Consider the following 143478-nt stretch of genomic DNA (forward strand, 5'->3'; position numbering starts at 1 on the left):
TAGTGCCCATGGAACATTCTCCAGAATGGATCACATCCTAGGTCACAAATCAGGGATCAACCGGTACCAAAAGATTGGGATCATTCCCTGCATATTTTCAGACCACAATGCTTTGAAACTAGAACTCAATCACAAGAGGAAAGTCAGAAAGAACTCAAATACATGGAGGCTAAAAAGCATCCTACTAAATAATGAATGGGTCAACCAGGAAATTAAAGAAGAATTAAAAAAATTCATAGAGGGCGCCTGGGTGGCTCAGGCATTAAGCGTCTGCCTTCAGCTCAGGTCATGATCCCAGGGTCTTGGGATCAAGTCCCACATCGGGCTCCCTCCTCGGGGGGAAGCCTGCTTCTCCCTCTCCCACTCCCACTGCTTGTATTCCTGCTCTTGCAATCTCTGTCTCTGTCAAATAAATAAATAAAATATTTAAAAAAACAAAAATTAAAACTTTTTTAAATAAAAAAATTCATGGAAACCAATGAAAATGAAAACACATGTTCAAAATCTTTGGGATGCAGCAAAGGCAGTCCTGAGAGGAAAGTATATAGCAATACAAGCCTTTCTCAAGAAACAAGAAAGGTCTCAAATACACAACCTGACCCTACAACTAAAGGAGCTGGAGAAAGAACAGCAAATAAAGCCTAAACCCAGCAGGAGAAGAGAAATAATAAAGATCAGGGCAGAAAGCAATGAAATAGAAACCAAAAGAACAGTAGAACAGATCAAGGAAACTAGGAGCTGGTTCTCTGAAAGAATTAACAAGATTGATAAACCCCTAGCCAGACTTATCAAAAAGAAAAGAGAAATGACCCAAATAAATAAAATCATGAATGAAAGAAGAGAGATCACATCTAACACCAAAGAAATACAAACAATTATAAGAACATATTATGGGGCGCCTGAGTTGGCTCAATTGGTTAAGCGACTGCCTTCGGCTCAGGTCATGATCCCGGAGTCCCGGGATCAAGTCCCACATCGGGCTCCCTGCTCAGCAGGGAGTCTGCTTCTCCCTCTGACCCTCTTCCCTCTCGTGCTCTCTATCTCTCATTCTCTCTCTCTCAAATAAATAAATAAAATCTTTAAAAAAAAAAAAACATATTATGAGCAACTATACGCCAGCAAATTAGATAATCTGGAAGAAATGGATGCATTCCTAGAGATGTATCAACTACCAAAACTGAACCAGGAAGAAATAGAAAGCCTGAACAGACCTATAACCACTACAGAAATTGAAGCAGTCATCAAAAATCTCCCAATAAGCAAGAGCCCAGGGCCAGATGGCTTCCCACGGAAATTCTACCGAACATTTAAAGAAGAATTAATACCTACTCTTCTGAAACTGTTCCAAAAAATAGAAATGGAAGGAAAACTTCCAAACTTGTTTTATGAGGCCACCATTACCTTGATCCCAAAACCAGACAAAGACCCCATCAAAAAGGAGAATTACAGACCAATATCCTTGATAAACATGGATACAAAAATTCTCACCAGAATACTAGCCAATAGGACCCAAGAGTACATTAAAAGGATTATTCACCACGACCAAGTGGGATTTATCCCTGGGCTGCAAGGTTGCTTCAACATCCGCGAATCAATCAATGTGATGCAATACATTGATAAAAGAAAGAACAAGAACCATATGATCCTCTCAATAGATGCCGAGAAAGCATTTGACAAAGTACAGCATCCTTTCTTGATCAAAACTCTTCAGAGTATAGGGATAAAGGGTACATACCTCAATATCATAAAAGCCATCTATGAAAAACCTACAGCGAGTATCATTCTCAATGGGGAAAAACTGGGAGCTTTCCCCCTAAGGTCAGGAACGTGGCAGGGATGTCCACTATCACCACTGCTATTCAACATAGTACTAGAAGTCCTAGCCACGGCAATCACACAACAAAAAGAAATAAAAGGCATCCGAACCGGCAAAGAAGAACTCAAACTCTCACTCTTTGCAGATGATATGATACGGTATGTGGAAAACCCAAAAGACTCCACCCCAAAACTGCTAGAACTCATACAGGAATTCAGTAAAGTGGCAGGATATAAAATCAATGCACAGAAATCAGTGGCATTCCTATACACCAACAACAAGACAGAAGAGAGAGAAATTAAGGAGTCGATCCCATTTACAATTGCACCCAAAACCATAAGATACCTAGGAATAAATCTAACCAAAGAGGCAAAGAATCTGTACTCAGAAAACTATAAAATACTCATAAAAGAAATTGAGGAAGACACAAAGAAATGGAAAAACGTTCCATGCTCATGGATTGGAAGAACAAATACTGTGAAGATGTCAATGCTACCTAGAGCAATCTACACATTCAATGCAATCCCTATCAAAATACCATCCACTTTTTTCAAAGAAATGGAGCAAATAATCCTAAAATGTGTATGGAACCAGAAAAGACCCTAAATAGCCAGAGGAATGTTGAAAAAGAAAAGCAAAGCTGGTGGCATCACAATTCCGGACTTCCAGCTCTATTACGAAGCTGTTATCATCAAGATAGTATGGTACTGGCACAAAAACAGACACATAGATCAATGGAACAGAATCGAGAGCCCAGAAATGGACCCTCAACTCTATGGTCAACTCATCTTTGACAAAGCAGGAAAGACTGTCCAATGGAGAAAAGACAGTCTCTTCAACAAATGGTGTTGGGAAAACTGGACAGCCATATGCAGAAGAAAGAAACTGGACCATTTCCTTACATCACACACAAAAATAGACTCCAAATGGCTGAAAGACCCAAATGTGAGACAGGATTCCAACAAAATCCTAAAGGAGAACACAGGCAGCAACCTCTTCGACCTCAGCTGCAGCAACTTCTTCCCAGAAACATCGCCAAAGGCAAGGGAAGCAAGGGCAAAAATGAACTATTGGGACTTCATCAAGATAAAAAGCTTCTGCACGGCAAAAGAAAGAGTCAACAAAACCAAAAGACAACCGACAGAATGGGAGAAGATATTTGCAAATGACATATCAGATAAAGGGCTAGTATCCAAAATCTATAAAGAACTTACCAAACTCAACACACAAAGAACAATGATTCAATCAAGAAATGGGCAGAAGACATGAATAGACATTTTTCCAAAGAAGACATCCAAATGGCCAACAGACAAGAAAAAGTGCTCAACATCGCTCGGCATCAGGGAAATCCAAATCAAAACCTCAATGAGATACCACCTCACACCTCACAGAATGGCTAAAATTAACAATTCAGGAAACAACTGATGTTGGCGGGATGTGGAGAAAGGAGAACCCTCCTACACTGTTGGTGGGAATGCAAGCTGGTGCAACCACTCTGGAAAACAGTATAGAGGTTCCTCAAAAAGTTGAAAATAGAGCTACCCTACAACCCAGCAATTGCACTACTGGGTATTTACCCCAAAGATACAAATGGAGGGATCCGAAGGTGTATGTGCACCCCGATATTTATAGCAGCAATGTCCACAATAGCCAAACTATGGAAAGAGCCAAGCTGTCCACTGACAGATGAATGGATAAAGAAGATATGGTGTATATACACAATGGAATATTATACAGCCATCAAAAGGAATGAAATCTTGCCATTTGCAACAACGTGGATGGAACTGGAGGGTATTATGCTGAGCGAAATAAGTCAATCAGAGAAAGACATGTATCATATGACCTCACTGATATGAGGAATTCTTAATCTCAGGAAACAAACTGAGTGTTGCTGGAGTGGTGGGGGGTGGGAGGGATGGGGTGGCTGGGTGAAAGACAGTGGGGGAGGGTACATGCTATGGTGAATGCTGTGAATTGTCTAAGACTGTTGAATCACAGACCTGTACCTCTGAAACAAATAATACATTATATTATACATATAATACATTATATGTTAAAAAAAAAAAAGAAGATAGCAGGAAGGGAAAAATGAAGGGGGGGAATTGGAGGGGGAGACAAACCATGAGAAACTATGGACTCTGAGAAAGAAAGAAAGAACTGAGAAAGAACTCTGAGGGTTCTAGAGGGGAGGGGGGTGGGGGGATGGGTTAGCCTGGTGATGGGTACTAAAGAGGGCACGTTCTGCGTGGAGCACTGGGTGTTATGCACAAACAATGAGTCATGGAACACTACATCAAAAGCTAATGATGTGATGTATGGTGATTAACATGATAAAAAAAAAGAGTATATGAGGATTCACCATGCTATTTTTGCAATGTTTCTATCACTCTGAATTAATTTTAAAAAATCAAAAAAAAGATTTTATTTATTTGTCAGAAAGAGAGAGAGCACACAAGCAGGGGGAGCAGCAGGCTCCCCGCTGAGCAGGGAGCCCAATGCAGGACTCGATCCCAGGACCCTGGGATCATGATCTGAGCCAACAGCAGATGCTTAACCAACTGAGCCACCCAGGCATCCCTAAGGTAGGTGTTATAATTCCTATTTTCACAGACAAGAAAAGAAACATTAAGGTTCCAAGAGATTAAGGAACTCACCCAGTAGCACACAGCTAGTAAATAGCAAATATATGACTGGAACCTACACTGCCCCAATCCAAACCCAACAAATCTACCTCCTTGTTCAGCTTTCAGCACTGTTGTGCAATAAAGAGAAGCTCAGGCTCTCAATAAAAGAGTTAAAATTTGGAGTTTTGAAAGAAAGTATTACACTATGAATAACAACGGTATAGGCCTCAATAATACATCTGATATTCAAATATACAACATCAATAAACTCATCCATGAATCCCATAGAATCACTATAGAATCATGAATTAGCATGCTAGTGAAACAATCCTGCTTGCAGTCCTGGATGGCCAGCTTTTTGTCAAATTCCATATTTAGTTATGGTGCTCTTTGAAAAATACACAGATTTGAGAAAAATTAAAATACTGTTAGATGAATGACTTCTAAAGGCCAAAAACTGTACTTTAAAGACTATGTGGGGCAGGTGGCACCTAGGTGGCTCAATCGGTTAAGCATCTGACTCTTGGTTTCGGGTAAGGTCATGATATCAGGGTCATGAGATCAAGCCCTGTATCAGGCTCTGTGCTGGGAGCCTGCTTAAGATTCTTTCCCTCTGCCTCTGCCCCTCCCCCCCCACTCTCTCCTTCTCTCTCTAAAAAAAATTAATTTATTAAAGGATATGTGGAATGTTCCTGAAGCCTAAGCCCCGAAGACATGTGAAAAACTGATATTAAGTATCAGAATACTTTAACAATTCTATCTAGAGAATCTATGGCCTACGCAACTGAAACACAAGTTTTATTATGAGTACTGCCACAAAAAGACCCACAAAGAAAAGAAAATGATATTATATTCCCTCTCCAACTTCAAGTTCCCCTCACACAATTTGAAGTCCATGCAAATTTAATTATACAAAGCTTTTAAAAAAAAAAAAATTTCTGGCACCACCAAATTTCAAGTCACTCCTGGTGGCGATGGGTCAGCAATGGAAAGACAAGTAAAGTGGGATGACAGAGAAGTAGTTTTTACAATGTCACCTCGGGAAGGCAAATCCGAGCTGCAGAAGGGACCCCACTACCATCTGTGGGGGCAGGAGAAAAACAGGAACATAAAAGATAACAAGTGCTCTGACACAGAGCTAGGGTTCTCCACGCAGCAATCGAGAAAAGTCACCCAAAGCATCCCTCACCTCCAGCACACAAGTTCTTCTGTGCCAGTGGGATGATAGTGAGGAGTTGGGTCCCAGGAGTCAACAACTCTGAGCCAAAAATCAGAAAGACATCTGGATGAAAGAACAGACATAAGGAAATACTTCTCATAATGCATATTATTCAAAACAATCCAAAATGCATCACAAGGATCCCACTGAAATTCTAGGGAAGGGGATTCAGAAAATTCTAACATACAACAGATAACAGATATTAACTGTAAAATTAGAATTTATTGTCTTTATTGTGTACCCTTTTTGAACTGTTTCATCTTAAGTGTTAAAACATTTACAAGGGCTTTCAAAGATAAATTCTGAACTTTATCACCTCATGTGTGTTTTTTCTTATGATGTCTTAAGTTCTTTGAATTATCTTACCACCAAGGTTTTCAGAAAATTAACCCATATTACTATATTTGTATATAACCTTCAAAACCATATCATGAGTAAATATCTACAATTACCTTCTACAAATACAGTGCAGAATAAAATAAGAGCATACAGCTCTCAGAGTATATTCTATCCTACTGTATAAAATTAGCTTGGAAACAAAAGGAAAACTAACACTAGAAATCGTCCTGAAATGATACGGCATTCTTTGGATGCCTATACCTCTCAGGAAATGTACTTCCAACTATCACTTAAGATGGAAAGAATAAAAAGGAAAAAAAAAATCTTACACGCAATCAGAAATGCCTCAGTCTCCTTCAACCCCAAGTAAAAAACTAGAGAGAAGTGAAGTATACTCACAAGGAGAGCGGTGAAGGTCAAAGCCTCCTGATAAAGGATTCTGAGTGGCTGCTGTAACCAACTACCGCAACTGAGCACCTAACGTAAATTTATTACCTCATAGTTCTAAAGGTCACAAATCCAACATGGGTATCACTGGCTAAAATCAAGATGTCAGCAAGGCTAGTACCTTCCGTGATGTGGACTCTAGGGAGAATCCATTTTCTTGACTTTTCCAGCTTCTAGAGGCTATTCAATCTCCTTACCTTCAGAGTGCTTCACTCCACCCTCCGCTTGTTGTCACATCTCCTTCTCTGACTCTGACTCTCCCACCTCCCTCTTAAAGGACCCTTGCGATTACACTGCATTCACCCAGATAACCTAGGACCATCTCTCCCTTAACACAATCACAGCTGCAAAGCCCTTCTGCCATTTATGGTAACATACAGGTTCCAGAGATTCCCACACGAACATCTTCATGGGCTACTGTGCCACCTCCCGGAAGTTCATTTAAGCCAGTTTAGCAAAATCAAATACGAAGAATCCTCTATACCTCTATCCCGTTCCTTTTTGCTCACCTATGTTATAAAATCAATATATGTCAGCTATTGGATTTGTATCTACTATGCCGTTCAACTGTAAGACTTTATGGAACACACTGAGAAAGAGAAAAGCAGCCCCTGACATCTGGAAGCCCTGCTACTATCAGCTAGGCCTTGTTGCTGCTACAAACTGGCTAGCAGCTCAGAGTGAGGCACTCACAGCTAGGTCTTGATGATTCTCCTCTTGAAAATAAACAACTTCAGAGAACATCAACATCAGAGAAGGGCACTCTGTGACCATAATGGACAAAGAATAAACATCACTCTGTAATCATGCCTGAACAAAGCCAAAAACATGAATACCATCCAAATCATAAAAATGACTAAATATCTCCCCACCATGGCTTACATGAATGACGTGCTTCTTATTAACAATAAGTTTTAAGTTCAACCCACCCAGTCTTCTTTCCTTCTATATAAGATTAAGATACTCAATCATAGAATTATCTCTGCTTCCTAACAGCATCCAATACAAATCAAAGCCCCATTTCTTTAAACTCTTTCCAAATCACCCCACACAAGCCCAAATCCTATTTTTAAAAGTTCCTTTCAAATGCTCTCTTATTGAAACACCCCACAATTCCCAATGGTGTGCATTTTCCCTTACTGCAACATGCAATCAACCCAACTTGTCCAACTACAGGTATATTCCTGGTGGTCTTTGCTGGAGAGCAGTGACAAAGCTCAGAAAAAACTTACAGACCTCCAGACACCTGCATTTCATATTTAGATACAAGACTGATGACTGGCTCCCATCTTCTGCCCAACCTCTATTCTCAAGAGGGAAGGGCTAAAGTTTTTATCTGCAGTACATGGAGTGAGCCATGGAGATGAAGGCAAGACCCTGGTAGAAAAAGGCAGGTAAACTGACCTAGGGAAGCAGTAGAGAGAGCATGATTCCTGGCATCTCCATTATATCCCCACTCTATGTGGCCAAAAGGAAGCCAAGAAAATTAGAGGGTCCTAAAATCTCCCCTGTTGTAAAAGTCCTAGTGAACCCCAGAACTGCACCAAAAATACTACAGCCAAGTTAGGGAGCTTAGACCATAGCCAGAATAAGGAAGAATTTAAATTGTGCAGCTAGACCCCAAAATTCCCTGCCAGCTAGTTTCACCAGTTCTCCTTGGTCCTTTCATTAGCCTTACAACAAGCATTTTATGTAACCAATCTAGCTGGATCCGACATAACCCTGTTATGGTGGAGGTTTAAACTTTATAAGACTGTAAATATAGTACAGGCTATGAAATCAGCCTGCCTGGATTCAAACTCTCATTCCATCACACACTGACTATGCCGCCTTGGCTACATGCTGCGAAATACCTACTTCATATGCTTGTTGTGAAACTCAAATGAGATACCTAGTAAGCACTCAATAAATGTTATTTATTATTAATTTAATGAAGGGATTATGAGGCTATTTTGGTACTGTTATGTATTACTCTGTGACCATTTTAAAGTAACAGCTATATCAGTGAAAGTGGCAACATAAGAAAACCATTTGGAACGTACCATCTAAGTAAATGCACTTGAAGAATAGAGTACTGGGGTGCCTGGGAGGCTCAGTCAGTTAAGCGACCAGCTCTTGATCTCAGCTCAGGTTTTGATCGCAGGGTTGTGAGTTCAAGCCCCCTGCTGGGCTCCGTGCTAGGTGTGCAGCCTACTTAAAGAAGAGATGGACCAAAAGACAAGTGATGCTGTGCAACTATGGCAGGTATAAAGAACAGGAACATATAAATTACTGTCCATATTTCAGTTCTCCTGCTGGATACTTAACAAGCTCGAGTCAGTGGTTTAGTATCCTGGGTAACAGTTCATGTGTGCATACTATTTAAAAATAGGTTAATCAAAAGCAGGTCACACATGAACCAATGAAAAATTTGTGTATGAACCAAGGATTATAATTAATCCAATTCTGTGCACCTGAAGTTCAAAATAAAAAGGAAAAAAAAAAAAGCCAGCAACAGGAAGAAAGAAAATAGATCATTGCCACCTGGTTAATAGATTTTAGCTACGTAATCATTGAAGTAATTGACAAGAGAACTCAGATATTCATAATACTAAAGACAAAAAAGGATTATTACATGAGTATTTATAAGTTAAACACTACACAATATACAAAAATTAACTCAAAATGGATCAAAGACCCCAAATGTAAGAGTTAAAACTCTTAAAAAGAAAACATAGATAGAAATCTTCATGACATTAGATTTGGTGATGATTTCTTTAATATAACACCAAAAACACAGGCAAAAAAAGAAAAAAAGATGTATAAAATGAACTTCATCAAAATTAACAACTGCTGTGTATGAAAGAACATCATCAATAGAGTAAAAAGGCAACCCACAGAATGGGAGAAAATATTTGCAAATTTGATATTTAATAAGGGATTAATATCCAGAATATATAAAGAACTCCTGAAAGTCAACAACAAAACAACCCAATTCAAAACGGGCAAAGGATTCAAATAGATATTTCTCCAAAGAAGATATACTAATGGCCAGGAAGAACATAAAACAGTGCTCAACATCACTAACCATCAGGGAAATGCAAATAAAAGCCACAATGAGATACCACTGCACACCCGTTAGGATAACAATTATATTTTAAAACAACACGTGTTAGTGGAGAAACTGGAATCCTGGAGCGCTGCTGGTGGGACTGTCAAATGGTACAGCCACTGCAGCAATTTTTCCCAAAAAAATTAAACATAGAATTTTTTTATATGATGCCACAATTCCACTTCTCGGTATACACATACCTAAAAGAACTGAAAGCAAGATTTCGAAGAGGTATTTGTATTTGTACACCTGTGTTCATAGCAGCACTATTTACAAAGGCCAGGAAACAACCCAAATGTCCAGTGATGAATGAATGGGTAAACAAAATAGGGTTATGTCCATACAAGTGAATATCATCCAATGTCAAAAAGGAAAAAAATTCGGACACATGCTACGAGATGCATGAAACCTGAAAACCTTATGCTGATTGAAATAAGCCATACATGAGAGGACAAATACTGTACGAGTCCACTTATATGATAACTGGAATAGTCAGATTCATAGAGACATAAGCAGAATGGTGGTTACCAAAAGCCGGAAGAAGAAAGGAATGGTAAGTTAATGACTCATGGGGACAGTTTCAGCTTGGAATAACAGCAAAGTTCTAGAGATGTGCAGTGGTGACGGTTGCACAAGATGTGAATGTACTTCATGCCACTGAATTGTACACTTAAAAATGTTAACCACATGCGATGTATACTGTATCAGAAAGGTAAAACTTACAGCATTACATGGCAAAACCAAAAAAGAGTTAACTAAGAATTGGCAGCATGTCCTAGAAAAAACTCAAGTATCTATGTTCACTCTAAATATGAATAATTTGAGAAAAGAATGCCAAAGACGGGAAACCCAGTGAACGTGCTCACTTCTGCACAGCTTCTGTAGAGGGTGGAGTACGTTCACCACCCAGAGGTGCTGGCTCAGAGGAAGCTGGGGTGACAAGGGGCAGAACTAAGGAACTTTAAAATCAGTGCCAAAACTAAGTCGTTTTCAGAGTGGCAAAGGTAATAAAGCTCCTGGCTACTATAACATGAGTCTTTTTCTCAATCCAAATGACAGAATATCTAATTAATTAAAAAGTAAAGCCGAAAACAAATAGCTCAATGGCACAGCATGGATTACAAAATTAAATCTCACGATTATAGTTACCTAAGTCATGACAAAGGTCCTAAATGGTGCTAAAGCGACTGGACATCCAGGTGGGGGGGGAAACAAAAAGACTCCTACCTCAAAACATACACAAAAAATAAATTCCAGATGAACTGCAGATCTAAATGGGTGGAGAGGATCAATAAAGCATTTAAAGAAAACACAGAGAATACCTTCATAATTTTGGAATAGGCAAAGATTTCTTAAACAAGACACAGAAAGAATTGACCATAAAACAATTCCTGTTAAAGTGAACTATATGAAAATTAAGAATTTCTCCTCAGAAGATATATCACTGAGTGTTAAAGCATCAACAAAATGGAAAAAAAATTGCAATACCTATATTCGACCAAACTATCCTATTCGGAAAACATAAAAGTTGCAAATCAATATTTAAGAGATTAAAGGACTAATTTAAAAATGGGGACAAGACTTGAAGATGCTTCACAAGAGTGGCAAATGACCGTAAGTATATGAAAAGGTACTCAAATTCATGAATCGTCAGGGAAGTGCGAACACAGTTTTTGTGCAATAAATACGAGACGCTTACTGCAATGGCTTACATTAGAAGAACATGCTGAGCGTCGGTAAAGAGCAGCCAGCGGGCCCGGCGCGGAGCTGCCGGAGGGCACCGCGGCCGCGCACCCGGGAACCGGCAGGCAGGGGTCCCTCTCCGAGGCACAGCCCCGACCAGAGGCGCACACGGCCGGGCACCAGAAAACACGACGCGCTGCAGCCCAGGCCGGGGACTGCCGGAGCGCCCGTCGCGAGGGCGGAGAGCGGCTACAGCCACACGGCCACTCGCTCAGAGCGCTCTCTACCGCAAGCTACGACTGCGGCGGTCCTCCGGCTGCAGGGTCCAGAAGGGCCCGAAGGAGGCAACGCCACGGCAGACCTTTCCCAGCCGCGGCGAGGGTCGCGGCCGAGCGCGGGGCTGACGGGCGGGCCGGCCGCTGGGCGAGGGGACGCGAACACGTACAACGGGCCCCGGGCCGGTACGAGACACAGAGCCGAGCACACTCCGCGCCGCGCGGCGGAAGGCAACCACAGCGGACGTCCCGGCGGCGCCGCAGCGACGGAACAGGGAGCCCCCGCGCCGCCGCCCGCGCCGCCGGGCTCCCCACGCAAACCCGCAGGGCTGAGCCAACGGCGCTCGGCAGTCCGCACAGCCCGCGCCGCGGCCGGGCCGGGCCCGCCCCCGGGTCCCGACGCGCGCTCCGAGAAGGGCGCCGAGGGCACCACGCAGGTGCTCCCCGCCGGGAGGTCCGCCCGCCCGACGGCACGGCGCTGCGCCCCCCGGAGCTCCGGCGCGGGGGGCCCGTGGAGGAGGCGGGGGCTCAGGGGCAGGGGGCACCCCGCACCGAGGGCGGGGGGCCCGTGGAGGAGGCGGGGGGCGCGGGGGCTCAGGGACAGGGGGCACCCCGCACCGAGGGCGGGAGCGCCGGGCGCGGCGGGGGGAGGGGCGGGAGGGGGCGACGGGCGCGGGCCGACTCACCGTGGTCTCCCGCACTTGGCTCTGGAAGTGCTGTTCCCGCGCCGACACCTCGTCCTGCCCCTCCATCCTCCCTCATGCCTGCCGCCGCGCCGCCCGCATCCGCGCGCTCCGCCGCACCATCGCCCGCCGGTCCGGGACGGGAGCGGACTGACAGCGGGCCGCCGTCCGCAGGGTCGGCTACCGCGACCCCCGCCGCCGCCGCCTCGGCCCCCTCGACCGCCTCAGCCGCCTCAGCCGCCTCAGCTGCCGCCCCAGCCGCCGCCTCAGGCGAAGCCGCTCTAGCTGCGGGGGGCGGGCGCGGGGCGGGGCTGGGGCGGGACCTGACGTCAGAGGAAAGCGCTTTTGCGTCAGAGAAGCGCGCCGTGACGTCTGCGAACGGGAGCCGCCGAGGGGCGTGGCCTACTGGGGAGAGGAGGCGGGGCCACGCCCCCAGGAAGTGGAGGCCGGAGCCAGGCTGTCAGGAGCAGTACCCGGCCCGGTGGGGACGGGGCGCGGGTCGGTTTGCTGGAACGGGTTTTTCCCTCTGTCGCAGTGGCAGGTGGGCGGCCGGCCACAGTCTCGGTGCAGTTCTTCCCGGCAGAAGGGAATCATCGTGGCCCGGCGCCCGGCCCCGCCGGCAGAGCACTGCGCAGGGTCAAGCCGGTCTCCCACGAAAACCTGGGCTCGGCCAAAGCAGGTCAAAGGCCAGGAAGGACTGGCTTCGGACACGTTTTGGGCAGACCCCTGGAACCCTGGCTTCTGTGGCTCTGCTAACGGGTTTGCCCGCTCGGAAAGCGTAGATAGCCCTGAATGTGAGGCCCTTGCCAACTCGGTAGAGTCGCCTCCCTGCCCCCGGGGTGTTTTACGACCCCCCGGAGACCCTCAGCAGACGTTGATATTAGGGACCTCCAGACCTACCGAACACAGTCATTCATCCCCATGGTACGTTCAGTATCTTTTTTGGATTTTTTGGATTCTTGCCATGAAAAAAGTTTGAAGGAATATTTATCATTTCACTTTTGGATTTATTTGACTATAAAGAAGTCATTTAAATTGCTATTGGCTGTGTGATGTTGGGGGCCATCTCTAATCGAAAATTCTAAGGAAGTAAAAATACCTAGAAATTGCCTTCAAATTATTTTAATGATATATGTGCATTTAGATTTTTCAGTATCTTTTGCAATTTTGAATTAAAAATGTTTTCATGACTCAAAAAAAAAATGTTTTTAAGGTCTCCAAAAATCCTGTCAACCCCATATACTGTGCTTATGATGCAGTAGGCTGTAAACTGTTGGTAGTGGGAGGACTCAGAACATGAGGTTTATTCTGAGGGAGTGCCCCTGCAGCCATAGGCTGATTAGAAACCAGGAATGCTTCCAACTGCTTAAATGCAGTGTTCACTTTTATTTTTAAAATGTCTCAGAATCCAAAAGAACCAGGGAAAGACAAAGTATCTGAGTCTGTTTTTCGAGACACCCGGATTCTGAGAGCTGGGTTAAATACTTGTCCAAAATGCTCTGCATAACTTCTGGGTTAATCTCTCCAGATCAGAGGGTAAGCAGATCAGATTTTAAGATGTAAGGTATTTAGGTGCATTCCACAAAGTGGGTGCATGTATTTCTGCTCTTTCTAACCCAACCTCCAAGCATGTAGAACTTTATGTTTTCTTCATCCCTTAGCCCAGGGTAGGAGGCTTCAAAAATGGCCAGAACCTCACCCCTCCCTATACGCCTCCTGTTTGCCTTGCCATGTTGCCCCTCCTTCCATCAAGAAGTGGTGTTGGGGCGCCTGGGTGGCTCAGTCATTGAGCATCTGCGTTCGGCTCAGGTCATGATCCCAGGGTCCTGAGATAGAGCCCTGCATCAGCAGAAAGCCTGCTTCTCCCTCTTCCATTCCCCCCGCTTGTGTTCCCTCTCTAGCTGTCTCTCTCTGTCCAATAAATAAAATCTTTTTAAAAGGAAGGGAGGGAGGAAGGAAGGAAGGAAGGAAAGAAAGAAAGAAAGAAAGAAAGAAAGAAAGAAAGAAAGAAAGAAAGAAAGGGAAGGAAATGGAAGGGAAGAAGGGAAGGGAGAGGAGAAATGGTGTTTATTTTCCACCCCCTTGAATCTGGGCCTGAACAGGTGACTTGCTTTGGCCAGAAGGACAGCAGAAGCTATGAAGCTACTTTGAAAAGTGCTTGTGCATCAGGGCTGGTCCCTTCTTACCACCCCTGGGCATCCTCCAACCACTACTGTGCAAATAAGCCCCAACCAAGCTAGAGATAGGGATCCCAGTTTTCTCTGGCACCTATCTAACACACTCTTTTTTGCATCCCTCTAAAACATAAATCTTCCCAAAACAGTTTTTCTCCCCTGCTAAATGTACTGCAATGCAGTTATTCTCACTAACTGTAGAATTAAATTAAACTCCTTAACTTGGCATTCAGGAGCTGGACTTTGGGGCCCCACCCCACCCTTCCAGACATCCCCCCACTTCATTCCCTGAAGAGCTCTTGGCTACAGCCTGGGTTTCCTCCCCTCTCCAATCCCCAATTCCAAGGGCCAGCCCCTTTACTTACTCCATATCCTCTTTCCTACTATTCAGAGTCAGTGCTTCCCTTCAGCGTTCCCACCAAGACCTTCCTTCTCCAAAAAGGGAACCCTCTTACACTGCTGGTGGGAATGCAAGCTGGTATAGCCACTCTGGAAAACTGTATGGAGTTTCCTCAAAAACTGAAAATAGATCTACCCTACGACCCAGCAATTGCACTACTAGGTATTTACCCAAAGGATACAAACGTTCTTTCATCTCCAATCTCCTGTTAAGTTCGTCCAATAAGTTTACTTCAGATATTGTATTTTTTTAACGCTAGAATTTCCATTTGGTTCTTTTCCTTAAATATATATTTTTTTCTGTACTGTGGTTTCCCATTGCTTTAGGAGAAGATTTTCCTTTAATTCTTTGAGATGTTGAAATTGCTTTGAAAATCTCATCTCTTAATTCTGATATCTGCTCATCTCAGAATTCGTCTTTATTGATGGAATTCTTTCCTGAATATGGATCTTGTGTTCTTATGTCTTCATACGTCTAGAAGTTTGTTTGGATGGTGTCTTCAGCATTTCTAATGATACATTATAGACACTCTGGATTGCCTTATGGTCTTCTAAAGGGTACTGTTTTTTGAATTTGGTTTTGTTCTACTTGGTAGTTCACTGGGCTGAAGTCGAACTCTGAGCTCTAGCTTCCCTGCAATTGGGGGTCTTTGTTCACTTCTTTCAGCTGGACTGCTGGAAAGCCGCCCCGCATGTGGGTCATGTGGGGTCGGGGTGAGAGGATGCCAGAGTTAGGGCCCCTCCGAGGCACTCTCCCACCTCAGGTCTCCACGTCCCCCGTAGCTCCTCAGCCGCTGTGGTTACCCCCATCTTTGGCCTCTGAGTCTTCATGCCTTCAAGTCTGTGATTTTTCTAAGTGCAGAAGCCACGCTAAAACATTTATTCTGAGGCAAACCCAAAATATAACAAATAACAAAAAATGAAAATGAGAACTATAAAAATGGTAAACTCTCTGTTTTGGGGGACCTTCAAGACCACCCCCAGTTTTAATGATTACCTGGGAGAATCCCCCAGGACTCAGCACATAGTCCTCCTCATGACCATGATTGATTTTAGCAACTGGACCCAGGGCACAGACAGCCCAGTGAAAGGCCCTGGGGTGAATCTGGAGGAAGCATGGTGCACGGTTCCGGAGCGCCTCCCAGTGGACCCTCACAGGACGCGCTGCACACCCCCAGCAGCTCGTTACGAGAACACAAGTGAGATGGTGCCTACCAAGGAAACACAGGAGAGACTCATGGAGGCATTCCTCTGTCTGGCACTTGTCAAGGTGCCAGACTCCCAGAAGGAAGCCTATGTTCGGTATAAACCACGCTGCTTGAATAAATCATTCAGGCACAGGGAGTCTTTCTTATCTGGGAATGGTGGGAATGCTCCTGAAATCCACATCTCTAGACCTCACCCAAGGGCCAGCCTTGCTTGTGAGCAGGCCTTTCTCAAGTCTGCGTTCCTTTTTCTGCACAGCCTACTGCCTCAGCCAAGGTGTCTTCACAGGAGAAGTGCTAGCAGTATTGTTCTGGGACCTCACGCAGCCGGGTGAGACCAGTCTGCATGCCTGCTGCCAGGTCTGCCTCGTATAGGCCCTGGCCAGAGCCCGTTAAAACAGTACCGTTCACCTTTTACCACCATGTGCAAGTGAGAAATCCCAGCTGCCAGACGTGCTGTAGGCCTGGCAGCCCCTTTGAATCTCAGATGCCAATCACTGGCAGCAGGAGGGTTTCCTGCTGGACTGGAGAGCCTGCCGACAGTTGTGAGAAGCAAAAGTGCCCTCTTTCCTCTGCTCCTCCCCAGTGTTGTGCCACCAGGGGTCTTCATGTTGTCTTCCCAGACTTTCAGCTGAAAGGGTTTTATGCAAGAAGCACAAAACATTTGGGGAGCCTGGGTGGCTCATTTTGTTGAGTGTCTGACTCTTGGTTTTGGCTCACGTCATGAGATTGAGGGATCGAGGGACCTCAGGGTCATGAGATTGAGGCTCCGTGCTTGGCGGTGCGTCCACTTGAGATTCTTTCTCTGCCTCTCCCCCCACCCCCGCTCGCTCTTTCTCCTGCTCTCTCTCAAATAAATCTTAAAAAACAAAAAGAAGAAGAAGCACAAAGCATTTTTTACATGAAATTATTTTTTTCTTTAGAGAAAGAGAGATAGTGTGGGGGGGGGTGGAGGCAGAGGGGCAGAGGGAGAAGGAGAGAGAATCTTAAGCAGGCTCATGACCCTGAGATCATGACCTGAGCCAAAATCAAGAGTCAGACTCTTAAGAGACTGAGCCACCCAGGTTCCCCATACAGGAAAATACTTTCATACAACTTAATCCTGAAGACACATCATGTTTAGGAATTGGTCAAGAGGAAATCTGAATCTTCAGACCATTTCAAAATGGCTTTACATACCCCACCACCGCTTTTGTCCCCATCATTTATCTGGGGAATGGCCCACAGACATCATGTACTTTCTGGGGCAGCGGCACTTACTAATCAAACTACCTTACTCTCAGGTGCATACAGGGGGAGGTGAGGGAAGTGGGTTCAGGCTCGTGGTCCACTGTTGCAAACTGCAGCTGATCTGGAATGCCAAGCACAAGTTAACAGCAGCCAGACACTCCCGAGACAGATGGGGCTGTGGAGGGTCACCAGCATGGGATGGACCTCCCTCTTGCAGCTTTGGGCAGGGGTCACAAGTTGGTGCCCCTAGCATCTTGATTTCAGATGGCCCATCAGAGCATGGGCCCTTGATCGTGGGCAGCTCAGGGAAACCAGATGGCCCAGCCAGCATCCGGCTTGTTTTAATGGTTAATTTCCCTTCAGGGCTTGTGAATTCTTACACCTGTTGCAGGTCCCAGCTCTGATTGCGAGCCTGTTCCTCGATTCAGCTTGGCGCTGATCGTGCCATGCTTGAAACGGCCCTGGCAGACCACGTAGGGTCCAGCTTAGAGTCAAGTGCAGGCATTTGGGGTCTGTTGAGTCCAGGGTTCCAGATGATGGGACTTCCAGGCCATGCTGGGAGAGCTGTGCTAAGACGCAGCATCAGCCCTGCTCCAAGGAGGGCTTGAGGGGACGGTGGAGATGGGGGAGGGGGGTGCCTCGTTCTCAGGACACATTGGGAAGCCCACCCTGTTCAGACACCAGCTTGGCCCTCCATCCACAGCTTTTACCTTGCTGTGCAGTGAGCTTGAGTCTGACGAGTTCTTGTGTGAGTGGCTCGTTTTCTCTTTTTCCATTAGGTTTTTCAGTAGTCACTAGATTGTTGTATCAAACCTGCATTTGTATTACAGAATTTACCTTAAACTTAGAAGTCTCTTTTCACTTTCCAGTTGAGCACCTTCAGGTATCTTCAGGTGTATGTGATGCCCGTTGTTAACGCGTAGATTATTAATGAAACGGAAAAGGAATCCTAGTCTTCCTTCAGAGGGCAGCAGAGAGACTGGCAATGCGGGCAGCGCATGGGCCAGGGCACTGTGGCTTCAGGGTCCTGAGGGCAGGCAGGCAGCAGCCCTGGCGAGGAGCATGGGGACACAGCGGGCTGGGGTTCTTTCCCTCCTAGCTGATGTGGGTCTTGTTTAAATTTCAGGCCTGTAATAAGGACAGATTTCTTAAACTTCCGTATAGCATTGTACTTGTCCAGCTTTCTGATAGCCAGTTAAGAATAGATATATATATTTTAAAACAACTGAAATACCAAGAACTAAAAGACTTCTGATAGTTTACTCTGAAAGGCTCCAGTATCATCTCCATTTGTGGATGTAACTCACCCACTAAGAATATTACTTGTGTCCACATGAATCAGTTTGAAAAATACAGGAGCATGTTTAGATTATAACAAATTCAGTAGGTCACTCTACATCCACATGATCATTTGCATCCTCCCTCTGTGAACTCAGGGATGCTTCCTACCTGTGTGCTTTGGAGTTTTGTCTCCTAATGTCAGTTACACGCCGGTCACGTTAGGATGTGTGGGATCACCACACAGAAGAAATGGGAAGTCACTCGCCCTTGGGCTGTCTAGTAGGCAGTACAGTCAGAATCCTGTGTGGGTGTTGGTGGTTAAAGTCCATACAGGCAAGGAACTTTTTGGTACTATAAATTCTTTGTGATCTCCTGGTAAACATAATCATGCACCATTAAAAAAGTAAAATTTGTTATCAATACATTTTCACCTATTATAACATTATTTTAATAAAATTATATAGAGTTTTAAAAACTAAAATTTATAAATCAACAGATGTACTTTTATAAATTGCCTTAAAATAAGGTGCTTCAGTGTCATGTCCAGAGACTTACTGTTTAAGCATTTACCTGTTGCCTGTGAGTCGGGTAATCTAAACGACTTTTTTCTACTTCAGAGCTAGTTCTGGGAAAGTTGCTGTGATGTGTGAATAGTTAAAGCCTTCCCATACAATTTTATAAATATAGATCGTGGGGATGTGCTTCAGGCACATGGGAGAAATGCAGTATGTTCATAGCTTCAAGGAAGTCACCTGTTTATGGCAAATGCAGTAGCTGTTAGAAGAAAAACATGCAAGTAAATTTAGGAATTTGCTAAATTGTTTTATAGAACTTATGCAGAATTGTGAGGATTATTTAAATCCCACTAAATTCTTGGGTACCCATGTAACTCCTGAGTACTCATACACAGTATGACAGAACTCCACGAAGTATATTTCCACCTTTAAACTTGGAATCTGGGACAGCCCCAGGCAACATGGAGCTTTTGAGCAACTCCCAAGTGCTCGACATACACCTATCATTAAGTAGTAGTCTTTTAGAACCAAGAGAAATTGCCACACCTCTGTTGAGCTTAAAAATTATTTCCCTTAGTTATCCTCCATCCTAACCTAGTGTTGGCACACAAAGTATAGGAAAACCGACCATCACTTTTGGTACATAACATATGAAAAATATTAGTTGGTGATTGAAAAATTTCCAAGTAATTTTGTCTAATTATAATGTAATGAATTCAGATATTCTGTATTCCAGGACCTTTTTTCAGTCAGTGCTTATGTGTATGCCCAGAAGCCACAACTGGATATTCATAGTTTTGAAGGCACATTTACCAGGGTAAGTTAAATCTTGTGTTAAATACAAAGATATTCATTGTGTATATAAGTTAAAAACAGCAAACCTTAAATTTGAATAAATGAGAACAGAAGCTTTGAACTGAAAAGGGAAAGCCTAGAGAATGTTTCAAGTTCTTAAATTTTCCCACATCCAGTTTCTGTGGGATATACTCAGTCCAGTGTTTTTGTTTAGCATATTTACTCTGGAGAAAGTCCTTCTCCCTGAAAATATTACGAGCCAGTAAGATGAAGTACTTTCACTAGTTCAGTGTGAGTTTGGATAGGATTTAATAGACTGTGATACCCACATTGTTTCCTGGTTTGTATTGACTGGATGGCTGTGCATCTGCTCATGTACACGTGTGTGCTTCATTGGATTCTTTGCACGATCATGGTGTTTTGCTATAGCTTGAAGTCCCTTCTCCCCAGTGACTCCCCAATCAGATTTGGAGGACTCAGTAACTTTTGATTTTAACAGCTGATATTATAAATGCTTCATAATACTTAAGGGGTTTGTGGGGGCACCTGGATGGCTCAGTCGTTAAGCGTCTGCCTTCGGCTCAGGTCATGGTCCCAGGGTCCTGGGATCGAGCCCCACATCGGGCTCCCCGCTCAGCAGGAGGCCTGCTTCTCCCTCTCCCACTCCCCCTGCTTATGTTCCCTCTCTCGCTGTGTCTCTCTCTGTCAAATAAATAAATAAAATCTTTTAAAAATATATATATAATCCTTAAGGGGTTTTAGTATATGTCTATAGTTTACTTTTAATTGCTGCAGATTTCTGTTGGTATAGTCTGCTTCGTTTCCCTCTTGTTCACGTACCAGGATTAGTGAGCAGTTGTCATCATTTGAGAAAGCACTTGCTAATGCCAGATAATGAGGAAATTATGGGGATGTAAAAATGAGGATGCCTGTGGAGGAGATAGTCATTGGCCATTGCTTTGTAACTTTATTTTTACGAGTGCTTCGGTAACAGTATGTTCAAGGTGTTCATGGAAACAGATGAGGGAGACGAGGCAGTGCATAATGAGGTCTGGAGAGAATACCGAGATCTTTATGTGTTTTTGTAAAAATATTTATGAAGAAAGCATCTTCTAATTAAAGACAATTTAGCATTATTTGAGAAAAAGCCTTTCCAAAGGGCTTCCTTAGTACGATAAGAGTTATTAACTTAGGGGGCGCCTGGGTGGCTCAGTCAATTGAGTGTCTGCTTTTGGCTCAGGCCATGATCCCAGGGTCCTGGGATTGAGCCTCACATCAGGCTCCCTGCTCAGCTTCTCCTTCTGCCTCTGCCACTCCCCCTGCTTGTGCGCTCTCAAATCTTTCTTCTGTCAAAAAAATGGATAAAATTAAAAAAAAAGTTATTAACTTAGCCACTATTAATATTTTGGAATAATATTTGCTTACTTCCTTTCTGTTTCACAGATTTATATTGCTTATCACTTGGTAAGAGTTGGAAATGTCTGCTAGACAATGTGTGGAATCCCCCTGAAATCAGTGCGAGGGAGCAAGAGTTTGGCTGAACACAGCCAGGCTGCAAAGCGCAGTTCACACGGTGCGTGACTGAGCATGGGACAGTGCGTGACCTGTGTGCATGGCCGAGCGTGTGAGACTGTATGTGAGTGAGCGTGCAGATGTGGGGGAAGGGTAGCCAGGCTCCTTCCTGAAGGTCTTGTCAGAAGAAGGAAGAAGCCATTTAAGGATTTTCAGCTTAGAAGAGAGATTGTAATATTGGTGTATGTAAAAGAGTCCTCTAGACTTCCGGTTTGCTTGGGATGAAGGCAGTCACCTGAATTTGCTCCCGTCCCACTGTGTCCCCAAACCGTACGGGTCAGGTGCAGGTAGCTCGGGCTGCCTGTAGCTCGTGCACGCAGCACACAGGGGAGAAAGAAAACACTGTGAGCTCCAGTTTCTGTAGTGAGGAAAAGTACCCCACATGGCACAGTCACCTCCAGGGCCAGGAGAGGGCACAAGGATTTTCTCTCAGGATTTGGATCTGATGGCAGCTTTGTAGTTCTCTGTAGAGTTTTTTTTTTTTAATTTTTTATTGTTATGTTAATCACCATACATTACATCATTAGTTTTTGATGTAGTGTTCCATGATTCATTGTTTGTGCATAACACCCAGTGCTCCACGCAGAACGTGCCCTCTTTAGTACCCACCACCAGGCTAACCCATCCCCGCACCCCCCTCCCCTCTAGAACCCTCAGTTTGTTTTTCAGAGTCCATCGTCTCTCATGGTTTGTCTCCCCCTCCAACTTACTCCCCTTCATTCTTCCCCTCCTGCTATCTTCTTCTTTTTTTTTTCTTAACATATATTGCATTATTTGTTTCAGAAGTACAGATCTGTGATTCAACAGTCTTGCACAATTCACAGCGCTCACCGTAGCACATACCCTCCCCAATTATCACCCAGCCACCCCATCCCTCCCACCCCCCACCACTCCAGCAACCCTCAGTTTGTTTCCTGAGATTAAGAATTCCTCATGTCAGTGAGATCATATGATACATGTCTTTCTCTGATTAACTTATAAGTTTCTTTTCTTTTTTTTTTTTGAAGATTTTATTTATTTATTTGAGAGAGAGAGAATGAGAGATAGAGAGCACAAGAGGGAAGAGGGTCAGAGGGAGAAGCAGACTCCCTGCTGAGCAGGGAGCCCGACGCGGGACTTGATCCCAGGCCTCCAGGATCATGACCTGAGCCGAAGGCAGTCGCTTAACCAACTGAGCCACCCAGGCACCCTCTCTGATTGCCTTAGTTCACTCAGCATAACACCCTCCAGTTCCATCCACGTCATTGCAAATGGCAAGATCTCATTCCTTTTGATGGCTGCATAATATTCCATTGTGTATATATACCACATCTTCTTTATCCATTCATCTGTCGATGGACGTCTTGGCTCTTTCCACAGTTTGGCTATTGTGGACATTGCTGCTATAAACATTGGGGTGCACGTACCCCTTCGGATCCCTACATTTGTATCTTTGTGGTAAATACCCAGTAGTTCTCTGTAGAGTTTTGTACACCTTTTGTTTGATTTATTTTTAGGTAGTTAGATTTTGTTGATGCTGTTTCATTTGTTACCTTCTTAAAATTTCATTTTCTATTTATTGCCATATAAAAATATAGTTGCAGTGAAGCCTTTTATTCCCAAATTGGTTTCCCATTAAAAATATTAAATGCATACTTTGCATTTTAATTACAGATCCCAGTCAGATGTTGAGCACTGTCGTCTCAAGAATTTACCCTGTCTTGGGGCGCCTGGGGGGCTCAGTCAGTCAAGCGACCGCCTCTTGATTTTGGCTCAGGTCATGATCTCAGGTTGTCCCGTTTAACACTCTCTCTCTCTGCCCCACCCCTCTAAGAAAAATTATTTACCCTGTTTGGCCAGCTGATAGTTTTTTAAATGAGAAACTTGGTGACTTGTAGCACAAGACTTCACTGCTGTTGGTCAGGTGCTGAGGCCGCCTCAGGGCCCTGGGGAAGCATTTCCTGTCTGTGTGAGGGAGGCAGATGGTGGGTCCCTGATGTGTAGGTGCAGAGGCTCACAGAAACACTGGAAAAGAAAGCACAGTGACTTGTCAGTTTGGGCTGCTGATGTGCAAGACCATAGTGCAGGATGACCCTGAACACGTCGGCCCCGCCCTTTTTATTCCAACTCCATACACTCCCATGTGTGTTCGGAGCGATGGGGTGTCGCTTTGAAGATGCTTGCCAAAGTCCAGATCTTACTCTTCACTCATGGAATCGGCCAGGCCAGAGCCAGCTCCTCAGTAGTTGTGGGCGCAGCCTGCCCCTGACCGTCCTGACCGGTCCTGAGTCACTCTTCTGCCCCTACCCCACTCACGAGCTCTGTGTGGACAGGCTGTGAAATTCACTTCTGCCTTCTTCCTCCGCTGTTGAGATGGTGATCTGTGTGACCAGTGGCTGAGGGGCCAGGACCCAACATGACCTCCTGTTGGAGAAAGCTGTTCCAATGATTGGATTTCAAAAGGGGGAAAGATCTGCAGCCTCCAAGTCAGCTATTCTGTAACAGTGTTTTTGCTTGGATTTGAAAGAAATGAGACCAAATGAGAAGTAGATGCTTCATCATGACATGAGAACAAGAATGATGGTGGTTGGCTGCCATGAGCGGTTCTCCTGTTCCAGCTGTGGGCCAGACTGCAGAGGTTCCAGGGCCGCACCCCAGGCCGGCAGCCTGAGTCGTTCATGCAGAGGGCTCACCGTGGAGAGGGTGCCTTTCAGCCAGAGACCCCAGCGGGCCCAGATGTATCTCGCCTTGAAAGAGCTTCCAAGGGCCACACTGGGCGGTGCGTGGGGCCAGCTGCCTGGCGGTGCTGAGTTGGCCTGGCTGAGAGGCGAGGCTCTGCCCACGTGCCCGCCAGTACTCCGTGTGTCTCCTGCCCACAGTCCGTCACTAGTTGTGCATCTAGAGAGGAAACAAAGATGGTGAATTTGCACACAGGCCAGATGACATCGTGGCACTTCACGCAGACGTTGTGCACGCAGCCCTGTGCACGTGGACCATTCTCGTGGAGTGGGGCCCCAGGATGAAGCGTGAGCCCCTGAGCTCTGGGAAGACACGTGAGCTAAAGCCTGCCTGAGGCCTGTTGTCGTCGTGACAGGCAGATGGGAAGATGGGCTGTGCCGCCGTGGATTATAGGTACTTAACAATAGTCTGGGAAGAATTAATTCATTTAAATTCTAGTCATTATGGTGCCATTTCCTACCATCATGTCATACTTATTTTGAAAGGAAATTGAAGAAAAATTAGGTTACCTGCGGTGGATCATTGTTTAAGGGAAATCTGATGACCAACACTCACTTCAGGCAATTCACAGCAGCTTCTTCTATAGTTTAAAATGCTCTTCATGTAAGTTATAGGATTATCCTTTGGGAGGAATATGTGTCTCACCTTGCTGTTTTCTTGAGAGCATTGTTTTGTAAGGACAGTTAATCATCAGTCAAGTATCAAGGCTCTGAGAGATGCTGAAGGACACAGAGGAGTGTAGAGTGCATCTCTGGGAGTCCTTCAGGACTGCATTTCCACGTGCCCCCACCCTGGCTCTTTGAGGACACCTTCCTGCCCGACCCAGAACCTCAGGGCTCCACACACACCGCCCCGTCCCTGCTTGGAACTCAGTAGAACCCACTTAGAGTGTGGGAAGGAAGGCTTGAGGTAGAACAGGCAGGTACCGTGGGGTTATTTGTCCTTTGATGACTTTGCTGGATAAAAGACTTGCCTTTGTTGACTGTTTACTTTCTTGGTCGTTGGTTTTGGTCAGTCATTTGATTTAGTCTGTTCTGCTTTCCCCAAAGTAGTTGGTGCCATGTCAGCAAGTTTTACCACATTTAGATAAAAACAGTGGAGAAAAACATTTTGATAAGCAAAATTTGACCAGTCTTTATTTTATGGACCTTGTGGAAGTATGTGTAGTTAAAGGGAAGTGCTACCAGAGATCTGATTATGGGGATGAGTAGTCCCAGGGAGCATCCACAGCTGGGCTGTGTCTGGCCCAGGAGGCCAGACTGGAGGAGGAGACCGAAGCTCCCGGGAGGTCAGCCACAAGTGCTGACCTCTGATGGAGTTAGGAAGATCCACCAACGGGAATCACGCAGCAGCACTTGGGGAAGGCCGTTGGGTGGGAAATGGCTAAGGTCATCAGAGGTCTGAAATTAATCAGACCAGAAATGAAAACTCTTTTATGTTAATTATTAGTGTGGAATTACTCTTGTTAAAGTAAATCAGTTACTTATGCATTTATGTTTTGTTTGCCTGGAGCACTTTTGCCTGCATCTTTTTTCATGTAGAATGTAGCCTGACGGACTCCAGTATTGAACTAGCTCACGGTGGGTCCGTCCCCCAGTCAAAATGCACGGCCTCTCGGAAATCATACTGCCCCTTGTCTCCTCACATCTGGCCTGGGTGCTGTGTCATATTTTTGAGCACCAAGGCTTGATAGACGACGACCTCTGAGATTCTGAGACTCTTCTCAGATCGCCGAGGAGCTGCAACCCCGTACCCTCTTTGTGATCCGTGCCGTGTGTTCTCCGGGAGCAGCTGAGGTGCCGAGGAGCTTTCAGTGCAGACCCACTCGGCCATGGCTGTTCCCGGCTTCAGCCATAAACAGCCCTCATCCAGAGTGAGAACCTGTTGAGTGAACCTGATTTCTTACATAGGATACCAAAAGCACAAACAATAAAAGAAAAACTAATGTAGCTCCCCATTCATATCTCTCAGGTCACCTCCTCACCTGGTGTCCACCCAGCACCAGGCCTCCTGGTACTTATCAAATCTTTAAAAATATCGGTGGAATGAATAAATAAACAGATGAAGGGATGTAGGGAATCTGAGAATGGGGACTGTTTGCCAGGTTTCTCAAAAGCCCTGAACTCTATGTTCAGGTCTGCATGGGGTCAGTCATGGGCTAGATGTTGCTGGAAGCACAGTGTATGGAGACCAACGACAGAGCCCCTGCTCCCCAAGAGTCCCAGAGCAGGTAGAGCACTGGTCCCTGTAGCCTGAGGTCAACCTAGACAGCACAGTACGCTGGGAAATGGGGTCCGGGAGAAAACGATCAAGAAAGAATTCTTGAGATGTGTTTAGCTCAAAAAGGGTAGTTTTATTAAAGCACGGGGGTAGGACCCGAGGGTAGAAAGAGCTGCACTGGGGTCATGAGGAGACACTGATCCTATACTTTCGAGTTAGGGGGTGTAATGGATACTGCTAAGTCTCCAAGGAATTTGGAAGGAAGGTTTCCAGGACTCCGAGGGGCTAGCTGCGGTTAGGAAAACGTCACTTACTCCCGCCCAGTAAAACCTTAGTCGTGAGACCCTCCAGAGGTGTATCAACGGTCATATGCTTGGGGGATGATGGCTAACACATATTGTGGGGGCGCAGAGATAAAGGAAGTTTCCAAGGGGATTTTTACAGGATCCTGGAGGTCAGGCTAATGTCAAACTAAGGCTGTCTTCTGCCTCCAGCAAGTGTGAACATTGGGGCAGTTAAACTCCCAGGGGAAGGTCACGCTGCCTGTCTCAAGGACTTGTCGATGGGCTGTGAACTGTAAGGAAGTTTGATTTTTCTTTTCTCTATTTCTTTTGCCTTTGTGTTCCACAGCAAGTACCAGAGGCCTGAGGGACAGCCCGTGGGGGGACACGTGCGTTGTCTTGACAGGAGCGCCGGATCCGCAGGTGTCTACTTGGGTCACAACTTACTAAGCTGCACGCTTCGTGTGTGGTTTATTGTATCAATGCTGTGAAAGAATTTTTCAAGGAAAAAAGGAACAAACTATGATAAAGGAGGCTGAGAGCAGAACCAGGAAGGACGGGCTGCTGCTGAAGAGACCTGGATCCCAGGCTCCGGTCTGGCCCTTCCTGCCTTATGACCCGGGAGGGCGACCCTGATCTCCCTAAGCCAGTTTTGCACCAGTGAAATGAGAAGCACACTCACCACCCGGCTTTCCTGAAGGTCAGTGACAGGAGCAGAGCCCGGGCTGACAGTAAGCAGGGACGAATCGGGAGTGATTTGGGGAACAGCGAGCCTGAGCACACATCCCACAACAGCTCTTTCCAGAGACTCCAGGCCACGGCCTCCTCCCCCAACCTCGGTGACGCCTCTGTTCTACCTTAACCCCCCAAACACTTGCCTGCCCTAGGACGCAGGTGCACGCAGTCTGGAAGTTAGCGCACCGCGAGCCCCGGGGCCCCTGCGCCTGGGCCACAGGAGGGCTGTCCCCACCTGAGCCCGCGTTCTCCCGTGTTCTGCGCCCAGGGTTGAGTCCTGGGGGCGGCCCCCACTGCGCCCGCTCGCCGGCTCCCCACCCCAGGCCAGGCCGCACAGCCCTTCGCCCAGCCCCGAGCACCCCAGTGCAGAGGGAGCCCGAAGCGGGTGCACAGGGGGCGTTGGCAGGACCGGGGAACTCCGCGGGACCAGGACCGCTGACCCCAGGGGCGCCCGCGGCTTCCCGGTCTCCTGGCTCCCAGCACACCGGTCCCAGGAAGCTCCAGACCTCCCGTTGCACCCTGCGGATGGGGGCGCCCCCTGCAGGCCCTCGGGCGCGCTGCTCGTCGTCCCTGCCGCGGCCCCTCCTGCCAGGGGACCCGGGGACCTCCCGTCAGCGGCCTGACTCTGGGGCAGTTCAGCCATGGCCCCGGGTCCCGCGGAGACCTCCTCCCGTACCCTTGGCGCTGCCTGCACCCCAGCCCCTCCGCGACCTTGCGACCTTGCGACCTTGCGACCTTGCGCCCCGGCTTCCCGGGGTCGGACTGGGACGGCTCCGGGGAACCCGACTCCCCAACGCCCCACTGAGCGAGGGGAGCGAGAACCAGGGTCCGGAGAGGAAATCTCTGGGGGCCTGAGGACCCCGCCGGGTGGAGAGACGGGGTTTCCGGGACCTGCCCGTGAGCACCAGCCTGGGTCCCCAGTCCCGCGCCCCACGCCGGGTCCCCTGCTTGGCCAGCCCAACGTCCGGACGGAACCCGGGCCCGGATAGATCCGCGCGCCCCGCCCGGAGCAGCAGGAGGCCCTGGCAGCCTGGCCATCCCGCCCAAGGTGGAGCACCTCATTCACCACCTTGACCCCGGGGCCCCTTCGCCCCCTGCTGGAAGCTGGCTGAGCGCTCCTTGGTGCCACCAGGGCTGTGCCCTAGGATGGCTGGGCCGCCACACTGTGTCCCCGCCAGGGGGGCTGGAAGGGACATTCTGAGGGCCGGCGGGATGCCCGCGATCGCCCCCTCCTCTCCAGCTAGTACATGGCCGGCCACGTGGCAGAGGTTTCTTTCTAGTCAGCAGGGCACCTGCGGTAGGTGCTAGGGTGCTCCTCCTTCCACGGGTGAGCAAGCTGAGACTCAGGGAGGGAAGCACCCCTGAGGGTGGACTCACCTGCCCTCCTGCCTCGATCAGTCCTGGAATTCCTATTCCTTACTCCCCCCCCCCACTCAGTTCACCCAGGTTCTTTCCGCTCAGAATGTCACCTCCCCTCCGCTCCATCAGGGAGCAGTGTCCCCCAGAAGCCCAGTATCCTCGGCTCGATACTCCTCTTGCTCACTCTTAGGGTCCTCCATCAGCCCCTCACCCCTTCCCGTCTCCAGGCAGATGATGACATTTCCCCTGGCTTTGGCCCCGCTGACCTCAGGGTGGCACATCTCTAAAGCGCTCAGATTCCGTAGAGACACCTGCACACAGCCTCAGCTGATCTGCGCTGTGTCCTCAGCCCCACCCCACCTTCCCAGGCTCCGAGGTTAGAAGGGGAAATACAAATGCAGCCCTCCAGCGGGGGCTCACGAGGGAAGCTGGGACACCAACATGACTCAGACGCAGTGGGACAGGCTCGCTGGTCATCTGGAGGGTGTGGTGGCAAGCAGAAGCTGAGGACACTGTGCTCCAAGACGGATGGCCGCCTTGCACACACCAGCCCAGGCTCGAGAAGACTGCTGAAGAGCTCGCTCAGCGTGGACACCTCAGAGGGAATTAAAGGGCATTCCGCACCCGTGTCTCCGACGAGGATTTAAGAAGAGTCCACTACAATGAGGGCTCTTAGACGAGACGCTAAAATATCTGGACGACACCCAAGAGTGATCCCAGACCTGGAAACAAAGACCCCAAAGTCTCATTGCACGAGGAATAAACAATGGAGTTTTCATCAGAATTGTGCTGAGCTGAACAGCGGTGCCCAGTGGCTGCCGGAGGCGGCCACAGGAGTGCCGCTCCCGTCCACCCGAAGGCTCACGAGCCAGGGCTGGTTCTTCTGAGGCTGGGATGGAGACTGCCGCTTCCTCTGCCCCAGCACCTGGTGGTTTGCTGGTGGCCATGGGTGCTCCTCGAGGGCTGGTGCGTCCCCCAAAACTGCCCCCATCTCTGCAGGCCATCCTCCCTGTGTGCCCGTCTGGCCCTTCCTGAGCAGGTGAGAGATCCCAGAACACAACACACAAGATCGGGGAACAGTGTCTGGAGAGAGTGCAAAACGACGGCAGGTCTGACTCACGCCGGGTGGAGCAGGAGGGGTCAGGGAGGGCTTCTCGGAGGAAGGGACATTCGGAAGAGAGCTGAGGCACAGAGGTAGTTAGGGAAGTTGGGTGGGCTTCCGCGGAAGAGGAGACCACTTGTGAAAAACCCCAGAGTGGTGGAAGCGGAGGGAAGGGTGAGGGGGGGAGAGCACAGGCCGTGGAGGGAGGTTCAGTCCGAGGACAGGGAGCCCCGGGCAGGCTCGGGGCCTGAGCTTGGAGCCCAGGACCCCCAAACGGAAATGCCACGTGGGGGGCTGGAGTTCAGAGGACAGAGAGATGTGGGAGCCGGACTCGTGGAGTCACCAGTATGTAGTTGGCGATGCAATTCGCTGGTGCGGTTAGGGCCACCCGAGGAGAACACAGTAGAATGGCATCAGTCAGCTACTGCCACGTAAGGACCACCCACAGGATCTCTGTGCTATGAACCGACACGAATGTACTTAGCTTTCCCGTCTGGGCAGCATGGGGTCAGGTGGCGCAGGCCGGCCCTGCTGGGCGGCGGGGGTCTCCGCAGCTTGCGCCCGCCTTGGGGGGTGGCTGTCCGTGACTGGTTCGTGCCGGCTCTGCTGCCATTGTCCCCCTCGCACCGAGGGCGGCCACGTCCTGCTCGTCTCACGGCCACGCCGAGGCCACAGCAGGCGAGGCCACACCAGGCTGGGAGGAAGGGCTCAGCACAGGACTGCATTTCTGCCTCAGCGGCTAAGTGAAGCATGGCGGGGGCCAAAGCTCAAGTGCAGAAGGGCCTGCACAGAGTCTGTCGAGGGTCACAGCCCTGGGCACGCGCAGGAGCCCAGGCTGAACCCAGCTCTGTGTCCTCACACAAGGGCTGCACCCAGGCCTTGCGTGGGGTGTGGGTGGGGTGGGGTGTGAGGGTGTCACTGTATAGATGGGGCATGGGGGGGGGGTCAGCATTGAACAGCTGGGGGAGGGGCCCTCGCGGCTGGGGCTCTTGTCTGAGGAGGAAGTTGGGTGAGGGGACCCCGGCCATGGTGACCTCACTTCCCTGACAACAGAGCCCATCAGAATTTGGAACCCAGGTAACCAGGAACCCACATTCCAGAGACAGCCCCCGGCCCAGCTCATTACATTGCAGATAGTGGAACTAAGATGTTCACGTGCTGTGTTCCCAGATCCGGAGGTTGCCGACGGAAGAAAGCGCGCCCAGCAAATGCTGTCTCAAGATGTCCTTTTAGGGCTCCCCACCGCCTCTGGCCGTTTGGTCGGAAAGACCACAAGGTGACACCAGGAGCCCCAGAGCCGGCCACCCAGCCCCACAGGGTCTAATCCACCTGTGCAGCCCCAGGTCCCCACCCGTGTGTGTGTGTGTGTGTGTGTGTGTGTGTGTGTGTGTGTGTGTGAAGAGGGGTCATGTAGGGTGGGCTAACCCCATTCAAGAGCAGGCTGATGAGGGGTCAGATACCCAGTGGGCAGGTCTTGTTCAAGGTCAAGGGTGGCTGGGTGGGACGGGGTGTGCGCGGATGCGAGCTTCTGCCCTGGGTTTATCCCAATTGCCCTGGAGCGGGGGTCACTGTACCGCGTGCAGGGCTGGGCACGCACAGGTGTGTCTGATCTGGGAGCAGGAGGGGGACAGGGCAGGGGGACAGGGAGGCTGGCTGGGCAGGGCTGTGATGCCTCTGGGCCGGCTACCCGTCCCTGTCTTTGCAGACCACGGATGAAATCGGGAGGAGGCTGGCGGACAGCCATGACGTTTCCGCGACCTGGGGCGTGACCCCACAGGGGTCCCCAGGAGCAGGTGCTGGGGATTGCGGGGGAAGGCCTCCGACACCACCCAGACCACTGTCCCTGGTGGTCATTGAGTGGATTGTGCTCCAGGAATGGAGCCCACGGAGACCGAGCTCGAGGCTGAGAAGCCTGGGGCGGGGTGCCTGTGGGTGTGTGGGGACGGGTCGGGGCCGGCCCCACAGGGAGGAGCCCCGAGACGCTGGTGTGGGGCCAGGAGCAAAGACTGTGTGCAGAGCACCCAGCGGGTGGACTGCAGTCAGGGAGACGTCCCGGGGAGGGCTCCTTCCTGGCTGCGGCTTCTCTGGGAGGCTCTGGGCTGGGCTCTGTCTTGCAAATACCCACGGAGAGCAGGCACGGGGGTGAGCTTTCCTCCTCTCACAGATGTTCCACGACCTAAGGAGCTAGAGCCGGCTCCAACTCCATCAGCAGCTCTACAGGGAGGGGTGGTGCCTGCAGAGACTTCAGCAGGAGCCCAGGAGCCGGCAGTTGACCCGGCACCTGCCCACGGAGAGCCTGACGCCGACCAGGAAGGGCCTGCTCGAGAACCTGTGCCCGGAGAGCCTGCCCCTGTTCCTGCCACTGTTCCTGCCGGAGCCAGGGCCCCTGTGCCTGCCCCGAACTGTGGCCCTGCTCCTTCCTCAGACCCCGCTCCTGCCCTGGATCCTGACCGGTCCGTACCCCTGCCAGTGCCCCTGTCCCTGCCCCTGACCCAGATACTGCCTTGGTTCCTGTATGTGCCATTGCTGCAGACCCTGTCCCTCCCCTTGCACCTGCCCCTTCCCCTTCCCCTGCTTGTGCTCCTGTTCTGGCCCCTGACCCAAGTCCTGCCCCTTCCCCTGCCCATGCCTGTGTCCCTGTTTTCGCCTCTGACCCAAATCTTGCCCCCACTCATGTCCCTGCCCCTGCCTGTGCCCCTGCAGCTGCCACTTCCCCAGCACCTGCCTGTGCACCTGTTCTTGCCCCTGCTCCGGATCCTGACCCAGCCCCTGGCCTGGAGCCTGCCCCTTCCCTTGCCCCTGCCTGTGCTCCGATTCTTGCCCCTGACCCGGGTTCTGCCCCTGCCCCTGCCTCTTCCGCGACGTGTGCACCTGTTCTTGCCCCTGACCCAGCTCCTGCCCTGGATCCTGCCCCTTCCCCTGCCCCTGCCTGTATTCCTGTTCTTGCCCCTGTCCCGGGTTCTGCCCCTGCACCTGCCCCTTCCCCGACCTGTGCAACTGTTCTTGCCCCTGACCCAGCTCCTGCCCTGGATCCTGCCCCTTCCCCTGCCCCTGCCTGTATTCCTGTTCTTGCCCCTGTCCCGGGTTCTGCCCCTGCACCTGCCCCTTCCCCGACCTGTGCAACTGTTCTTGCCCGTGACCCAGCTCCTGCACTGGATCCTTCCCCTTCCCCTGCCCCTGGCTCTATTCCTGTTCTTGCCCCTGTCCCGGCTTCTGCCCCTGCACCTGCCCCTTCCCCGACCTGTGCAACTGTTCTTGCCCCTGACCCAGCTCCTGCCCTGGATCCTGCCCCTTCCCCTGCCCCTGCCTGTATTCCTGTTCTTGCCCCTGTCCCGGGTTCTGCCCCTGCAACTGTCCATTCCCCTGCTCCTCCCTGTGCTCCGGTGCTTGCCTCTGACCCAGCTCCTTCCCCTTTCCCTACCCGTTTCCCTGCCCCTGCATGTGCACCCATTCCTGCCCATGACCCGCCTCCTGCCCCTGCACCTGTCCGTTCCTCTACCTGTGTCCCTGTCCGTGCCCCTGCCAGAGCCAATGCCCTTTCCCCTGCCTGGGTCCCCATTCCTGCCCCTGCCCCTGCCAGAGCCGATGCCCTTTCCCCTGCCTGGGTCCCTGTTCCTGCCCCTGCCCCTGCCAGAGCCGATGCCCCTTCCCCTGCTTTCCAGCACCGCGGGCCCTTCCCTTGGCCCTGCCTGTGCTCCTGTACTTGCCCATGACCCAGCTCCTACCGTGCATCCGGACCCTGTCCCTGCTCTTGTATCTGGCTCTGCTCTTGCATCTGGCCCTGCCCCTCCTCCTGTTCCTGCAGGGCTCCCAGAACCACAGCCAGAGCCCACATCCTCGTGGGGAGAGCCCCTTGTACAATTCCCCTTATTTCCATCACCCGACCCTGATGCCCCGCCAGATTGTTTCATCCCCTCCCCCTGTGTTCTTTCTCTCTGGTACATATTAACTGTTATATTATCTTTCCTTATCCTCTACGCTGTTTATTATTTATTTTAAATAAAATTAATTGTTTTCTGTTGGACAAGTCTGAAGCATTAATTATATTCCCAATGCTGTGCCACCGCACCACAGAACATTGCTGCACAATATCTGCTTCCGCAAAGGACACCCTGAGCCAGAAGGCCTCCCTGCCCATTCCTCCCCGAGCCCAGCCCCTGGCGACCCCTAAGCTGCTTTCTCTCTCTGTTCCTTTCCTGGGTGTTTCCTGTACGTGGAATCACACAATAGGGGCCTTTGTGTCTGCCCCCCTATTTTCAAAGGGAACTCGTTTCCTTCTGTGTTTATTGGACACAGAATTTCCCTTATTCGATATTGAAATGCCTGGGGCTTACAGATCAGACGTAATCAGAGAGGCCACTTTAGGAATTATGGGCACAATCTTGGGGCCGAGACCCCTGTTCCTGCTGGGACACCTCAGCCTGACCCCAGACAGGACAGGGCTGGTTCCTCCTGTGGCCCACACAGAACCCAGGGAAATGCAGAAAGCTGGAAGACACACCCCAAAAGGCAATGCATTGCTCACAACCCAAGGCCAGAGAAAGGTTTCAGCGGACTCTGGTCCAAACCACGCTCCAAGTCACTGGGTTCCACAGGGAGAGACCACACGCATGCAAGTCCAAGTGGGGACAGGCACGGGGGGAGTCAGAGAAGCGGAGCTACCAGGTAAGGACTCTGGCAAAACAAAAAACTCTATGGAGGCAGCGCTGGTCACCCTCAGACCGGCAGGTGTCTGGTCTGGGGACCAGCAGCCCTGGGGAGAACGTGAGGAAGCGGAGGTCCCCTGGAGGAAAGGGTGACGGCACCCCTGTCTGGGAGGACAGTGCGCAGCACCCATCCCAGCCTGCAGGTGCACCCATCACCTACTGTGGGCAGCTCAATCCCAGCTTGTTGAAGGGAAGACCCGTGTCCATAATCCCCTATTTGCAACAGAATCCATAAAGGGGAGTTTGTGGGTCAACACGTATACAGTGTTTAAGGTACAAGTCTCGAATTCCAACATCCATGGTCTGCTTGTCCACCTTGAGCCTTGTTTGGGAAGCAGGGGTGGGGACGCCCGGGGCTGTGACCTGTGGGAGGGGTGGGGAGGGGGAGCTCTGAATGGAGTGACCAAAGCACACGGGGTGACCTGCCCAGGAGGGACCCTCTCGGTCCCCAGCCCCTCTCCTGACCTCGTGCACGATGGCGAGGGTGTGATGACGAAGGTGCTGGCCCTTGGCTGGCCAGTTCCGTAGCTGGTGTCGGAGCTGCTCAGGCTGCACACCGGGCTCTGATCCCAGAGCTGGCGCAAGAGCTGAAGCTGCAGCTGCCCCAGTCTCGGGAGCTGCGGCTCGCATCGCTGTTGGACCTGGCTCAAGCTCTGGGGCAGGTACTAGAGCTGAATCCCCCTCCAGAGATGATCTAGATCCGGTTCCGCACTTGGATAAGGCTCTTGAACCCACGAACGGCTTTCCTCCCCTGCCCATTTCATGGATGACAAAACTCGGGGCGGTGACGGGACCGGCTACATGGGGGTAATGGCTACGGGGGGATTCAGCCCAAGGATCCTGCATGACCTTCACCTCGTGCCCCATACAGGTCGGTCCTGAGCTGCCCGACAGGGGCAAGGGCCTGAACCGCTGCTCCCGGCACCTGATCCCACCTGATCAGAGACACTCCCCTGGGTCGTGAAGTCCTCGTTTGACCTCTACTCCGGCCAGCCCCACGCGAGCAGGGACCGTGCGTCCTCACTGCTTGGGCACCATCTCCAGATGGCGGACTGGCCACTGCAGCGGGGTTGGTCACCACTATACCGTCGACGTGGATGCAGGAGCAGCTACAGGCCCAAAGCCCGCTCCGCAGCTCGAGGCATTTGATCTTCTGTTGCGGTGCCACTGCTGGGAGCTTGGGAGCCCGGGAGCTGGAGCCAAGTGCGCCCCAGTGTGAGTAAGCCCGCTGGAACTACGGCTCCATCACCAACTCCAGAGCTAGAGCCACTGCAAAATCCGAGCTGGCCCAGCTCTACAGTCAGCTGCGGGTGTTCCCCGGACACGGAGCAGGCGCTCGCTCCCCCTGCAGAGCTAGAGCCAGTGGGCTCCGCGCAGCAAGCCCCAACCCAGCACCCGCTGGGTTCCCTCTTCCCTCACAGACTTCTGCAGTTCCTCTGTGATTCCCCAGCGCTGGGACAGAGCAGACACTGCACCCACACCACCCCCTCCTTGGGTTTCCAGTTCAACAGGAGGGACCACAGACAGATAGAGGCGTGAGGCACGCTCCCCTGAGGAAGGCAGGGGTGCTCACACCCGTGATGGAGGGCTCCCTCTCATGCAGATTGCCGGCCCCCCGCACCTGCTGGCCACACCTGCCCCTGCCTGGATGTCCAGTGTGGGTGGGCTGGGGGGGCCTGACCTCTGGATGGAGCATCCCCAAGGCTGCCCCAGGGGGTGTGTGGAAGGGCAGGCCCGGCCACTGACTTTGTTTCTTGCCCACCTACCTCCAGGGCCATCTCCTCCGTTCTGGGCACATGGCTGGACTAGACTCGGAGGACTTCTGTCAGCCAAAGACGTTCCCAGCCTCAAGCAGCTGGTGGCCCATGTGCAGCTCAACATGCCCTGTTCCGACCTGGAGCGCCAAGCCCACCTTCTGCTGACCCGGCTGGAGCACGCAGAGCCCACAGTGGCCGAGCCTGAGGGTGAGAACACCGGGGCTGGGTGCCTGAGTGTGTGGGGGGAAGGGTCAGGCCTGGTCCCACAGAGAGGAGCCCCGGAGGCTGGTGTGGGGCCTGGAGGAAAGACTGGGCTCCGAGCGTCCAGTGGGTGGACTGCAGTCTGGGAGACGTCCCAGGGAGGTCTCCTTCCTACCTGGGGCATCTCTGGGAGACTCTGGGCTGTGCACGCACAGGTGTGTGTCTGATCTGGGAGCAGCAGGGGGGCTGGGCAGGGGGACAGTGAGGATATCGGGCAGGGCTGTGATGCCTCCGAGCTGAGTGACAGTTCCTGTGTTTCCAGAGCCCCATGGAAGCTGGCTTGGATTCTGCCCCTGCACCTGGCTCCTCACACGAGTTAGGGACACAGGTGGAGCCTGGCTCTAGCTCCTGAGATGGTGGAGCAGCTGAGAGAGGAGAAGAAAAGCCCAGCCCATGGCTCCTCTCCATGGGCCTTTGCAAGACAGAGCCCAGCCCAGGGCCTCCCAGAGAAGCCGCAGCCAGGAAGGAGCCCTCTCTGGGGCGTCTCCCCGCCTGCCATCCACCCGCTGGGCCCTCTGAGCCCAGTCTTTTCTCCTGGACCCTCACCAGCCTCTGGGGCTCCTCCCTGTGGGGCCAGCCCCGACCCGTCCCCACACACCCACAGGCACCCAGCCCCAAGCTTCTCAGCCTCGGGCTTGACCTCCATGGGCTCCGGCTCCTGGAGCACAATCCAGTCAATGACCACCAGGGACAGTGGTCTGGGTGGTTTCAGAGGCCTTCCCCCACAATCCCCAGCCCCTGCTCCTGGGGACCCCTGTGGGGTCACGCCCCAGCTCATGGAGTAGGAGGAAGTGTCTGCCAGCCTCGTCCCCATTTCATCTGTGGCCTGTAAAGACAGGGACGGGTAGCCGGCCCAGAGGCATCACAGCCCTGCCCCGCCAACCTCCCTGTCCCCCTGCCCCGTTCCCTTGTTGCTCCCAGATCAGACCCACACCTGTGCGTGCACAGCCCTGCACGCGGGACACTGAGCCATCCCCGCAGGGCCATCGGGATAAACCCTGAGGCAGAAGCGCGCAGCCCCCCACACCCCGTCCCACCCACCCAGCCTTGACCTTGAACATGACCTGTCCCCCGGGTATCTGACCCCTCATCAGCCTGCTCTTGAACGGCTTGGCCCGCCCCACATGACCCCTGTTCACACACACACACGCACACACGGGGAGGGGACCTGGGGCTGCATACATCGATTAGACCCTGTGGGGCTGGGTGGCTGGCCCTGGGCCTCCTGGTGTCTCCTTTCGGTCTTTCCAGCCAAATGGACAGAGACGTCGGGGAGCCCTGACACGACATCCCCAGCGAGGGAGTGTTTGCACAGTTTGCTTTCCTCAGCCTGTAGCCTCCGGTCTTTGGGATGCAACATGCAAACATGTTTTTGGTTCGAGGATCTCCAACGAAATGAGCTGGGCAGGGGGCTGTTTCTGGAATGTAGGTTCCCATGGCAGCACTTTGTGCATCACGGGGACCCCTGGCATTCAGACTGGCAAGTTACCCCTCCCCACGCAATGGCCGCGGGCATGATTCCAAGAGTTCCCATAGGAGCTTGCCTGTCCCAGGGCTGTGACATGGCTCCGCTGTGGCTTTGAACCCAGGTCAACCTGACCCAAGCCTGAGCTCATGCAGGAGCCTGAGGAAGTAGCCTTGAATGGTACAGCTGAAAGTGACGGAAGCTTAACTTTTACTGAATCTAAATATTAACTGTTAAATGTAAAAATCATAAAACCTGTAACAGAAAAGGGTGAAGGATGGGGACTCCTGGGTGTCTCAGTCGGTTAAAGCATCTGCCTTCGGCTCAGGTCAGGACCTCAGGGTCGTGGGATCGAGTCCTGGTGCGGGCTCCCTGCTCAGCGGGGGGGTCTCTCTCTCTTTCTCCCTCTGCTGCACCCCCTGCTTCTGCGCTCCCTCCCTCTCTCTAAGAAATAAAATGCTAAAAAAAAGTTTCTCTTGAAAAAAATAAAAAGGTTCGGTGACAGGTGGACCTCGGCAGAGTGGCTTGAGCCATGGGCCGGAGCTACGGCCGATGCCAGGGATGCCCCCGGCTCCTGCCGTGGAACCAGCCCGGGACCTGAGCTGGAGCTGCAGCTGGAGCTGGCTCCGTCCCCGGTGGTGGGGCTCAAGCTGGTTCTGGAATGCACTCCAGGGCTCAGTGAACTCTCAGGCTGGCATTGTTGCCAAATTTGGTGGAGGAACCGGCAGCAGAGAGGACTGCTGCACTGGAGCTGGTCCAGGCGAGCAGGTAGAGGGGCCTCTAGCCCGGGAGCTGCCGCCGGGGGGGGGCCGTCGTCCGCAGTCGGTGCGGGGGCTGCTGTGTGCGGTGGCTCTGGCTTTGTGGGTGGAGGTAATGCTCGCTTGGCGCACGTCTGAGCGTCTGCTCTAGCTCGCTAGTTGGCAAGCGCCCCTGTGTTTGTGCAGCGGGGGCAGGAGCTGGCTGCACGGGCAGGGGGCTTACCCACACTGGGGCGCACTTGGCTCCAGCTCCCGAGCTCCCGACAAAGGTACCGCAGCAGAAGATGGAAATGCCTCGAGCTCTGGAGCGGGCTTTGGGTCTGTAGCTGCTTCTGAGCCCCGTCAACCCTGCAGTGGTGACCAGCCCCGCTGCAGTGGCCAGTCCTCCATCTGCAGATGGTGCCGAAGCGGCAGGAGGAGAGAAGATCACCACCCTGCCAGGGTGATCACCCTGTGCTGATCCCCACCGCCTGTCCCTGTGCCTTTCACAGGAAACCCCGCACAGCCTCCCATAGCAGCACTGAGCTGCCTTGAGAAGTGGCTCTCGATCTCGGGCTGGCTCTCACTCTGGCAATGATGCTGGATCGGATGAGAGAACTGGTGTGCAGTTGGCTTTGCTCCGGACCTCATGCCGGAGCGGGTTTTGCCTGTGGACGGGGTCCACGGGTCGGAGCAGAGGGGCTCTAGTCTGTGGGGGCACTGGCTCAGGCTCTCGAGCTGCTTCCATGGCTGGCTCGAGTCAACGCGGGGGTACGTTCTAGTGCATCAGATGGTTCTAGATCTTAGCTGCCGCCAGGGCTGACTCTGCCCCATGCCTCCTGCAATGTCTCGTGTTAGAGATGCTCTAGCTCTGTATCGCCCGCTAGCTGACTGTGGGTGAGTAGGACCTTAAGACAGCCTCGGAGAGTTTTTCAGGACCTAGAATTCACAGCTGTTAGGATCAGGTCACTTAGTTAGACACAAAAGTGGTTAATATCGTAAAGGACAATAAACTATATCCTTTGATGTTCTATTTTCTTCCCGGACCGAAATTATTTGCTTCTCTACCGGCAAAAACCTTCACGCAAATGTCTAATTTCACTAAGTTGGGGACCTCTACTAAATAGCAGTCAGTTGAACGAAGTCCATTTTCCCAGTCTTCGGGTGGCCTGTACCCTTACGTGAGAAGAAATGACATGCCAGCCTCCTTTCGCCTTATGTCCAAGCTCGGGCGGTCAGTATTCTCTTTACTCTCGCTCAGCTGGCAACTCTGGTTCAGAGGCTAAACATGGCCTTTGGAGCCTGGGTTCGAGTTCTGGCTGTGAGCCAGGTCAGCTGCGTGCCCATGGTGTGCCTCGGGGTCCTCCTCTGCGGAGGTGAGGGACACTCACGACGCGTCATTATGGCCAGTGATCACATGGTCTTCTATCCTTTCACTTTCTGCTTCTCCATATGAGGCCTCTTAGACCTCAGGCATATATCTGGATTTGGTTTGTAGTCCAATCTGAAAATTTGACTTTTTATTGGTGTACTTAGTCGGCTTACATTTAATGTACATGAAGTGACATTCAGGTGTAACTCTACCATCTTATTGGTTTGCTCTTTCCTCCCTCTGTTCTTTTTTTGAAAACTCGTTCCATGCCTTCCTAAAGATTATGCAAGTATTCTCTGTCACTCCAGTCCCCTCCATTAACGTGTTATTATGCCTTCTCTCATTATTCCTTCAGGGACTGCTCAAGGGAAGTGCTGTCCCCATAGAAACAGTCCATCCCTGCGCTGTCAGGGCATGCCCCCCTCCCGTTCCCAGATATTAGCAAGGCCCTGGGCCTCCGTAACAGGGGTTGCAAGCTTTCCCTGTAAAGGGCCACATAGGCTTTGTAGGGCCTCCTCAACTCCACCATTATAGCTTGAAAGTGGCCATAGATGATATCTTGATAAAATAGCATGGTTATGTCTAAACAAACTATCTTTACCAAACAGATGACAGGTAGACTTTACCTGTGAGCAGTGTGCTGTGACCCCGGCTTTATAGCCTCAGCATCTCTGGGTAGGGGTTGGGGGGGGCATCTGGCTCCTGGGCTCCCCTTGGCTCCAGTACTACTCTTCCTCTTCCGGTCTCTTTGAGCCTGGAGGTGAGAACGGTTTCCCATCTACCTGTCCCCGGAAGTCCCTCCAACTGCTTTGGTTTTTATTCCCACCCACACATCTGTAAACAGTTCCTCCACTAAACTCTTCAACTGAATGCTGCAGCAGGCCATCCAGCTCCCGCAAAGACCCTAACGGAACTTTAGGCTTACAGCACGCACGTATTCATTCCACTGTGGCCCAAGTTGCAGCCAGCAGTTTGCAGATTGGCCTCCCTGCCCAGGAAGAGCCTCCTGCAGGGCAGACGCCATGTCTTAGTTATATTTGCATCCCCACCACACCCATCCCTCACCTGGGCACAGAATGGGAATGAAGAATCTTGGCTAAACTGACCTAAATTAGCAATGCAGAAATGGAGCCAGGAGAGGTCAGCATGTAGAAAAAAGACTGGAGGGGTTCTTATTTAAAGTGGGTAGGTTGTGAAAGAGAACTATCCAGGAGAGAGTGAGTTAATCGAGGAGAGCCAGAGGATTTGTCTCAAAGTTATCACAGAAGGGAAACATGTAAGGACCTGGTGTTACAATGTTAAGTCTTCAGTGTGGTTGAGCTGTTGTGTTAACAGTGTCCTCTGTGGAGTGTGGTCGAGCACTTGGTGTAACAAATGTCAGCTGTTGAAAGAGGTGAATGTCAGCTGCCGCAGTGAGTCGGAGTAAGGAAAAGAATGAGCACAAGTTCATTTTGCACATAGGAGGCCACGGCGTCATTTGAGAGGGGTGTCTACAAAGTGGCCTGTATTCAAGCCACATAAAAAGCAGCAAAATAGCAAACTGGAACCAGAAAGTTGGAGCAACTACTCAAGAATATTAACTTTTTTAAAAATAAGTTTTCAAATGGAGAAGGTAATACATGAAAATAGTCAAGATGAGACTAGAATTTAGAAGTTTATTTTGAACACATTGCTTCAAACACATAGTCATAATGGATTTATAAATTATGGAAACAGAAAACAAAAAGACACAGCAGGGCTCAAAAACACCAAAGTTCTTGGACCAGAAACAGAGGTGAGAGTGGCTCCTGTCGGCTGGTTTCTGGGGCTGGAAGTTGGCCACCGGAGTGGGCAAGGGGCTCACCCCACAGGCTTGGGTGAGGCTGTCCTACGTGGTGTAGGAAACTAAACCAAACAACCAACAAAACCCTGTTGCTGACAGCTGCCTAGGGCTTTTGAACACAGTGGGGGCTTAGGAGTACAAAGACAGAGACCCAAACTGAAGACCAAGAATGAATACCACTGCCTGCAGACCCTGCATCTGACATGCTCTCCCTGTTATTGAAAGCCTTGACATGCCACATGGGACCCCGTTCTGGGCTGAAGGTGGAAGCGATGGCAAGGCCACTGACTAGGGAAGGGTGAGGAGCAGGAGGGGAAGGGGGAAGAGCCGCTATCTCCTGCCCGCTGCCCGCAAACCTAAATTCCAGGACATGTGAAGAAACCCAATGCTAAGAAAGTTAACAAATCAACAGTCAAAACATTTTCTTCTCCTTAGATAATTGAAAGTAAGAAACAAAAGACAGAAATGAAATAAGAATAGATGGATAGGAAAAAGGACCAATTAAAATCTTCAAAGTAAAAAATAAAAGTCATTGAAATAAATACCTCAAACTATCACAAACAAAACGACCTCAAGACAAAATTAATAAAGGCTGTTTACCCATCAACTTGCAACAAGGGAGCCCTTCTGATGTCACTTTCAAGGGTTTTAGAAAGGAAATTAAGTTTTATCAGGTAGAAGGGGAAAAGTCTTGGACTGGGAAGCTTCCTATTAAGGTGGGATTTTGGAGTAGAAGAGACTTCAGTTTGTCTGCAGGTACTTCTGACCGTCCTTGGTTGTCTGAAGGGGGCCAGGAAGCAGTTTGGGCAACTTCCAAGAAGACGGACTGTGGGATGCTAGGAGAGACAGGTGTTCTGCAGGGGGCTGCACCTTGGAACCAGTGGGGCCACTGGGGCTCTTTAGAGTATCCTCTTGAGAAGTGACCCCATGATAAAGGTGCCTCCAAACCGACTCTCAAGGAGCATTAAGGAAATGACCACCTACTGGGGTGGGTTAGAAGGAGGTCTCCAAGAACACCACTACTCCGTTAGCATTTCCATCTTGGAATAGAAAATCTATTTGCCAAGACACATGACCCTTGAATAACTTTTTTTTTTTTTTTTGAGAGAGGGAGAGAGAGAATGAGAGAGAGCATGAGAGGGGGGAGGGTCAGAGAGAGAGGTCGACCCCCTGCCGAGCAGGGAGCCTGACGTGGGGCTCGATGCGGGGCTCGATGCGGGACTCGATCCCAGGACTCGATGCGGGACTCGATGCGGGACTCGATGCGGGACTCGATGCGGGGCTCGATCCCTGGACTCCGGGATCATGACCTGAGCCTAAGGCAGTCGCTTAACCAACTGAGCCACCCAGGCGCCCCTGAATAATATGGGTTTCTACGGGGGTTTTTCCCAATAAATATACATAACAGTGCTGTAAATGCATTTTCTCTAACTCATGAGCTCCTCTCTAACATTTTCTTTTCTTTAGCTTTTTATCGTAAGAACACAGTATGTTATACATACAACATACAAAACGCGTTCATCACCGTTTACTTTACCGGTAAGGCTTCCGGCCAACAGCAGGCATTGGAAGTCAAGTTTTTTCGGTCAACAATTATGACTGAGGGGAGCAGGCACAGCTAACTCTGTGGGTCCTGGGTCAATTACATCGCGGACAGCTGGCTTTATTTTTGATCAGAAGAAAACCTCAATGTTAAAGCAGGGAAAGAGTTCAGACCACACTGCCAAGCTATGAATCAGTAACAAACTTTAATAACAGGAGCGCGAAGTTGAGCACTCTCTGGACTCGACTGTTGGCCCACTCTTTGGAGGCCACTTACGGGAATCGTATTCCGTAGGTGCGGGACAACGCCGCACACACCTGCGCGCAGGGGAAGCCCGACAAGGCGGCGAGTTAAGGGACCGGGAAGTCCCCGGCGACCGGGAAAGGCAGGACTCCGGGGGCCGCGGCCGCCGCCGTCCCCGGACACGCGCACCTGGGGCACAGCCCCGGGCCGGCCTCCGGCGCGCGCCCTCGCGCACGCGCACGCGCCCAGCCCCCAGCGCCCAGAGCCCGGGGCGGGGCCGCCGGGACACACCCCCTCCGCGCGCCGCGGTGACGCCATCCGGCCCCGGCGCGCGGGAGGCGGAGCCTCAGCGCGTCGCCGCCTCCGCTTGCGCCCGCGCCGCGGCGTTGACGTCATCGGGCCCGGACGCGGGACGGAGCCTCTTAACGCCGCCGCCTTTTGTGCCCTCCCTTCGCCGCAAGCTGTCGTCATCAGGCTCCGACGCTCTGTGAAGCTCTCGGGCTCCGGCGCTCGCGGGGCGGGCACGGACGCGCGGGCGGCGCCTCAGCCGGGTTGGAGCTGAGCGGAGAGGGCGGGGAAAGGCAGCGAATCGAGGAGGGGCGGGAAGGTGGCGGCCGGAACATGGCGGAGCGGATCCCTCTGTACCCGGTGCGCAGCGCGGCCGCCGTGGCCAACCGCAAACGCGCGACCTACTACAGCGCGGCCGGGCCTGGGCCGGGGGCCGAACGGCCCAGCAGGTAACGACGGCGCTGACCTCCCTCCCCCCCGCGGCGGCCCTCCCCCCGCGCCCCGTCCGGGCCCCCCGCCCCCCGGCCCCCGGCGGCGGGTCTGTCCCAGCTCGCAGGCCGCGCACAGTGCTCCGACTCCCGCGCGCCTGCACTCTGGGGGGGGCGTCCACCCTTGGGAGAGGCCCCGGGACTCAGCGTCGGGGCCGGGCGGGGTCACCCCCAGCTCCGCCCCAGTCCTGGGCTGCCTTGGCCATCGACGCCCTCGGAGGTGGGGGCCGGCGTGCGGCTGCGGCGCTCTCACGGGAGCCGGGCGGGCGGGGCCCTCATCCCGCGGACACTGCTGCTGTCCGAGCCTCGGCGTGGTTCCCGTAGGGACCGTGAACGTGCAGACACGAAGCACAAACCTGAGTGGAGAAGCACGGCCTGTCACAAACGCAAAGGGTTCAGGTTATGTGCCAAACCCAGGTGCACTTAATCATGTTCGTTGGCCAGAAGTTTTGCTTTTAGCAATGAGAAACGGAGCTTTACAAGGTTAGATTGTTTAATGGGACCCCACTTCAGTCGTCCATTTAAAACATAGAGACCTTTCATTGAAAATGGAAGCCTCCTCCCCTAGTTGGTTTCAGCTCGCACTTAACTTATTTCTCGCCCGAAGAGAGGAATACTATATTTTATAAAAAAGGAACTTATAAAAAGAGGAAATACTGTCTTCTGCAGTTAATCGAAATTTTATTCCTAAGGAACTGTAGAAGCAATTAACTTTTTAAAAAAGTTATTTGAGAGAGAGTGCGCGTGCGTGCGGGGGGAGGGTCGGAGAGAGAGAGAGAACCTCAAGCGGACTCCCCACTGAGCGAGGAGCCCTAGGCGGGCCTCGATCCCAGCACCTGAGATCAGGACCTGAGCTGAAATCGAGAGTTGGACAGGTGCCGCAGAAGCTGCTAACTTTTAGTTCAGAAGAGGAAAAAAAAATTTCAATATCCAGTTGCTTCAGGATTCGAGTTTTAGAGTAACTTTTGTTCTGGGCTCTTTGAGAAGCTGTAACAGAGTCAGAAAGTATGTGTTGTAATGTTGTAGAGCTGAATTGAATCGCGGCTCATTTACTGACTAGCTGTTTGATCTCATTAACCTGAACGCCCATTTCCTGGGATGTAAAATGGGGGGGAATACTGTTGTTTTCCTACAGGATGGTGAAGGGTTACAGGAGAACCTACTGAGGTGCCTGTGTTTAGCGTTTGGCCAGAAGTACCATTTCTCTTTTCCTCCTTGACAGTACCTGTAACAGTGATTGTGTCAGAAATCTCTGAGTGCTTGATTTGGGGAGATCATTATTTGGAAATATGCTGTTTCTTTCACAATAGGTTTCCGTCGCGGCTTGCATCTCAGTTTTTGCTGCAGGTATTTTGAGGCTCTGTCATTTGGTGTGTACATATTTAGGATTCTTACGTCTTCTGGTAGAGTGTTTCTTTTATTGCGTAATGTTCTTCTTTGTCTCTGGCAATTTTCTTTGCTCTGAAATCTCCTGCTTTATTGTGGATTAATGTTTGCATGGTGTTTGCTTTCAGCCTAAGTTGAATTTGGAGTCTCTTTGTTGGATCCTGGTTTTCCGTTATGCACTCTGTCATTCTCTGGATTGGTGTATTTAGACCCTTTACGTTTAAGTTAAGTATTGCTACATTAGAGTGTAGGTGCTATTTTATTATTTGTTTATTTTGTTTCTTCTGATTCTCATTCCTCTTCTGTTTCTCTTTTTGACTTCCTTTAGGTCATTTGAACTTTTTTTGGAGATCTCTGCGGGGTTTTTGAGTGTAGGTCTTCTTGTAGTTTTTGTAGTGTGTGCTCTGTTGGGTATTGCAGTATACGTATGTGACTTATCACCATGGGGTGTTGGGATTCGTATTTTAGTCTGTGGAGTAGAGTGTGTAAACCTTACTTGCATTTTGGTCCCTTTACCCATCTTCTCCCCCTACACTTCAAATATCCTATCTTGAGTATCAGATGGTGTTACACTTTTTGTTTAAATCATCAAATATTTATAAAACTCATGATTATAAGGATAGTCTAATGTACGTACCCATGTTTCTGCTCTTTCTGTTACTCCTTCCTTGTATTCCAGGATTCTTTTTTCCCCATTCCTTTCTATTTGAAGTGCTTCCTATAGCCAATTTTTGAAATTTCTTCCACCTTAGAATGTTCTTATTTCCCCTTCATTCCGGAAGGATGGATGTATTGGGTATAGAATTCCTGGTTGACAGTTCTTTCGTTAGCCTTGAAAACTGGCTACTGCCCACCTTGCCTTCATGATTCCTGATGAGAAGTTCACTGCTGCGCGAGTTGGCGTTTCCCTGCGGGTAACGTGTCATTTCTCTCTGACTGCTTTCAAGGTCTTATTTGTTTTTCATTTTTACAAGTTTAACTGTGATGTATCTTGGAGTGGATTTCTTTTGGTTTATCTTGGTTGGTATTTAGTAAGAGATTTTAATCTGTTGGGTTTTGTTTCACCAAAGTTGGGGAGTTTCTTCAAGGACTCTGGTTTCCACTGTCTTCTCTCTCCTGCTGGTACTGGGGTGATACACATGTTGGATCTTTTGTTAGTGTTACATAATTCCCTTAGGTTCCCCGCCCCCCCAGTTTCTTTTTTCTGTGTTAAGATTGTGCGCATTGTATTGATTTTTGTTCGCAAATTCCCTAATTCTGTCCTTTGTCATCTTCACTCTTCTGTTGATTCCATGCAGCAGTGTTTCATTTGAACTAGTGTGTTTGTCAGTTTTATAATTTCTGTTTGTTTCAAGAGAATTGTTATTGCTTGTTGAAGCATGTTTATGTTTGCTGCTTAAAATGATTGTCACATAATTCCAGTATCTGAGTTAATTTGAGTTTTGGTGTCTGTTGATTATCCTTTCTAACTCACACTGTGAATCTTCTGGTTCTTGATGTGATGGATGATTTTTTATTTTATCCTGGACATTCTGTCTCTTATGTCTGGAGAATGTGGGTTCTGTTTATATCTTTTACTTTAGCAGGTGATCGCCCTGTTTAGGTTTACCTTGTAGGTCCTGGCCTACATTTGTGGGTTGTGATCCCAGTGACAGTTTAATTTTGTGTTACAGTTTTTGGTGTGCTTGGTTTATGTGGTGTACTGGGACTCCTTCTTGTCCCTGCTTATCGTGCTGAAAGGAAGAGGCGATCTCCCCAGGCCCAGTGTCTCTTGGTAAGAGAAGGAATGGTCAGTCCATGTGATGAAAAGGCCTTGTTGGATGGGCAGTGGTTGTGATTGTACCCGCTCTGCACGAGCCTGCTGGCTGTTCTGGTGTGTCTGGTTAGGGGAGGAGTCTCAGCACCGCTGTGGCCCTTGGAATCCCTCTTGCTGGTGCTTCCTGCTGCTCTGGTCTCTGGTGGCAGAGGAGGGGAGTTCAGGCCCTGAATAGAAGCGGTTTCCTGGACTGGCTGCTTCTGAAGTGGGGCTGTGCTTGGTGATGCTGCCTGGTTTCCCTCCTGGTGAGAAGAGAGGGGCGTCTCGGCCCACGGGGACACAGGGGCTTTCTGAGGCTTCTAACCTGTTTTTGTGGCAGGGTTCCTCTAACTGCTGCCGCCCAGATGCACCCCTGTCCCTCGATGGGACAGGGGAGTCTTAGTTCCATGGGGAAGGATGCCGTTTCCCACGGCACTTTTTGATCTGTCTTGCTGGTGGTGGTGTACTCTTGCTCCCTCCAGGGGAGGAATGATCTTTCCGGGGTGCCTTTCCTTGCTGGGTTGGGAGTTAGGGAATGCCAGGCCTGTCTCCTTCCTGCTGTTGGGTGAGGGCCTGTAGGACGTCCTGCCGCTGTGTCGTTTCTCAGTCCTTGGTCCCAAGCCCCCCTAACCCTCTTCCTCTTCACTGCTGCCTTCTCGCCCCCTTCCAGAGCTCTCCTTTGTTTGGCTCTTGCTTTATTTCCAAGCTTATAGTTGGGCTTAGGGAAGAGGAGCAGGGAGAGATGGATCTTAAACTGGAAGTTGTGCTTTTACATTATTTTGTGAAGGTTGGTTGTATTTTATCATAATAACATATGGTAAAAGGCTAATGAGAATATACTGTGGCTCTGTACTCCGCTTATTGCTTCCTCCTTACCCCAGCCTCTCACCCCCAAGGCACTTATTTTGGATTCTTCTAGCTGTTTCTTCTGGCATTTAAAATCTCCATATTTCAGTGGCTATATTTCTGACTCTGTCAGCATCGAAAATTACTTTTCTTTGGAAGCCTTCCATTATCTCAACCCCAGCCAGGATAGAGTTAGATGCCCCTGCTGGCTCCTACAGGCCCCTGTTCCCCCTCAGAGCACAGATTGCACTTGACTGTAGATGTCTCTTTTCCATGAATGGAACGGCAGTGACTGTCAGATTTTAGCCCTGATGCCTGGCCTCATGAGATGACTTGGAAAGTGTTCCCTTCTCTCCTGCTTTCTGGAAGACTTCGAATAGAGTTGCTCTCTTCTTTAAATGTTTGGTAGAATTCCCAGTGAAACCGTCTGGACCTAAGAGATTTCTTTTTTGGGTGTTTCACTTTACAAACTCAGTTTCTTTAATAGTTAACTAGGCTATTCAAATGAGCTATTTTGTTTGGGGTGAGTTGTGATTGTGCCCTTTGAGGAATCGGTCCTTTTCAGGAAAGTTGCCATATTTATGTGTGTAGTGTTGTTCGTCATCTATTCTCTTACTATCTTTTTGATGTTGTTTCATTCAGATATTGGTGGTTTGTGCCTTCACTCCTTTGTTGGTTAGTCTTACTAGAGGTTTGAGTTTTTTCAAAGAGCTATCCTTTATTTTTCTTATTTTTTCTGTAGTTGTCTGTTTTTACTTTTATTAATTTCTGTGCTTTACTTTTCCTTCTTTTTGATTGCTTCTTTAGGTTTTATTTTTTATCTTCTCATTCTTGTTTCTTATGGTGGGAGTTTAGATTATTGATTGGAGACTTTTCCTCTTTTTTTAACATAAGGATTTTGTGCTGTCAATTTCCCTCTCAGCACTGATTTATCGGTGTCCCACAAATTTTGGCATTTTGTTTTACTTTGAGACTTCCCCTCTGTCTCATGGATTACTTAGGAATGTGTATGGAAAATTTGCTGTTATATTTCTGTTACTAATTTCTAGCATGATTTCTTTGTGGTTAAAGAACATGCTTCGTGTTACTTCATTTAATTTTGGTGGTTTGTCTTGTGACCAAGAATATGGTCTGTATTGGTAAGAATTTCAGGGCCCAAAAGAAGGTGTATTGTGCTGTCGTTGGGTGAAATGTTCTGAAATGTTGATAAGATCCTGTTATCTTTGCTAGTTTATGTTCTAGTTGTTTTCTTGGTTGAGGGTGGGTCGTTGAAGTCTCTAACTGTAATTGTGCATTTGTCTATTTTTCCTTTTCGTTTTATCAATTTTTACTTTACTGTTTTGCCAGTCTGTCATTTGGTGCAGACATGTTTGGGATTGCTCTGTTTTGATGGACTGATGCTTTTATTATTTTATAATTTCCATCTGTCTCTAGTAATATTTTTGCTCTGGGCTTTCCTTTTTCTGACATTTATATAGCCACTCATGCTTTATTTTGACTAATGTTTACCTGGCATATGATTTTCCATCCTTTTACTTTCCACCTGCTTATATTTGAGGTAAGTTTGTTGTAGTCAGCATATGGTTGGCTTATGTTTTGTTTTTGTTTTTTTTTAAAGAATTTATTTATTTATTTGAGAGAGAGAATGAGATAGACAGCATGAGAGGGGAGAGGGTCAGAGGGAGAAGCAGACTCCCCGCCAAACAGGGAGCCCGATGCGGGACCCGATCCCGGGACTCCAGGATCAAGACCTGAGCCTGTGCCAATCTCTGTCTTATGATTGATATATTTAGAGCATTTATGTTCAGTGTAATGATTGACAAGTTAGGGCTTATATCTGCCATTTTCCTTTTTGATTGCTGCGTTGTTTCTTTGTTTTCTTTTTCCTGTTTTTCTGTGGGTTACTTGAACAATTTTTGGAATTCCATTTTGATTTACCTATGGTGTTTCTCCACTGTATGTCTTTGTATAGATGTTATTTAGTGGTAGTTCTAGATATGACATTATACATATGTGATTCATCACAGTATTCTGGTGTTGATATTTTATCAGTGTTAGTAAAGTGAAGAATCAGTACCTCTTTACATCCCTTTACTCATCCTTACTGGTAAAGTAATTATCTTGTACAATTACATAAATACTTTAATTTTGCAAAAGTACATAAATATTTCCCTTACATATGACTACAGTTATACATCAGTGTTAATTTTTCTCTCTCTCAAACATAATCTAGAAAACTCAAAAGGAGAAGAAATGCCTATTCTATTCACCCATGTTTTCACTATTTCTGTTGTTCTCTTATTTCTTGAAGGTCCTGAATTCCTTATTATTTCTGTTCTAAGAATTCCTTGCTATTCTTTTAGTGTAGGTCTGCTGAAAACAAATTCTCTTAGTTTTCTTTCGTCTTAGAAGGTCTTATTTCTGCTTCATTCCTGAAGGGTAATTTCACCAGATACACAATTTGGGGTTGACAGTCCTTTTTCTATTTTAAGCCCTTGGAAAATGTTATGCTACTTCTTTCTGGCCTCCATGATTTCTGATGAGAAATCTGATGTCATTGGAATGTTTTCTTTTCCTGTGGGTAAGATGTCATTTCTCACTACTTACAAGCTTTTTTTCTTGTCTTTAGTCCAGTAGTTTGATTATTATGGGTCTTGACATAGATTTCTTTGGGTTTATACTGTTTGGGGTTCACGTAGCATATTGAATCTGCAAGTTTTATCTTTTGTCAGGTTAGGAGTTTTCAGCCATTATTTGTCTAGAACTTTTTGAGCCCCACCCTCTTTCATCTCTTCTAACACTCTCTCTGGAGACACCTTGTGAGATCTTTCTTGTGTCTCAAACATCCTGAGTTTCTCCTCATTTGTTTTAAGTCCATTTTCTGTCCAGATTGGTTTCTGTTGTTCACTCTTCAAGTTCATTGACTTTTCCTTTGTCTCTTCTTTTCTGCCCCTGAACCCTATGCATTGTTTTCAAATCTCCATTATTGTATTTTTTAGTTTTAGAATTTCCATTTGGTTCTTCTTCATATTAGCTTTCTTTGCTGAAATAGCTGTTTGTTTGTTTTCATTTGCTTCAAGTATGTTTGTAATTGCCCATAGACACATTTTTATGATGGATATGAGAATCCTTGTCAGATAATTTCACCATATGCATCCCTTTGGTGTTGGCATTTGTTGGTTATTTTTCCTTCAGGATTAGAGATTTTCCTGGCTTTTGGTATAATGAGTCCTTTTTTTTTTTTTTAAATTGTATCCTGGACATTTTGGGTATTATGCTGGGAGGTTCTGGACTTTATTCAAATAATCTTCTGTTTTATCAGGCCTCCTCTGACACCCCATGGGACTGGGGGATAGGGAGGTGGGATGAGGTGGTGCTGCCTTGTTGCTGGCAGATGGGGTGAAAGCTGGGTTCCCTTTGACACCTGGGAGAAGAGGGTGCCCCCTTCACCGCTGGGCAGACATGGGGTCTGCGGGTGGTCCCCCCTTCACCGCTGGGCAGACATGGGGTCTGCGGTGCCGCGTGGGGCTCTGCTGATGTCCCCTTGTCTGGGGAGGGGAGGAATGCCTGTTTATTGCAGCCTCTCGCCTCCTGCAGTATGGCCTGGGGGGCCTTTACGTCTGGGTTCCTGTGAACCCAGTGGTAGGGATGGGCAGGAGGGCCTGGGCTGTTCTTGGGGCTCTCTTTGGTTTATGTCCGTGGTTTTTCTGGCTGCTGACTCTCTGGTACACAATTTGGGATAAATGAGGCTGAAGGAGCGCATTGGGAACTCCCTGTTGTGTGACCTCTGGGGTCTGGGTCCCTCCTGGTCTGCCTCCTTCTCTTCACCTTTCCCTCTGTCGTCTCCAGGGTTATAGCTTATGGGGGAGAGGGGGAGGGCGCCCTGTCTGCTCAAGTCTTGTTCTGGAACTGGCAGGAAGGAGTCATTTACCTTTGTTCTGTTTTTGTCTTTACTCTTTGTATTTGAAAGTCAGTCTTATTATTTATTTTTCCATTCACTAACAAGTTTTGGCTACAGGCCTCCCGTGTGGAGTGTAAAATTCAGGGTTTTATGTATTCACAAGGTAAATGCAGCCATAACCACGGGCAGGGTTGGAAGATTTTCTTCACCTCTGAGAGAGACCTAGCGCCCCGCCTCTCAGCACCTCCCGCACCTCATCTCTGGAGGTTTTCTTACTGCAGTGAGATATACTTAACAAAGCTAACTGTGTTTAGGGTACTTTTGACTTAATATATAACAAATCTCTAATTTTATATTTCAGAACTGTAAAGTGAGTAAAGTTTTATATCCAAATTATGGCTTTTCTAGTATTTCTGTTTTGGGAAATGTGTGCTGTAAATTAGAAGACAGCTAACAAAATAGATAAAAAAATAAAAAGTGCAAATTCAGTCTTCTATTTCCAATAACAAAAGTTTATACTATGGGGTCTTTTTCTTCCACATTGGCAATTGAAAGCTAATTAGTTGTTAGAAAAACAGCTTTGACATGGGTTTTTCTTGCTTTGTGAGCTTTAAAAGGCTTTTTCTTTGACCATATAAAAATGTCATATTGTGTTCATAATGTATAAGGAATTGTAGTAATGTATTTTAAAGGTTTTCAGGTTTTCCTTGGAGTGAAACTACTTTTATTTCATTATAATCATGCTAGTTTAGGACACAATATATTTAACATGTAGTGATCATAAATTGTTACAACTGGTATAAAATTTTTCATCATTGGGTTTGTACTTTATGAAAATTTCAAGGGGACAAATTAGATATGATTTGAGTATGGTTAATATAGGAGGATGTTCTTGGTTTTTTTTTGGGGGGGTGGGGTTTTTTTTTTTTTTTTTTGGAAGTTACTAGGTGAATGAAATGCTGTGTCCCACGCATAGTATTTAATAGTTCAGTAAGAGTGCAATTACTTGTTAAGATCATTTTCTGTGAACTAATGTGAGGCATTGATTTTCTTCTTGTAGTATGTATAGGTGGGTAAAAGTAAGGTATTTGTTAATTTGATATTTTTCATTTCTGTCTTTTAAATGGTACCCGTGTCATTCAAATTATCTTCACATTTGAAAAAAGAATGACTGACACTGGACATCATTGTGTTTATCCATGTCTATTAGTACCTATTCTTTGCTTCATGTTGCAGTGTGGCTTTGGCCCTGCCTAGAGTCATTTGCAATATTATAATGCTTAAACTTTAGTGTTTGAGAAGAGAGTCATGCTGAGAACAGATGGCTATTGTCTGATTATCTCTAAAATATTAGTGTGTTTCTTAATAGAGGCAACACAGTTTTTTTTATAGACACTCAGAATGAGTGTCTATACATGATTTCCTCTGAATCTTTAAAAATTTTACAATTATGATCTAAAAAAATGCCTTTAGTTATAAAGATGAAACTTTTTTGTGTTTTCACAGCTGAAAAGGTTTTTTCAAGTACCAAATGATTCTTCCTTTGTTTTTTTTTTTTTTTTAAGATTTATTTATTTATTTGACAGAGAGTGAGAGAAAGAGAGAGCACAAGCAGGGGGAGGGGCAGAGGGAGAAGCGGACTCCCTGGGAGTCCAGTGTGGGACTCGATCCCAGGACCCTGGGATCACGACCTGAGCCGAAGGCAGACGCTAGTGACTGAGCCGCCCAGGTGCCGCTACCAAATGATTCTTAAGATAGTGTTTATCAAAGTGCTCAGGCCCAGGACTCCTTGGAATCAGAGACATATTTTTAAGGATCTGTAGTTCACTTGAGTTCATGAAATTCTTTAAACCTGCCAGAACAGGTCTGTTTCACTGTAGTTTCTACAGCTGACAGTATTAGCATGAAGATAGATTTGGTGATTGTGAACATCACAGTTTTGGGTATAACTGGGTCATGTGTCCTGAGCTAATCGGCCCACTTATGTTTTTAATTTCTGGATTGGCGTTTACATAATGTTAGATATTGTCCCATTACTCTAATTTAGAAGCTTGTTTCGATTCATGTATAGCGTTGGTGTAATTTCTTATGTTAAGAAATTGGTATTGAGGTTTTTTACAGAACGCCGTGGAAGAGGAGTCGGTGGCTCCGAGGTTACTGTGTCCATAGTCCACATGGGGGGCATCTCCGGGCGTGGGCACTGACTGGCCCTTGCGCGTCTTGCTTGTTTTTATTGCTGAGGTCAAGGCGTGCCTTTCAGGCAATGTTCCTTTCCTTTTTTTTTTTACACAACTATTCTGCTGTTTAACTCCTCTGCTACTGTAGGAAGGGAAGAGTACCAGTTTCCCAGTATACAGTTTTGCTGCTTATTAGTGACTCATCAGTGACACGCTTGAACTTGGAAGCTGTGTTTGATGAAGGAGACATACCCATTTCTTTATAGTACTTTGTTGCTTTGTTTTTCTACTCTATTAACATGTAGGCAAAGAGGGCAGTGTTTATTTTTCTTAAAGAAGGTTGAAGCATTAGGCATATTTTAAATGGTTTCTCCCTTTACTATCAGTTGGCTTCTCAGCAATGCTTCTCATCAAAATGGAAACAATAAGGCTGTTAGATACCTAATGTGAGTTTAAGCTAGTTATTGTATTGACCTACTTTTACTTAGATACATGTAAATTACGCACCTTCTAGGACTTGAGTGTTTTTTGTTGAAGGTTCCCAATTTTTCTAAACCTTTGGCAGCAGCTAAGAGAGTTGTCTCCGTTTCTTAGTGTGGCAGTACTCTTGGGTTTGGTATCATCTGTTCTGTCGTCTTTGTTCACATTGTTTTTACTCTTTTTAAAAATATGTTTCCAGAATTATACTTAATTGCTGGAAACGTTGATTTTTCTTGAGTGACAAACCAATTAAGTGTGTATGACACTAGGCAACACAGACACTTAGGATTTTCTGCTTATCCTGTCTCTGAAAAAATCCATTATTCATCATCTTATTGTTTTTAAATACTGAGGTAAAATTTTCAATACGATAGGAAAATTGCATTGGAAATGGAATAAATTGCTTGCCAGTTCAAAGGCTCCATCTCTGAAGTGGAGGTTACTAAACGTGATGTTGCTTATGTTCATTATCTTTCAGACTCTTTGTACTACTTTTCTAGCATTAAACTTGATAAGATTGTGACTTTTGCTAAAATGCAGCACAATCGCTGAAAGAACTTAATGAAAAAGACTAAAAATCTCATTTTGTATACTATATTATAATATATTTAAGTGGCATTTTGAATTTTAATTGCATTTTGTATAAATATTCATTTTCTAGTTGACTGTTTTAAAAGAAGTGATCTTATGCAGAGAATGAGAAAAAAGGAATTTTTCTGAGGAAACCTATTGACTCTGTTTTAGGCCCGCTCCCTCACAGCTGAGAGGAGCTTTTGTGTGAGCCCCTCAAATGACGAGTCTCCTGTTGTGGGGATGTTGTGTGGTGTGTGGATGGTGACTGGAGCGAGGGGACCCTGGGTGCTGGTCGGGGCGGGGACAGGTGCTGCCGCTCCTCCCTGTGACTCTCGGAAGGCCCTCCCTCCGCCTTACTGCTGTCAGCGACAGCGTGTGGGTGTCCGACACCCGGGACCGGGTCTCATCACTGGAACTAAAGTCTTCCGTGCTTTTTGGGTAGACTTTTAAGCAGCACAGCACAGTCATGGTCATCTTGGTAGATCAATCTTTTGTACATTTTTCATGTTTTCAAATATTTGCTTTCATGGATCATTAGAAGCTATGGTTAAAGTTACTCCCATTACAAAAAAGGGCTGTCAGGGCATTTTCACAAACTGTCCTCCATAAAAGTTGTTCACACTCTTGCTAGCCATTAAGAGTGCTTCGTTAACCAAGACTGTTAAGAATGCTAAGGGTGAAGAATTTTTTTCAGTTGTTTTAATTTGCGTGTTTTAGAAGTTCTCTTGGAAACAAAAATGACTCCTAGTCTTAAAACCTTCCACTGACTTCCCTTCCCCTGAGAGTTAAAGTGAGACTCCTTATCCTGGCAGGCCGTGCCCACGGGACTCAGCCCTGCCCACCCCTTCAGCCGCATCCGGTGTCCCTCCCGTGCCTTGCCCACTCCAGCTGCCCCGGCTTTCTCTCCAGTCCTGAGCCCTCAAGGCTCTGCAGCCCCTTCCAGGTCTCCCAAGACCTTCTGTGGTTGGTTCCTTTCATGCAGGTGTCTCCTCTTGAGACTCGGCTTCCTTCTGGCCCTCGCGCCTTCTGTATTAGAGTCTTCCCAGCACGTCTCCCTTTGCAAGTAGGCAGCCCGCTTCTTGTGCTTGTCCTCGTCGGGACAGCGCTCGCCCAGGGCGGTCCCTCAGGTGTGTGTGGGAAGGGTTAGAGTTCCTAATGTGGCTGCACATAGTTCTCTAAGTACAGCTGTATTTCTTTTTTTATGAATTGTCTTTGCTCATCTGTCATTCAAAGTGTTTGCTTTTTTTTTTAAAGATTTTATTTATTTATTTGACGGAGATAGAGAGAGAGCACAAGTAGGCAGAGAGGCAGGCAGAGGGAGAGGGAGAAGCAGGCTCTCCACCGAGCAGGGAGCCCGATGCGGGACTCAATCCTGGGACTCCAGGATCGTGACCTGAGCTGAAGGCAGTCGCTTAACCAACTGAGCCACCCAGGCACCCAAGTGTTTGCTTTTTTTAAATTTTATTTGTGAGAACTGTTTCTGAGGAATGGTTTTACTGTCATGTGCTGTAAAAGTTTCTCATTTGCGCTAAACTTTTCTTCTTGGACCATGCAGAATACAGGTACCCTGGGTGCCCGGTTGTGGGAAGGGCTCCGTAGACCCCAGCCCCCTTCTCCAGGGCCTCACAGTCCAGGAGGCCTTCAGGAGTGTTCTCTCTCCTTCTGGTGTTTGGTCTCATTGACAGGCCAGCTCCCCAAGTGATCAAACTCTTGCCTGAATGTGCCTGGTGTGTGAGGATTTGGCTTTTCCAGGATAGCCATACCGATTCTAGTTCCTTAACTGCGGCAGCCGGCAGGAGGGTGAGGGGAAGGGGCCTGGTGGTGCGTTCAGGCCGACCCCAGGGTAGAAACCAGCTTCGTATGTTGGAGATGTGGGTAGTGATGAGGAAATACCCATCTTCCGGGGGTTACGCGGCTGCTAGGGAGCTGGATTTCAGCGATATTTATAGAATGTGTTCCTTTTTAAAAAATTTATCAGACCTAACATAAAACTTACCATCTTAAGCACGTCTACCCAAGCGTGCAGTGCAGTGGCCGTGAGCACATTCACGCTGTTGTACCACTGTCCTCACCTCCCGCCCCCAGGCCTCCTTCCTCCTCCCAAACCCAAGCTCTGCACCCGGGAGACGCCTCGCTGTCCCCCCTCCCCGGCCCCCGTAGCCTTTCTGTACCTCCGTGTCTGTGGAGTTGACTGCTGTCACCTCGTGGAGGTGGAGCCCTTCGGGGTCTGTCGTATTGCGTCTGGCTTATTGCACTGAGCGAAATGTTTTCAAGCTTCGTGCCATAGCACACGTCACATTGCCTACTTCTTTTCAACCGGGTGATGTCACGTGGTATGGATAGACCACCTTTGGTCTTGGACATTTCAGTTATTTTTCTTTTTTATAGTAAGAATTTCCTATGTTAATTGTCTAAAACTAGGAATTAAATGAACGTAGGCGAGGTGCTTAAATTCATGCCTGACAGTTTCAGCAAACACTGGCCGCCGGCTTCTCCTGTCCCTCCTCCTCCTCTCAACGCTGAATTTCTACCTGGGCAGCAGGGAAGGGAGGCCACGCTGGCTTGCACCCACGTTCACTGTCCTTCCTTCAGCCTCGCCCTCTGCTTTCCCTCCCCCAGGGGGTAGCTGTCCCTTGCTCTGTAGCTGGGAGGGGTCACCTGAGGATCCAGATGGTCTTCAGTAGCTTTCAGTCGGTTCCTACTCTTTCCTCCCTCCCCACCCGCTTCAGAGGTCCCCCTGACGCCAGGCCCGCCCCTCCAGGGTCCCAGGGTTCTCCTGCTTCCTCGCGGCTGTGCTGAGACTCCTGTTTTTCTTGGATCTGCTTATTTACCATCCATCTATTTGCTTTCTAGCTTTCTACATTTTGTTATCATCTCTTGTTTTCTGTTCTGTAGGTTTCAGCTTTAAGAAAAAGCAGTGTTTTTGGTGTTGAAGGCAGTCGTGTATTTAATCTTCCATTTTTATGGGAAACACTTTCTAATCCTTTCTACCTGTGTGTCTGTCTGTCTGTGTTTTCTCTTTCAGAAGACAGCTGTTCTGGGCGTCCTAATCTGCAGAGCGGTGTAGACCTCTCGTCGCTCTCCTTACAGGAGTTGACAGTTGTAGTTATCTCGAAGCAGGCTGCCTTCTGTGTCCCAGCTCCAGTTCCAGAATTCTCACGGATAGCTGTGGCTGAGCTTGGGTGACTGGCAGTCCTTCCTGAGCTGTGCGCTGCCCCACCTACCTTCCCTACCTTCCCGTACGCAGCGGTCATTCCACACGCACCTGCCCCTCTACCTGGATGCAGCCCCTGCAGCCTGAGCTCAGTCGGCACCTTCCAAGGGCTAGGGGACTGTCTCGCCGGTAGCCACTGCTATCATTTAAGATTTCCTGGTGAGTGAGTCTGAGCTTGTGAGTTACAAGCTGTGTCCGTTACTGACTGCCGTGTCTTCAGTGTGGGCACGCATGTAGTGGTGCTCAGCAGGTGACTGAGGGTATGTACCCAGCACAGCCAAACGGCTTGCAGAGTGTTTTCTCACCTTCCTGTAAGGATTTTGAGAGGTGATCTTCCTTGGGGTCCTCAGCCTAACGTACTCTTTGTACTCCAGTATTTTCAGAGGTCTCGTGGTTTTTATTTTTTATATGACATTATATTGGGAGGAGGAGAAGTGTTTGCGTGGTTAGTGTTTGCTAAAGATCTGCCCACCGTCTCCTCAGGCTTATTCTCTGCTTTATAGTCTAAGGGCAGGTGGTACCTGTGTTTGTCGTGTGCTGTGTGTCGGGTCCCCTCGATGCCTAATCGGCACTGCACCGAAGCCCCAGAGTGCCTGGGGGAGCCTCAGCACAGGCCGTCGGCACACTTACACATCCTCCACGAGGAGAACACCTCTGTCTTCACCTCACCACCCTCTCTTATCCGAGGGCCGTTTCACATGAGGGAGGAAAGATGAGAGCGAGGTCGTGGGAAGCAGGATTGTCAAATTGACTCAGAATACAAAGAAAAAAATCGTCATTAATTGCTATGCAGTTGTATTCGTGTGCTATTGCTGTTGTAAAATTATCATAAATGTAGTGGCTTAAAACAAATGTATTATTTTCCAGTTCTGAAGGTCAGAACCGTATGGACTCACAGGGCTACTGTCAGGGTGTCAATATGCAGCATCTCCTCCTGTAGGTCCTTGCAGAGAGTCCAGTTCCATGTGGTTGTAGGTTAAAGTCCTGTTTTCTTGCGCCCAAATTACTCTAATACGATACATTTAAGAGATACTACCAATCAGTGTGGAAGAGATGGACTCTTGCATAAATAACATCCCCATTTCTGTTGTTGTATAGTATATATATCCCTGCAAAACTTCGTATTTGGTAGAAATGCTCGCTGGAAGTAACAGGGTTTATGGGCAAAAGTAAGGGCAGACCACTGGGGACCACATCACTAACAAAAACCGTCCTAGTCCTGGTGACATTTGCTGAAGGGGCACATTGAGTTCCTGGCCAGTGAAGATTTACCTGTGAGGAGGCTGGTGCCACGGGAGAGGGTCCTAGTTCCTGGGGTGCCCCCAGTGCACACGCCCCAAATACGCCCAGCTCCACTGAACAGCATGGGGAGCAGCCTTAGCCACAGTTTGTAAGTAGTAGTGCAGGACCCCGTGTGCTAGCAAACGTGAATCGGTGCCGGTAATGACAAGATGCCATTTTCCTCCCTTTATTTAAGCGAAGGGTACACGTATTTAGCTCTCATCTGATAAGGGTGAGGTAAAATTGCTTTTGGCATTATTCATAGCACTCAGTGGTGGGAGTTTAAATTTGCAGTTGGCAATAATATTTCAAGTGTTTTAGAGCTTATGACTTTGTACAAACTATTGCAGTTCTGGGATTCTTTGAAAGAATTCATGTAAAAATATGGAGAAAGTTCTGTGTACAGATATTTGCATGGAAACATTATTTAGTGGGAATTTATAAATGTTTTCTCTGTCCAACAGTGGGGGATACCTCAGTAACCTGTAACTCAGTAATCCACTTGCTGGCTTATTTTTTTAGTTACCACATGTTAAAAAGATGGTAAAAGGAGCTTAGGTAGCAGGTCAGCATTGGCCTTATTGTCCAAGGACATCTTTATAGTCATTGAATTCCACTTGTGTTTGGATTCTTTTTTTTTTTTTTTTTTTAAGATTTTATTTATTTACTTGAGAGAGAATGAGAGATGGAGAGCACGAGACGGAAGAGGGTCAGAGGGAGAAGCAGACTCCCCGCTGAGCAGGGAGCCCGATGCGGGACTCGATCCCGGGACTCCAGGACCATGACCCGAGCCGAAGGCAGTCGCTTAACCAACTGAGCCACCCAGGCGCCCCACTTGTGTTTGGATTCTTGACAGCTAGGCACCTGTTTCAAAAAAATAAAGTTTCAAGAAGGTGGAGGCTTCTGGAATCTTGCCTTCTGACCTTTTCACAGAATCCTAGTAAGCAAAGGACTGCCTGGCACCGTCACTGCATATACCCGCACATGCACACGCCCCCACACACATGCAGGTGTGTGAACACCCACATCCACAGATTCCCTGAGGGACTGCTAAGTTGGCACATATAAAGCTCGTTTATGTACTCTGCACTGGGTGTATACTTCATATACATTTAAAGCTTGTTATGTACTGTAGAAGATGTATTTCAATAACATCTTAGAGCAGAATGGAAATAATTCTGTTCTTGGATATTCCTGATCATCTGGAGTAGCACTCACCATTGTCATTCTTTTTTTAAAGATTTTATTTATTTGAGAGGGAGAGACACCGTGAGAGAGGGAACACAAGCAGGGGGAGTGGGTGAGGGAGAAGTAGGCTTCCCACAGAGCAGGGAGTCTGATGCGGGGCTCGATCCCAGAATCCCGGGGTCATGACCTGAGCCCAAGGCAGACGCTTAACAACTGAGCCACCCAGGCGCCCCTCATTTGATTATATCTTTTTAATTTCTTTTAATTTGGAGAAATCTTTGTGGTGGTTTTCTTTCTTCTCATGTGGCATTTTTGAAGCGTCCAGGCTGGTGGTTGGTAGTGTCTGGATTAGTATCTCCTGGAGTTGGGTGTAGTGCTCTTATTTTGTGCACTTCCCGTCACGTGAAAATTAGCCCCAGAGCAGTGCTTCTGAAGCAGCAGAGTGCGAGGGCTCTTGATACCAACTGTAGGCTACTTCCAGAAGTTTTTTGTTTCTGGGGGTGGCTCCAAGAATTTCTGGGGACTGCACTTTGAGAACCACTGCTCTGGGATTGAGTCAATACGGTAAATGTGTACATGTGTTGGCAGGAATGCTGGATCTGCTTCTTCTTGTATCACACCAGCAGGCAGACATCAGGTTGTCCTGTGGTGACTGGTTCTGAGTGTGAGTTCTAGCTTAAGGTGCTGATCTCTGTAGAATTTCTGCTGTTCGTAAGTTTCCATTTGCAGTTGTGAAGAATTAGATGATTCTCCAGCATCGTGACAGTTTTGTTCCCAAATGGTGCTTCCCAAATTTGTTCCCAAATCCCGCCCCCCCCAGGTATTAGTGGATTTTCCAAATATCTTTCTGTTACTGATTTATTTTTAAATTTATTTTTAAAGATTTTATTTGAGAGAGAGTGAGAGAAAGAGAGCATGAGCAGGGAGAGAGTGGCAGAGGGAGAAGCAGACTCCCCGCTGAGCAGAGAGCTTGATCCCAGGACCCTGGGATCACGACCTGAGCTGTAGGCAGACGCTTAACTGGCTGAGTCACCTAGGTGCCCCTGATTTTTTTTTTTTTTTAAGATTTATTTATTTGTTTCAGAGAGAGAGAGAGTGCAAGCATGAGTGGGGGGAAGGGAAGAGGGAGAAGCAGACTCCCCACTGAGCATGGAGCCAGAAGCAGGACTTGATCCCAGGACCCTAAGATCATGACCTGAGCTGAGGCAGACCCTTAAGCACCTGAGCCATCCAAGCGTCCCTTTCTGTTACTGATTTTTAAAAGAAATTCCTTTATGGGGTGCCTGGGTGGCTCAGTCGTTAAGCATCTGCCTTCAGCTCAGGTCATGATCTCAGGGTCCTGGCATCGAGCCCCACATCGGGCTCCCTGCTCAACGGGGAGTCTGCTTCTCCCTCTCCCACTCCCCCTGCTTGTGTTCCCTCTCTCGCTGTGTCTCTGTCTGTGAAATAAATAAATAAAATCTTTATAAAAAAAAAAATTCCTTTATGGTAAGAGAACATACTTTGTCTAATTTCAGTTCTTTTGAATTTGTTAGTTTGTGTTATGGCCCAGGTTGCGGTCCGTGGGGATGAGTGTTCATGGTGCACTTGATGAGAACATTCTGCCGTACAGGGTAGAGTGCCAGGGTAGGTTGGCTGACAGTGCTGACCATGTCTTTCTGTCCTTTCTGATACTGTTTCTTCCATTAATTACTGAGAGAGGAGTTACGAAGTCTTCCGGCAGTATTATGGATTTGTTTCTTTCTCCTTTTACTTACATATTTCATACTTTGTGTACTTTGAAACTGGTGGTAGGTGCATGCACATTTATGATTGTTAGAGCTTATGGGTGATTTGATCTTTTATCATTATGTAATGTTCTTCTTTATCCTGGGCGGTTCTTTCATTTTATTTTTTTGATGTCTTCTTTGTCTTATAGTAGCTACTTTTTTTCCTTTGAACGAGTGTTTGTATCATATCTTCTTCCATCTTTTTACTTTTAATCTTTTAACATTATATGCCATTTTATTTCAAGTATTTTTATTTTTTTGTAGGTAGTGATTTTTGTCCTCCAGGTGACATTTGGTGACATCTGGACACATTTTTATTGTCACGACTGGGGGAATGCCGCTACTGGCATCAAATGCGTAGTGGCCTGGTTTGCTGTTGAACGCTCCACAATGCACAGGACAGCTCTGTCAACAGAATTCTGAGACCCAGAATGTTAATGGTACCGCTGTTGAGAAGCTCCACGCTAAGGATTGCAATATACATAGCTAACTTTTCACTGTTCATATTTTACACTTAATGTAAGCTATGGAATCGCCTGCTTCTTACAGGATAGCCGCCATATCAGTTCACATCTTTCTACACTGAAAACTTCACCAGATGATGTGACAGCTTTTGCTTTCAATAGTCATACACGTTTTAAAGAATTTTGTGTTCTTTATTTCCAAAAATCCAAGTTTCTTGATGGTATCATTTTTCTTCGTCTTGAAACTTTCTTTAGCTTTCTTTTGTATGAGGTCAGATGGTAACATACCCTCCAAGTTTTATCTTTCATCTGAGAATGTTTTTGTTCTGCCTTCATTCCTGGAGGATCTTTTTGCTGGATATAGAATTCTGGGTTGAGCCTTTTTCCCTTTCAGCACTTAGACATGGAGTTCCTGTCCTCTGGCCTCATCTCTCTCCATGAGAAGTCCATGGGCATTTGAATTGATGGGCTTCTCCATGTAATGAGTTGTTTTCTTCTGGCTCCTTCCAAGAATTTTTCCTTCATCTTTGCTTCGAGTAGTTTGATTAGTGTGCTTTTTGTGATTTCCTTTGACTTTATCCTGTTTCAGCTTGCTGTTGTCTTTAACTAGATTGTAGTATTGTCTGGCACTCATTTATGCTGTAGTTGTGGGCTTGGTTGGTTTTATTTGTCTTGTATAAAGTCTGTGGACTTCAGAGGGTGCGAGGGGAAATTTCAGTTTCAGTGACTACCATCATGTCCCGGGGACACACAGGTCTGTGCTCTGATTTTTACAATTGAGGTGAATACCTACCACAGAGGTTTGATGTAAAATCAAATAAGATAGCATTCGTGGGCTCTGCATTCTACTTTCTCATGAATTCTTGGTTCTCAAAGTAAGCTTTTAGTTTTAAAATGTACATATGTCTGTGATTGAGGAGAGATAAAATGGGAACTTGATACAGTAGGCTGCCTGTTTTTGGAATCAGAAGAGGATTATTGAACTCTGAAAGGGATGCTGGTTGTGGAGGAAATTATTTCCTTGAATAGAAAATTCAGAAAAGGGAATAACAGAGACAGAGTAAGTGTAAGTGGGACATAGCATCCTTGCTGCGTATATCAAATCTGACAACAAACCAAGGGACCGTGTTCCCACCTTTCAAAAGAAGATACTTCCATAGTTCAAAAGTCACTTCCACGACTTTGATTGATGAATGTAAAGTTGGGCACATTTTATATCCAATCGATCTGTAGCAGAGTATTTAGATATGACCTGGAAGTATACATTTTTTGCTAATATTTCGGGTGATTGTTTTTATATTCCTGAATTGAATACCACGAGTGGGTGGTACTGTTGAGCCGACTGTTCACACCAGTGGCTTTGTGGAGGGCTCCCCTTCTAGCGTGGTCATGTTCGCTTCCTTGGGCAGCCTGTTCCTTTCCTTCTGACCCTGGCTAAATACATTTTTTGTAAAGGAAAGTAGCATCCCTCATTTATAATGGTTTGCCTCCGCTGTAGACAGCTTAGTTTGAAGAAAAAAGAAAAATGTGGTTAGTAGAATGGGACCAGCTCTTGTCTTAAATAATACCCTTACCGGTGACAGAAGGCTGCTTGGCCTGCCTCAGCATTCTCTCCTTACCTCTGACCAGGTACCAGCTGGAAGATGAGTCTGCCCATTTGGATGAAATGCCATTAATGATGTCTGAAGAAGGCTTCAAGAATGATGAAAGTGATTACCACACGTTACCACGAGCTAGGATCACACAGAGAAGAAGAGGACTAGAGTGGTTTGTCTGGAGGATGGAAGTTCCTCTGCACCAGGTTTGTGATCTCTTGCTGCCTAATTTCCTATGCCCTCAGGTATACAGTTAAGGTATTTAGAAGCTCGGCTTCTAACATACTTATTTTTATATCAAATAAAGAAGACACTCTCAATGAAATGACATAACGGAAAGTGTTAAACATTAGTCAAAACCAAACATTGCTAATTAGAAAAGGACAGAATGTCAAGTTCACTTTCTTTTTTTAAAGATTGTATTTATTTATTGGTCAGAGGGAAACAGAGAGCACAAGCAGGGGGAGCGGCAGAGGGACAAGCAGACTCCCCGCTGAGCAAGGAGCCTGATGTGGGGCTCGATCCCAGGACCCTGGGATCATGACCTTGAGCTGAAGGCAGACGCTTAATCGACGGAACCACCCAGGCGTCCTCAAGTTCACTTTTTTTATGCGACATTTAAATGTTTAGAAAGTGGAGAAAGATTAGTGGTTTTGTATTGATTGCATGGTAGAGTCAATTCTGGTCACTGTGTCAGCATTTGTAAACCGTGCTCTCTTCCATCTTCGGTCCTGCTCTCATCCAGAAAGGCAGGTAGGGGCCTGTAAAATGCAGTTTAATAATACTGGAACTCTGTGTATTATGGGCCTGTAAAATGCAGTTTAATAATACTGGAACTCTGTGTATTATTTGACTCAAATGCTTTGAGTTGGAAGAAGATTCTTCAGTAAATTTAACCAGAAAGAAACAAAGGTAAGACCTGCTCATATTTAAACAAGTTCACTGGTGGTTGAGATAAACTTCATCAGCTGTGCTCACCCTTGACTTTAGAGGCTGGTCTGTGAAACCACACTCTGTGTCTAGGACACTTGGCCATTGACTGTCCTCCAGCCCTAGGGATGGGTAGAGCAAGATTTCAGCTGACTGATGCCAACATAACTTGAGTGGGGTATGTCGAATAAATTACTGCTTTGATAGTCTTTCTGCTCTTTAAAGTTTGTGGTCAGTGCCTTTCTTAACCATCATGAACTTAGATCCCTTTGACCATAAAAGAGATACAAGTAATTGTAGAAAGATATCTTATGTATCATCCTCATTATCTCTTTAGAAGTTTGTAAAAAGATGTTTTTACAACCAATTTGATTTTGGGGTCGGCTCACATAGTGGTATTCAAACAGTGGTGTGTGGACTCCCAGGGACTCTGAGGAATCCCTCAAAGAGATCGACCACACAGAATCGGGAAGTGAGCCTGAGCAGGATTTAGGCTTATCACCCCCTCTCAGCTTCCAATTAGTGTCTGTCTTTATCTTTCCTGTGTATTGTAAGCTTTTCATATGAAGAAGGAATTTCATGGCTAAACAAGGTTTTAGAAATCACTGACTTGTGTTACTAATTTTTAATGAGTGAGACAGTTTTTTCACAAAACATTTTCTAGGTTAAATAGCCAATATTCCTGGAGTATTCTTTGGGGGTACTTAACCTTGTCTAGACTTAATTCCTTTTAACAGTTGCAGGGCTATGCAGAATTGTTTTTTCTTGTGTCCCTTGTGATGCTTTGTGCTTTTCAAGGGGTTTATCTACTTTCAAATATATAAATTCATGTAATAGAAAACGTATGAGGTTCTGGAGGGATGTCACATTTTATTATTCCTGATATTGTTAATTTATCTCTCCCTTTTCCCTGTTAATCTTGATAGGAGGTTATCAGTTCTTTTCAAAGAGCCAAACTTCTGGTGTTGTCTTTGCTTTTGAAATTTTAAGCTTTTATCATGAAATAAATCCAGACTTGAAATAAATTCACTTTTATCTTGAAATAAATCCAAACTTATAGAAAAGTTGCAAGAATTCCTCCTATGCCCTTTGCCTAAGATCGCTAATGTTTAATCTTTTGCCACATTTATTGACCATTCTCTTTGTATCTCACTGTTATTTTCAGAGTGATTTCAGACGAGGCTGCTTGTTACTTCACTCCTCTTTGATCTTAGTGTTCCGTGCATGTTTCTTAGGAAGAGGCTATTTTCGTACATGGCCACCAGGCAGTTGCCACGTTCAGGAGATTTTGCTCTGACACAGCTCTGTCTCCTGCCCACAGAGCACCCTTCCTCTCTAGGCTGGCCTGGCATTTAGGTGGCCATCTCCATGAGCCATCTCCATGAATCTGGAGCCACTCTTGCCCTAACTTTGTCTTGCATTCCATTGATGTTTATGGGAACTACACAACAGGTATTTTATAGAACATTTCAGATTTTGGTGTGTCTGAGGTCTCCTCGCCATTAGATTCAGGTTAAACATTCTCTGGGACACTGTATGAGTGACACTGTGTCCCTCTTAGGATGTCTGCTTCCTGTGTCATTGAAGTCTGGTCTGCCCTTAATTTTTTTCATACTGAGTTTAACTTGCCTTTCTTTTTCTGGCTTCGTTAGATGGATTCTCAGGTCACCAGCATTGTACTTTTTTCTTTTTTAAAAATAGATGCATTTCAGTTTTGACACATGGTATTATTATTACTATTTAGTTCAAAATATTTTGATTTACATTGCCATTTCTGCTTTAGTTGATGTTCAGTTTAGAACCATGCTGATTAATTTCTAGTCAGGAATTTTCCTGATTATCTTTTTGTAATTGACTGTTATCTTTTTTTTTTTTAAAGATTTTATTTTTTATTTGAGAGAGAGAAAGTGAGAGCAAGAGAGAGAGAGCACAAGCGGTGGGAGAGGGGCAGAGGGAGAGGGAGAAGCAGACTCCCTGCTGAGCTGGGAGACTGGAGACACTGGGGCTGGATCCCAGGGTCCTGAGATCATGATCTGAGTTGAAGTCAGACGCTTCATGGACTGAGCCACCCCGGTGCCATGTGATCGACTTTCTCTTAATTCCACTGTGGCCCGAGAACATACTTGGGATTTTTTTCTTTCAGTCTCTGTAATGTGTTGAGACTTACTTTATGATTCATCGTATATGGGCAGTGTTAGTCAATTTTCTGTGTGTATTTGAAAAGAATTTGTACTTTTTTGTTGACTTGCTCTGTGTTGCTTTTTTTTTTTAAAAGATTTTATCCATTTATTTGATTAATTTGTTAATAGTCTTGTTTGAATCTTCTGTATTCATATTCGAAGTTTACTTATCAGTTACTGAGAAAGTTGTGTGAGTCTCAACATCTTTGAGGATGTGTCTACTGCTTTAAATTATGTCAGTTTTGCTTTATATATTTTAGAGTATGTTATTAGATGATGCGAGTGTAGGGTTACTAACTTACTGTTGGATTGATCTTTATCTGATAATATTTCTTCTATGTGGGCTCATAATGTCTATCTTCAATGAAATGATACCAGCTTTCTTTATTTTTATTTCTTTATTTTAATTCCAGTTAGTTGACATGCGGCGTTATATTAGCTTCAGGTTTCCATACATCACCCTGTGCTTAACACAAGTGCCCTCCTTCATCCCCTTCACCTGTTTCCCTCCCCCACCCACCTCCCTCTGGTGAGCGTCAGTCTGTTCTCTGTTATTAACACTTGTTTCTTGGTTTGTCTCTCTCTTTTGCTCTCTCTCTCTCTCCCAGCTTTCTTTGATTAGTATTTGCATGGTATATGATTTTCATCCTTTTACTTTGTTTTATTTAAAAAAAAAAAACTTTTCTGGCGGCGCCTGGGTGGCTCGGTTGGTTAAGCATCTCCTTTCAGCTCATGTCATGATCCCAGGGTTCTGGGATCAAGTCCCACATCAGGAGCCTGCTTCTCCCTCTACCCGTGCCCCTCTCCCCTGCTCATGCTCTCTCACTCCCCCCTCTCTCTCAATAAATAAAATCTTAAAAAAAAAAAAACCTTTTCTTTTGAAATAATTACAGCTTTACAGGAAATTGCCAACTTAGTATAGAGGGGTCCTGCTTATCCTTCACCCAGTTCCCCCCAGTGGTTGCATCTTTCTTTTTTTCTTTTAAAGATTTTATCCATTTATTTGAGAGCGAAAGAGTGAGCCTGAGGTGCGGAGGGGCCGAGGGAGAGGGAGAAGCAGGCTCCCTGCTGAGCAGGGAGCCCCAGGTGCAACTGGATCACTGGACCCTGAGCCAAAGGCAGCCGCTTAACTGACTGAGCCACCCAGGCGCCCCCCAGTGGTTGCATCGAACCAGAAAGTTGATGCTGGTATAAACTGTGTATAGTTCACTACGTTTTACTACATGTGCAGGTCTGTGTAACCACCACTGCAGTAAAGATACAGAACTGTCCCATTACCGCAGGTGTCTCCTGTCTGCTGCCTTCTATAGTCATGTTCTCTCTCCTACCCCAGGCCCTAGCCTCTGGCAACCACTAATCCGTCTCTATTTCTATAATTTTAATTTTGGGAATGTCAAATAAGTGAAACCATTCCATTTGTGATTTTTGGAGATTGGCCTACTCCAGTCAACACAGTGCCCTTGATAACCACTCACGTAGTTGTATCGATAGTTTTTCCTTTTAATTGCGGACTGGCATTCCAGGGGATGGATGAATGTTTGTTTAAGCATTCACCTACGATAGGACATTTAGGTTGTTCCAAGTTTTTGGATGTTCCAGATAAAGCTGCTATGAATCATCATGTACAGGTTTTTTTTTTTTTTTTGTATGGACATAAGTTTTCCTCTCTCTGGGCTAAATGCTCAGGAGTGCGGTTGCTGGGTTACATAATAAGCATATATTTAGTTTTTTATGAAAGTGCTGAACTGTTTCCCGGAGTGGTTGTACCATTTCACATTCCCACCAGCAGTGAAGGAGAGATTCAGTATCTCCTTGTCAACCTTGTTGTCGCTGTTTTTTATTTTAGCTGTTAGAATGTGTGTGTACTGACAGCTCATTGTGGCCTCAGGTTGTTTGCATTTTCTAAAGGCCTAGTGAGGTTGACTGTCTTATTTGCCATAGGCATGTCTTCTTCAGTAAATGTGTCTGTAGGTCCATTCTATTTTCTTCTTGGTTTGGTTTTTTTTCTGGTGAAGTTTTAAGAGTTCTTTATATATTTCACTTGTGAGTCTTCCGTTAGGTGGGTAGTTTGCAAATATTTTCTTCCATTCTGGAGCTTGTCTTTTCATCCTCTAAGAGTTTTTCCACAGATCCAAAGTCTTTCATTTTGATGAAGTCCAACTGTTTGTTTTTTTTCTTTTGAGCACTGCACTTTGATTGTCACGTCTAAGAACTTTTCACCCAGCCCTGTGTCTCAAAGATTTTCTTCTGTAAGTTTTATAGTTTAACATTATTTAGATCCTTTTTGAGTTATTTTTGTACAAGGTGGGAAGTTTTGGTTTAGATTTATTTTTTGCCTATGTATATCCAAATGCTCCAGCACCATTGTTGAACTGCTTTTATGCCTGTGTCTCTGGTCAGTTGGCTGCACACGAGTGGGGCTTGTTGCCTGTATTGTCCCTTCGTCTGCCCTGCTAGTGCTACCCAGTCTGGAGAACTGTCTCGTTATCTAAGTCTTCAAATGGGGTAGGTTGATTCCTTGTATTTTATTCTTTTTCAAGATTTTCTTAGCCCTCTAGCTATTAGGCCTTTCCATAGACATTTTAGAATAATCTAGCCCAGTCTGTAAAATCTTTTCAGGGATTTTGATAGGAATTATGTTTTACCTGTATATTAACTTGGGGGAAATGACATGTTTACTGTGTTGAATCGTCTAGATCACGGTTTACCTCTCTCCATTTATTGAGAACTTTGACCTTTTTATCAGCATTTTGTAGTTTTCAGTACACAGGTCTTATACATGTTAGATTTATTCCTAAGTATTTTTTTTTTCTTTTTCCTTCTTCATGTTTGTAACTGGTATTTTAAATTTTGGTTTCCACATGTTCATTGCTGGTGTATAGAACTAGAGTTGGATTTTGTGTTTGTCTTGTATCCTATAGCCTTGCTAAACTTACTGTTAGTGCCAAGAGTGTTTGTGTAGATTCCGTGTAATTTTCTACTTGGACAATCCTGTCATCTGCAAACAGTTTTATTTCTTTGTTTTATAGCCTGTATGCCTTTTCTTTTCTTTTTTTGCCTTATGGGTCTGTCTGGAACATGCACTATTATATGGAATAGCAGTGGCGAGTGTACCTTCTTGCTCCTTGTTCATAGTCCTAGAAAGCTTTCAGTATTTCACCATTAAGTATGATGTGAGCGATGGATTTTGTTTTTGTTTTTTTTTCCTAGATTGCTCATCTAAAACTATTGACAGTTCTCTTAATTAAAATCTATCTTGTATTGGGTTAGTGTTCATACAGACAATCCTGTCAGATTCAGAAGCAGGATCTGGAGATGGAGGTTTCAGTGTCCTGTCATCATTGGGATTAAGGGAAGCCACACAGAAGGAGGACGTTTCTGAAAACGTCAAGGGACATGTGGTGTAGGTCTTTGAAAAATAAAGGAAAGGGACACCTTGGGGGAGAAAGACAGTTTTGGGAAGGAAGACTACTGTCCATCCTTTTAGGCAGGGGGAGGGGTAGGAGTGGAAGAGTGAAGTGGTGGTGGAGAGGATGACTTTTACCCTTAGTTGGGAACGTGGGGTCATTTGAGTGGGGAGGCGACCGGGATTCAGATGAGGACTGAGAACGGGGGAGAATCGGTCGTGCTTTGGTGGAGAGATCAGTCACCGACGACGGAAGGTCAGTAGTCGCGCATTTGTACGGAATCCAGTGTCATGTTAGGACTTTCTGTCCGTGAGAGAGCCTGACCTGTCGCAGACTTGGCAGTGGAAGTGTGGCTGTGGGAGCTGGGGGTGGGGGGTGCCCAGGGCTGTGAACTGAGGAAAGAGCTTGCAGCAGAGGAATCTGGGTGGAGCCGCCATTAGAAGTCATCTTTTCATGGCTGTGGTGTGCAGCTCACAGCTGTGTGTCCTCCACGCGCGCAGGGCGAAGGCATGAGTGGGAGCCGTCCTGCCGGTGCTCTTCTCCGTGGTACGCACCTTCTTCGGGAGCTGGGCGTCCATGCTCAGCACTGTCTACAGCCAAGAACTGGAAAAGTCCCTCTTGTGATGGTCTGGGGCCAAGCCAGAAACTGAACCAAGGTCTCCTTTGACAAACCAAAGCCCTTGCTCTTTGCTCTGTGGCCTGGGAAAAGTGCTAGGGTGAGGAGTTGTGCTCCAAAGAAGAGTAATCCTGACTGGTGTCTGTAAGTGGATAAAGGCCGTTCTCGCCATCCTAAGGGGAACCCGGCATGAGGATCGCTGGAGTCGAGGAGGCTGAGAAGCTGTATCTGTGTGCATGGAGAATCACTGAATGAATGCTACAGGAGCCGTCAGAGATGGCTGAAAACACAGAGGAAGTGGGCGTGGGTACTGACAGGCACAAACTCTGAGGACACGGACCGTTTAATGTTAATGGTGTGGACTCTAAAATTAGGGGGCTTGTGTGCTATGGAAGTGGTACTTAATCCGTGCTCCCAAAGAGTTGCCAACAGTTACAGACTTTTAATGTTAGGAGTCTTTTCATGGTGTTGAAAACATTGTTGAATTTATTTTTTGAAAGTTTTATTTATTTAGGTAATCCCCACACTCAACATGGATCTTGAACTCACGATCCCGAGATCAAGAATCACACGCTTTTTTCTTTTTTTAAGATTTATTTATTTATTTATTTGAGAGAGAGAATGAGATAGAGAGCATGAGAGGGGAGAGGGTCAGAGGGAGAAGCAGACTCCCTGCTGAGCAGGGAGCCCAATGTGGGACTCGATCCCGGGACTCCAGGATCACGACCCGAGCTGAAGGCAGTCGCCCAACCAACTGAGCCACCCAGGTGCCCAAGAATCACACGCTTTTCTGACTGAGCCAGCCAGTTGCCCCCATTGTGGAATTAATTATTTTTGGTCTTTTATAGCACTTTGTTTTTACCAAATGGAACATAGACAAATTTTGGATTTTATTTGTAATATGTTACTTTTTTTAAAGGAAAATGTTAATATTCCAGATGTAGATGTTAGCAAAACTCCCATGTCTGGGGGACATTAAAACAATAACACATAATAGATGTGTATATAAACTCTTTATCTCTGTAAGTGGTGATCGTGTAGAAAAAACTAACTGAACCGTGTTGGTGGGTTCTAATCAGTCTGTATGGCACTGACGTGTGTCTTTTTTGCTGTACGGAATAAGCAGTGATCCGGGATATTGTCGGCGCGCTTCTTGTTCAGTGCTATCTGCCATACTGAGAAATTACTGTTTAAATTAAAAACTGCACCTTGGGTGCCTGGGTGGCTCAGTTGGTTAAGCGTCTGCCTTCGGCTCAGGTCATGCTCCCAGGGTCCTGGGATCGAGTCCTGCATCGGGCTCCCTGCTCGGCGGGGAGTCTGCTTCTCCCTCTGACCCTCCCCCCTCTCATGCTCTCTCTCATTCTTTCTCTCTCAAATAAAGAAATAAAATCTTTAAAAATAAATAAATAAAAACTGCACCTTACACAACAAAATTGTACATCTAACAACTTAGATTCATTTTATTTTCTTCATTTCTTACAGATTTTTATTTTTGAGTATTTGTTACTTTTTTCCCCCTAAATGTTAGGCATTATAAAATACAGTGTTTATTAACATTATTAGGTGTTGGATCAATGAATAGGAGATACATAAAATTACTTAGTTTAATTGCAGGAGGAAATGTTGGTGAATATTGCAATAAAGGTAGGTAGCAAATAACAATAATGAGTTTTAAGTATTTCAGTGTATTTCTGTTTGTAGACTCCGACTAGTGAGGCTTATTTTAAAATTATTCTTCCTAGTTTTAGCAACTGAGTGGGCTTTACTTTCTTCATGGCCTAAAAACCTCTTTCTCATTTTTATTATTTGGTAAAAATTCCAGCTCTGACACATTGAAATTTTACTGTAATCTGCCCTCTAAAACTCGGACTGTCCTTCCTGTGAGTTCCTGTGATGCACGTCGATACGCTACTTCTCTGGGGCTGGTGGTGGTGTCTTTCTCAGGAGACTTAGATTTCACTTCTTACCAAAAGTCACTTTGTCCCTTAGGAAAGTGGAGCCACTGAGGGCATTTTCATAGGAACAGTGGGCTGGATAGGTGGGGCGGGGGCGGGGGCGGGATGTCAAATACCGGAACTGTTCCTGTTCTTAGTGGGTCTCTACACTTTCAGGGAATCTGCAGCACATGTGCAGTGCAGAAGCGTGAGGAGATGCTAATCTTTTAAGAAGATAGTAGGCTGTGCTGCTCTTGGTAACCATGGGTACCTGTTGGATAGCATAAGTGTCTAAATTTGGTTGTGTTTGGAAGAAGGCTCTCTGAAGTTTGGGAGTTATATAACTATGGCTAGTTCAAGCTTTAGGAGACAGGATCTTGGTATATTAAAGATACTTTATTTAATATGAGAGTATTACTTTGATTATAGAGGCCTTTGTGAAAAGCTGCTAATCCTACAATGTTGTAAGGAAGAATACACTTTGTGCAATATTGGATTTAGTGTCAGTTTGCCTTGATGATGGTAGGTGACTTATATATAAATGGGGAGTGTCCCCTGAGTGATCACACATTTAGAAAATGCTCCGTCTGCGTGGAAGTATTATCAGCTGTGGCTCCTGGTTATTTTCTCCCACCGTCTCTGAGGTTCTCCCTTTCCGTATCAGTATTTACCAGTATATTTTACTAAAGAATTGTCCATAATTTTATTTTCCTGCTTAGCTCTACAACTTAGTAAGGCTTACATTTACTTTTTGGGTTACAGATTTTGTTTTGTTTTGTTTTAAATGTTTGGTGTTTATGCCCTTTACTCTTTGCATTCAAGTCACCTGTCTTCCTTTCTGGTCCTGCTTTCTGTCTGGATCATCCAGTGGCAATTCTGGTGGTGCTCCAGGCTTGTAAAACCTCAAGCGTTGTATTCATTTAATTTTGTGAAATAGCGTGTGATTTGATTATGGCTAACGACAACTTCCTTCTGTGCCTGCATAAGGAAATAATTAGTAATAACACTTTTGTTTCTTGATAGTTCTTAGTAGCAAAGTGTTACAAATAGTTGAGTTACATCTCGGAAGTCTGGGGATCTTGGGTTTTTTTTTTCCCTCTACCAGGTTGTAGAGAAAAAAATTAGTAAACTGTTGAGGTATATGTTTTTTTAGCCCCTGGTATTTAATTTAGAGTTTATAGCGTGGAAGGCTTTGGAACTTCGTGGGTCGTCGGTTGCAGGTACAGCACACAGTGTGTTGTGTTGAGGTTTTTCTTCTGGCTGTGGTCTGCAGCGTTCATGTGACGCACAGAGTGGTTTTGCATTTCTAGAGCCTTTTGCCGTAAACTCGGTAAAATCCACGTCTCCTAAATTTTGTATTTATTTTTCACACACTTAATTTTGCCTGTCTTCTATTTCATCTTAGATTTGTCTGACTTGTGTACATTAAACTGTCATATTAGGCAGTGAGGTGTTTCAGAACAAGAATTCGTATTTGAATACCTCGCTGGAGGATTTTCGCCGTCATTGCAGCGCTGAAGGCTTGTGTCTCATCTGCTGGACCTGCTGCGCTGCGCTTCCCACGGGCAGCCCTGCCCCTGACACTCCCGTGACGTGGGAATGGTCTAGATCTGTGGTGTCCACTGTGGGAGCCAGTGGCCAGGACGGCTCTCGAGCCCTTGAAATGTGGCTAATGTGACCGAGGAACTGGGCTTTTTATTGCACTTCATGTGAATTCGTATGAAAATAGGCACGTGCGGCCGGTGGACGCTTCGCTGGGCAGCGCAGGCACGGACCCTTGTTGTGCCAGAAGGAGAGTTGGAGCCGGCGGAGTGTGAGTCAGGGCGGCTGCGCGGTGCCGGCCGCGCCCCGCGGTGCGCCCCGCCCCCCAGCGCGCTCCGTCCCGTCACCCGCGCTCTCGCGCACGCGCACGCAGCCCCTCGAGCTGCTGGGCGCTCCTGTGGCGTCTGTTCCGTGCGTTTGCCACGTTCTGACGGGCCCGGCCTGCCGTGGGGCGGCGTGAGCACTGCGCTGACGGGCAGCGCGCAGTCGGGCTCCGCTCTCAGCTCTGCCCCCGCCTGGTTGTCTCGTCTCAGAGAAATCATGTACCTTTCCGGCCTCCCGTTCCCGCCTGTGTAAAATGTGTGAGTCTCCCGTCGCTGTGGTGCCGCCGCAGGTGTCGGACTGATTACATCCCGAGGAGGGCAGAGCCCCTCCGAGCTCGCACGGCGTGTCTGTCTGGTGCAGCGGGACCGGAGGTGTTCGCGCCTCAGGAGAACGTGTTGTGTGCAACTAGTGAGGTTGGCGATTCAGAGCTGCCGCCGGGAAGGACTGGGGAAGGCGCCCCTGGAGCGCTGGGCTGTGCGGGCTGGTGCTGCGGGGAGGGGTGGGTGTGGGGCCGCGAGGTCTGCCGGTGGCCAGGGGAGTCGTGCTGGAGGGAAGAAGCCTCGCTAGAAGCCTGACCTTGGTGCAGGCCGCGTGGTGAAAGCGACAGGAGGTGAGAAAGAGTGATTTGAAGCAGATTATATTGTATTTGAAGCCTTACTTAAGTTTTTGTTTCATTCAAGCATGAGCAAGATCACATATCCCTGATATTTTACTGAAATCTACTTAACCCTCCCCCCCCCCCCCCCCCGCCGCCAACAAAAGGCAGTAAAGGCGGGAATACGTACTGTGGCAATCTTAAATCGCTGTAATAATATCCTGGTTTGTAACTGCTGGGATTTAAAAGTATCCTTTATGTGTGGAGGATGCTCTGTGTTCTTAAAAGTTGAAGTGGGATGGGTCCTAGAGGGTGGTTTAGAACCGACCTGCTTGGCTGTGCCCCTGGCACTCAGGATTGCCATCCCAAGGGAGCTCCTCAAGGTAGCAGTGCTCCCAGTCCTGCAGGCGGGCGAGAGGTGGATGCCCACACCTGGAGGGCAGACTCCCGTCCTTCCGGACTGAAGATTTTCTGTGCACAGCTAAGAAATACGCAGAGATTCAGTAGAGATACACCGATTTCAGTTTATAGGATGCCACCGTGGGTGCTATCCAAAGTAAGGCGATTTCTGAAGATTGTGTCAGTGTGATTGGAGTAAAGGGCTAGTGCGCCCTCCCCACCTGCCGTGGAAGACATGCAGTGATTTCAAGATGGAAGTCCTGATATGCCAACTTCATTTTATAATCACACCTCCTGAGACTGACATTGTCACACAAAATTTCATGTTAATTTTTCAGCTGAGTCTGTCACAGAGTGAAGTTCAGAGCTTCTGCCTTTTGCTGCTGGCTTGCTGGTGTAGCCCAGACTACACCTAGAAGATACAGTTCAACAACCTGCCTTCATAAGCCATTCTAGGTCTCCTTCTGCAGTTTGGAGATTTGAGCAAAGCCAAACTGTTAATGCTGAAGTTTAAATTCACGATTCTTATTTTATGCTTAGTTTAGGCGATTTTGATACCTTTTCACCATTTTCTTAAGTATTTTGAGAAAAGTTTATTCCCTCTATCCAAACATAATGGTTTGGATGTCCAGGAAGTGGAAGTGTTTGTGCTGCTGGAGTCCTGACACTATGGCACATGGACAGACTGGAAGATAGCTTTGGCCCTATCCCCTTAAACATCAGTGTTCTTTCCCAATATTGAATGGAGCCGTAAGTCTTCATTTTATATGAATGCTACTAAAATAGTCCTCTTTAAGAGGAAAAGAGTGATTACCTGAGAGAGTTGATGTCCGAGGACCTTTGTCATCGGATCACTGAGCGGTGTATTGAGAATTGCAAACGACACGGCTCTCCTTTTCTCCTCATAGAAGAGCATTGATTGCTTCAGAAACTTAATGGTTTTGTCAGTGAGAGGGTCTAAACAGGGAAGATCATTTCCCTGAGGTTCTAGAAGTCATTATGCACTCATACAAGTCTCTTTCAGTGTTTTATGTCAAAGTTATTTCCGTATAACCTATTTGAAGATAACCTTTACAGATTAACATTAGATATGCTTTCGGTGTCTGGTAAATACAGAAACAATCAGTATTGGCTCTAAATATGTAGCATTAATTTAAACATTTTTTAAAAAGCATATATAACGAGTGTCTTTTGTTTCATGCACTTGCTGTGATTGGCTGATAAATATTTGTCAAAGAAAGAGAGAACTGAAAGCTCGCACGGTGTGGCTTGGATATCCTGAAAAGTGTGAAGAAAAGCATCCCAGAAATTCTATAAAAAATCAAAAATACAATGTATTTACCTTTATACCTGGGGTAAGACTATTACATTCTTAAGAATGGGTTTCATATCAGAGATTGCTGGCTCCTTTTGTTTTCACTGTTTTTTTTTTTTTTTTAATTTTTTTTTTCCCGTTAATTGTGTCATGTCCAAATCAGTGACCTTTTGCTTTTGAACCATTCATGTTTCAAGTAGTTGTTAAATAATTCATGCGCACTTTTAATGGGTACATCATGAAGTTCAATGTGAGAAAATTTATAGTTTGACTTCAGTCCTAGATAAATATATTTATATTGTAGAAATAATCAAGCCTAAATTAAATTAACAGAAAATAAGTCATAAGTTTTGTTTGCAGGTGAAGTGGAATGTTAAGTTTAAAGCCTGCCAAGGAACTTCATGATGAAAGTAAAATAATTTTTTATACAAACGTGACTCAGTAACAAAATATCTATAAGCATTGATAGATAATAGTTTCTACTTCACATAATAAATTTCAAGCCATGTTATGTTGTTATATCATTAGTTATCTTTAATTAGGTATTATGCTAGGTGTAAATAATGTAGTTTAAATATTTCATTACTTTTTTTGTTGCTAGTGGTATTTTTGGCTTAAGTTACAAAACTGAGTATGTATTTAGGGTGATTGACTAATTTTTGGTTTTTGTACATTTCCTATTTTTATAGACCAATTTATTCGTCTTTCTAAAGGCAAAAGGAAGCTGGTACTGGTTATATTTCTATATCAAAGTTTCTGACACATTCTAGTTATTTGCTCTTATGCTCTTTACAAGAAAATGTCTTGGTAAAGTGAAATAAGGGCTGTTTTATTTTTCATGTTTTAATTTAAATAATCATGCTGATTTTATACTGGGCATTGATTGCCCCTCACCACCCTCCCCCATCCATGTAATAGTTGGTGAATGCTTCATATCTCATTAACTCTTTAGTAAAACACACAAAACTACTGTCTCCGTCATTAAAAGACAGCTCTTTTGTCAGGACAATAAAATGTAAGCTGTCTTTCAGGCAGATAAATATTCTCATCTTTCTTGAATGAAGTTACTGTTTTCTTTAAATTTTAAATACTCGCAGATTGGCGAAGCATTGTACATTTTCCTAAAGGTCACAAAGTTCATTCGGTAGACAACAGAGTATTGATTACAGTGGCTTAAAGCCCACAGTGCAGCCTCACTGTGACCAGAGCAAATCCCTGCAGCCCACCAGGATGGGCTGTGTCCTGAGAGCACCTGTTGGTGTGGCTGCACCACTGTTACCGTGTGAATTCTCGTTCTTAGATTGTCTCTTAAATTAGGCTTTTCATCTAAAACGTAGTATTTTAGAAACATTTGGTAATTGCACAGTAGGAATTCTATGCCATTTTTAGCACAAATGGCAATTTTTGAATTGCTAATAGATATAATTTATGCTACCTGAGATTTTAAAGAAATCACTGAGGAGAAAGAGCTTTCTCTCCTGCTGAGATTAATTTATGAAATGACTCAAAACATCTTTAGACAGCAATTGAATATGATTATGAATATAAACGTGTTATCATTGTAGCTGATTTTTGAGTTGCACAAACAGCTGTATGGTAACGTAGAAAACGTCATTATATAAAAACTGTGGTTCCAGACTCTTTAAGTCAACAATAAGTACTTAACCCATTGCTCTGCTCTTGTTAAAATTTCCATACCCTCCAAGTTGCATATAAAATGGCATCCAAAGAGATTTTGATCTGGAAGTTGCAAGGTTGTAAGTTTAATTGCAATGATAGTGTGCCATTTGAATTATTCTCATCTATAAACATGAAATTTGTTCCATTTTGATTTTCAATTTAAATTTAATAATTTGAGAATTTGTAAATAGAAGTCTTTTAATATACTGGCTCTTGGGTTTTCTTCCTTAAAAATAACTCTATTTGAATTAAAAAACAAAAACAAAGTTGCAGGATTTGCATTCCTAAAATTTTGTTGAAGGATACTTCTTTTGTATTTGAAAATATTATTGCAGATCAACTGCCAAGAGATTTTAAAGAATATATAGGTCGCTGTCTTCCTGAATTGGTGTGCAATTCACATACTTTTTTATGTCATTATTTCTTATACTTCGAGAGAAGTAAATAGAGGAGATTAAGACAGTTTTTGTGAAGTCAAATTGTGTATGTTTTGCTTGTTCGCTCAGTTATTTTAAAGCTACCCAGATGTTCATGTTCAGAAACGTGGGTATTATATTTTATTTTTTACCGTTTCATAAATATAAGGTTAATAGAACTTTCCCATTGTAAGAGTTTCTGAGTTATCAAGATACACATTTGTGTGTATATAAATAATATATTTATTGACTTACATTGGGAAGATTTCGCTATCTCATTTGCTTTGATATACATACAGAGATTTACAGAGGAGTGTGCAAAACTGGAAATTGTATACAAGAAACTAAAAACTTTTAGAGGATGCTTTTAACATAATTGGAAGTTCTAATTGTTTTTTCAGTTTATTTTAAATATAATTTTAAATAAATATAGATGTAATTTAGTTATTGGAAAGCCAGTGTCAGAATTACTTAATTTACTGTAACTGAGGGCATATTGTCACTGTTTGATGGAAATATAGTTAGCTATTGTGCTGATTTAATTATTTAGTTGAACTTTTAAAGGTTGTCCTTGGAGAGATTGTGTTAATTTTTTCTTTTCCTTTTTAGGTTTTATATGAACAATTCAAGTTTTTCTTGAATCTCTATCCTGCTCACAGTTTGTGCCAGCATTGAAAATAGGCTATCTCTACACCTACTGGGCTCCTCTGGTAAAAGAAAAGATTTTTGAAATTAAGTTAAATTATTAATATTTAGTATTTAGTTTTCAGAGTGGAGATGGTTGAGAGATAAATCGATCAGGTTTTCAGAAGCATGATACTGCTGCTGTGTACCATTGGACTTCGCTTACAGGGTTTTCCAGAGCTCTGCCACTGACCGACTTCGCAGCCTCGCCGGGGGTGTCGGGCCCTTGCGCTGCCTGTGCGTCTTGGCTCAGAGGCCACTGGGAGCCTTTGCTGGCGGGCATGGGGGGTGGTCTCCTTGGGGCATCCTGTACGTGCCCTGTGATACCAGGTCTGTCTCTCCAGCCCGGCTCCCCCATGCCTGTTGGCTTTGTTCCTCGCACCTTTCTTCCCCCGAAGGCAACTTCTGTTCTGCGTCTGAAATTCAGTTGTTACATCTCCTAATAATTTCACTACTTATGTTTGTGTCACTAAAATAATAGTATTGTTTGCATGCTTTAAAAAATCTATATAAAGATTATCTTACTGTCCGTTTCCTGTTGTATCACGCTTTTTTGGCTTAACGTTGATTTCTAAAGTGGATCCATGGTGACACATTCACTTTTCACTTCTCTGAAGTACTCCATTGAATGAACATGTCCATCTTTCCAGAAAAAGAGACTTTGAGGTTTCTTCTCATTTTTCACAGTTACAGACTTTGCTATAATGGTCACTGTGATTGTATGTTGTTCCCTGTGCACGTGAGCCGGAGACCCCTTAGGCTGTGTGCATCCTGGAAGTCTGAGTGACAGACTGCTCCTTACTTTTCCCAGTTTCCAATAAAAGCAGTAGAGCATTACAGAAATTTTAGAGCATAGAGAAAATACTGGCTCATCCTAAAAACACAACTATAGTTACGATTTCAGTGTGTTTATTTCTGGCCACTTTGTCTACCCCCGGCTTCACGAGGTTGCCCTGAACCTCTTCAGTTTCACTCCCATCTTGGGTTAAAATTCACTTGAGCAGTGATAGTCTCAGAATTTAAGATCTTCTTAAAAATCTAAAGTAAAATGTGTTCATTTCTGTTTTGCTTTTGCATCTTTCCTATTAACTGTGATTTAAGTAGCTTTTAACCAAAGAAAATGTTAGTTTTAGATGGATTCCTGATGAGGAATTCATGCACAGAATTGACTGTGTCGGCCAGAGCTGGAGTGAGAGCGTGCGTGTGAGCGTCGGTGCCTGTCCTTCCTGTGCTTCCGTGTGATGTTTACGTCCTCTGACTCGATTGTCAGCTAGAGGCGTTGGAAGTACTTAGTCCTTCTCTTGTTGGCGTGTGAGAATTAACGACTGCATTTACAGAAGTGCCTAGGTCAGCCCCTGCTGCGGTGTTCAGGGAAGGGACATTGTTACTCTGCTGCACTTGTGTGTCAGGGGCCCCAAAGAAAGGAGAAAAGCCCATTTTTCCCATTTGAGTAACGCTTAATGTTGCCTGGTGACATGCCTGGCCAGGTTCTCATGTCCCTGCTCTCATACCGCACCATTAGACCTCAGAAGTGGTCTGCTTTACGAAACCATGTCCTGTTGTTCTTTGGTTGGGTAGCAGCCACGATCGATGCCTTTCATCAGATAATCGATACTGAAGATTTGTTAGTATCTATGCTTGCACTGCTATATACATCTTAACCTCTGATTTAGCAAAACTCTTAAAAGGGTGATGTGTCCATTAGATTCACCTTTGAATCCAAGAGGCAGGCTGAGGTATATTGGTTCCTTGATCCAAACTCACCTCAGAAAAAAATTTTTTTAAACTGAAAATTCAGATATTATATACAGAAGATCTTTTTTATTAATCTAGGCAAACTTAAAGAACCTTTAAACTAAATCTACATCTAAAATGTGTAAATGTATACACACACACACATATAATATATATATTTTTTATTTTTTTTTAAATTTTTTTAAAGATTTTATTTATTTGAGAGAGAGAATGAGAGAGAGAGAGAGAGCACATGAGAGGAGGGAGGGTCAGAGGGAGAAGCAGACTCCCTGCTGAGCAGGGAGCCTGATGCGGGACTTGATCCCGGGACTCCCAAATCATGACCTGAGCGGAAGGCAGTCGCTTAACCAACTGAGCCACCCAGGCGCCCTATATATATATTTTTTTAAATAAAGGAGGTGTGCTTCAGCGGGATTCCTTCCTAGCTCCCGATTCCTTGCTCTTTCTTGACCACTATGTTTGGCCCTGTCCTGTGTCGAGGGCCTGCACTAGCATGTGGTCCTTACACTCAGTGTTTGACGTCTTTTCTCTGCCTGGTTTCTCAGGTTCTGTAAGTACCTGTAAGGTTGCCCAGAGAAAGGAATTAGTTAGCATTTCCAGATTCCTCCTTGCCAGAAGCCTGCCAGGGAAGCATAAAATCATCATACAGCCGGCAGTTATAAAATCTTACGTGTGACGTCCACTAATTTTAAACAGGGCACTTCACATTTGTTCTGCTCTCCACCTCAAGGGTATTTCTGAAGACAGTGATGGTTTAATAATCTTTCTATATCAAGCACTCTGGGCAATGTTATTTACTAGCTTCAGCTCTGATCTAATTTCTGTTACATTTGCCATAGAACAGGAGAGCAAACTGAAAATAAGTGATTTTACTGCATTCTTGGGTCAGAATGAAGATTACCTTTTGCATCATTCAGTTTCCACAGCAGCTCTTTGAGGTAGAGCTAGTATAATCATAGTAACAAAACGGATTGTAATCCTTCTATCAGAGTGAATCGGGTAGAATAGATCTAGCCATGCAAGCGGTTCTTAGATAAAGGAGGTCTGGATCGTTAACACGGCATCTTCCACATAAGCTGTGTTCATGGTATTTTGTTAATGGAAAGCCAGATAGACTGCATAGGTGATCAGTCAGTCTGCGAAGACTCTGATTTTCGGTCCTTCCTTCTGTCCACTCTTTCTTCTGAGTGTCTCTGCATGTTGGAGGTGTGGATGGAGTATGGAAAGGAGAAACCAGATCATACCTGGACTTATACCTCCTGCTGTCCAGAGACAAACATGCTTAACATAAGCTGCACATTTAGTGTGACCTTTGCAAAGGTACGTGTGCTGCTTGTGTCTGAGTTTCCCTGTCTTAAGTAGAGCTAAGCGTTTCTGTGGCATTTAAAGGTAGCTTATTTAAAATACATAGAAAAGTTTCTGGTGTGGTTAAACTGATATTCTATCAATAGAATTATAGAATTATAGAATTTAATATTTAATATATGATATATCAGTAGAATTTTTTCTCTTTTTATAAAAATACCTCTTGTTTTGGCACTTACTCCACATGGCCCCTGGGCCATCCGGAGAAGTAGGAAGAAGGAATTCTACTTTGTGGTACAAGATTTAGTCCCGGCCCATGAACCGGCTGTGTGACACATTCCTGTCAGGCATTGTGACTGACAGACTGATGCCACAAATACTGTGGTTTTGCTGTGGAATACCGTCACCCTCTTGGGTTTGCTTTTGGCTCTTCTAGGTGGCATTACTGTAGCTTCCATCTTTGACCTGCTTGGTGCTGAGGTCACGGGAAGGTCCAGGTACTCCTGTGGGGCCACTTGTCCACATCTTCCATAGGCCACCGGTCTGTTCTGATCGAGTTACGACCCAGTAGATCTAAACCCTAAAGGTGGAGGCCCATGTGTGGTAGACTCCAGTTGTTAAGAAGGAAATGGTGGCATGGCATCGGCTGTGCCTTTCTCGTCACCTGCTTTATGTTGCAAGGCTGGCTCTTGGGGCTTTTCTCAGGGTAGATATGCCGGCGACTGCCATGGTAGTATGGGCGTGACACCTCTTGGTTGTTGCTGGTCCTGCACATCTGTCCTGTGTTTAGGTAAACCCTAGATTTGAGGTGTGGCCCAGAGTGGCTTGCAGGTCCTAGCAGTCTTTGCCTGTGCCCAGGGCTCTGTCTCCTTGAAGAGTGCTTCCCTCCAGTTTCAGAAGTTGGGACCTGCCCCTATTTGGTGATCTTCTCTAATATTACTGCTTTAGAAATGAGAGCTTATTTTCACTTCCTGAGTTCTTGGAAGCACTAGGAACTATTATGTTTTGTGGTTTATAATTACTTGATGCATGGAGAAGTAAGTTTTGCTGTCTTTAAGCCATAGGTGTCCAGGGTGGAAGTCAGACTGACCTGGAGAGTCTAGGTGACATATGTATGTGTGGGCCTGTTCTTTGGAGAGGGGAGGTGAAAGTACACGTCCCAGGCAGAGGGCTCGAGCAGATCTATAGTGCAGAAAACCTTCCCGGTGATGGTGCCACGTTTGCCTGATTCAGAGCCACTCCTCTGACAATACTGTCTTCAGTCTCTGAGGAACATAGGCTTGACAGCCATTGTCCCCTCTCTCTCTCAAGGCAAGGGGGTCCCAAGTAGAATTGTAAGAAATTACGTATACTCTGGGAACATGGTCTGCAACAGTAAATATTCTCCTGCATGAGAACAGCTGCATAGAACTGTATTTCCTGCTTCGGTGGATGCGTTATGTTTCATGTTACTAAAACTCAGTTGAGACTTAGAGTTTTTGTTTTTAAAGTGGTATTGTCTTCGCACCTGAGACTAACCGCATCTTTGAATTCAGGAAATACAGTATTTCAACATATGCGTGTACCATGAATTTCCTACTTATAGACATTCAGGTTATTTCCAGTTTTTTATATTGGATGCTGCTGGGATCCTTGTTTTTTTGTTTTGTTTTGTTTTTTAGGATAAATTTCCAGAAGTGAAACTGTTTGGTTAAAGTGTGTGCAAATTTTAAGGCTTTTGATAACACTAAGGTTGTTAAGAGAATATTTTGGTGTCTCCTGCTTTGGATTTTCATAGTTTTTTCTCTGTCTTTACCTGTACTAAAACACATCTAGATAGAAAGGGAAGAAGGAGGCCTGGGCTCTTTTCACAGTGGCGTGATCTTGTACACTGGGAAGTCTGAGGTGTCCACACACAGAGAAATGTTAGAACTAAGAAATGAGGTAGGAAGGTTGTCGGGTACAACATAGATACACAAAACCACTTGTATTTCTGTATACCAGCAGTGATCATCTGAAAATGAAATTACAATAACAGTTCCGTTGTTGTGGCATCAGAAAGAAAAAAATAGGAATAGATTTAGCTAAAATACAGGGTTGCCTGCTGGAAACTAATAAAACATTTTTTAAAAAAAAAATCAAAGATCTAAATAAATAAAAGTCATCCCATGTTCAGGAATTGAAAGACAGTATTGTTACAGTGGCAGCACTCTCCAAATTGATCTGCAGATTCAGCACAATCTGTCAAAAATCCCACCTGGCTTTTTGGCAGAAACTCACAAGCTGACTCTAAAATTCATATGGAAATGCAGGAGACCCAGAGTAGCCAGTGCAACCCAGAAAAGAAGATCAGCATTGGAGGACTCCTGCTTCCCCATTTCAGAGCTCGTTTCAAAGCCACAGTAATCAAGAAGGTGTGGGACTGGCAGAAGGAGAAATGAATAGACCAACGAATACAACGTAGAGTCCAGGAATAAACCTTTACATTCATGACAGATTGGTTTTCGGCAAGGATGCTCACAGCGTCCGGTGGATTGTTCAGTGCACTCCACGAATGGTGCTGGGGCACCTGGACAGCTGGATGCGAAAGAAGGAAGTTGGGCCCCTCCCTCAGGTCATACCCAGAAAACCCCTCGTAATGGATCATAGACCTCAGCGGAAGAGCTAAAACTGTAAGACTCCTGGCGGAAAACATAGAGGCCAATTTTTGTGATCTTGGATGGTAAAAGCCCAAGTGACTAAAAAAAACTTAAATTGTATTTATCCAAATTAAAAACTTCTGGACATCAGAGGATACCATCAGGAAAATAAAATGATAACCTAGAGTGGGGGAAAATATTTGTACTCTCACATATGCTAATCACATGTCTAACGAGGTATTTGTTTCCAGAATAATACAAAGAGCTCTTACAGCTTCACAGTGAAAAGACAAATGACACCGTTAACAAGTGGGTGTAGGATCTGAACACACATTTATCCCAAGAAGATACGAATGGCCAATAAGCTCCCGTTAAGGGTTATAACCACTTTGGGAGGAAGCTTGGCTGTTCATCAAAATGCTAAACGGGCCACATCACCCAGAAGAGGCGAATTCATAGAGACAGAAAGTTGGACTCGTGGTTGCCAGGGGTTGGGGGCTGGAGGAGATGAGGGTGACCACTGTCCAGTGTGGGATTTCTCTCTCTTTGGGGTGATGAGAATAGTGTACAGTCAGATGGCGGTGATGGTACAACTCTGAGCGTAGCAGGGAGGATCAACTTTGAGTAAACACAAGGGCTCACCTCATGTGGCCTGTTGGTGACACAGACACAGCCCTGGAGTGACAGACTGTTGTCCTTTGAGGGCAGTTGTCCAGCGTTGGGTCATTCACAGAGTAGCCTGGGGAATGCGCGTCCGTGTAACATGCAGCCTTCTGAAGAGTCTGTGGTCATAGAGAGGTAGACTTGAAGAGTGTTCACACTCGGAAAACCCAAGTGTAGCCTCTGAGCTGTCAGCCACATGTCGGGGGCATAACAGATTTCACAAGAGATCACAAGCACATCAGAGTTTATTTCTGTAGCCTCAAGTTGACCTGTTGAGGTTTTGCTTACAAAGCGGACAAGCCTGCACAGGAGGAGGCTGTCGTGTTGGGATTGCGCCGCGTTCCTTCCTGCTTTCTTCCACCAACAGAATTCAAGCGCAGAAAGCATAAGATTTTATGTCAGCCTTTGGTAATTTGATATTTAAAGGCACGAGCGTTCTAAATAGAATTCCTGGGGGTTTTTTTGTTTTTTTGTTTTTTCAGATTGTTGATTTCTTTTTTCTTTGGGTTACTAAGTATTTTCTGATGTTTAGCTTGTACATGTTATGATATGAATTTAAAAAAATTATTTGGGAATAGGGAGAATTGTAAATCTTTTAGTATGTATTATATTCCTCTTGTAGTGTTTCATTATTACTTTTTTGTCTTTTTTCTTTGTTTTCGTTTATGTTTTAGAAGTAACATAAATGGGGGGGAAGTAAAACTGCTTGGTAAAAGAATATTCCCTTAACTTTTTTGTTAAAGCTAGTTTTCTCAAATACCATATTTTATTTTGTTTTATAGGGATTTGTTTTGGCTGTTACTATCATGAGGGAAGCAATTGATGAATTCCGGCGTTTTCAGCGAGACAAGGAAGTGAATTCACAGCTATACAGCAAGCTTACAGTAAGAGGTTAGCAAGACCCTTTTGATCTAGCTTATCATTTGCTAACTGTAATCATCATTTTAGAGTTAACATAAGTGAAAGAAAACGTGTCTTAATTCTGTTAGAAAATAGTATTTTTCGATTACATATGGTATCTAATTAATTTTTTTTAGTAATCTCATGACTACAATTTCAAGAGAACACATGTGAAACCCAACTGGTGTATGCACATTTTCTGTGAATATCACCTTACCTAAAATCTCTGTTTGTGTTCTATTTAAACGCAGTCGTAAGGGTCGGACAGACATCTGGTACCATGGCCTTAAGTGGAGGGACTTGGAGCCCTTACCATAAATGTCATGATCCAAAATGATAACTGCTTTATGCCCATTTCTCCTTCACTTCATTCAGGGCTTTAACCCTTCCCTAATTTTATGTTTTTAAGGAGCTTGTTTATTTGGTCTCTCAGTCCCAGTGGAGAAGAAGCGATGTGTAGAGGAGTGTGGGAGAAGCCATTATAGGCAGGCATTATGCCTGTCGGAAAGTGACACCGTGACAGTCATTACCTCAGCGAGGGACAGTGAAGGAGGGCACTGAAGAGCTAGACAAGTATGCATAAGAACTTGGAAGCCTGTTTATAAAATGAGGTTTAAAATGGAGTTTGTATCTTCTGTTTACATGTGGACATTTGTACACTGAATTTATTTATTTGAAATAATTCTCCAAAAAATATTTCTGTAGCTTATTGGGATATATTTCATATAACATAAAGTTTATCCATTTAAAGTATACAGTTCAGTGGTTTTTGGTATGTTCACAGAGTTATGAAACTATTAACACCATCTAATTTTGGAACCTTTTTTTTTTTTTTTAAAGATTTTATTTATTCGACAGAGAGCACAAGTAGGCAGAGTGGCAGGCAGAGGGAGAGGGAGAAGCAGGCTGTCTGCTGAGCAGGGAGCTGGATGTGGGGCTTGATCCCAGGACCCCAGGATCATGACCTGAGCTGAAGGCAGCCGCGCAACCAACTGAGCCACCCAGGCACCCCTAATTTTGGAAAATTTTTAACATCCTAGAAAGAAACTGAATATATTAGCCATCATCCCATTCTTGCCCCTTCGGACCCTCTTCCATGCCCAGGCAGCCCCCAGTCTGCTCTCTGTCTCCGTGGATTTGCCTCTTAGGACAGGTCACAGAAGTGGAATCGTGCAGTATGTGGGCTTTTGTCACAGGCTTCTTTCACTTGGCATTCTGTGTTCAAGGTTCGTCGGTGTTGTGGCACCTGTCAGGCTTTATTTCTGTTTGTTGCCAAATAATATTCCACTCTGGGGTATTCCGCGTTGTGTTCACCGATTCATCTGTAGACGGACGTTTGGTTTGTTTCCACTCTAGGCTGTTGTAAATAGTGCTGCTGCGAATGTCCGTATGTGAGTGTTTTTGTGTGAACATTGTTTTATTTCTTTTGTAAATATACCTAGAAGTGAAATTGCTGGATTATATTGGTAACTATGTTTTTGATAAACTGCCAAGCTGTTTTCCTAATTGGCTGCCCCATTTTGCATTCTCACCGGCAGTGTGTGAAGGTTCCAGTTTCTCCACATCCTCACGGGCACTGTTACTGTCTGTCTTCTTTATTGTGGCCGTCCTGTCGGGTGTGAAGTGGTATCTCACTGTGGCTTGATTTGTCTTTTCCCGACGACTAGTGCTATTGAGCATCTTTCCATCTGCTTATCAGGTGATTGTATGTCTTTGGAGAGGTGTTTATTCAGATGTTTTGCTTACTGTTTTTTTTTTTTTCTCGTGTGTACCTCTTTTAAGATACCACCTTTTTTTTTTTTTAATTTTATTTTGCTGTGTTATGTTAGTCACCATCCATTACATCATTGGTTTTTGATGTAGGTTCCATGATTCACTGTTTGCGTACAACACCCAGTGCTCCATGCAGAACGTGCCGTCGTTAATACGCATCCCCAGGCTCACCCGTCCCCGGGCTTACTGTTTTAACTGGATTAATTGTTTTTTAATTATTGACTTGTAAGCATTCTTTATACAATCTGGATTTAAGTCCCTTGTCAATATATGGTTTGGAAATATTTTGTCTCGTTCTGTGGCAGGTGTTTTCTTCTTCTCGGTATCCTCTGACGCACAGAGTTTTCATGTTATGATGTCCAACTCATCTGTGTTTTCTTCTGTTGCTTTTGCCTTTGGCATTGGAGCTAAGAAACAGTTTACCAACCCGAGGTCACAAGGATTTACTTCTGTATTTTCTTCCAGGGATTTTATAGTTTTAGCTCTGACATTCAGATGTGTGATCCACTTTCATTTCATATTTTGTGTATGGTGTGTGATATGGGTTCACATTCCTTTGCATGTGAGTATCCAGTTGTCCCAGTACCATTTATTGAAAAGACTATTCTTTTGAGGTTAAGTTGAATGATTAACTATTAAGAAGCTTTGATGCTTAAAGCTGTGGCATGATAGAGGTTAGGTGTGTTGTAGAAAAGAGGTATGCTTCCGTTTTGGAAAAGAGAGTCCCCAGAATGGCCAGGCAAATTCGGTGTAACCTTGGTATGTCTTTTTTAGAATATAATACAGATCCTGGCTTATTTTTTAAATTGTTTTTAACTGTGGTATTTGGACTGTGTAGAGATTTGTTTCTGTGTATTAATTGTATCATTCAGAACTAAATGGTATGGTGGCATCTGAGAAACTGGCAGAGGAGGCAGTCCTGCATGCCCTTCCTTTCTTCCACAGAAGCACGGAAAAGCCAAGCTCCTGCCATGAGGAATGCAGCCCACATTCTTGACTGGGGACTCTGGACCCTGCTCTGAAGGGAGTAGAGCAGAACTTACTTGCAGAGAATTGTGTCTGTCTGTCCAACCTGTGAGGGACACATGAAGGACGGACTCAGGATGTCTTTCTTTCATCTAACATGGATGTCACTCAGGACAGAGGAGCCAAAAGCCAGTGGGCATTTCTCAAGCCCATGTCAGGCTGAGGAGAGGCAGCAGTAGCTTGGGGCCAGCATTGACAGTCGACACACAGAATAGAGGGTCACGTGCCAAGCCGAGGAAGCTGGAGAGGGGACTTCTTTGGAAAATTGGGGCATGTAAAAGTGCCTGTGTTTCCTGGGGAGTTTTGAAAGTCACATCCAAGGCCAGCCCTAGATCACACTCAGAAAAGACCCCGAGAAAGCGTTTTGCCTCTGGCCAGTCTCTAGGCTCAGTGCAAGCAGAGGGGAAAGCTCAGGCTGAGTTCTAGGCAGCCTGGCTCTGTGTTGGAGTCCCCAGCAGAGAGGCAGTCTGCGACGATCGGGAGAGGTTGGTCTCCCTTTCTCCCTCCCTTGCTTCGTTCCTCCCCCCTCGCAACGCTTTCCTTCTTCCCTCCCAACATCCTTCCCTTTCTTAGTCTCGCCCCCTCCCCATGTAAGGAAATCCTTTCCAAAACACTGGCTGAAAGACTTCTCTCCATACATGACAAAGAATACACACTTTACAAAATGAGTCTACAAAAGTCACTCTACGTGCATGGCTGCAGCATATACCGAACAACAAAACAAACCCAGAAGAGGGGGAAGTGCCTGATTTCCTGAGTTACCAGATTATAATAGTCAAAGTGTACAGGTTTCCACAAAAAAATTACAGAACATGCAGAGAAACCATGTGGCCTAGTCACAGAGGAAATGAACAGAAACCGTCCCTGCAGAAGCCCAGATTCTGGACTTAGGAGACAAAGTCTAGATCAGCTGCCTTAAGTCTGTCCAAGGAGCTAAAGGAAACAACTGAAAAACACTGACAGGATTAGGAAAAATGATGGGTTTTTTTGTTTTGTTTTGTTTTTTTAAGATTATATTTCTTTCTTTGACAGAGAGAGACACAGCGAGAGAAGGAACATAAGCAGGGGGAGGGTCAAAGGGAGAGGGAGCAGCAGGCTTCCTGCTGAGCAGGGAGCCCAAGGTGTGGGGTTCGATCCCAGGACCCCTGGGATCATGACCTGAAACGAAGGCAGACACACTTAACGACTGAGCCACCCAGGCACCCCGAAAAATGATGTATTAACTTACAGAATACCAATAAAGGTATATAAATTATAAAAGAAGCAAAAAGCAAAAATTCTGGTGCTGAAAAGTACAATAAATTAAAGGAAAAACTCACTGGAGAGTTTCAGTAGCAGAGTTGAGCTGGCAGAAGAAGGCATCAGTGACCTTGAACCTAGGTAATTTCAATAACTAGATAATTTCAAGTGGAATCACCCATTCTCAGAAGCAGAAGGAAGAGTGAAGGAAAATAAGCAGGTCCTAAGGGACTTGTGGGTGGTGCCAAGCGTACTACATGTGCACACACTGGGCATCTTGGAAGGGAGAAAGGGTGGAGAGAATGTTGTAGGGAGTAGTAGCCATTAACGTCCCAAATTTGATGAAAGACATGACTCTACATACTCGGGAAAATCAGTGAATCCCTAGAAAGATAAATGCAAGGAAATCCGCACTGAGACACATGACAATCAAACTGTTGAAACCCGAGGACCAAGAGGATATTCTGAAAGCAGCAAGAGAGAAACACACAAGGAAGGGCTCTTGAGTGAGAAACGCTGGAGGTCAGAAGGACGTGGGGTGACATTATTAAGATGGGAAAAGAAAAAAATGGTCCACCAAGCATTGGATGTCCGTAAACCTCTCATTCACAAATGAAGGCGGATTGAGACATTTCCAGATGCCTTTAGAATCGAAAACAGGGACTCAGGCAGATAGGCATCCACCCATGTTCATGCAGCACTATTTATAATTGCCCACATGTCCACCGGTGGGTGAATGGACAAATTATGGTGTTTTTTCACATTGGAATATTATCCAACCATAAAAATTAATGAATACTGATAAACCCGGATGCCCCTTGGAAACATTACACTCTGTGAGAGAAATCAGACACAAAGGGTCGCGGACTCTATGTCATTTACACGAAGTATCAGAACAGGTAGATGAATGGAGCTAGAAAGCAGGTTGTGGTCGCCACGGCCCTGGGAAGTGGCGGCAGCGGCGGGCGGGGGGCAGCTGCTTAGTGGGCATGACACGTCCTCTGTGGTGAGGAAAATGTTTTTGAGCTTGATAGAGTGGGTTGCACAACATCGTGAATGGACTCAGTGCTGTATTCACTTTAAAATGGCTGATTTTGTTATGTCATTGTCACCTAAAAATAGTAAAAAATGTTGAAGAAGGCATACTAATCATATCTTTTACACTTCTGTGACACTCCAACTCAGAATATTTTAAAAATAATTGTCAGTGGGTTTATTTCAAAGACAAATGCAAATTTACCTTTTTAAACAAGATAGATCATCATTGGTGATCTTTGGAAGGACATTTTTACGTGTAGATGATGATGATACTGCTTTTTTTTTGACTACCTCGTGAGTGTCAGTAACTTGCTCATTTGCATAACTGCCATTCAAGGTAGGTTGGCTTATCTCCATGTTACAGGTGAGGGACCTGAAGCTCAGGCCATGTGATTTGCCCTGAGCCACTGCAGTTTTGGTAGAGTTCATATTTGAACCCAGACCATTCTGATGTCAAACCCAGTGTTCTTTCAACTGTAGTGCTTTGCTCTGTGGCTGGTTATTCTGATGCAAATGACTGATAGGTAAAATCTGGGATGTAAAAAAAAATGCATGTATATGCTCATTGACTTTAGTTTGAAATTTGTTTTCTTGTCAAGAATACGTTCATCTCCTTAATTTCTAGTATTTTGTAGTGATCTGTTCTTTGAATGGCATTGATGGCTACTTCCTTATGTGACTTAACTCTGGTTTGTTATATTTACAGTATTTGATCTTTTTGTACTTGGAGTTCTTAAGCACATTCTTATAGAAATACTCTGGGAAAAGTGTTCTCTGCTATATGTTTTCTGTGGAAAAGGAAAGCCATGTCCACTTTTAAGTATACTTAAACAGATAATCTGAGTAGGCCTGTATCTTTTAAAGAAATTGAATCAGCAATTGACCTTTCAAACAGTCCTAGATGGTTTCCCTGCGTCCTCCTTTTGCCCCTGGCTGCAGGCAGCCCCAGGACTCTAGCTGCAGCTCTGAGATGCTCAGAACAGTGCGTCAGACCGCCCGCCCGCAAGGCTCCGCTCCGCCCCGAGCAAATTTCTCCAGTCACGCTTCCCCAAAAGCAGCCCACCCAGCAGAGGCTGGGAATGAGATCGTTAGTTAGGGGAGAGCAGGATGTGTCCCCGTGACACGGACAACGCTCGAAACACTCACACCAGCGGCCGGGGCTCTGCGGGTGGCGGCATGGTTCATTGTCTGGGCTGTGGACATATTTTCACATGTGTGTCAGAACTCAACAAGCCGTGTCCTGGAAGACATGCGGTCTATTATATGACAACAATGCCTTGGTCGAGCCAAAGGGGGACAGACAGCAAACACGTTGATGTAAAGATCCTCTATAAAATGCGCTTAGAAGAAAGTGACCGTCTTCGGCTAGCTCGACTTGGGACTCGGGTGTCGTTCCCAGGGCTGGGGTGGCGGGCGTCCCACAGCGGCCTGCAGGCGTCCCTGGGACTGTCACTCACCGGCCGCTGCTGCCGAAGCCTTGACCCTGCCACGTCTCTCACGCCCCACGGATTCACGACCAATGTCAGGTTGTATTTTGAAAGGTTCTTGGTTTGTTTGGTTTTTTGATTAATTTTTTAAAATTAATTTACACAGAGTAAGATGCACAAATCTTAGCAGAATCAGTTTTATGCCTGTACACGCTCATGTGACCACCCCCGGGGCAGGACTCGGGGGCCCTTCCCTGCCTCCTCCCAGGCGGCAGCCCCGCCTCCACCCTGCATGCGTAGTCTGTCTGGTTGCGAGCGCCGCACGTTCGCTTGGCCTTTCCAGAACTTCCAGCTGAACGGAGTCCTACCGTTGCCCCATTGCTCTGATTTCTCCATCAACATGATCTCTGAGAACCATGCGTGGGGTAACGCACAGCACGGTCCTGCTAACCTCCACGGCGGGCTGCTCCCCCGCCACAGGGGCCGCGAGGTGTGTCCATCCTCCACGTGCTGACTGTTTCCAGGTCAGGGGTGTCATGAACGAGGTTGCTGTGCCCATCCCTGTCCCGGTCTTTTGTGGACAGAGGCACCCGTCCCTTCTGGGCACACGCTCGGAAGGAGAGTCGCTGGGCCCTGGGGTGGACGCGTGCTCAGCCTTACTAGAAACCATCAGAAGGCTTTCCAGAGTGGTTGTGCTGCTGACACTCCCACGGGCCGTGGATGAGCGTCCCTGCGGCCCTGCACCCTTGCCGACACCTGGTGCTGTTGTGCTTTTCATCACAGACATCCTGGGGGGTGTGCGGCGGCATCTCATCTCTACCCAGCAACAATGCTGTGTGCAGTTTCACGTGCTTACTGGCCACGCAGACGCCCTCTTCTGTGCAGCGTCAGCTCACATCTTTGCCAAGTCTTGGCTGGGGTGTTTGTCCTTTTTATTGCTTCTTGTTCTCTATGTGTTCTGGGGAGAAGTCCCTTGTCCCACGGATCACAGATATTTTCACTGGACTTCAGTTTGCTTTTTCATTTTCTGAATGGTGTCTTTTGATGAGCAGAAGTATTCAATTTCAATGAAGTCTAATTTATCGATATTTTTATTTTACAGTTTGTACTTTATCATTCTGCCCAAGAAGTCCTCACCAAAGCCAAGGTCAGAAGACATCCTTCTGTGACTTCCTCCAGAATCTCAATTGCATGTGTGTCCCTCCCCCCATCTCGGTCTGTGACCCACTTTAAGTCGGTCTGTGTGTGCCGTAACACAAAGACCACAGTTCCTTATGTCCACACAGACACTGGGTGCCACAGCGCCACGGACTGAAAGTGTTTCTATCTCCCCATTCCAGTGCCCGTGTGATGCTTAATGGTCCTCCATCAGGCATGACCTCACCTGCAAGGTTTCTGCAAACGGCTTTATCAGATTGGGACCTTCCACTTCCAGTTTGCAAGTAGTTCTTTAAAAAAATCACAAATAGGCTCGACTTTATCATTTTTTTTTTCTGCACCTATTGGGTTGATCCTACGGTTTTTCTCCTCTGTTCTGTCAATCAGTTGATTGACTTTTTTTTTTAAGATTTTATTTATTTATTTGACACACAGAGAGCGAGAGCAAGAGCAGGAACACAAGCAGGGGGAGTGGGAGAGAGAGAGAAGCAGGCTTCCCGCTGAGCAGGGAGCCCGATGTGGGGCTCGATCCCAGGACCCTGGGACCACGACCTGAGCCGAAGGCAGACGCTCAATGACTGAGCCACCCAGGCACCACGTTGATTGATTTTGAGTGTTCAAACAATAAGCATTCCTGGCATAGCTCCTCTCAGTCACTGAATTCAACTTGCTAGAACTGTGTTTAAGGTTTTGTGTGATGTTCACGGGGAGCACGGGCCCATGGGTTTCGCTAAGTGAGTTGGGTGTGTCTCCTAGTTTTTCAGAAGCAAGAGCAAGAGTATATTCATTTTTCCTTAAAGGAAAGCTCACCGGGGACCCCTCAGGGCCTGCACTTTTCTTTGGGAAGGTGTCTGATTACAGGCTCAATTTCTGTAAGACATAGGACATTTCAGAGTTTTATATCTGCTTGTGTCAATTTTGGGAGGTCCTGTTTTTCAAGGACCTCGTCCATTTTGCGCAGCCTGACTTTGCTAACGGTTAGGTCTAACGTGTGGGGTCTGCAGGGGCCCATGCTTCCGCTCCTGAGAGCAGTCATTGATTTGTGATAGTATCAATTTTATTGATCACTTACCAGAACCAAGTGTCAGCTTGTTGATGTTTTCTTTGTTACACGTCTGTTCTCACATGATTTCTGCTCTGTCATCTCCTTCCTTCTTTCTCCTTCCGTGTAATCTGCTCTCTTTCTTAGCCCCTGGGGGCCGTCGCCCTGCTTTTCCCCAACCCTGTCCGTCCCCTGGCCTTGCTGCCTCTTCTCTCTGCAGTGGCTTGAGGTTGTGACTGTGTTGGGGACGGAGGGTGTGCAGGCTCTTGATTGGACCCCGGGGAGGAGAAGACCGGGAGCTGAGAGCAGCCTGAAGCTGGAATGACCGTGCGTGAGGGAGAGGCCATGCCCCAGAGGTGTTTGTGTCAGGAGCAGCCTAGAGATGGTGCCTGTGTGCGAAGGTGAGGTGGCCACAGGCCGCTCCTCCAGGCGGCTGGGGGCAAGTCCGAAGCTGACTCAGATGAGGGAGATGCTTCAGCTCTTCCCAGAACAGACAGCGATTAGCTGAGAACATTGTACCAAGAACATCAAATTTTAAATAAGCCCAGAAGTGACTCAAATTCAGTCTGACAGAGGCTGTCTCTGAAAACATCCTAGGGCAAAAATAAGATGTAGGCCAGACGTCTTCAAAACAGCATGAAAGCCTGGGGTTTGGGTGCACAGTGTGGTTTCCACGGAGTGGAGTCATGGCTCTGCTCACGCTCCCCAGAGCTATTGTCAGAGCTGCAGAGAGAAGGCGCTTTGTTCCTCTGGGCGCCTCTTGGGATCAGGCTGAGACCGTCTTCCACTGGACGTGGGGGGAAGGGGGGAAGACCCCTTCTCGACGATGTGAGCATGCTGGTTAGGAAGCTGCGGTGCGTGAAAATAACGGAGTTTTTTTTCCCCTGTATTTGCTCTTCAACCATGAGAAAGAAACTGAGCTTTGCTAACACTCACTATGCAGACTGGCGGCTCAGTGTGTCGGGGGACCCCATCCCATGAAGTCCTCACACCCACTGAGGTGAGCAGAGGGCGATGGGCACCCCGGCTGGGTCCTCTCCTTCGGTGTGGGGCAATGCACGCATCTCACCTGGGGTCTGGTCGGCGGCCTTGTGGATCGTATGGTATAGCTCTTCCTAGATTTAATTCCTGTAGTGGACGACTGCTTGGAGGATAGCAGAGGGAAGCATGGACAGACAGACGCTGGCAACTACAGAAGAAGGGGGACAAGGCACCAGTGACACAACGGGAGGGGTCCTGCACACCCCAGAGACAGGGAGGAGGAAAGGGGGAAAGAGCCAAAGAAGTGTTTAAAGACATAATGGCTGATGATTTCAATAAAGATTGAAGGCGGTGCCATGCAGACCTTCAGCCAGGTGAAAGATACTGAACAAGCACCAAAACACCAAGCAGGAATATTAAAAGAAAATGTCACCTAAGAAAATAAAAACGAAGATGTGAACAGCAAGGACAAAGAGAAAAAAAGGAAAGTAAAAGAAGACGTTTCCACAGCCCCACAAATAAACAGCCGACAGAGTTCCTGTTGGGCAGCTTGGCGTCACTCACACGGAAGGGCCGCCATCGAAGACGGACGGGCACTGCGCCGTCCGCGAAGGGTGATGACAATGAGGAGAGACCTGTGGGCGACGCTGGAGAACTATCGATGGCATGAAGCAACACTCGTAACTTTGTGCGGGGCTGAGAACGTATCAGCATTAAACGCACAACAGCAGGTGCAGGAGCAGACGGGGTGGGGGGCACAGCCCCCGGGGCGGGAGCTCAGAGAGCGCTTGGTGACTTCAGCTTCCACCTTCTGAGGTGGTGTGTGGTCCTGCAAGCCTGACCGATACAGGAATTGCCTCCTAGACGTGGGGATGCTGCTGTCACAAAGACCCCAGTCCTTTGGCTGGCAGAGGCTGGGAAAACGAGGAGGCATTTATCACGGACGCTGGGTGCGGACAGCCTATATTATGTGCGTGCCAAACAACGGGCAGAACTGTCGCCTGGGATGGCTCGAAGTTGGAAAATGCAGCTAATGAACTTTAGTCAAACCGAGGGGTACGACCCCTTTGAAAGACTGAAGGCGATGCCATGCAGACCTTCAGCCAGGTGAAAGGACCCGGGGCATCTGAAGGTCCCACAGAAATCGGACCCTCTAAAGCACAGGGAGCCATGGGTGTGGGTTTGGGAGCAGATGCTGTCTCTCTGCTCCTTGGCTCTTTGCATGGAGAGGATCCAGGACGTGGACCTGAGGCTACAGTCAAATGAGACCTGGGTCCTGGGGAGGTCGAGTGTGTTTTACATGTGGGGGAACAAGGACAATGTGGGGCCAGCAGATGGACTGTGTTGGATTGGAAATGTGGCCACAGAGTCCCCCTCCCCATCTCTGTGCCCTGTCACTGTGTTTCTTGGGTGTCCCTTTCAGGCCCTGGCCTTGGCTCGAGATTTACTTTGGCCAATAGGACTGTAGCTGACAGGACATATGTGCAGACCCAAAAGCATTTGCATCCTGGGCTTGCCACGTTGCTCTCCTTGAGAACCCCATCATGGCCACCATGCGGCCCTTGGATGATGAGAGGCATACGGCCCAGGGACCTGTGTCCCCTGCTGGTCAGCCTGCCCGCCCCAGAACACAAGGGAGGCCTCGCAGGTCACCCAAGCAAGTGACCTGCTGCTGGTACAGAGATCGAGAAGCCACAACAGCCCAGAGCAGCCGGGCCAAGCCCACACTCATGAGCCAGATGCACAGCTGGTGTTTTAAACTCCTAGATTTGGGGGGCTTGTTATCCAGCAACAGCTGACTGATAAAACCCTTATTTCACAGCATCCACAGAAACCAGTTCCAGGGAGACCGTGGAGCCAAAAATGAGAGACCAAAAAAGTTTTCTACCAGGTAATACAGGAAACGATATTTAGGATCTCAAGATAGTATGACATTAGGATGTATGTACAGTCTTAGGATGCACAACCGCTAACCTACGGGCAAAGACTGACACGGTGGATTGTCTTAGAATTAAGGCCTTTCGTTATCTATTTTTTTTTAAAGATTTTATTTATTTATTTGACAGAGAGAGACACAGCGAGAGCATGTGCACAAGCAGGGGGAGTGGGAGAGGGAGAAGCAGGCTTCCCGCCGAGCAAGGAGCCGGATGTGGGGCTCGATCCCAGGACCCTGGGATCATGACCTGAGCCGAAGGCAGACGCTTAACGACTGAGCCACCCAGGCGCCCAAGGCCTCTCATTATTTAGAAGACGTCATTAAGAAAGAGAAGTTACAGCGTGGAGGGAGATTTCTGCAACACCCCCCCACACACCTCCCACACCCCCGGCAAGGGGTAGACAGTCCGCTGTTAGAATGGTGGGAAACCTTCCGGCTAACGGTGAACATGTCCGCCAGCCCCGTGACCTGGCCGTCTCTCAGCCTGTGCCCACGGAGAGGGCCATGTGCAAGCACATTCACAGCAGCTTTATTTGAAATATCCAAGGGTGCCTGGGTGGCTCAGTTGGTTAAGCAACTGCCTTCGGCTCAGGTCATGATCCCGGAGTCCCGGGATCGAGTCCCACATCAGGCTCCCTGCTCAGCGGGGAGTCTGCTTCTCCCTCTGACCCTCTTCCCTCTCATGCTCTCTGTCTCTCATTCTCTCTCTCAAATAAATAAATAAATAAAATCTTGAAATATCCAAAAGCAGGGAACAACCCGACTGTCCACGGAGAGTAAAGTGGATCGTAGAGGTCTGGATTGCACAGGCTGGAACAGTAAATGGTAACAGAGTCACAGCGGCAGCTTCGTGCGGTGCCCAGGACCGTCCCCGGTGTGAGCATACAACGAGCCGTTGGGACGTCCGCGCACGTGGGTGATGAGCTGCCATGTGCAGGGCAGGGGGGTCCCGGGGCTCGGGGCTGGCAGGCGACGGGAGGACGGCTTCTGGATGTTGACCACACTGTTCCTCGCATGGCGTGGGGGCTCCACGGCACGTGGGAACGAGACCCGGAGCGGTGCGTTGGTGCATTGTGCACTTTTCTGCAGGCATGTGACACTGCAGTAAAAGTTAAAAAGTAAAAACGCACAGACAAGGGCAACACCATCGTAAGCCCCCAGTGATGCACACTCTCCGAGAATTTGTCAAGGCGATCAAGCGTCCTAGAACGTAACGGGCCTCTCCTTCCATGACATTGCTCCCGAGAACGTCCCCAAGTGAGGAACCACATGCGTATCCTAAAGCTGCGTGAAGTGTGAATGGGAGAACATACCACAAGGCACATAGCATTTCCTGCAACTGGTCAGAGATCCACCCACAGAGCCTGCACCCCAGCCAGTGACCCTGTGCCCCGGGGCCCCCATCGCTGTGCCTGGTCCTGCCCAGAGAGGCCGGACAAACCCTCCCTGGCGGGCAGGGCTGCCTTCTCCCCACCTTGGCCCCCCGCTGCCCCTGCAGGACGGTAACTGTGCCCACCTGCCCCCCCCACCCCAGGCTGCCAGAGGGGAAAGGAGGTGCTTCTCTGCTGAGATGTGCCAGCTTGTGGCTTTTCCTGCCAGAGAGCCGAGTGCGGACCTCCCACCCCTCCCGGGACCCCTGTGGTGCAGCTTTGTTTGCGTGTCAAATTGTACTTGAGGATGCAGAACATCCTAAAACACATTTCAGAAAAATAAGCTTAAATCATACTTAAATGAACATTTTGAATCAAACAGTCCATTAAAACATTATTAAAGTTTTGGCACTTGGAACGAGCTTCAATTTCTGGAAATTAAAGTTCTGTGAATTGCAGAATGCTTCGTGCAGAGGTGAGCGGACCCAGAGTTCCTGCTTTGTTGTCTGGGCTGTGTGGTCCCAGGCAGGTCACCTCCTTCCGGACGCCTACTGACTTCCTGTCTCCCAATGGGGCCTGACCCCAGGCTGGGCTCCCCAGGGGCCCTCGCACGTTTGTGTGAGGGCTGGTGTTTCAGCGTGAGTGTCCTGGCAGACGTGTGGCTTGGGAGGGAGGCGGTGGTGCAGAAGGACCTTCCAGCAGGCCGGGCTGGGGATGCAGCTTCTCCTCCCAAAGGCCTGGCAAGGGCTCCAGGGTGCAAGGAGGCCTCGGGAAGGGCTGCTCAGAACAAATCCCAGCTCAAACCTGAGAGCTTTGCGCCCGTATACGCTTCCTGCGGATCTGTGTGCGGATCCACGCTCCTTCGGTGCTGAGGACAGTGGGACACAGAGCCCGTCGTCATCATGCGGGGAGTCAGCAGGGACTGGTGTGAACAGCCGGGGGTCATTTTGCCTTTGTGAAGCAGAACCAGGGACGTAAAAGGAACAGAGCGTCTCAGGATTTCGGGGCGATCCTCCCAGGGCAGGTGAGTCTGCATCCACATGGCCCCTCCTACGTCCTCTCCAGGGAGCTGGACGGGGCTGAGGTCTCGCATACTTGCCGCCGGGTGAGCCACGGAGCCCACCACACACCTTCCTGCCTGGCAAGCTGCAGCCCAGCTCCCGTGCCCGGCTGCCAGCCCCCTGGGGCCACCGTAACAACGTCCCACAGATGTTCGTCTCTCTCCCTCACGTCTGGAGGCCAGGAGTCCATTCACGGAGCCAAAGTCAGGATGGTGGCAGGAAGGCGAGTGCCTGGAGGCCCTCCCAGCCTTCGCACTGCCCGCCTCCGCAGCCTGGGCCAGTCACTCTGGTCTCCACCCCTGTGGTCACGCGGCCCTACCCTGCACCTGTGTCACCTCTCCCCTGGCCTCTCTCGGACCAAGACACGCGGGACTGCACTTACGGCCCATCCTGATAATCCAGTATGGTCTCTCAGAATCTTTAACTTAATCCCAACCACAAAGCCCTTTCTCCAAACACGAGGTCTCACTGATGGTTCCAGGGATTAGGGCATGCCTGGCTTTGGTGGCCAGTGTTCAGTGTACAGCAGGCAGCTCTGAGTGGAGCGACTGAGGCACAGTAAGCTTCTCCCTCAATGGGCAGGCAGATGCCGTAATTCTGGAAACTTCCTTGCAACTTCAGGGCTGCCGAGGGGCCTGACTCCAGCCAGGGTGTTTCATTTCCATGGAAACGTCTTTAACCCTGACCAGCTTCTCCCTTTACTTTCATCTCATTTCTTTTAAACATTAGACTCAGAATGTGGGCCCCAGGGGGGTCCCTAAATATCACCTCTTTCATTGCCTTTTTCATAGACGAGGACACCGAGCCCTGGGTGGGCTGGTGACCCTGTGCCAGCCTCCTCAGAACAGCCTCCTAACTCACTGAGTCAACAGAAACCGAGCAGGACTCTCGGCTGGGTGTTCTGGCATGTTCCGGGCACATGTTCCAGCATGTTCCGGATGCTGGGCACACAGCTGGGGATGGGTGGAGCACCCCCGTTTCCACTCTGCAAGGAGATGAGAAATCTGCAGATGGCGGCAAGGACAGTGGAGAGGACCCCCACCCCCACAGGCTGTGACCCAGATGGGCCCTCCCCAGGATGCCAGTGTCTCTGGCAGGCCTGGTGGGAGAGTTTCTAAGCTGGGTTGGAGGAGGGAGCAGCCCCTCCTGGCCTCTCTCCCTCCCCACCCCCTGCATCGTTATTTGCCTCTGTCCACGGGCATTTCCCAAGGACCTTCTGGGCACCTTTGGGATGGCCGAGGGTGGTCACACGCTCATGGCCCTGGAGACGCACTCACACCCAGGCAGGCCACCTACCCCTCCACCAGCCTGGCTGACCGGCTTGCTTCTGGGGGTGCCCTGCTTCACACGCTCTCCCACATAACCTGTGACGGACACCATGGGTTCCCACGCTGGCCCCGTGGCAGGTCTGGGCATGGACATCCCCTTCCCCGGGGAGAGAGGGAGACTGGGGCTCCCTGCCAGCCCAGGCCCAATGTGGCACAGCCGGAGGTGGCCTGTGGGTCTCTAGCGCCCCCACTGCTGCTGACGCCTGCCCTGGACGGACGGGGCGAGGGGTAGGGCGTGCTTCCTGACCCCCGGCCCTGCCCTCGGGACTGACCCACACAGACTGACCCTCGCACGGGCGCAAATCCTGCAGTCATGCCTGGAGGCAGGAACCATCCGGTGGGCCTCGCACGTGAGCTTTGTTACTTAACTTCTCCAGAAGCAGGTCACTTGGAGGGGGACAGCTTTTCCACAACTCGGGAAATAAGTATTTTTGCTTTGTAAAACCACTCTCGGGGCAAAGTCTGTGCTGGGCAGCTTAAAGAGGAAAAATAAGCTTAAGCCAAATACTTTCGTTTCAAGTGACAGGCAGCAGGAAGCACAATGCGTTATGTTTCCAGGACCGAGAGTTTTAATCCAAAGCCCTCCCCACATGGACATTTAAACTCCCGGAAAGGATCAGTCACTTCATCCCTGTCAAAACCATCAGGAGATTTTTTTTTTCTCCTTGAACATTTTAATGCTGAGTTTTGTCCCAAAGTAAATGTCGTTTGTCATCATGAGTAGCACAATCTGGCAGGACAACGGGGCTGGGGAGGGGGGCAGCCCCCCATCCTGGGAGGGTGTCACAGAACATCACAGAGCTGCTAATCCCAGGGCTTATGAGGACCCGTCCGTGCTCTGGGCTGATTAGGATTTTGCCTCCCAGGGGCGCAGAGGCGCAGCCACGGTGGGTGGTGTGGGGCCTGGATTGCTGTTCCTTGGGTTCCAAGTCAAATGCAGCAGAGAGCCAGCGACCACGCTGTGGCCGTGCCCCGGGCAAGGTGGACGAAGCTATAAGGAGAGGTCCTCGGCGGCAGGACCGGGGATGGAGCCCCAGGCTGTTCTGGAGACCGTCCCCAATTTCAGACTTGACCCCCTGATACGCCCTCTGCACTTCTGGGGACTGTGAGCCCATCGTGGGTGGCCCCGCATCACCCACACGTGGGATTCTGGCACACTCCCCTCTGTGCCTGCTGCAGGGGTGCTGTGGGCTGTTTGCTGGGTGCACTCACACTTGCACGACCTCTCTCAAGGCTCTGGTCCAAGCGGAGTGGACAGAGGTCTCCCTCCTTGTGGGCAAGCAGCAGGTTCTGGAAGAACACACAGGCAGGAGGCACTGTGGGGGGTTTGGGGAGAACACCATGGGCCACGTTACTACCATGCCCGCTCCTGTCCACAATCAGGCAGTGGTGAGTGCGGGTTTCTAGGTCGGACGCCGTTGAACACTGGCACGTTCCCACGGCTCAGCCTCCACAAGACAGCAGCCTTTACCACGTGTGCCGGGCACTAATGATGGCGCCCAGTGACGCGCCCCACTGGCCCCCGAGAGAGGGGCCATGTCCCTCCGTCTCCCTCCACTCTGCAGGCAGGGGTCCACTTCCCGAGCTTCAGCAAGAGAACCAACGGACACAGCTGTGAAACTCTTGGCCAATCACACTTGGTTCTCTGCTGTTTCCAATTTTCCTCTCAGTATTTTATGTATGCTTTTAATCCTTTAAAATTAAAAAAAAATTTAATTTGATGAGTGATCTATTAAACATTTTTGATCACCCACACATCAGTAAAAAGCATCTGAGCAAATTCCCCCAAATATATGTAATCTATTTAATTAAAAATACATGATTCACTGCACTAAAATATTAAACATTAAATACACTACAAAATATATGTGAAAATGAAAAATGAGATAAAATGAAATAAACATTTCAAAATGTTCATTTATTCTTAGAAAATATTTTGCCCTCAATGTAGCATTACAAATAATTTAGGATTAATCATTTTAACAGTCTTTAGGGAGGCTGGTGGGAATGAATCCGCTCGGTCGCTTCCAGCCCCTCGGTCTGGCACACTGGAGCCCGGCGACCCAAGGCTCCATCCGCGACGTGGCTCACCCACGATGTGGCTGCCACAGCAGAAGAGACCACCCCAGAAGAATATGTAACTTCCACGCGAGGAGGGCACCCTCTGCTGTGCTCCCCAGTCATGACCTTGTTCGAGTCCACCCCTAGCTGCACACAAGCCGGTGCTGAGACTCCGTCCTCCTGGGAACCGGCAGTGGTCCTGCAAACCAGCTCAAAAGAGTTGCATTTGTGGATCTTTAACGAACGGGTTCAAAACTCACTGGGACTTTTTACCGGGAAGACCTTTTTTTTGACAGATTAGGAAAAAATGGTTTCTACATTTTGGAAACGAGCAGATATGAGAACTGCTCTAGGTGACAAATTGAACAGGATTTGGCAACAAAGTCACAGGACATTAAATCAAGTATGAGTTTTCAGAGCACATCACAGGCTTTTTTTAAAGGACAGGTGTTTTCTCACCGATTACTAAAAACATCACTTCCACCTGGAAAGAACAGGTTACATAAGTTCTTTTGCTTCTTATTAAAAATACAGGCTAGCCCTCCACCTCCAGGCCTGAGTAGAATGGTGTGGTCATTAGCCTACTTGCTCTTCTGCCGCAGCCTGTGAGCAGCTTGTCGGAGCAGGCCAGGCTCAGCAGCAACATCTTCCTGTGGCCCCTTGGGCTCCTGTTACTGATGCTACCTTCTGGTTGTGGGGTTGTGTGTGGGCGTGCATGTGTGTGTGCCTACGTGTGTGTGCATGTGTGCAGGTATGTGCATGTGTGCGTGCGGGTGTGTGCCTGAGTGTGTGCATGTGTGTGCATCTGTGGTGTGTGTAGTGTGCATGCGTGTGTGTGCGTATAAGTGTGTATGCATGTGTGTGCATGTGTGGGCGTGCGTGTGTGTTCCCACACGTGTGTGTGCATGCATCTGTGCACATGTGTGTGCGCATGTGCGTGTATGTATGTGCCTTGCCGGTATGTGTGTGTGTGTGCGTGTAGTTGTGTGCATGCGTGTGTGTCTCTGTGCATGTGTGTGCATATAGGTGTGTGTGCACGAGTGTATGCATTCACCTGTGCAGGTGTGTGTATAGGTGTGTGTGTGCATGTGTGTGCATGCATATGTGTCTCTGTGCATGTGTGTGTGCATCTATGCAGGTGTGTGCGTTCATGTGTGTGCAGGTGCACATGAAATATGTAGACACGTGGGCACATGTGCCTTTGTGCTGTGTGTGGCTTCATGATGCATGTGTGCACTCGGGTGCACAACTTTTAAAGCACATATCCACTTTGTGAGGGTTGATTTGTTAAAATGAACAATCATCTGTAACCACACTGTGGGGCACAGGTAGCCTGAACTCCAGCTGTCCCAGATTGAAGGGATCCCCTCCAAGCTCTTGAGCCCCACTCTGCCTCTCCCTGTAGAACAAGAAGCCTCATGGCCAAAGTGTTGTTTCCACCCAGATCCCACACGCTGCCCTTGTAGACCACACCCCGGGTCTCTAGGCCCTGGGATTTCCTGCCAGCCTTCCTAGGAGAGCCACCAAGGCCTGGTGGGCCTCCCCAGGGCAGACCCAGTCACCAGCATGTGTTCCAGGCTTACGGCAGGCAAAGGGGTGGCTCTTTTTCAAAATGTGGTGAACGGGGCTTGGCTGGGAGGTCCGGGTCATCCACCCCAGGGTGGGACAGTGCTGGGGATGGGACAGAAAGGGCGTTGGGAGGCTCGAGGCTGCCATGGGCCTGCCACCACAAATCCCGCTGTGCCCAGAGAGACACAGGGAGCGGGGCTTTTTTATGCAAAATGAAAGAGGCTCCTCTCTGGGCCGAGCCTGCAGGGTGCAGCTCTCTGGGGTCCTTGCCTGGGAGCGGCAGGAACAGCCCACGATGTGCCATGGCCCAGGGCGAGGGCCCTGCTTCCCACCCCCTGCAGCACAGAAATCCTGCGTGTCTCCAGCCCTGGGTGTGTCAGTGGCCTAGTGCCACCCCAAGGCCAGTCACCTGCCCTCTTGGTGTTGGGTCGCCAGGTATCTGTGGAGAGAAGTCCAGAGTTTCTCCCACACCCCAGCGATCATTTTGGGGGCTTCCCCCGGTGCCCACACCTCACATGGAGGCCTGAGCCCCTTCTCTTTTTCCCACCTGCCCTTCGCTGTCCCCAGCGAGCCACTATACTGCTGTTTTACACCCCGTGGTTTCGACTCAGCTCACAGCTGCCTCCTGCATCTCAGTCTCTTTGGTCCTCTTCCCTCCCCCGGGCCTGCAGCGTCCAGAGGGGTCGGGGACGCCCCCGTCTGTGGGTCTAGGGACACTCGGGCTCCCCACGGAGGATAGCTCCATGAGCATCGGTTCTCACTCAGCAGCGGGTCTCCTCCTGGACAGTGACGGCGACGTCCTCTGCTCACGGGCATCGGTGGTCTCTGGTGCTGCCCCGGACACGGGCACGTCCTCTCTCCCGTCTCCTTCGAGGCCCCTCTTCTGTGTGAGGATCCTGTGTTTCGGTTTTGCTCGAGCCTCCGTTTGCAGCTTCCATGCTTTTCATCTTCGGTTGTTTCTGTCATGGGCTGGATCATGTCCCCAAATCCTGATGCTGAAGCTCTGACCCCCAGCACCTCGGGAGGTGGCAGTAATGGGGAGACAGCGTCTTTAATACAGAGGTGATTAAGGTAAAACGAGGCCATGGCGTGGCCTGACCCAGTAGGACGGGTGTCCTCTGAAAGGAGGAGAGAGGACACACACACACGTGAGGGCACAGGGAGAGACAGTGTCCACACGCCCAGGAGAGAGGCCTCGGGAGGAGCCAGCCCTGCTGATTGAGCCCCACAGCCCCTGGCGCTTTGTTCCGGCGGCCCGCGCAAACTCATGTTCTGGAAAGTCCTGGAAAGTTCATCATTGTCTCTGAGCATTGCCTCTTATTCTCCCCTCGGCGCCTACATCGGATCATCTCTTTCTATTTTTCCTGTCTTTTGATGGCCCGTGATTTAAACAATCTCTGACCTTTCTGTGCTGTTTTCTGGGTAACACTCCCGTCTCTGTGTTCTAGCTCACCGATTTGCTTCCACTCTCTCATCTGTTCCTAGCCCTCCCCTCGAGTTTCTAATTTCTGTGATATTTTTCACTTCTCATGTTTCCAAATGACTTCTTTAAAATTTTTGTTTGTTCTTTATTTGTGTTGCCTTTGATCTTATTATCACTGACCTCTAGTTCTTGGGGACACAAGTCCTGTTGTTTCTTACTTGAACGACTCTCACTGTAAGCTCATCTTCTAGTTTGGAGAAATGTCCTTAAAGGAATGCGTACATTTTTTTCCTTCCTAGGCACCAAGGATTCCAATCCCATGACACAACTTTTATTGTAATTTCTTAGCCTGAGACCCACGCACCAAGAACGAGTAGACGTTTACACTCCACACGGTCACATGTCGTATGCCCAGAGTTTCTATTTCTTCCGTGAGCCTTTTCATTTTGATCTCCAGGAAGGTGGAAAACTTCCTTGCTCATTTCTGGGAGCAGCGGGTAAAACTTCTCTAGTTCTGGTTCATGGATGAGGTGGCCCTTCGGGCTCCCCCCTGAAATGGGAGGTCATTGCCCTGGCGAATGCAGGCCCATGGCTCCGTCTCTTCTCTGATTACGCATGAACCTGTCACCACGTCTGTCTTCTGTCCCTCGCTCCCTGAGGGCTGACCCAGCATCAGCTGCCGTGACTACTCTGGCTTTGACTTCTCATTTATTTTGGACACTATAAAGTTGTCCGGCCTTTTTCTGAACAAGGCTGCATAGTTAAAATTGTATGATTATTGTTGTCTATTCTTAGCGCAGTTGCCCTAGAAAGTAGAGCCTGAGGCAAAGGCTTCTGGGCTGACATTTTTCCTGGGGATTACAATCTCAGAGAAGAGGGGACACGGGCGGGAAGGCCGGACAACAGATATCAAGGAGGTCACTGCGTCACTGGCCAATTCTCTGTCTTCAGGGAGACGACGTGCAGCTCCCGGAACCCAGTCCCATCTGGCGGGGAAAGGACGACGATGGGACTGATCTGCCAGGTCCTGTCGCCCACAGGTGTTTCATCTTTCATACTTGCGGGGTGCGTGTGCAAGGGTGATGATGTAGCTGATGCATCTCATCCCTCAGAGGCAATGAGACAGCCCTGGGGAAGCAGGCAAGAGGCCTCCACCGTGACCTCGAGGAAAGGCTCTCTGGGTATTTACGCACGGCACACAGCCCTGGAAACAGCCACCCTGGTGGACTCATAGGGCCCGTGGTGGCTGTAGGATCGGCCAGCATTGGCAGAGCTGCTTCCGCCGGGCGACCTGACGAGACCCACAAGTGAGTCCATCCCAGGCATGCCATGCACGTTTGGCCCGGGGACAGATGCCCTGACTTACTTCCTGAGAGGGCAGTGCAGCATGATCCTTCATGATGTTATCTAGCTGCCGTCTACTAAAAGGTTAGAACACAGGTTGTCCAGCCAAGCAGTGGTCCCTGCTACCGGCCCCACGGCTGAAATCATACTCCTTCCTCCACCCCCCTTTCGGGCTGGTCTCTCCCAGCTCGAAGCTTGGCTGGTCTGATGTGTTTGTCCCGCGGTTGCCTTGCCTCTGATGGGCCATGGGTGCTGCCACTGTCCACTTAGAGTTTACCACTTGGCATGGACGTGGAAGTGTCCCAGTGAACCTGCCAGTTCCAGACATTTCTGTCCCGTCCCCAGTGAGTATCAGCATGCCTCGCCCTTCATGGAGTTGGGGTTGACTACCTAGCAGTACAGTAAGTCGGCTCCCCGAGTGCTCGACCGCAGGCATGGGAAGCCTGACGTAGCCGAATGTAACCGTGGCTTCCAGTGTGGTGGAGACGTAGGCAGAAACGTCCCCCCAAGCAGGGACCGGGATACCCCACCCCGCAGAGCCGGTATCTGCAGTGAGAGGAAGCACCGATCGTGCTGGGGCTCACGGGAACAGCGGCGACAGGGCGAGCATGCTCTGTTCTGCGGCTCCTGGAGCTTGTATTCAAGGTGCTGGGGACCCAGGGCCACTCACGGACCATCGCTTCAGCACAAACCGTGCGTCCTGGGGGACAGTGACTGAATCCTGCGGGATTCTGGCCCAGGGTGGGCACCTTAGCTCAGCCATTAACACGCCTTCCCACCCTCCTTACTAGGTCGCTGCTTCTGGGTGATGGGGTGAGGGTAACAGCTGTGAAGCCAGGGTCATGTGCCGACGTTCATACCTTCTTTACTTTGAAATAGGTCTCTTGGTAGAAAACAATGTTGTGTGGAATCCTGTTTGATGGTCTCCTACAGCACAATACACTGCTTAAAAACGTAGCTGCTTCAAACCATGATTTATAATTTTTTTTCACCCTTTGGGGGGTGGCAGGCCCCGCGTGGCCTTCATGTGGTTGCAGTCATACGGTGGCTAAGGCTGGCACCATCTGAGCCCTCTTCCCTGGGCCGGAAGGCTGTGAGAACTGGGGCTGCAGATGCCTCTTTCTCTGTGTTCGGCCCCGACATGGGGCTAGCTTGCGGTTCCTCACAACACGGCCGTCCGGGATGGTGGGACTTCCTACATGTTGGCTGGCTTCCCGAGAGCAAGTATTCCAAGAGAGAAAAACTGGAAGCCACTTGAGGCCTAGCCCCAGAAACTAGCACAGCATCCCCTCTGTTCTATTCTGTTGGTCAAAGAACCCACCTAGTTTCAAGGAGAAGGAGCATGGATGTCACATTTTCAAAGAATTTGCAGCCATCTTTATCTTCCGCGGACAGTACGTCAATAGATTGGGAACTCCCTAAGCACTGGGGTGCTGGGAGACAAGGCAGGGAAGCCCATGCTGAAGGATCTATCAACTTCTGTAAGGACGAATAACTTTTCTTCGGAGGTGGAAGGGGTTTGAGGTCACTGGTCTGCCCCACAGCTCTTCTCCTGCCAGCCTTCCATCCACGCTCTTTCCCAGGCAGCCAGGAGGGTGCCCAGTGAACCGGAGGGGCGTCCTTTCCTCCAGGCGTGCTGCACCCTGGAAGTGTGGTCCCGCTGGTCAGCATGCTCCCGCTCGCCTCCTGCCTTCAGGGGTCTGGAGCTGAGGAGCCAGCCCTGGTCCGTGTCACGTGGCGGGGATGAGTACCCCACTCTCCTGCGGTCTCTTACCCTGTCCCACGCAGGGGGGACACTGGTGGACACTGGTGGGCACTGGCGGTTTCTGAAGTGTCAGCGTCCCTCTTGTCCGCCTGGCCCCAGTGAGTGAGTGTCTTAGAGCGTCTCCTCCATTGGGTGGAGGGGAGAGAGGTGGGGGACCTCTTCTCCCGAACAGTGTCGTCCTGATAAGTCAGAGCCTTCTAGGACTTCTGCCCACCCTGATCCTTTCCCCACATGGACAGGGGTTGGCAGGGACAGGCATCAGTTTTTACTTTTGGCCACTGTCTTCAGAATGTGTGTGTGCCTGTGTGGTTGGTTCGTGGGGGGAGCGGTGCATTCTCTCAGCCTGGCGTCTCAGCTGCCATCAGGCCCACAGCCCTGTTCAGCCGTGTGCTACCGTATATAAAGTGCTCTGCAAACACACTTCAAACTTCCCCAGCTTCATCCAGACTGCCACCTCTGTGCCCTTCTGTGGAAACTCGCAGCATGGAGCCGTGGGCCCACTAGCATTAGACACGGTGGCAATTTGCCTAGCTCCTGAGTTTGTCGTATTCTTAGTGCAACCAAGCACCTTTAATTTGCATTTTGGGAGGTTTGACTGCTGTGAGAGTCAGCCTGTCCAGCAGCCCAGGGCAGGCGGCTGTGGGGACGTGCTTCTTCTCCACTGCGGTTTTGTGATTTGGACCATCTGTCTATGAGTGGGTCACCAAGCATGGCGCAGAGGGACTGACCTCAGGCTGGTCTGGATGTTGGGTTGGTTGGGGGGAAGGAAGCTGCGTCTGCAACACACCTACTAGGTGCTACTGCTCTGATTTTGCTCACACTGCCTAGTGTTAGACCCCTGGCTCCCCATCTTGGTGGGGGGAGTGGCAGGTGCAGTGCACCCGAGAGCTTTCGATGATTTGCTTTGTTGCCTTGCCTTTGTTCATGGGTCTGCAAGCTCCTCAGCTCCCCACTGGCCTGGGATAGCATGTGTGAAGGACCCGACAGAGGCAGTGGTGAAGGGGGCAATTGGGAGAGGGCTACAGACAGCCCTCAGAGCCCCATAATTTACATTTTAATGGCTTCTCAACACTTACATTCTTGAATTCCACCTTAAAGTTCTCATCAGAGGTCTTTGCCAGCAAGGGACTAAACCAATAAAGCTGAAAGGCTGTGCAGTTGCTGAAGGATGCCATGGATGAAACCCTAAGAAAATTGGGGTTCTAAGGAGATAGGACCCTCCCGTGGGAAGAGCTAAGCCATGCCTGCCCCCTCACACTCTTGCTATTGCACGAATATTCTGTGTGTTTAAATCCATCTCCACTGATGTTAATTTGAGGTTATTTATGTCAACAGAAAACTTGCCCATGACCCTAATTGAAACACAGCCACTGCAGGAGTCCACTGAGGAGCATTCGATCCACTTGGCAAAGCCAGGCATCCATAAGCACCCCTGCATCCAGCTGCGTAGCCTGGCGGATCCTCCCTCAGGTCAGGGATTTAGAAGCTCTGCTTTGCCCTCCCAGCCTCTTCCTGCTGGCCAAACAGGTGTGCAGGGTGGGGAGGTGGGGAGTCACTGAAACACAGACAGCAGTTCTCACTCTAGAGCCTCCGTGGAGGCGCCGTGGGAAGAGGTGGGATTTCTGCTGCCACTTTCACTGGGAGGAGTCTTCCTGAGGTAGAAGGGCTCGCACTCCTGTGAGAGAGAAGGAAGAAGCCACACCTCTCTGCCTTACAGCAAACACTAGAGACCTTGCACGTATAAAGGTTTATGTGTGCCATGCTCTGCTGGCAGTGTGTGCGGGGGTGGTCCCAGAGATCCGGCCAGGAGCCCACACAAGGAGCAGCCTGTCTCTCTGTTTCTCTCCCCCTCTTTGTCTCTCCCTCTCAGTCTCATTCCCTTTCTCTGTTCCTCCTTTTCTGATTCTTTCCCCCCTCTCTGTCTTGGGCCCCGTCCCCCCCTCTGTCTCGGGCCCCATCACCCCCCTCTGTCTCAGGCTCCGTCCCCCTCTCTGGCTCTGCCTCCATCCCCCTCCCTGTCTCGAGCTCTGTCCCCCTCTCCAGCTTGGGCTCTGTCACCCTCTCCATCTCGGGCCCCATCCCCCCCTCTGTCTCGGGCTCCGTGCCCCTCTCTGGCTCTGGCTCCGTCCCCCTCTCTGTCTCGAGCTCCGCTCTCTCTCCCTGTTGGCAGTGGCGCATCGGCTCCAGAGCCTGCTGTCTGAACTGGGAGATGCAGTCAAGGGCAGCTGTGACTCACTTGCTTTTTCATGTGAAGGGCCGAGAGGACATAGGTCAGTGACTCCAGTTCCCTGGGAATGATAACAACACTCTGGACGAAACCCAGGCCCCCACCCACAAGCAGACCCTGGAGTACAGCCATGCCTGTAACAGACTAAAAGCAGGGAGCCCCACCAGGGAAGCCAGTGTCCCGGCAGGTGACAGCAGGACTTCTGCTCACCCCCAGCATGTTTATCCTTTGGGGTCAGAGCCACGGCTGCCATGCGTGGTTTGAGCCCAACTTCCCAGCATGGGGGTAACTTTCCGTGTCCACCATAAGGACAGCTTTTGCTGTCCCCCAGCCCCTCATACCCACAGAGCAGTCTGCTGGCTGTTGTCGGGGGTGTGCCCGGCTAAACGGGAATGCAGAGCGGGGCAGCATGCGGTTCCAGGACAGGCTCAGGATGCAGGGCAGCTGTAGAGTGTGGGTCAGTTTGCCAGCCCCACAGGAGAAAGCATCTGTGAGTCCTGGTGGGCGGCAGCGCTGTTAATGGGCATGCTTCTCTCTCTCTCCTCTTCCCGCACATCTGTCTTGGAGGCTCCATGCATGCTCACCTCTCCTTCTGGAGCACATTTCCAGCCAGGTAGGGGCACCTCAGAAGCCCAGTTGGCTAGTGCTTTGCCTCTGTGCAGGTGCAGCCTCACCTCCTCCCACCCCCGTCCCAGTCACGGGCCAGGGACGTGGCCTGTGACGGGTTAGGAGCTGCTCCTTCAGCCAGGGGGTTACGAGAGGAGCCCCCTTGATTGCCTCGCCTAATAAAATAGCAACCAGGTAAGAAAGGTCAGGTGCACAGCTTTCGATTCCCACATCACAAGGGAGGAACCTACATCTGCAGCATTGGGTATATTTCCCTGACCAGGGCAGCTGGTGCGGGGACTGGTTTACTCACTTTCCGATTTTCACTCCACCACTCTGGCCATCATAGAATCTCCTTTGAGCTCAGCTGACCCAGCCCTGCCGCCCCCAAGGCCGTGCTTTATGACAAGACAGAGGCAGCTGTGCGGACCAGCCCCCGGCGGTCTGGTCCTGCCTCAGCATTTTGTGAAGGGGGTTTTAGCAGCAACGCTGGTTCCCTAGGCTGCCGACTTGTCCCCAGGTAGTGTCCTTGTGTTTTAGGCTGAGCGCAAGGGGTGGCTGAGATGACAATGCGAGCTTTCCCTGCAGAAAGCAGGCCCAGACTGGAGGCAAAGTCTTCCCACAGGCCTGCAGACACCCGCATGCCACACCAGACCTCTCTCCGTAGCAGGTGAGGGGGCCTCTGTAGCCACGGGTGCTGGGTGCCACGTGCGGTCACGCCTTGGAGCCTGCGCTCCTCCGGAAGCCTCAGACACAGTTGGCCACTGGGACTGCTTTCTGTGCAACTCTTTTCCTGACCCTGTTAGCCACCTGATATGGAGCCGGGAAGACTCCTTGCCCCCACCTGCCATGCTCTGGCCGGAGATAATGAGGCCACCCTCGACTCTTTGGTGGTGGGGTGTGAGTGACGATCAGGAAGGCCGGGCACTCTGAGGCTTCCTAGGGCTTGGTCTGACGTCATTCCAAGCAGATGATAATTACAAGCCTCTTCTCTCTCTGCATCCCCCAACAAGACACCATGGAGTTATTTATAAATGCGGGCCCCTGGGTGCACTCCTCACGGGAAGGACCGCAGTGACAGCGACTGAGAGGGTGGTGAACAGCGCACACACGGTGCTAATGAAGGGGGAAGTGCAGGGAGCACAGTGTGTGTGTGGGGAATTCGAGGCAGGCTGGTCCTGCTTAGGGGGAGGAGCCCAGGCCTGCTCCAGGCCCCGGCCCAGCTGCTGTGGTCTGCAGTTTGGCTCTCAGAGATCTGCTAACATATGATAATACACCAGCAGACGTGGATTGTCTTGTGTGTCAAGGGCGGAGGCACGAGATGAGCTGCTTTTTTCCTCCCAGGGCTGGCAGGAACTGGAAATAATTGAAAGTTGTTAGGGTCCAACATGCTGTCCCAAAAACACTATCATTAATTCCCTAATGACTAACTGTGTCTTTCAGGAGGCAATGAAGGCAGCTGAGGGGACGAGGGCCCCTGGAGAGGATGGGGAAGTGCGAGGCTGGCAGCCTGTAATCTCGGGGGTGGACTGAAGCTGCTCTGCCTGTACCCCCACCCCCCCACTCTGGCCTTGGTAGCGGAGACCCCAGGGTCCTTCCATCCTCTCTGCCCACAGAGTCAAGGTGAGGGAGATAGCCAGAGCCGTGTAGTCCGGACGTGATAAATCCTTGCAACCCCGGTCTCCGGGTCCCCGTCCTGCGGGATGCTCTGCCACTGTTCCTTCTTGCTCACTTCCCAGCACCGTGCTCCCTCACCCTGACTGTGAGATCCAGTCAGGGCTTCTGCCTCCTCCGACTTCCTACCCCCAGAGCGGTCCTCCCAGAGCACACGGTTGAGCATGTCCCTCTGCTCCAAGTGACAGCTGCTGTCCACACTGCTGCGGTGGCCCTTGCCTCTGTGACCCCTTTCTTTGGAAGGACTCGTGACCCAGATGCTGTTTGTGTTCTTGCCTCCCCAGAGCTCCCGCCCTTCTGGGTGGGTCCCACCTACACCCTCTCTCCCTGAAGTCTGGGGCCCTTTCTTTTTAAAAGGCTGTCTTTGAATACACAAGTGACATGTGAAGACAAATGAGACACAGCTCTTCCCGACCCCCCCATGCTTGTACGGACTGCTGCCTTGTGTCTGAGCGTCGCCCAGCCTCGCCCGTCTCTGAATGCCCAAAGGGGCCTTTGTGTACCGGGGCGAGGATCCTACAAAAAGAAGTGGTCATGATGGTGATCTTTCAGTGGGTGGGCTTCCAGTGGCCCACGAAGGAGTAGGGTTCACAAAGGAGAAGCCTGGGAAATGCCTCCTGCCCCAGGCTAGGGGCAAACGGTACCAATACGGGCGCCCAGCGTCACAGCTGCATCCCCAGGCCCATCCCCCAGTCCCTGCCCTGGCAGCCAGCTGACCCCTCCGGGTGCTAAGGAGGCCCAAGGAGGCATAAGGAGGCCGAGCGAGGGCGAGTTCCTTCCCGTGGCTCCCCGAGGGGTGCGGGGTAGGGAGTCCGGGACCCCTGTAGGCCTGGCTGCCCCGCGGGTCACTCCTGCGCAGTCAGAGGTCGCCGCGGTGCCTGTGACCTCGCTCGTGCTGTGCGATGCTGCACTGGAAGAAATAATCTTTGCTAAAAACAGGCCCCAAATGCACAGATGAGACACAAGGGTTCAGCTGCACGGAAGTGACCGTAATACAAATAAAGCAGAACGAAGGCCAGGAGGTAGGCAAGAAAGGATAATAAAGTAAAAACAGGAGAGGCATTGTGTCCCCTGAGGAGAGCCTAGTAGCTCTTCAGACGGTCTTGGTCACCTTCCTGGGTCACCTGCGGGCAGGTGTGTTGAGCCACGCACCTGTGAACGTCGAGGCAGAAGCGCAGCCGCGTCCGGGGCCTCGGGACCCGCAGAGTGGCACATGGATTCCAAGGCCGGCAGGAAGGCCGGGCACCTGCTGAGGGGCGGGGACAGGTGCTGGGCAGGCTCGCCCGGGGCGGGGCGACTTGGGCAAGGCCGGCGGCCCGAGAGGGGCGGGGTCTCAGGACCAGGCCCCGCAGGCCGGAAGACTGCCCGCTATGTAGACTGCTACAGGACCCCTGCCCAGCGCCTCCGAGACCTGCGGAGAGAGGAGGGGGAGGGCGCCGGCCGCGGAGAGCCCAGGTCCAGGTCCACTGGGCCGGTCCCACGGCCGAGAGCAACCAGGCCACTCCCCGGTTAGTGACCCGTCCCCGCCCACGGCAGGTTACCGCCCCTTACCTTCCCTCTCCCCTCCCCGCCCTCCCCATCCTTGCCTAGCCCTGGGAAGCGCCCGGCCAACGCCCCACCCCTTTCCCTCCAGGGACCCGCCCTTCCCACCCCCACCTTTGGCCCCGCCTCCGTCTTCACTGTCCCAGCCCAGGCCACGCCCCCGACGCTCCAGGGACCTGCCCTTCCCCCCGCCATATCTCCTCCCCTTCCCAGGGCTTGCCTCCGCCACTCCCAGGAACCGCCCCAGGCCACGCCCCCAGTCAGTGACCCCCCCCTCCCCGCTCCCCCGTCCCCTCCCCGCCCCACTGTGGCCCTGCTTCGCCTCCACCTACGACGGAGCCCCCCCCAGGCCACGCCCCCGACTACTAGCCCGCCTCTTAGCCTGCCCCATTTGTGGCCTCGCCCCAGTTCTAGGACCCGCCCACTTGTGGTTCCCGCCCCTGCCCCCGCCCCAGCCAGTGACCCTTTCGCCCGAGACCCCGCCCCTTTCACTTATGGCCACGCCCCACCCTGGGCGCTGCCTCAAGTCTGGCACCGCCCCTGCCCAATGACAGGCTCGCGGCCCCGCCCACGACCAGTGACTCGGAAGCCCAAGACCCCGCCCTAATTTCCGTCACGCCCCCATCACCATTGGTCCTGCTTCACCACCTCCCTCCCACCCCCCGCGACGCTCATTGGTTTCTTTCCGTAGAGCTTCCCGGGTTCCGATTGGCCTCATCCGTCGCCGTTCCTCCTTTCGATTGGCCCGCCGCGCCCGCTTTCGCGAGGCCCAGTCCTTGGGCGGGGGGGCGGGGCCAGCGGCGGCGGGCGGCGGGGGATTGGTCAGCAGCTCGGAGGGGGTGGGCCCGCGCCGCGCGCAGCGCCTCGGCTGGAGCGCGAGGAGCAGCTCCCGCCGCCTCAGTCGCCTCAGACTCGGTCGCCTCAGGCTCTGTCGCCGCCTCGATCGCCCCGTCGTCACCCGCTCCCCCCCATCCCGGCCCCACTCCGGGCTCCGGCCCGGGCCAGCCGGCGGGCACGCCCTCCTCCGCGGACAGGTGAGTGGTCGCGGGCGGGGCCGGGGGCGGGGGGTCCTGGCCCGGGTCCAGGGGTCGAGCCGGGGTCGCGCGCAGGGACCGGGGTCGCAGCCCGGGGCCTGAGCGAGGCGCCGGCCGGGGGCCGGGGGAGCCCCGCCAACTTTGCCCGCGGGGCTCCGGGGGCTGCGCGGCGCACGTCTGGCGCCGGCCGGGCGGGAGGGCCCGAGGGCCCCGCCGGGGCCCCACCAAGTTGGTGGGCGGCCGCGGGGCGGGCGCGTGGGGCCGGGGCCGGGGGTCCGCGCGTGCGCCCCGCCGCCCCGGGGGCGCCCACGGCCTCGGCCGCGCTCCGCCCGCGGGCCGCCCCGCGGCTCCCGAAGTCAGGGGCAGGGACGGCGCTGCTGGCCGCGGGGTCCGGGCGCTGGTGCTGGGCGGCTGACCCCTGGCCCGGACTCCGGGCAGCGTCTCCCGCGCGGCGGCGCGGGGTGGCCGTCAGGCTGGGCGCGGCGCCTCGGCGGCGAGGGGCGCGGGCGGCGGGACCTCCCGGGGCTCCCCGCGCGCGGGCGGCGGTGCGCGGCCGCGGGGGCGGCGGGGGCACGCGGCGGCGTTTGCGTATCGCTGCTGCTGCTGCGGGGTCGGGAGCGTAGTGCCGGCTCCTCCCGAATTGGAAAGTCGGCCGAAAGTGCGCTGTCGGGCGGCCCGGGTTTGCGCGTCCTCCTCCTGCCTTTCTGGAGCGCAGCGCGGGCTTCGGAGCCTCCGCGGCTCCGCCGTGAGCTCAGCGCGGCCGGTCGCGGGCGGGGTTGGCGGCGTGCGGCGCTCCGGGAGGGGCCGTCGGGCGGCGCGGCTGGACCCTGGACGGCGACACACGCACCCTGCAGTGCCGGCCGCTCCCGTGGCGCGGGCCCTCGCCGCTCCCGCCGGACCTCGGCTGCGTCCGCGGGCCCTCGCCGCTCCCTCCGGACCTCGGCTGCGTCCGGGGGTCCTCGCCGCTCCCGCCGGACCTCGGCTGCGTCCGCGGGGAGTGGGGCCCCTGGTCCGCGCTTTGGCCTTGGCTTAGATGTTGGCCGCAGGTGTGCGTCCCCCCGACGGGAACCGATGCCCGGCCCCGCCGTGCGCAGGACGGCGCCTCGTCTTCAGGCGTCTCAGAGACACCGCTGCGGGGCGGAGAGACTGTGCGCAGCCCAGCGGCCCCCCGGAGGGGCGGCGGACGGGAAGGGGGAAGACCTCGCCCAGCCTCCCATCCCAGCAGCTGGAGAAGTTGCGGCTGGCGTTTTCAGACTCGGAGATCCCCCCGCGGTCCCGGGGTCTTCAGAGGCGCGTGCGCTCCCTGCCGCGCCGATGCTCCAGAGCACTGCTGTTGCGAGCACTGTTATTCTTCACTGGTACGTAGATGCTGTTGTCTGTACAGTGCAAGTTCATTGCCGGTGTTTTGGAACTTACATGACTTCATTATATTCTTAGCTGATACTCAATATTTTAAGGTTTTGAAAAAGCTTTGATGGTAAAAGGAGGAAAGTTGTGTCCCTCTCACTGGAAAGATTGGGCATCCGGTGTAGAATTCAGGGCTTTGTGACTGGTGTTGCTGTAGGTAGTGCTGATTAGTGGTGATACTGGACCTCAGAATATCACTTTTCCAGATACCCTTATTAATACTCAGCATTGGAGAAGATATACAACTTTGTGATTATATTTTTAAGGTAATTAGGTGAAAATTTCAACACATGGGTTCATTTGGCCAGATGTTTAAAAGGAAGTTATCTTTTTCCCTGTTGTTGCAGAGAGGCTGAGAGCAGGCTGTGTCGTGAGGTCCTTGAAACAATGTAGCCATTCAAGGCTGGATGTTGTGTTTCAGTTTGAACAGTTTCATTCCTGGAGGTGTAGCCAGCTCCTGGACTGGTTGCCATGTGTCAGTGGCAAAGTCATTCCTATTTTCACAGAAACCTCAGGGCTTTACTGTAACAGAGATCACTGAAGCAGATCTTGGTAGATGGGAATTGTACATCCCTTTGGTGAAGCCTGGTCCTTGTTGGCCAGAACAAAGAAAAATACCCTCTAATGTATTCGAATCAGTCCCAACTTAAACATTGCAATGAATACTGTAGATTTGGGGGCGGCCAGGCTATGTCTGAGCTCTCAGCCCTGGTAGCTGGGACTGCCGCAAGGTTGTGTGCCCGCTGTCCATGGTGCTGAACACAGGTCCTCTCTTTCAGTTTCTTTGTCTTAAATTTCCTTTCCAGTGTGAGAGGGTTTTTTGGAGTATGTTCACGTGAGGTGATGAGCACTAGGTGTTATACGCAACTGATGAATTGTTGAACACTGTATCTGAAACTAATGATGTACTATGTGTTGACTAATCGCATTCAAATTAAAAAAATAAAATCATTCTCAAAATTTACACATTTAAAGAAAAGTTGAACAGTTGAGCAGGGAAGTTCTATTGAGTCTGAATGGAAGCATTTCTTTTAAAAACTCAAGCCATGTTGTTGTCTCTTTTTTTCAAGTGGATAATTGTGTCGACTCAACATTTCCTTTCCTTCACTTAGTCTCAGCATGTGGGAATTTTCTTGCTGTAGTATGGACATCAAGTAACAAATCATTGAAATTAAATGGGATCCTGTTTCCTTAAACAACCACCCTCTTAAAAATGTGCTCTTTATTGTAATGTATACATATATTTGTACATAGAGGCAATTTGTTTTTCCCTAAACAAGGTCAGTTGTAGCACCCCTCACACTCATGTGGTGCTTTTCAGCCTTCGCAGAAAGGGACTGGAACCCTCTGCGTATGTGGTAGGGCTGTTGGGCAGTTGTCAGTTGTCAGGCATTTCTGCTGTGTTGGAGCAACATCTACTCTCTTTTCTATAATTTTGAGGAAATCTTTGTAAATCATTTTAGATAAATTCTTTATTCTCTTGAGGTTAATTTTTGTCAGTTCCTTTAGAATTGCCCCACAGTTTAGCAATAAGAAATAATGGGTACAGAGATTCTTCCACATGATTGTAAATTGTGCATCAAACTATGCAGTGAATTGTTAAGGTGTTTTTGCTATGAGCATCTGAACTAGTTCTTTGGCCCCATCAGCTGTGCACTTAACTCACATTACTCTGTGAAAGAGTAACCTGTTTTGTTGAGGGAAACCCAGGGCAGCTTCTTTCTGCCTCCTCTAAACTTCAGAAATACTCTCTGAGTGCCCACTCTTTGCCTGGCCCTGTGCTGTGATTTGAAAACCCACAGGGGAAGGAGACGTAGTATTTATCATGGAAGGGCTCTACTTTGGACTGACAAAAGGACATGTAAATTGATGGTTACAGGGGGCCACACTGAGTGCTGCAATTTGGATACACAGAAAGTTGGGTTGGTGTGTTGAAGTGGGGAATTCATTTAGGCTGGGAATCAGGGAAGGCTTCAGAAGGGAGGTGGCCTTGGGCTGAGACCTGAAGGGCGAATTGTAATTGGGCATGGATGGGTCTAAAATTGATTACAAAAAGACCAGAAGGTTGATGTAACTGGAGAACAGAATGTGTGGTGGTGAAGGTTGGATGGCATTGTGAAAGTGTTGGAACTCAGAGGTGTGGGGGAGGGTTGACTGGAGGTGGTGTGGCAGGCAGAATAATGGTCTCCCAAAGCTCTCCACATTCTAATCACCAGAACCTATGGATATGTTATGTTACATGGCAAGGAGAATTTAAGGTAATAGATGGAATGAAAGTTGCTACTCAGCTGATTTTAAAACAAGGAGATGATTATTTGGGATTTCCCTGGGTGGGCCCAAACTAATCAGAGGGTCCTTAAATATGGAAGAGGGAGGCAGAAGAGCTAGTGTCAGAGTGATGTGAAATGAGGAAGAGGACCCGTCATTGCTGGCTTAGAAGATGGAAGGGGTTACAAGACAAGGAGTGTGGGCAAGCTGTAGAAGCAGGAAAACGTGGGAAAATGGATACTCACCCAGAGCCTCTTGAAGGGAACACAGCCCTGCCTACACCTTGATTCTAGCCCAGTAAGACCTTGTGTCTGACTTCTGACCTCCAGAACTGAAAGATAATTAATTTCTGTTATGTTAAGCCACTAAGTTTGTGGATGTTTGTTAGAGCAGCCGTAGGAACCTGACACAAGTTGGAACTGTTCTAGAAAGTTTTAGCTGGCGAAGTTTAAAGAGGAAATTACATGATCAGATATAGGCAGTAGAACACAAAATGATGTAGCTGCTGTTGGGAAGAAGTTGCCCCAGGTGAGCTTGGTTCTGATGCTTACTTTCATCTCCTGGGCAGACTGGCATTTAATACTCTTTCCTGGCCTAACTCCCATCTGAAGTCTTTCTCCTAGCAGTCTGTCTAATCTCTACCCTTGCTTACTGCCGCTTCCTGCTGACCCACCTTTTCTCTGTGCTGGGCACTCAGGTCTACATGTACAAGTGGGATTGTAGGGGTCATAGGGTGGGCCAATTCCAGTCTCAGGCCTGTCGTCAGAGTATTTTCCAAAGGTTTATTTCTTCACAGCCTCTCTAATCCCTTGCATCTTCAGATGTTTTAATTGTTGTTAGTCAACTTGTGTGAAATATCTCACTGTTTAATTTACATTTTCTTGATTACTAGTAAGTGTGAGGATTTTTTATCCATTTAGGGGCCACTTAGGCTTCCTCTTCTATAAATTGTATTTGTGTATTGTTTGTCCATTTGTTACCTGGGTTGTCCTTTTTACTGCTTTTTAGAAGTCCTTTATATATTCTGGATTCTATTTATGTTTATTTTTTTATCCTTTTAAAAATGCTGTTTTGATGAACAGATGTTTAATTTTAATGTAGTCAGATTTATTAATCTTTTCCTTATGGTTTGTGGTTATTGAGTCTTATTTAAGAAATTCTTTGCTACCCCAAGGTCATAGGGTATTCTCATCTTTATAAAAAATTGAATGTTTGCTTTTTATATTCTACTTGGAACTTATTTTTGTGTGAGGTGTGAGGTAGAGATATAATTTTAGAACTTTTCCAAATGCATAACCAATTGTATCAGTACTATTTATTGAATAGCATCCTTACCCCAATGATCTGCAGTGCTTCCTTTGAAACACAAAATTTTACAAACATGTGGATCTGTTTCTGATTTCTCCATGTAAATAATGATAATTTCATTTCTTCCTTCCTAGCCTTTAAGTCTTTTATTTATCTCTTGTCTTATTTCCATTGTTTGGACACTAGACAAAGTTGCGTAGAATGATAGGGCTATGCTAATACTGTTTTACACTTTAAAGGCAATACTTTTAGAGCCTTAAATATGAAGTTTGCTCCTGTTTTTTGGTAGATTCCTTTTATTAGGTTAAGGATGGTCTCCTCTGCTAATAGTTTGATAAAAGATTTTAAAAACACCATTAATAGATTTTGAATGTTAACAAATGATTTTCTTTACCTACTTAGATGATTTTATGTTTTTTCTTTTTTAAATTGTGACTGATGGGGCGTCTGGGTGGCTCAGTCAGTTAAACGTCTGCCTTTGGCTTAGGTCATGATCCCAGGGTCCTGGGATCACCCCGCATGGGGCTCCCTACTCAGCGGGGAGCCTGCTTCTCCCTCTCCCTCTGCCTGCTGCTCCCCCTGCTGGTGCTCTCTCTCTCTCTCTCTCTCTCTGTCTCTGTCAAATAAATAAATAAAATCTTTAAATAAAATAAAAGAAAAAGAAAAAAATAAATTGTGACTGAGATGAAATATTTTGATCTTTTACTTTTAAGCCATCATTGATTTCTTGGGATAAACATTACCTTGTCATGACAGACTATTTTAAAAAATTATTATTGGATCCAATATAGTAATATTTCATTTACAGTTTTGGCATATATTTTCCTAAGAAGTATTGACCAATATTAATCTTTTCTTGTGTTGCCCTTATTCAGATTTGGTATCATGGTGATGCTTCATCTTCCCTGTAATAGTTTCTGAAAGGGAAGGATTTTTGTTCCTTGGAAGTTTGGCAAAATTGATTCTTAAATATTCTGGATCTGGATCCTTTTAGAACATGGAGAGTCTTACACCAGCAGTTACCGCTTTAGAAGGGTTGCAGTACCGTTCTTCTCACATTTTGTTGGCCAGGAGGAGTCTTTTCGGCCATACTTAGTTTCAAATGGAGCAGGGAGGTTGAGTCTTCCATGTCCCAGAAGCTCAGGACAAATATTAGGAACATTTACCAAACTCTGGAGGTTAATTGATGTCAGTACTGCACAGTTAGCCAAAACTCAAACCGCGTTCCTCTCTAGGTCTTGTTTGAAGTTTTACAAGTGTGCAAGGTCTGCAGGTATGTTGGTCATCAGGGGACTGACTAGAATGTGAAACTACCAATATGTTGGTTTATATTTGTTGTGAACAAACCATCCTACTTACTCTCTCCAGAAGCCCGCCTTGGAAATTCTGTCTCTCTAGCTCTCCTTAGTCTAGCCTCCCTTTCTTATTCTTTCCAGGGATCTAAGTCTTAACTATCCTTCAGGGCTGGCACAGTTCCCACCTCCCTGCTTAGATTCTCTGTGTTAACTCTGACTCATGATGAACTCTCCCTTCACTTCTTACAGTACCATTCTGCTCCAGCTGTGGAGAGAGAGCAGGGTTCAGTTTTGTTTATGGGTAGTCAGTTGATGAGAAGAGCCTTCAGATGCAAGCACATGTTTCCCTCCTTTGCCTGGGCTCTGCCCTGGGAGACTAGATATAGTGGACAGACTGTATGACTGTATGACGATGGCCTCACCATGATCCCCATGATTCATGCCTTTGTATAATCTTTTCCTATTGAAGTAGGACTTGCTTCTAACCAATAGAATATGGAAAAGTAATGGAATGTCACTTCCTTGATTATTTTACATTATATAAAATTCCATTTTGCTAGAAACTCATTTAGAGATTCTGTTTGGTGGCAGCTATGCTGGGGAAGCCCACATGGCAAGAACTTCAGGTGGCCTCTAGAAGTTGAGGGTGGCCTTTAGGGATAGCCAGTAAGAAGCAGGGGAGCTCAGTCCTACAGCAAAGGAAACAACCTCTACCAATAACCCAAGTGAGCTTGGAAGGGAATTCTTCCCCCCACTTGAGCCTTCTAATGAGGACATAGCCTGGTCAACACCATGATTGCAGCCTTGTGAGACCCTGGGCGGGGAACCTGGGTAAACCTGCTCAGACTCTTAACTCACAGAAACTGCGAGGTAATAAATGTAAATTTTAAGTTGCTCAGTTTGTTATACAGCTGTAGAAAACTAATGTATCAGTTCTTTATTGACCTCCCCTTTACCCTTACTAGAAGTAGATTTGGATTGATGAAGGGTACTTGAATCTAGTTGAGATAAGCAATTTTTAAAAATTATTTTTTGAAACTTTTTTTCTATTTTTGAAAGTGATACAAATGTTTTGTGTAGAAAAATTGAAGCAAGCAGGAAGTATAAAGGACAAAACAAACATTCATAATCTTACTACACGACCATAGCCATTGTGTCTTTCTACCTTTATGTGTGGTATGATATGAATATCCTAAGTTGGGATTCATTCCATAGTGTTTTATGAACAGCTTTCTTTCTTTGTACTAGATAGTGAGAATTTCTTGTGTCATATCATAGTCTTATAAAACATGATTTTAAATGGCTGCATACTATTCCAGTGGATGTCCCAATTGATTGAATATAGTTGGACATTTATGCTGCTTTAAAATATTTATCATCATAAATAATGCTTTGATCAATAATCAATAACCTATACCAAAATCATTGTTTGTATCACTGATAATTTATGAAGGAGAAGTTTCTAAAGGCAGAATTATTAGGTCAGAGCTTGTAGATGTTTTTAAACCTTTTGATACTTAACCATCCAGCTTCCAATGTTTCTTTTTTTTTTAAGATTTTATTTATTTACTCTATTTTAGAGAGAGAGTGCAAGCGGGGCGGAGAGAAGGGGGAGAGGGAGAGAATCTCAAGCAGACTCACGGAGCCCAATGCAGGACTCAGTCTCACAACCCTGAGATCACGACCTGAGCCAAAACCAAGAGTCGGACACTTAACTGACTGAGCCACCCAGGTTCCCCCCAGCTTCCAATGTTTCTAAAACATGATATAAAGCTCAAACATCTGTTTGTGTAACTCACCAGGTTGGGATAGGACAGAACTATTGATTTTTGAGCATTTTAGGTTCCTGTTTTCTTAACCCTATTTGCAAAGTGCTTTTAAATTATTCATTAAAGTGCAGTATGGATTCTGTTTATAGACACATTTGTGTATGAGATCGCTCCCTTAGTGCCTGGGCAAAAAGCCTACGAATTGCTCTTATCACATCCCTACCTTTGTAAATCCGTTTCTCCTCCTATCCATCCTTTCTTTGTTCTCAACCAAATAGAGACACTGAGACACATTAGGTCTTGTAGCCTTGTGATTACTCAAATTAAAGGGCTTTTCTGAGCTACCTCTTGCTCTTTTCTTCTTGCCATTTATGAACTAGTTGGCTTCATAAGTATGAGAGATCAGCAGAAAATTATTAATTTAAAAATATTGAAAATATTTTTCCTGATTCATAAATGAGTATTTATTTAGAAAATTTGCAAAATAAAGATTAGTATCAAAAGCAAAATAAAAGTATTTCATTCTGTCACTCACAGATGACCACTGTATAAACATAACGTGTTCATATTAGCTTATTCTTAGAATATATTGATTAAATTTCAGTGACTAATGTTTTGCCTGAGATTCATGCATTCGTGTCTCCGAGTGAAATTGGCCCGTAATTTTCCTTTTCCGTAGCTGTTTTCTCTCCAATTTGAGATGACTACTTGGTTTATTAATTTGCAGCTTTTCCCCCCTACTAATATGTGTATTTAAGGTGATACATTTCCTTATAAAATAATGATTCAGTTGTATCATACGGAATTTGATTTGAGGTATTTTCCTTATTGTTTAGTATATACTATACACCAAATTGTGCCCCTCTCAAATACATATGTTGAGCCCTGGCCTCCAATATGATGGTATTGGAGATGGAGCTTTTGGGAGATAATTAAGTTTAGTTGAGGTCATGAGTGTGATGGGATTAGTACTTTATTAGAAGAGACCAGAGAACTTGCTCGTTTTCTCTTTCTTGCCATGTGAGGGTACAGCAGGAAGACAACTATCCACAAGCCAGGAAGAGGCCCCTGACCAGAGCTCTCCCATGCTGGCATTCTGTCTGATCTCAGACTTCCCAGCCCCCAGAACTGTGAGAAATAAATGTCCATTGTTTAAGCCCCTCAGTCTATGGTGTTTTGGTACAGCAGCCCAAGGAGATGAAGGCAGTTATATTTTCTAATTTCCAGTATGATTTTTTAAATTTATAGGTCGTTTAGAAGAATATTTAAAATTTTCCAAACATACGCATATTTTCTTATTCTTTTCCAGCACAATTTCATTGCCCCCAAATCTTGCTCTTTATGATTTTAATTCTTTGAAATTTGCTGATGTGCCTCATGGCCCAGAATATGGACTATAAGTTTTCTCACACATTCCTGTGTGCTTGAAAAGAATTAGGTTCAATGTTCTATACATTCCATTCAGCTAACTTATAACATACTATTCACATCTTCTGTTTTCTTAGTATTTTTTTTGTCTGGTGGTTATATCCATTACTAAGATAATTACCCAGTTTCATTATGATTATGGATTTGTCTTATTTCTCTTTGAAGTTCTGTCAATTTTTATCTATATACTTTGAGTCCCTGCTATTAGGGGCATGCAAATATAAAATTGTTAGGTCTTCCTGAAGAACTGAGACTTTAATTATTAACAGTGGTTTTCTTTATCTCTAGTAATGAATCTTTGCCTATGGTATCATATGCCAATACGAAAATGACCATAACAGATTGCTTTAGGCTCATATTTGCATAATATCTTTGTTTTTTTATCATTTTACTTTCAAAACTGTTTTCTTAAGCTTTAAGTATGTATCTTGCAAAATAATCAAACAGTTAGATTGTTTTTCATCCAGTCTGATAATTTTTGTCTTTTAACTAGAACATTCAACTCATTTATGTTGAATATAATTAGTAATCTATTTAAGTCTATACTCTTATTATTTATTTCTCTTGTCCCACATGTTCTGTGTTTATTTTTCTATCTTATTTTAAAACAGTATTATGATTTTTAAAAATCATTCAACTTATACTCTCTTCACTTTTTTGGAGGTTATATTTTATTTTTCTTTCTTTTCGTGGTTACTATGTAAATTAAATAATGTGTTATTAACTTATCCAGATAATGCAGTTATACCTGCCTTCTGGACCATGCAGAGATTATAGTGTCATAGAGCACTTGAACTCCATTCACCCTCTCCAGATTTATATGTGCTTATTATCGTGTGTCTTAATTCTGTAAGCTCTTTTTAAACTCTATGAAATACTAATATTAACAGTGTTGTTATTTAATGTACCATCAGTGTTCATTTACATTTATTCACAACTTTGTCCATTTTTTGCTTTTCATTGTTCTCTGACATTTCTGACCTTCATTCTGGGGTTGCTTCCCTTCTGCCTGAAGAGTGAGCCTTCTTTAGAAATTTCTTTATTGCAGGTCAGCTGGTAGTAGATACGCTCCCTGTTTTTTTCTTTCTAAAACTATTTTGATTTCACTTTTATTTAAAAAATTTTTTTAATTTATTTTTTTGTGGGGGGGGATATAATTTGCACGCTATAAAATTCACCCTTTTAAAGTTTCTGATTCGGGTGCCTGGGTGGCTCAGTTGGTTAAACAACTGCCTTCAGCTTGGGTCATGATCCCGGGTTCCTGGGATCAAGTCCCACATCTGGCTCCCCCTGCTCTGCGGGGAGCCTGCTTCTCCCTCTCCCTCTGCTGCTCCTCCTGCTTGTGTGCTCTCCCTCTCTCTCTCTGTCAAATAAATAAATAAAATCTTAAAAAAATATAAAGTTTCTGATTCATTGGATTTTGGTATATTTACAAGGTTGTGCAACCACTAGTGCTACATAATTCCAGAACATTTTCATCACCTTAAAAAGAAACCTCATACCTATTAACAGTAACTCCCCATTCTTCCCTGTCCCAGTCCCTGGCAACCATTAATCTACTTTCTGTCTCTAAGGATTTGCCTATTAGGAACATGTCATATAAATGGAATCATAAATATGTGGCCTTTCATGTCTGGTTTCTTTTACTTAGTATACTATTTTCAAGGTTCATCCATGTTCTTTTGTGTATCAGTACTTCATTTTTATGGCTGAATGGTATCACATTGTATGGATATATCCCATTTTAGTTCTCCATTCATCAGTACCGTACAGGTAGACATTTGGGTTGTTTCTACTTTTTTGGCTGTTAGGAATAATGTGCTATGAAAAGTCACGTGTAAGTTTTTGTATACATACATATTTTCAGTTCCTTTGTGTATATACTTAGGAGTGGAATTGCTGGGTCATATAGTAATTGTATGTTTAACTTTTTGAGTAATTGCCAAGCTGTTTTCCAAAGATGTTGCACCTTTTTATATTCTCACCAGCAATGTATGAGGGTCCCAATTTCTTCACACCTTCACTAACACTTGTCATTTTCCAGTTTTTTGATTATAGCCATCCTAGTGGGCGTGAAGTGGTATCTCATTGTGGTATTGATTAGCATTTCCTTAATCACGGATGCTGTTGGTAACCTTTTTGTGTGCTTACTGGCTGTTTGCATGTCTTCTTTGGAGAAATGTCTGTTCAAATCTTTTGACCATTTTTTTATTGGATTGTTTGTCTTATCGTTGAATTGTAAGTTTTGAAATTGGGAAGTGTGAGTCCTCCAACTTTGTTCTTCTGTTGTTTTAGCTATTCCTGGTTCCTTGCATTTCCATATGATTTTTAGGATTAGCTTGTCAATTTCTGCATGAAAGGCAGCTAGAATTTTTATAGGGATTGCATTGAATGTGTAGAAAAATTTGAGAGTATTGCCATCTTAACAATATAAGTCTTCCAGTCCATAAGTATGGAATTTATTAGCTATAATAGTTTTTTAGTGGATTCCTGAGGAGTTTCTATATATGAGATTATATAATATGCATGTATAGATAATTTTACTTCTTCCTTTCTAATCTGGATGCCTTTTATTTCTGTTTCTTTTATAATTGCCTTGGTTATAGTACAGTGTTGCATTGTCCTGGGGAGGGTGAACATCTTAATCTTGTTCCTGATCTTAGGGGGAGAGCTTTCAGTATTTCACCATTCAGTATGTTGTCAGCTGTGGGCTTTTGAGATGTCCCTTGTTAGTTTGGGAGGTTTCCTTCTATTTTTATTCTGTTAAGTGTTTTTGTCATAAAAGAGTGGTATTGTTGTCAGATGCTTTTTCTGCATCTAAGATGATCATACTTTTTTTGTCCTTCATTTTCTTAATTTTGTGCATTATACCAATTGATATTTGTATGTTGAACCAACCTTGCATTTCCTGGATAAATTCCAGTTGGTCATGGTAGATAATCCTTTTTATATATTGCTGGATTCAGTTTGATAGTATTTTGTTGAGGATTTTTACATTTAAAATTTTTAAAGAGGTTTTTATTTAAATTCTGGTTACCTTACATACAGTATAATATCAGTTTCAGGTGTACTGTGTGGCAATTCAATACTTCCATACCTCACCTGGTAGTCACCACCACAAGTGCACTCCTAATCTCCATCACCCACCCACCTCCCCTCTGGTCACTATCAGTTTGTTCTCTATAGTTAAGAGTCTGTTTCTTGGTTTGCCTCTCTCTCTCTTTTTTTGTCCCTTTGCTTGTTTTGTTTCTTAAATTCCACATGAGTGAAGTCATATGGTATTTGTTTTTCTCTGACTTATTTTGCTTCGTATTATACTCTTTAGCTCCATCTGTGTCATTGCAAATGGCAAGATTTCATTCTTTTTTATGGCTGAGTAATATTCCATTGTATATATATCACATCTTCTTTATGCATCATCAGTCAGTGGCCACGTGAGCAGTTTCCATAATTTGTCTATTGTAGATAATGCTGCTGTAAACATTGGTGTGCATCTACCCCTTTGAATTAGTATTTTTTTTTTATTCTTTGGGTAAATACCTAGTAGTGCTATTGTTGGATCATAAGGTAGTTCTATTTTTAACTTTTTGAGGAACTTCCATCATACTGTGTTTTCCACAGTGGCTGCACATTTTCATTCTCATCAACAGTGTAACAGGGTTCCCCTTTCGCCACATCTTGCCAACACCTGTTTCTTGTGTTGTTGATTTTATGCATTCTGACAGGTGTGAGGTGATATCTCATTGTAGTTTTGATTTGCATTTCCCTTATGATGAGTGATGTTGATCATTTTTTGATGTGTCTGTTGGCCGTCTGTATGTCTTCTTTACCCAAAGCAGTTTACACATTTAATGCAATCCCTATAAAAATACCAACAGCATTTTTACAGAGCTAGAACAAACAATCCTAAAATTTGTATAGAACCCACAGAAGAACAGACACTTCTCCAAAGAAGACATGCGAATGGCTAACAGACACATGAAAAAATGTTCAACATCATTAGCTGTCAGGGAAATTCAAATCAAAACCACATTGAGATAGAACCTTATACCAGTTAAAATGGCAAAAATTAACAAGGCAGGAAACAACAAATGTTGGAGAGGTTGTGGAGAAAGGGGAACCCTCTTACACTGTTGGTGGGAATGCAAGTTTGTACAGCCACTTTGGAAAACAGTATGGAGGTTCCTCAAAAAGTTAAAAATAGAGCTACCCTATGACCCAGCAATTGTATTACTGGGAATTTACCCCAAAGATACAGAGGTAGTGAAAAGAAGGGACACCTGCACCCCAGTGTTCATAGCAGCAACGTCCACAATAGCCAAACTGTGGAAAGAGCCGAGATGCCCTTCAACAGATGAATGGATAAGGAAGATGTGGTCCATATATACAATGGAATATTACTCAGCCATCAGAAAGGATGAATACCCAACTTGTACATCCACATGGATGGGACTGGAGGAGATTATGCCAAGTGAAATAAGCAGAGAAAGTCAATTATCATATGGTTTCACTTATTTGTGGAACGTAAGGAACAGCATGGAGGACATTGGGAGAAGGAAGGGAAAAATGAAGGGGGGGAATCGGAGGGGGAGACGAACCATGAGAGATTATGGACTCTGAGGAACAAACTGAGGGTTTCAGAGGGGAGGGGGGTGGGGGGATAGGGTAGCCCGGTGATGGGTATTAATGAGGGCACGTATTGCAGTGAGCACTGGGTGTTATATGCAAATAATGAGTCATGGATCACTACATCAAGAAAAAAAAAATAAAGGCCTATGGTGAGTCATCACCACAGATGATTTTAATTCTTTATGGGAAAGCTTGTTAAGGAATTTTACTAGGTGAATTTTTGAAAATTTATTCTTATTATGAGTCTGATAAATACCAAATTAGTTTTTATCAACAAATAAAAAAATAAAATAAAATGTAAAACAAAACAAAACAAAAACCCCAACCACAGAAGACCTTGAATAGCCAAAGCAATCTTGAAAAAGCAAAGCAAAGCTGGAGGCATCACAATTTCATACTTCAACTTATATTACAAAGCTGTACTAATCAAAACAGTATGGGACTGACACAAAAATAGACATGTACATAGATCAGTGGAACAGAATAGAAAACCCAGAAACGAACCCACGATTATATGGTCAATTAATCTTTGACAAAGCAGGAAAGAATATCCAATGGGAAAAAGTTTCTTAAACAAGTGGTGTTGGGAAAACTGGACAACAACAGGCAAAAGAATGAAACTGGACCACTTTCTTGCACTAAACACAAAAATAAATTCAAGATGGGTTAAAGATCTAAACGTGAGACCTGAAACCATAAAAATCCTGGAAAAAAAGCACAAGCAGTAATGTCTCTTACATCAGCTGTAGCAACTTCTTTCTAGGTATGTCTCTTAAGGCAAGGGAAACAAAAGCAAAAATAAACTACTGGGACTACAACAAAATAAAAAGTTTCTGCACAGTGAAGGAAACAATCAATAAAACTGAAAAGCAACCTGTGGAATGGGAGAAGATATTTGCAAATGATATATCTGATAAAGGGTTAGTATCCAAAATATGTGAAGAACTTATAAAACTCAACACCCCAAAATTAAATAATCTAATTAAAAAATGGGCAGAAGACATGAATAGACATTTTTCCAAAGAAGGCATTTGTATTCTTAAGGCATATTGGTCTATGTTTTTTTTTTTTTTTTCTCTTGTGATTTCTGTGGTTTTGATATCAGGGTAATAATGACCTTATAGAATGCATTGAGAAATGTTCTTTTCTATTTTTTGGAAGAGTCTGTGAGGGATTGGTGTTAATTCTTCTTAAATGTTTGGTAGAATTCACTATTGGAACCATCTGGTCCTGCACTTTTGTTTATGGGAAGTTCCCAATTACTAACTCAACGTCTTTACTTGTTTAGGTCTATTCAGATTTTCTGTTTCTTGTTGAGTCAGTTTTGATAGTTTGTGTCTTTTCAGGAATTTGTCCACTTTACCTGGGTTATCTAATTTGATAGCAAATAATTATTCATAATATTTCTCTGTAATCCATTTTTATTTCTGTAAGGTTGGTAGTTTCATTTCTGATTTTTACTAATTTAAGTCTTCTCTTTCTTTTCCTTAATTCAGATAAAGATTTGTCAGTTTCATTGATCTTTTTGAAGAATCATCTTTTGGTTTCATTATTTTTTCTCCATTGCTTTGTATTTTCTATTTCATTTCTTTTTGTTCTAATCTTTGTTTTTTCCTTTCTTCTGTTTGCTTTGGGTTTAGTTTGCTCTAATTCCTTAAGGTGGAAGGTTAAGTTATTGATTTGAGATCTTCCTTTTTAACATAGGTGTTCATGGCTATACATTCCTAATCATTGCTTTTACTGCCTCTCATAAGTTTTGAATATGTTGTGTTTTAATTTTCAGTCAACTCAATGTATTTCCCATTTCCCTTGTGATTTCTTCTTTGATTCCTTGCTTATTTAGAAGTATGTTCTTTAATTTCCACAAATTCGTGAATTTCTTAAGTTTCTACTATTGGCTTCTAATTTCTTTTCCTTGCTGTCAGACAACATACTTATATAGATTTCAATTCTTTTAAATTTTGATGTGATTAAACATCTGATCTGTCCTAAATAATGTTCCATGTGTAGTTTAAAATAATGTATCTTCTGGTTTTTTAATGGAGTGCCTTATAGCTATCTGTTAGATCTAATTGTTTTATAGTGCTGTTAAAATCTTCTCTTTCCTTGCTAATCTTCTGTCTTGTTGTTCCATCCTGTATTGAACATGGGATATTGAAATCTCCAACCATTATTGTGAATTGTATAATTCTCCTTCAGTTTCTATTAATTTTTTGTGGCATACATTCTGGGGCTCAGTTTTTAGATACATGTATATATATGTAATTGTTATACTTCTTGATAAATCAACCCTTTTGTCATTATAAAATGTCCTTTGTCTCTAGTCACAATTTTTGTCTTAAAGACCATTTTGTCTGTTGTTAGTATAGTCACCCCATCTCTCTTTTGGTTATTGTTTAGATGGTATACATGTTTTCATCCTTTCACTTTTAACTTGTTTGTGTCTTTGAATTTAAGAGTGTCTCTTGTATACTGCCTATGTATAACTGGATCATGTTTTTGTTTTTGTTTTAAGCAGCATAATAGCCAAAGTATGGGAAACATCTCAAGTGACCATTGACTGATGAATAGATAAAGAAGATGTGATATATATATATACAATGGAATATTACTCAGCCATAAAAAAGAATGACATTGGGGCACCTGGGTGGCTCAGTCGTTTAAGCTTCTGCCTTTGGCTCAGGTCATGGTCTCAGGGTCCTGGGATAGAGCCCCGCATTGGGCTCCCTGCTCAGTGGGGAGCCTGCTTCTCCCTCTGCCACTCCCCCTGCTTGTGCTCTCTCTCTGTCAAATAAATAAATAAAATCTAAAAAAAAAAAGAAACAAATTAAAAAAAAAGAATGACATCTGGCATTTGCAACAATATGGATGGAGCTAGAGAGTATTATGCTAATGAAATAACTCAGTCAGGAAAGACAAATACTCTATGATTTCACTCATATGTGGAATTTAATAAACAAAACAAATGAGCAAACCAAGAAATGGACTCTTAACTATAGAGAATAAACTGATGGTGACCGGAGGGGAGAGGGGTGGGGGTATGGGAGAAATAGGTGATGGGGATTAAGGAGGGTACTTGTGATGAATTCCGGGTATTGTAAGGAAGTGTTGAATCACTACATTGTACACCTGAAACTAATATTATACTATATGTTGACTAACTGGAATTCAAATAAAAACTTAAAAAAACCCATCAACACAATTTCTGCCTTTAAGTTGGAATGTTTAATCCATTTACATTTAATGCAATTCTGATAGGATTTATTCCTGCCATTTTGCTATTTTTTTCTATATGTCATGTCTCTTTGTTTTCTGTCCTTCATTACTACTTTTTGTATTAAATAGATATTTTTTAGTGTGCAATTTTAATTTGTTATTTATTTTGCTATTTTTTGTTAGTTATTTTCTTTGGGGTTACATGGGGCTTCTTAGTATTAGCAACTTGTAACAGTTTAGTTTGGATTCATACTGATTTAATATCAGTGGTACATCAAAACTTTGCTTCTGTATATCTCCATTCCTCCCCCACTTTGTGCTATATTTGTGTTGTCATACAAAGTATATCTTTATACATTCTGTGCACATCAACACAGATTTATAATTATTGCCCTGTGTAGTTTTCTTTTGTTTAAGATAGGAGAAAACTTACAAATATTATATTTATGCTGTCTTTTCTACTTACTTCTGTATTTACCTTTACTGGTGTTCTTTATTTCTTCACCTGGATTTGAGGTACTGTCTAGGATCCTGTCATGTTAGCCTGGAGTCCATTTAGTATTTCCTGTAGGGCAGATTTTCTAGAAGCTTATTCTGTCAGTTTTTGTTGTCTGAAGATGTCTTAATTTCTCCTTTGCTCTTGAAGGGTAATTTTGCTGGATGTAGAATTCTTGTTTGACAGTCTTTGTCTTTTATAATTTTGAATATGTCATCCCACAACCTTCTAGTTACCACAGTTTCTGATGAGAAATCAGCTATTACTTTTATTGAGGATTTCTTTCAGATGATGAGCTGCTTTTCTTGCTGCTGTCAAGATTCTCTCTTTGTCTCTGTGTTTGAATAGCTTGATTATGATGTGTCTAGGTATGGTCATCTTGGAGTTTATTCTTAGAGTTCATTGAGTTTCTTGATGTGTAATTTTTTTTCCCCCCAAAATCTGGGAAGTTTTTTTTAGCTGTTATCTCTTCAAATATATCTCCTTCTCTCTCTTTTCTCCTTCTGAAATTTATACCCCTTTCTCTCTTTTTTCTCCTTCTGAAACTTTTGTTATACAAATTTAGTATGCTTGATGGTGTCCCACAGGTCTCTGAGGCTCTGTTCTTTTCTCCTTTTTGTAAGGAAGACTTCATTCACTTTATACAATGGGCTGTATTATAGGAGAGAGATATTGGGCTCAATACCTGCTCTGTTCATTTTTCTTCTTACTTTTTACTTTCTGTTCCTTAGACTGGAAAATTTCAGTTGACCTATCTTCAAGTTCTCCAGTTTGTTCTTGACTGCTCAAATATGCTGTTTAATATTTCCAGTGAATTTGTCATTTCAGTTACTGTACTTTTTAGTTTGGAATATTTATTTAGCTCCTTTTTATATCCTGTCTCTTTATTAGTAGTCTCTACTTGATGAGACACCATTGTCATACTTAATCTTTCAGATGTGGTTTCCTTTAATTCTTTGAACATATTTAAAATAGGTTATATATAGTCTTCCTCTTGTAAGTCCAATGTCAGTGCTTCCTTAGGGGCAGTTTCTATTGATTGCTTTTTCCCTGTTTATGGGCCATATTGCCTGTCTCTTTCTCTGTCTCTCTGTCTCTGTCTGTCTCTCTCTGTCTTGTGTGTCTCATAATGACTTGTCAAAAACTAAACATTTTAAATAATACATGTGGCAACTCTGAAAATTTGATTCTCCTTTCTCCCCTGGGATTTTTGGTGCCTCTGCTTGTTGTAGTAGTTTTTGTTATTTTGTTTAGTGACTTTCCTGAACTAACTCTGCAAAGTCTGTATTCTGTGACATGTATTTCCACTCATTTGTGATCAGCTAAGGATTGGACAGAGATTTCCTTAAATGCCAGGAATCAGTAAGTCTCCTGGACTTTCCCAAGGAGCTCTGTGTGTATATTGGGGTATGCTTCAACATTTAATCAGGCACTTTACAGCTCTGCCTGAGTCTTTTACTTCCCACTTGTACAGAGCCTCAAAGTCAGCCCAGTGTGTGTGCTTATAGTTGTCTCAGGTCTTTCCTGGGCATTCATATAACCTTGAGTATGTGCACAGCTCTACGTATACATGTGACCTTCTAGATTTCCAGGAATATGTTGGAGTTCTTCAAATTCCCTATAGACATCTCATTTTCCACCTTTTTCTATTATGCTCTGGGTTTATGTATTATTTGCCGCACCTGTTGTCTACTGTCTCAGGTAGTTATAAAATGAAACAATTGATTCTAATTGTTTTAACATACACCTCTGAGGAAAATGCTTTTCACACTGGTCTTACTCTGATTCAGGTCAAATAAAGACGTCCTTGCAAGTGGAACTTAATAGCCATGTCAAGTAATGACAGTTCTCCAGGAATAAGGCTTTTGAAAGAGTTCTAATCCTGTTCCGGCCCTTTCTGTGACTGCCAGACTGCTGGTTTTCACTATCATTGCAAGCTGTTGGGTTTTAAGACAGCTATAGAACTGAGGTGGCATTGGGGGAAAATGAGAATAGGGAAAGTTAAAACACTATAAATGTGCTGTTCTTATGGAGATTCAACCGTTTTCCTTTAACAAATGCTCCCCAGATTGCTGTAAGCCTTTGGTTAAATTCCCAGATTTCTGACAAAGTTGAATCTGACAATTTTTGCTATTTTTTTTCATTGCTTTTATGGAAGAGGGGATTTTTGGAGGTCCTTACTTTGCTGTTGTCACTGACATCACCCTCTCACCTTTATTCTTGAAAGACTAATTCCTGTATATTGAATTTCCTGTTGGCGTTATTTTCTTTCAGCCTGTTGGAGTGTCTAGCTTTTGTTTTTTCTGTTCAGATGTCAGTAGTCATTATAACTGCTGTGCCTCTGGAGGTAATCTGTGCATTTCCTATTGCTTCTTTAGGATTTTCTTACAGACCTTAGGTTTCTGTAGTTTCACTGAGTTCCATATATTCCTGCCTATGGTATGTTGGCTTCTTGTATCTGTGGTATGAGGTCTTTCATAAGTCTAGAAAATTCACTGTCATTCTCTTCAGATAATTATTTCCGCTCATCTTCTCTATTCTTTCCTGCTAGGACTCTAATGAAATGTTTATTAGATTTTTCATGATGTATTCTCATGCCCTCTCTTTTGTGTTTCCCAGATTTTGATCTCTCCATGCTTTAGTTTGAGTATTTTCTTCTGACCTAGTTTCCAGTTCATCAGTTCTCCCTTCCGTAGCACCTACTCTGCTAAAAAACCCATTCGGGATTTTTTTACTTTTTAGTTCTAGATTTTCCTTAACAAATTTAAAACTGTGTTACTTTTTATAGCTTCTTAGCTCTCATTTATGTTTTTGGCCATAGTAAGTGTCATTTTTTTTGCTTATTTGTTGTTTTTTCCAATTTTTTAATTGTAGTAAAATATGCATAACAAAATTTAACATCTTAACCATTTTTGAATGTACAGTTTAGTGGCAATGGTATTACATATATTCATAATGTTCATCCATCACCACCATCTATCTCTTTTCTTCTTGTAAAACTCAAATTCTATTCCTATTAAAGACTAACTCCCCATTCTCTCCTCCCCCTTGGCACCCACCATTCTACTTTCTGTCCCTATGATTTTGACTGAGTACTTCATATAAGTGAAATCATATAATATTTGTCTTTTTGTGACTGGCTTATTTCATTTAGTATAATGTCATCAAGGTTCATACATGTCATAACATGTGTTAGAATTTCTTCCCTTTTTAATTCTGAATAATATTCCATTTATGTGTATACCACAATTTTTTTTTTTTAAAGATTTTATTTATTTATTTGAGAGAGAATGAGAGATAGAGAGCACGAGAGGGAAGAGGGTCAGAGGGTCAGAGGGAGAAGCAGACTCCCTGCTGGGCAGGGAGCCCGATGTGGGACTCGATCCCGGGACTCCAGGATCATGACCTGAGCCGAAGGCAGTCGCTTAACCAACTGAGCCACCCAGGTGCCCTATACCACAATTTTCTTATTCATTCATCTGTCAGTGGACACTTGGGTTGCTTCCATGCTTTAGCCATTTTGAAATAATGCTGTTATAAATATGGGTGTACAAATATCTCTTTGAGACCCTGTTTTTAAATCTTTTGAGTTATAACCAGAAGCAGAATTGCTGGATGATATGGTAATCCTATGTTTAATTTTTTGAGGAACCACCATGGTGTTGTCTACGGTAGTGGCACCATTTTACTTACCCATCAACAGTGCACAAGGGAACCAACTTTCTCTACACCCTCGTCAGCACTTGCTAATTTCTGTTTCTTTGATACCAGCCATCCTAATGGGTATGAAGTGATATTCATTATCGTTTGGATTAGCATTTCCTTTATGATTAGTAATGTTGAGCATCTCTGTATGTACTTATTGTCCATTGATATATTTTCTTGAGAGAAACATCTATTAACGTCTTTTGCCCATTTTTAAAGGGGTTGTTTGTTTTTGTGTTATTGCAGGTGTAGTTTTTTTAATAGTCTATATTAGGTAATTCTAACTTCTCATGTCTTTGTGGATCTGTTTTTTCTTTTTTTATTTTTTCTGTGACTTCTTTTATTTCTTACTTGTGGTGTCTTACTTCTTTGCGTGTGCTAGACATTGTATTTGCAGAGTTATTTTGAGGGATAATTTGAGACCTAGGATGATTGTATCATTTTTGGGGAGCTTTTAACTTGTTACCTCTAGGGTTCTTCAGTCTTAAAGGAGCCATCTTAATTCTAAGGCCAACCTTAGATCAGTCTGTGGTTCTTGGGAGGGCTGGTTTGCTTTTCAGGACATCTTACCATTAGGGTTTAGATCTTTGTGGTTCTAACACAAGTTGAGGGCTGGTTTCTGAGAGTCCAATTCATGCTTTTACTCTGTGCCTCTAGCCCCCAATTTCTGGATTATTAAGGGTAATTTCAGCATCTCCCAAATGTTGGGACTTTGCACAGAAAATTTATTTCTCTTTAAAGTAGCAGCCCATTGTGGATGTTCCTCATCAGTGATCAGCTTTCCTCTGCATGATGATTTGGCTCTGGCTCCATATAGTTCTGGTTCTGCCATCCGCTAGGTTGGTAGCATCCTCTAGGGCCTGAACTTCCTTTGTCCAGCTGGCAGATGGGGAGTACAGCGTGGAGGAGACACACAGTTCTTACCCATGTTAGCCTGGACATGATATGTATCATAACTGTGTATATTCCACTGGTGAGATCTGGTCACATGGCCCCACCTAAATGCAAGTGTGAAATTGGCAAGTGTAGTCAATGGCTGGCAGCTGTTTGGTGGACAGTCATTTTTGTCTCAGTCTTCTCCTTGGCCACGAAAATACCCATGCACATCCTACTTTTGTAACCATTATACACTCTCCCAGGGAGACAGTCAAGTCCAGATGTGACTCATGAGGTTTGGTGACTGAACTAACACACATATTACCTGCTGCTAACCCTGTACAGTAGTGGAGCTGAGCTGGAACAAGTGCAATTAAAACAACCTTCCATTTTGACAGGGAGGGAATAGAAGATAAATTAGTCCTTAGTCCAGAGCAAGAGTGACACCCCGTGAGCAAGTATTATGAAAGTGTCTGTCATGGGACACCTGGGTGGCTTTAGTCAGTTAAGCATCTGCTTTTGGCTCAGGTTGTGATCTCAGGGTCCTAGGAGTGAGCCCTGCGTCGGGCTCCCTGCTCAGCAGGAGTCTGCTTCTCCCTCTCCCTCTGCTCCTCCCTGCAGCTTGTGCTCTCTCTCTCTCTCTCTCTCTCTCTCTCTCGCTATCTCAAATAAATAAAATCTTAAAAAGAAAGAAAGGAAGAAAGGAAGAAAGGAAAGAAAGAAAGAAAGGAAGAAAAAAGTGCTTGTCAGTGACTGGTAATCAAAGGCCACCAGGAACTCACCTTGAGCCTATGATGGGGCAGGTTGGGACCACACACCACGGGGAACCATGGGGCTTTGAGGTCAGACAGTGCTAGAAAGAACCTGTTACGGACTTTGGGTTTTGGTTGAGTGATTTGAGGGAAGGGCCAAGAAAGGTCAGTAAGTGGGAGCATTTTATGAGTATCTCAATGACTCTTATCTAGGGAGGTTGGGCTAGAATGCGGATAATTGTGATTGGTAAGAAAGCAGCTGTCACTCACACTAGCCAAGAGAGGGCCATGCCTGGTGTTTTTCGGCTTGGACAACGTTCATGCTTTGTCTGTGTTCTAATGTGATGATGGCAAGGTCTTGTCATGATCCATCTTGGTCCCACTATGTTCTGTGTCAGATTCACTCACTTCCGCTCTGGGAGTGTGGCAGGAAGAGCTTCTGGCTGTTGTGTCCTTGTATTTGTCCTCCATGGACACATCTGCTGGGGCCTTGGGGAGAATGTCTAACTTGGGGGTTGGGGGCTGCACAGTAATCATAGCTTGCTTTCTGCTTGTGGAAGTTTGGAGACCTGAGGTTTGACAGTCATTGACTTTATTTTAGGCTCAAAGAAAATTTAAATTTTCTTTGGCAGTACAATTCCCCCCAAATTCTCTTCTGTGCTTCTGAGAGTTCCATGTGTTAATAACTAGATCCAGAGTTCTGTTCAAGTCTTGATCCTCCAGCCTATTTCATATGTTTGTTTTCTTGTACCTGTGTCTCTTTCTACTTAGGGTTGTCTTGAAGGCGTGGCTATGGGTGGGAAAGAAGCCCTGTAATCTGATCTGTGTATACAGCTGAGTCCTCTCTTAATTGAGGAGTCTTTGTGGGCCTTTGATTTTCAGGACATTTTCCACGTTTTATCTTACACTTGGGGTGCAGAAAGGGTGGCTTTTCCCACTAAGTGACCCCATGTTTTTGGACTGTCTCTAGATGCTTTCCTGTCTCTCTCAAGTTGGCCAGTTTTTGCCTATGGTCGTCTCTTTCTCCAATGTGACATTATGACATTATGTTACCCGTAAAGTGGGTAACAGTCACTCCAACTGCTGGCACCCTCTTTTTTCTTCTCCCCGAGCTGCGATCTGCTTTCAGGTGATCATAGGAAATGCTCTGCAATCCATGAAACAGGGCTTCTTTGTTACCAGCTGCCTGACAATGGTTTTTATTATGGTATCACCCCTCTTAAGAGAACCCATTTTGGTCTTAATTCATTTCTGTTGAAATATGTATTTAATGATAGAGAATTTAAAAGAGGAAGATTTCTGATCTAAACTCTTAGTTTGGGAATTAT

At 46.9% G+C, this 143478-nt stretch overlaps 1 protein-coding gene across 17 annotated transcripts; it reads left to right on the forward strand.

Annotated features, from left to right (window-relative positions):
* The first annotated feature begins 44076 nt into the window (after positions 1 to 44076).
* Positions 44077 to 96509, forward strand: LOC148162112 (putative phospholipid-transporting ATPase IIB). Of its 17 annotated transcripts, none has more exons than XR_015767203.1 (9): positions 44077 to 44406; positions 58632 to 58976; positions 65149 to 65320; positions 78279 to 78396; positions 81062 to 81162; positions 88260 to 88368; positions 88787 to 88950; positions 91023 to 94979; positions 95983 to 96503. XR_015767203.1 is itself a non-coding variant. In XM_088020282.1 (7 exons), exons 1-3 carry the CDS (start codon positions 44291 to 44293, stop codon positions 78321 to 78323), a joined length of 333 nt encoding a protein of 110 aa, XP_087876408.1. In that variant the 5' UTR covers positions 44082 to 44290; the 3' UTR covers positions 78324 to 78396; positions 81062 to 81162; positions 88260 to 88368; positions 88787 to 88950; positions 91023 to 93558. The 17 variants fall into 17 exon arrangements, 10 of the variants coding, with proteins under 10 accessions (XP_087876405.1, XP_087876408.1, XP_087876406.1 ...); XR_015767201.1 differs by having other exon boundaries at positions 58629 to 58976; positions 95983 to 96501; XR_015767205.1 differs by lacking the exons at positions 44077 to 44406; positions 58632 to 58976 and adding an exon at positions 61000 to 61038 and having other exon boundaries at positions 95983 to 96506.
* The last annotated feature ends 46969 nt before the right edge of the window (positions 96510 to 143478 follow it).

This window comes from Eumetopias jubatus, unplaced genomic scaffold, assembly GCF_037043125.1.
Source record: "Eumetopias jubatus isolate StellerSeaLion01/CBP00866 unplaced genomic scaffold, mEumJub1_p1.0 scaffold_20, whole genome shotgun sequence".
Lineage (NCBI taxonomy): Eukaryota > Metazoa > Chordata > Mammalia > Carnivora > Otariidae > Eumetopias > Eumetopias jubatus.

What these genes read in the sequence shown, in the direction of transcription:
- LOC148162112 (XM_088020278.1), top strand. Translation starts at nt 44,291, where the DNA reads ATGGCGGAGCGGATCCCTCTGTACCCGGTGCGCAGCGCGGCCGCCGTG. An exon ending in GGGGCCGAACGGCCCAGCAG is followed by an intron (nt 44,407 to 65,148) that starts GTAACGACGGCG and finishes ACCTCTGACCAG; the next exon opens with GTACCAGCTGGAAGATGAGT. An exon ending in TGGAAGTTCCTCTGCACCAG is followed by an intron (nt 65,321 to 78,282) that starts GTTTGTGATCTC and finishes TGTCAAAGAAAG; the next exon opens with AGAGAACTGAAAGCTCGCAC.